We start from the raw sequence: 142608 nt of genomic DNA on the forward strand, positions 1-142608 counted from the left end.
CAATATGTCTTGATAATGCTGGCGAATTTACTTCTCAAACATTCATTGACTATTGCATGTCAGTAGGGATAAATATTGAGCATCCTGTTGCTCATACTCATACCCAGAATGGTTTAGCAGAATCCTTCATCAAACGTCTCCAATTAATAGCTCGACCATTACTAATGAAAACCAAATTACCTACTTCCACCTGGGAACATGCTATTATGCATGCTGCAGCTTTAGTCCGTATTCGACCTACAACTTACCATGAATACTCCCCTTCACAACTTGTGCTTGGAAAACAACCAAATATCTTTCACTTACGAATCTTTGGTTGTGCAGTATATGTACCAATTGCACCTACACAACGCACTAAAATGGGTCCCCAACGAAGACTTGGGGTTTATGTAGGTTTTGATTCTCCATCTATCATAAGATATCTTGAACCTTTGACAGACGATGTTTTTACAACCCGCTTTGCGGATTGTCATTTTAATGAGAGTGTTTTCCCATCATTAGGGAGAGAAAAGTCGATTCCTGAAGAACGGCGAGAAATTAGTCGGAAGACATCTACTATGACCCATCTTGATCCTTGTACAAATCAATGTGAACTAGAAGTTCAAAGGATCATTCATTTGCAAAATCTTGCAAATCAATTACCAGATGCATTCATTGATACAAAGAAAGTGACAAAGTCACATATCCCGGCTGCAAATACTCCAGCACCGATTGATGTCCCTGTAGGACAGTTAACAAATGAATCTAAGATACGCCTGAAGCGTGGTAGACCTGTCGGCTCAAAGGATGTAACTCCCCGGAAGAGGAGAACCCAAGAAAAACTTGGCACTCTAGAAGAGGCCATCAAAATGACTGATCAGTTTAAAATTGATAAATCTATAGCCCTAGAAGAGGCACAAATAATGCAGAAAGCCCCTGAAGAGGTACATATTGAACAAGAAGCCCCCGAAGAGGTACATATTGAACAAGAAACCCCTGAAGATCCACATATTGAACGAGAAGCCCCTGAAGAGGCACAGGTACCTGAAAATTGTGAGATCTCAGTAAGTTATGTACAAACGGGAGAAAAATGGGATCGAAATAATATTGTTATTAACAATATTTTTGCTTTCCAAGTGGCCTCTGATATCATAAGAAATGATGAAGATCCCGAACCAAGAAATGTGGAAGAATGTCGACATAGAAATGATTGGTCAAAATGGAAAGAAGCTATACAGGCAGAATTAAACTCATTAACAAAACGAGAAGTTTTTGGACCTGTAGTCCAAACACCTGAAGATGTAAAGCCTGTTGGGTACAAATGGGTATTTGTACGAAAGCGTAATGAGAATAATGAGATCATAAGATATAAAGCGCGATTAGTAGCACAAGGTTTCTCGTAGAGACCTGGTATTGACTACGAGGAAACATATTCTCCCGTCATGGACGCAATCACATTTTGTTTCTTAATTAGTTTGGCAGTCTCAGATGGACTGGATATGCGTCTCATGGATGTTATTATAACATATTTATACGGATCCATGGATAATGATCAATGTTTTCAGAACCGGACCTGTCATTGAACCGGAAAAGTTACCGGTTCACGGTTCACTGGTCGGACCGGTGGTCGAACCGCGGTTGAATCGGTGACGTCATAAATATATATTTTTATATATTATTAAAAAATTTTAAAAAATATAATTTATAATATTATTTTTTATATTTTTATTAATAGATTAAAAATAATTTAAAATAAAATAATTAAAATTAGATTTTTTTTTTAATGATGAACCTTAACAAATTTAAATTAAATATATATTATCAAAGACTAGTCCAATGGTATAATGCATTGAACTCAAGCATGGTTTTGATTTAATAAAAATTAAGATGAATTATTAATAATTAATAATTATTTATAAGGAGGAATTCTCTCACTCGAGGCAAAGAAGCCCTTTTCAGTTTTCTGACTTTTCTCTGAAGGTGCCCTCCAGACGACATAATCCCTAAAAGTAAAAGGTAAAAAGCCCTACTTTCCTCTGCCACTCTCAATCCTCGCAGTTACTAATCCATGTTTTTGATTTTTTTCTTTGCAACCCCTGTTTGGTTCCCAAGAAAATCCATCCCTCATTTGATTTCCGGGAAAATTCATCCTCGTTTGATTTCCGAGAAAATCCGTTCAAAACCCCCAAGGAAAACCAACAAAATTGCTATTTTTTTTGCTCCTTGTGTTTTCCGGATCTGTTCAGGGGTCTCTTTGCTTTTATGCCAATGGATTTAAATTTCACAAACCCTAACTCCACGATTTTTGAGAAATATCGCCAAATTTTTTCGATATTTCAAACACTGCCAGCGACAATGGGAACAGCCGCGGGGGAGGGGGGGTTGAGTGGCAGGCGACGGGGCTTTGCAGCGTTTCGGGGAAGGGCTTTCCAACGCGCGGGGGCTGCTGCCAGAGGGACGACGCTCCAGTGACTGGCGAACATGGGAACAACCACGTGGATGCTGGGAGGAAAAAAAAGAAAAAAAAAAAAAAAAAAGATTGAGTCGGACGGTTCGGCGGTCCGATCGCCGGTTCAGCCGATTCGATTCCGGCTCAACCTCTTTACGGGCCAAATGGCCAGACCGGACCGGAATGGTGACCGGTCGGACCGATCCGGTTTTTAAAACATTGATAATGATATATACATGAAAATCCCCGAAGAATTTAAATTGCCTGATGCAAATAATACAAAGCTTCGTAGCATGTACTCAATCAAGTTACAACGATCCTTGTATGGATTAAAGCAATCTGGACGCATGTGGTACAATCGCCTTAGCGAATACTTGCTAAAAGAAGGGTATGTGAATAACCCTATATGCCCATGCATCTTCATTAAGAAATCAGAAACCGAATTTGCAATTATTGCAGTGTATGTTGATGACTTAAATCTTGTTGGAACTCCTAAAGAGCTCACAAGAACAACAAATTACTTGAAAAAGGAATTTGAGATGAAAGATCTTGGAAAAACAAAATTTTGTCTCAGCCTGCAAATCGAGCATTTTCCAAATGGAGTTTTAGTACATCAATCAACATACATTAAGAAAGTTTTGAAGCGTTTTTATATGGATAAAGCGCATCCTTTAAGTTCTCCAATGGTTGTCCGATCACTTGATGTGAAAAAAGACCCATTTCGTCCTTGCGAAAAGGATGAAGAGTTACTTGGTCCTGAAGTACCATATCTTAGTGCTATTGGTGCACTTATGTATCTTGCCAATTGTACACGTCCAGACATTGCTTTTTCTGTCAATTTATTAGCAAGATACAGTTCCGCTCCAACTCGAAGACATTGGAATAGTATCAAACATATATTGCGTTATCTTCGCGGAACTACTGATATGGGTTTATTTTACTCAATGGAATCAAAACAACAATTGCTTGGATATGCAGATGCAGGATATCTTTCAGATCCACATAAAGGCAGGTCACAAACAGGGTATGTGTTTAATTGCAATGGTACTGCTATTTCATGGAGATCTGTCAAACAAACAATGGTAGCCACATCATCAAATCATTCAGAAATACTGAAGCAAGTCGTGAATGTATATGGCTAAGATCTATTATCCAGCATATTCGGGAATCATGTGGACTCTCCTCTATCAAAGGTGGCTCGACAACATTATTTGAAGATAATGCTGCATGCATTGCACAAATAACAGGGGGTTATATTAAAGGAGATAGAACTAAACACATTTCACCAAAATTCTTTTATACACATGAACTCCAGAAGAGTGGTGAAATTGATGTGCAACAAATACGCTCAAGTGATAATCTAGCAGATTTATTCACAAAATCATTGCCAACCTCAACATTCAAGAAGTTAATACACAGGATTGGAATGCGTCAACTCAAGGATATTGACATGAGGGGGAGTATGCTTGTAAAAGGGTGTTAGTGTACTGTACTCTTTTTTTTCTTCGTCCAGGTTTTGTCCTACTGGGTTTTATTGGCAAGGTTTTTAACGAGGCAGTCCTAATATACCTAGAAAAGAATATTGTACTCTTTTTCCTTCGCTAGGTTTTTCCTATAGGGTTTTTTACTAGCAAGGTTTTAATGAGACATATTCTTTTAATATGGTGGTCATCCAAGGGGGAGTGTTGTAAATGAAAAGTAATGAATGACCACATTGATGACCATTATGAACTCCATTTACTCATCTTTAAGATGAGTAATGGGGGTTCATATTATGAAGCCTATAAAAGGCTTCTTACCCCCCCATGTAAAAGCATCTCGAAAAAAAGAAAGAAAACTCTTCCTCTCATTCTCTCTCTCTCTCTCTTTCTTTCACTTTCTCAATTCTCTTCTTTGATTTTTTCTTCCACATTATATATCAAAGTAAGATATATTTTATCTCTACTTCTTTGATTTGCATTATATTTATCCTTGTTTTACAACAAAAATCATTTTTTCAACTGTTTTTTTGTTCGTTGGGCCATTCGGTTGGGCTGAATTCTGAAAGGACTCATCTTAGACGCGATTCGGAGGAGTCCTAATTTTCAAAATTCCATAGACATGGCCCATGGGCCACGTAATACGAGACCCAATGTTCCGGAGAAGTTGCCAACGCGGTTGGTTCCAGTGCGGATTCCTCCACCGTACGCTAGTGAGGAAAATACTATTGCCAGAACCATCTAGTTTCTTCCACATCATGCCCAACAATTTCATTGGACATCCGCAACTAATGGACCGTGGAAGCAACAAAAGCAGTTCTGGCAATAACACTTTTCTTTTGATAATCTAATTCATCGGTTGATCTACCCAAAACCCTAAACCCTAATAGAGAGATGTCGGACAGAGATGATGACTCCGATGCTCCCGAAGAATTCACATCCGAGCAGGTTCGTACTCTACATTGTTTCTTGAAATCAATAGAAACATCCACAAAATGTTAATTCGAAAACGAAATTTTGTGATTTTATTTATTTGTTTTCGTTGCAGGGACTGCGACAAGACGAAGAGATAAGAAAAGTTCAGAGAGAAAATAAGGCTAGGTATGCTTTCTTCTTTTTTGTTTTGTATTTTTTTTTCTGGCTCTCTTTTTTAATACGCTGTTTGATTGCCGAGAAAACCCAGAAAAAACAAAGAAAAAAAACTGCAATTTTGAACCTAATCCTTTTTATTTTATTTTAATTTTAAAAATCTTTAAATGTTGTTTTGGTTGCATAAGGTGAAAATCTCAACTCAACCTGAACAAGTGGGTGGTGAATTAGGATCAGTTGTTAGCGTCTTTTCTTTGGGGGTATTTTCTGGGTTCGAAAATCATGAAATGTTAGCGTCTTTTCTTTGTTTGCATTGTCTCATCAATCAAATAGAGCTATAAGCCTATAATTTCTGTTCTGTTTGAACTTGGGTGTGATTGCGAGCCTCTGAAACCTTTTGATGTGCATAATGGTTCTGTAAATTTGTTCCAATTAATTATGCTATTAAAAGCTACTTACTTTGTGAGTAGCACCTAGGCAATGACATTGAGACATCATTGAATGATCATTTGTTTAATTGTTTCATTGTGGTGCCCTTGAACAATTGTTTGTTTAAAAGTGAATATTGTGATTATACCGATAGAAGGTTGCAACATTATTTCATTCGTGTTTGGACATACTGGCACTTTTTTTCAAGAGGTTTTGAAGATTGGTATTTATTTATTTGGAGTGCTGAGTATGCATTGAAATGTATGTTTACCTGCTTCTGGCTTAAATTAATCCTTGAGATCTTCTTAGACATCTTTTAGTTGAGATTGAAAGTTGATGGCATTCTACATAAGGACATTATAATAGTTCATCAATTTCTGTTTTTTTTTTTTGTTATGGTTTTTATTTTTTTTATTCATATTTAGTAATTTGTGATTTGATGGTGACAAAAGTTGATTGACAAGATCACCTGATGTTTATTATTGAGAAATTAGACATCCTTCGTTTGATATTAATTCTGTGACTTAATTGTCAGTTCCAGAGCAATATGCTAGAGAAATTATCATTTTTCTTTGCTTTAATTCTTCTAACTACTTACATAATTGGATGGTGTTAAGAGCTAGGATTACATGATTGTATGTTGTTAAGAACATAAGGTTATGGAAATAGTGTGTCTAGCGTTGTTGGTAAGCCATGTGCCTGGTTTCAAGTATTAGAAGATCTACTTGCACATCAATTTTTATTTTTATTTTCCATAGAAGAGATGGCTTCTGTTCAGTAATCTCCTAATTCAGAATGGCACTTACATTGGAGTTTAGAAGAGGATTCTATGGAGCTTAGGCCTCTTAAAAGCTAATGGAGGTGTGTGAAAAAGTTTCTGCCTCAATGTGACCTTAGGTTCACATTCTAATAATATTTTTGAAATTCACGTTTTCTATAAGGAGTTTGTGACTGCATATCAGCTGTGGATTTAATCTGTGTCATAGTTATGCAGCCTAGGCTCTACGCCAAATGCCTTCTACTACAGTTTTATCTTGGGCTCATTACTGAAGCAGTTTGGGATCACCTTTCCACCAAACATGTTTTTCACCATCTGAACAATGAGGTTCACCCTCTTTACTATTAGCTGCCAATAATTTCTAAATCCTGATTGAAGTTATCAACCCAAGCAGAATTATATAAGCTATAGCACAGTTCATTGTGATTCAAGTTCGGCATAAATTTAGGAAAAATAAGGGGAAAGAACACACATAATAATCTGGCATATGCTTTCAAGAAATCTTGAATGGCCATTTCATCTGCAAGTCTTAAATTTCATTATGCCTTTGCAGTATTGATGCCTAAATTTGTCTTAATATCTTTAAATTCTGCTGTCAAATACACAACTAAAGGTGAATTATTATATTTTGGATGACTTGACGTAATTATCTCATTTTAGGGTTGTTCGAGAAGGAAAAGAACGTCGCAGACAATGGGCTCAACGAAAAACACCACGCACATCTGGAGGTGATGAAAATGTCCAAGATGTTATTGAAAATGACACGGCCCAGGAATCTATGGCTAGTGGAGGAATGCTTCCAAACAACGTTGTTGAACTCCTTGCCACTCGTGAGAAGTATGTCTCTCTCTCTCTCTCTCTCTCTCTCATTCATGTTATGGAGCTTGATTTCTTGGCATGAGTTTGTAATCTGGAGGACATATTTGTTGCAGGCAAGTCTTCTTATCGGACTCTGAAGAAGAGAAGGCCGTGGAAAAGCCATCCTCAAAGAGGAAAAAGTCCGGAGGCAATGGGTGAGGGACCTCTTCCTTTTATCTTGATGGAAGAATGGTTTATTCTAGGTTCATGTAGTTTAGAAATTGAAATAAATATTTATTTTTCCTTCAATTATTATTGCAGGCCAGATCCTGTTATACTGAAGGACATACCACCTCCTCCATGCTTACAAGACGCCTTGGAATTTTTGAAGAAAAAGAAAATGCATGTTTCAAGGTCGACATCAGTTTTGAACAACTCTAACCAAGCTTTCCGCCTCCTATCAACATCTGGCTTGTTAAGTAAGAAATGAGGAGCTAGAATGTTAGCTTATTGAGTATTAATGCTATTTTTGCACCTATCAACTCTAACCTGTAATATTAATGCTATTTTTGCACTACCCCTGCTCCATCAGAAGCACATGGTTGTTCATGATCAACATATTTTATGAGTTTAACATCTTGTGTTATTAATTGCATTGTTCACCACCACTGGAAATACCTCCATTTTTCTTATGGACTTTAGCTCATGGCTAGTCTTATACAATATATATAATTTGAGGTATATATAAACATGTGAGGATCCACCAAAATGCACTATGCATAATCCTACTAGATTCCAACAGTCTTCCCAACTTCTCTTTCATTTTATAGGCTCTACCAAGTAGCAATGCTCTCTGGTGCCTTTTTTATTAGGAAAATTTAAGCAAGTCATCACGAAGTGCAAGTTTACCAAGAAAGGATGCCCCAAAATGATATGATAATTCAATGTTTTTTACTCAATGGTCATAGATCCACTTATCTTGCCATTAGAATACAAGTGCGGCCTCTTTCCCACTTATCCTTTTTCTTTTTGGTAGAATATTTCCCCACTTGCCCACTTTCTTATATATAGTTCCCTTGCTTTATGCTCTGGATAGATAAGTGTACAATGAGAGGTTATTTCTTTACCAGTCCCATCAACTATAGGAGCTCCCATGCCATTTTTATCTGCTATAATTTTATGTCAGTGTGTAGAATAAAGTCCTTTAGTTCTGCGTTTGGGTGTTCTAGTAAGGATCATCCATGGACTTGCAGTGGCCGTCAGAGATTTACTTAGGAATGAATCATAAGGTGATTTCTTTAAGGAGTTTCACTGCTTAGAATGGATTTAGGACCATCAGCTTGTGAGGCCATTCCTCTCAGCCGCATGGGATCAGTCTCCTTACAAAGTGCCGGAATCCAAAAGTTGAGTACAGGGGGTGTTTGGTACGTTAGAATAGAGAATTGAAATGAATATTTTGTTTCTATTCCTATTTCTTAATGGATAGAAATGAATTTGATGATTCCATTTCTAGCATTTGGATGAACTTAGGAATGCAAGATTGGAATGATTATTTGTTTCCATTCAAATGTTATAATAATAAGAATGAAAATTAAAAAGAAATAAATTTACAATGATATCCTTTCATATAATTTAAAATAATTTTTTTTATTTTTAAAAAATAAAATTTGAGAGTTTTTTTGTTATTAAATAATAAGACTAAAAAAATATATATACTCAATAAATAAAAAATTAACCATAAAAAATCATATAACTCTAATGTACAAATATTTAATTATTATTTTTATTAAAAATTTGAATAATTTGTCATGCTTAAGTAGTTATAAAATTATATTTTATATATATATATATATATATATATATATATATATATTTATTATAATATTTAAATTCTCAAAGCTAGTAAATGTTTTTTCTATTTTCAAAAAAGGAAATAAAAAAATTCAAATTTCATTGAAAACCCTAGAAATTAGAAATTGAAATTTTTTTTATGAATGTCATGCAAGATATGATTGATTCAGTTTGGGAGAATCACTTGTTCCATAGAAATGGATGATGGATGAGTCTCTAGCTTTGTAAAGAAGATAAACATCGGGTTTGAAGAGATAAGAGGGTTAAATAGTAAATTTGGGTTATTTTATATTATCAAATGAGTCTAATGAATCAGAATATCACCTACTTTTGATGAATTCAAATCTGACTTATAAGTTAGATTTGATTTCTACTTGAATAATTTTTTATTCCATTTATATCTCTTAACATTTATTCAAATATAAGAATAAGGGAGAAAATGAATGAGATGTTTATTCTCACTTCCTATTCTCATTTACCAAACACCCCTGTGTTTGGTTTGACTTTACAAGCTTGAGGGTGGGATTTGATGCTGGAATGGAATGGACGAGATTTTCATTCCAATCTCTGGATAAGTGTCTTATTTTTTACAAATTTTAAAATTATATGTATAAAACAGGCCCCACTTATAAAATAAACAATGACAACAAAAAGGGCACACTCATTCTATTTATTTATTTATTATTATTATTATTATTTTATAGAAATAGTAGGAGACTACACGAGATAAGAAACCCCACATGCATCGCTTGATGACTGACTCTGCCTGTTCAAGGGTTCAATGTCTCAATTCCCTTATGCTGCATCGAATTCGATGAGCACTTCAGAGAGATTTGTGCTTGAATATTGTCATCCAATATATCCACTCCAAAGATTTAAAAGAGTTGTCGGTGGAACCCATAGAAATTTTACCAGGGATGTCATGGGCTTTAGACTGATAAAATCCATGTGTTCTTATAATAATTTGTTGGCATCAGACGGATTTTTCTTATACCCTACTTAGAAATGTTTAAAAGATGAACATGTAGAAGGAGATGGTAAATGACAATGGAGTTGTGGATTCGTCCCTTGCAACCGCTGAGACCACCTTAACAAAAAATACCACATAATTTGAAATCAAACAATTTTTATTTAGCAACTAGTAGCATATAAATGGATCCCTCTTGGGCGGTCAAGGATTGGAGAAAGCGTCGTCCTGTAGATCTACCCATTTGTCCTTGTCAACCGTAACGGAAGATGGTGAGGTGCTCAGCAGAGCTCGGACCCTGGTGCGGACCTTGTGATAGCGAATGCGTCGGAGGACCACATCTTTGTCAAGGGTTTCTGAAGATCTTAAGTAGAGGTGGCTTGTGACTGAACTCATTGTTTCAGCCCCATCTTCACCTGGTGATTGGTGGTTCACCTTCTGGGCGAGTGAGGATGAAGGTGGGGCTTTAGTTATCCTGTAATCCATTGCTTAGGACTAAGGAGGAAGCTGCAGGGATAGCAGACTGGGGTTGCCATATACGTGTTCTAACTTGTATATATAGCGGTTTTGTGGCTTGCTGGGTTCTTTGGATTTATTTTGTAACGGTGTTTGGAAGTTGTTTCTTTGGTTGTTTCATAGCTCGAAACCAGTGGCTTCTTAAAAGCAAGCACTTCTATCCATGGGGATTGGTGGCTTTGTCTTTCTTTAGGGGAAGGATTGGACTTCACTATATAAACCTCAAAAATTTTCCTTTTAAAATAAAAATTAGAAATATGTTGATAAATTCAGATTTTTAATTAAAAAAATGAAACCAAGTATGTCATTAATATAAAACTTTTTTAAATTAAAAAATAATTAAGAATATGAAATTTACTTTAATTTGAAAAATTGACTTGGTATATACTCCAACTCGAAAAAAATCATAATTTTAAAAATTGGACAGAACTGACCAATTTAATTGTTGATCGTTCACGATTCTGGTTTGAACTAATCAATTTGATAAAAAAAATAGTCAGATTTGAATTGAACCGGTTCAACCAATGATTCAATAGACGAATCAGACGGTTCCTTGCCAACTGTCCGACTCAACCTTTTTTTTCCTGCCAGAACCCCTATCTAAAACCACCTCTGCTAGTGGGAAACCCAACCCCCCCCCACCCACCTTCTTTCCCTTTTTGGCAGCCTCCTCTTCTCCTTTCCTTTCCAATTTTTTTATTTTTTACCTTATCTCATTATTTTTTATTTTTTATTTATTTATTATTTTTTACTTTATGATTTTTAAAATTTATTATTTTAATTTAAATTAATGAAAACATTATAATTTTGAATATATTTTTTATTTTTAAATAATTTTTTGATTTAAAAATAAATTTTAAATTAAAATTATGATTTTAATTTTAATTTCTAATTTAAAACTAATTTTTGTATTCTCAAATAAAATTTTAAATTTATAAAATTATTTTTTATAATTATTTTAAATTTTAATAATTTATACATTATATATTTATGACGTGATCAGTTCGATCATCAGTCTAATTAGTGAACCATGAATCAATAACTTTAATGACACGTCTAGTAACCAAAAGATTAAAAAAAATAGATTAGGTGAAGAATGGAACTATTTAAGGCCCAAAACAATGGGCAGTTTCAATTATTTCGAACACAAAACAAAGGGCGTCCAAAATCTGGATGAGCCTGCTCTCGCTTTCTCTGCTGACTATAAAACTGATACAGGAACTAATTGGGGTGTTGGGTGGCTCATGGTTTCTTTCTCAGCTGCCCATGGGCCGCACGTGGAAAAAGATGGGGACAAACCTGAGGACGACGAGCTGAGTGACCTCCAGGCTTGGTTCTGAACTCATGCTGCTCCAGTTTTGGTCATCTTTCTTTATTAGCTCAAGAAACGTGGCCTATTTGTCAGCAAGCAAATAATTTAGGCCCATAAAATAAAACTCAATGGGATGTTAAGGGATGAGTTATAGTGTCCAGATGGGTTGGTATATTAAATATGATTAACAGTCCTCTCATAATTATAAGGTCAAAAGAGCTTTATCCCTTAAAATGGGTCATCCATGATCAACGTCTAATAATGTAATAATCAAGGATGAGATTGGGTCATCCATGATCAATGTTTAACAATACAATAATGTTAAGGCGGTAATCAACTAGAGAATTGAGGCAAACCACTCAATGACCGTGCGACTAGACCCACCAAGTCAGAACAGCCCCCAGTTATATATAAAGACTCACAAGGTGAGAAGATTTTTCCATCTCTAACCATTTTATTTGTTGAAGTCCTCTAGTTGCCCATGCTTGACTACACCGTTTCAGAGAGGTTAGCCTTACCAACCTCCTCACTCTGACTAGCCACTCGTCTTGCAGGGAAAGGTCATAATCTAGTGTTGGTCCACCGTTACTCCAAAGATGAAACAAATTATTGCCATATGAGGGAAACGTAGAAAAGTCGACAACAATAATCGTGGTGCGAACTCACACGAATAGTAGGCAACCATAAGAAGACCCTCCCTCCTATACAACTTTAAGAACAACCGAGGGCAATGAGAAGATGAATTTCGAGAAGGAAAAGGCTTTGTGAAGAATAGAGATCTAGCTAGGAGAAATGAGGCCTTGGCCCAAGAAGATGAGAGGGTTAGGGGGTGGTTAGATGATGTTAGTTGTCTCACCTCAGAGCCCTTAAGGAGGGGTCGCATCTAAGAAAACAAAAGCATGAAAGAGGAAGGGATCATGAAAGAAACACCATGAATTTGAAGCAATTTAGGCATCGTTAAGAGCAAACAACCCTATCGCTTCAAAGTGAGGCTCTTACGGTTGTTCAACCTTGGTTTGATGAGGGACAATGACCACCACAAGGCAGGACCCGAGAGCTTATGGCCATTTGGGGCATTACCTCAACTCTATACATAAGCCACATCCTCCATGAAGAAGCTCTGAAGTGATTTGTTGATTTAGCATCTTTAATCACATAGGTGACTCACTTGAGCTTTTAATGCATGTACATACAATGATTTAGCATCAAGCTATCCAAAGTTCAGGGGTGCACAAACCAAGATGTGAGGATACTAATGATTTTTTTATCTGAAGGCACAGATTTTAAAAAATTATATCATTTTCATGTCCCAAAGTTCAAAAGATCCTTACATCTTAAAGAAGCAAAACTTCTAGAGTACCGCTCATCAATGCCCTTGTCAGCCCAAATCACATAACTCGATCCAAACAAATATTTTCACTACCAAGAAGATGGAGGATACTGGACAGACAAGTTTCAGAGTTGAAACGCTACATAGAGGGCCTGATAAAAAGTGGAAACCTTTAAGAGTATTGTTGATCAGAAAGGGTCATAGTAAAATGTTAGAACCCACTTGAAAAGACATTGATATATTTGTATGGGTTGTAGCAGAAGTGAGATCAGTAGAGAGAGGAGTTTTGGCAAATAAAAAGGGGAGCAAGTTCAGGAGAGAAGGATACATTAGGGCTTGCATTTCAGCTTCTAAATAAGGAGGTTTCTTCACCATTCTTGGCTTGGTTGTACCACAGGGATTCTCCACCAAGTGTAGAAGCTGTGCTTGGTGAGATTTTTTCACTTTAGGTTGTAATTCTGTAGGCTTGAGAAGAAAAACATTTATAGTCCTCTTCCTGTCCTTGGACGGTTATTTGATAATATGCTTGTTTGTTAACAACCCACATGAAAGTTCTTTCTAGATTGAGATATAGCACTTGTTAAGTAGGTTTAAAGCTTGTTCGACAGTAATTCTAGTCTAAAGTTAGAAGTGCTCAACTATCAAACGAATTCTTACTCTATTTGAAGACTATTCTGCCAAACTAATCTGGAAGGTGAATTTCTAACAGCTCTACTAAAGTGTCTAGTATTGCAGCGGGGGATCAAGTGAACTAGACTAGCAGTCTAGTCAAGTAAAATAGCAAATCGACTTTAGTAGCCAGCTGTTGAATAAGGGTTGACTTTTCCAAAAATTGCCTCGTTTGATCTAGCGCTATTTATCTTTCAACATCCTTTTCTACCATGTTTCACTATCCAAACCAAGAATCTGTCCTAGAAGTACTTTTGCTTCAACATCTTCATGGCCTTCGGTGTTTTTAAAGTCACAGACAAACTTTCCTTTATAGTTGGTTATTTTAGTGAATAGGATTCACAGATGAGAAGATCTTACTTATCCAACAGGAGAGAGGGGAACTGAAAGAGACGATATGTAATTGTTGATCAGAAGGAAAGGACCAAAACAAACAAACAAAATTTTGAAAAGAAAATCGCTCCTATATATACAAGAATATCCACAATTAATGATCATCTGTCTCAAGAAAGCTCAACAAAAAACCACTCACAATACGTCTTGCTAGCGGATTAGGGATACTACGGCATAGCCGTCCATCAATATATGCTACTATGCCTGACAACACAAACTTGCCAATCCCCCATCTCCACATAAACTTCACCTTGAGCCCCTCCGCAGAGTGGTATGCAGGGACAATTGCTTTCTGATTCTCACCATCAGATTGGGATATTGGCACAATTGCTTTCTGATTGCCGTCATCAGATTTTTCCTTCCACGTTATGCTCCCAATAAGCTTACCAGCTTGCTTTCTCAGCATGCGGATGGCAAAACTCACAAAGAGGTGTTCACATAGAGTTAGAACCGTTGGTCCAATTTTCCATTCCTGGGGAAAACAAAAAACCGAAGGCAAGGAAAATAAAAATAAAAATAAACAATTGTCTTGAATATATATATATATCCATGGTACTGTCCATCGTACTGAAAAGTGACAACCAAATTACAAGTAGCCACATGGTTATTTCTTTGTATCTTGACAATAGTCTCATTCTTTGTACCTAGCTCTCAGTTCTTTGTATTTGAATACTATCTGTTTCATACCTAATTCTCATTTGTTCTTACCTGTGTTCAACAGTCCAAATTTGATCATATATACCAAAGACTTAAATTTAAAGTTTGATATATACCAAAGAGATGCCATTGACTTTTCCATATTTCATATAGGTTTTGTACTGGCTTTTAATGAAGTCCAAATTATGGCACAAAAAGTAACCCTCATAGCAAAGGAAAAATGGGGAAAAAAATACTTCTTCTGTGGTGGGTCGCCTTTATATGTTCACTTCTCCATCCTAGTTCTTCTAAACAGACTTTTGTAGGGCAACAACTCAAATTTCAGCCCTATGAAACAAAAATAGTGGCACACAAAATGAAGGCGGACACTTACACTTTCTCCTCGAAGATGGCGTAGAGGGCGAGAAGTTGTTGAAGAATCTCCTTTCAACAATGCCTTGCTTATAAGGAAACCCTTCACACGATCCATGATCTCTTCTATAAGGGAACTGTTTGGGGGTAGGTTTTTGAGGAAAACCTGTTGAGATTGATAAATGCGTAAGTTGCAGAAAACCAAATATATCATGGTTCTAGAAGGAACAGTGGTTTAAAAAGTTTCATCCAGTTAACATGTTTCCTATTAAGGAGCCTTTTGGCATTAAATTCATCTTTTGGGATTGAATTCATACAGACTCAGAGTAAATTCACATGATAAAATGAGCCATCATGGCTGGACCAAGTTTCAGACCATTCAGTTCAAATATAAATGAGCTTCAAATTCATTCATTAGACACAACAGATAGGTTCATCCTCATGATTAAAACAATCATGTCAGTTTTTTGTGGGCATGGATTAACACCTAATATCATTTTTTATACAGAAGTGCCGAATTGCATTTAGAAATGATGAGATAAAATGATAAATGGTACTTTTCCTATTTCTAATTGAAATGATGCACACATAGATGACAAATGGAAGAATTACCTGGTTGTCAATGACTCTCACCCTCAGGTATTCTTGTTTATATACTGTATCTAGCATGGCTTGCAGATATCCCTCAATATATAACTGCATTATTCCAAATAAATAAGTAGCGCCTAATCTCATAAATAAAGACTAATCAGAGGAAAATATCATGGTATTATATAACCTGCAAACACAAGAAAAAACAAAAATAACCCCGAAAATACAATTGCTTCGGCATAGTGATAAATTCTCATGAATTCATGCTGATTGAGCTATATTTTCTTAGTTATGTGGAAATTTATAATTAAACATCCACATTGTTATCCATTTTTTCAACTAATCGACTATAATATATTACTGTCTTTTAAACACTCCTTTCTCTGCAAATTCAGAAAGGGAGGGTGGCATTAATCCACCTGAACAACTAATGCAGTATTTATGGCAATCAAGATGAGATACGCAAAAGAATAAATAGTCACAAAATAAAACATTTGACAGAAGCTACCTCGTCAACCCCAGGGCTTCTATCAAGCTTAATTTTTCTATCTGGGCCACCTTCTACAAAAGCAGTCCCCAAAAGTGACGGCTCCATCGCCAGTCTTAGTATTCCTTGATGAAAACCACTCACCTGATGAAATAGCAGAGAGAGGTAAAATGGATGTGAGTGGAAGAAAGAAAGAGAGAAGAAGATGATTCCTCACTTAATTAGACCACAGAAATTTTAAAAAGTATAAATACATGATATATAATTATTAGAGGAAAAAGAAAAGTCTGACATAGAGCTCTTCAATCTCTAGAATTATTCCATGATCTACTCCCTACTAATATGATCAAGAACGGTTGGCCAAACCAAAATTTATGAATCTGAATAGATGCCATGTTGCTCCTACTAACACTCAACCCAGTACATAGATGTCATGATTCCCAACTTGCCAACCATATATTGGAACGTGATTGTTGATATTCCTATTATGACGATATCTGTGAGCTATAGCTTTTGTTATAAAAAGTGTGGAAATTTTGTTCACTCTCAATTTTTTTCTTTGATTAAGCGTCTATCTATCTCAACATGTTTGGTATGGTCATGTTGAATTAAATTATGTCCAATATTGATTGCAACTTTATTATCTCAATAAATCTTTAGTGGTTCTTTAGGCTCTAAGTCACACTCTTTGAGTTGTCCTTTAATCCATAAGACTTCACATATTCGTTGAGCCATAGCTTGGAATTCAGTTTTAGCATTTGTGAAACCAACTGATTAATCTTGGTTTTAATGATAATGAAACAAGGTTTGAATCTAATGTTTTATCTTAATTGTATTTAGGCAAGAAGATTTCCAAAGTAATCTTCTTTATTCCCAAAGGGAAGGGGAAGCTTGAGTGCCCCTTATATTTGGGTACAATAATGGTGATATAAGGGGCAGCAAGAGTCAATTGGGCCAACTTGATGTCCACACTTCTCAGTTTTGTGGCATGGGTGGAGCCACCGGGCTTTGCTTCTTTAAAGAACTGGACTGTGGGTGGAGCCTGAGCCACTTTCAGAGTACTACTCTTTCCAGTGGAGGAATGCTTCCAAACAACATTGTTGAACTCCTTGCCACTCGTGAGAAGTATGTCTCTCTCTCTCTCTCTCTCTCTCATTCATGTTATGGAGCTTGATTTCTTGGCATGAGTTTGTAATCTGGAGGACATATTTGTTGCAGGCAAGTCTTCTTATCGGACTCTGATGAAGAGAAGGCCGAGGAAAAGCCATCCTCAAAGAGGAAAAAGTCCAGAGGCAATGGGTGAAGGACCTCTTCTTTTTATCTTGATGGAAGAATGGTTTATTCTAGGTTCATGTAGTTTAGAAATTGAAATAAATATTTATTTTTCCTTCAATTATTATTGCAGGCCAGATCCTGTTATACTGAAGGACATACCACCTCCTCCATGCTTACAAGACGCCTTGGAATTTTTGAAGAAAAAGAAAATGCATGTTTCAAGGTCATCATCAGTTTTGCACAACTCTAACCAAGCTTTCCGCCTCCTATCAACATCTGGCTTGTTAAGTAAGAAATGAGGAACTAGAATGTCAGCTTATTGAGTATTAATGCTATTTTTGCACTACCCCTGCTCCATCAGAAGCACATGGTTGTTCATGATCAACATATTTTATGAGTTTAACGTCTTGTGTTATTAATTGCATTGTTCACCACCACTGGAAAGGGGATACCGCCATTTTTCTTATGGACTTTAGCTCATGGCTAGTCTTATACAATATATATAATTTGAGATATATATAAATATGTGAGGATCCACCAAAATGCACTATGCATAATCCTACTAGATTCCAACAGTCTTCCCAACTTCGCTTTCATTTTATAGGCTCTACCAAGTAGCAATGCTCTCTGGTGCCTTTTTTCTTAGGAAAATTTATGCAAGTCATCACGACGTGCAAGTTTACCTAGAAAGGATGCCCCAAAATGATATGATAATTCAATGTTTTTTACTCAATGGTCATAGATCCACTTATCTTGCCATTAGAATACAAGTGTGGACTCTTTCCCACTTATCCTTTTTCTTTTTGGTAGAATATTTCCCCACTTGCCCACTTTCTTATACATAGCTCCCTTGCTTTATGCTCTGGATAGATAAGTGTACAATGAGAGGTTATTTCTTTACCAGTCCCATCAACTATAGGAGCTCCCATGCCATTTTTGTCTGCTATAATTTTATGTCAGTGTGTAGAATAAAGTCCTTTAGTTCTGCGTTTGGAGTGTTCTAGTAAGGATCATCCATGGACTTGCAGTGGCCGTCAGAGATTTACTTAGGAGTGAATCATAGATTCATAAGGTGATTTCTTTAAGGAGTTTCACTGCTTAGAATGGATTTAGGACCATCAGCTTGTGAGGCCATTCCTCTCAGCCGCATGGGATCAGTCTCCTTACAAAGTGCCGGAATCCAAAAGTTGAGTACTAAGGGGCTGTTTGGTATGTCGGAATGAGGAATGGAAATGAATATTTTGTTTCCATTCTTATTTCTTAGTAGATAGAAATGAACTTGATAATTCTATTTCTAGCATTTGGATGAACTTAGGAATGCAAGATTGAAATGATTATTTGTTTCCATTTCAATGTTTGATAATAATAGGAATGGAAATGAAAAGGAAATAAATTTACAATAATATCTTTTCATATAAGTTAAAATAATTTTTTTAAAATAAATAAATAAATAAATTTTGAGAGTTTTTTTGTTATTAAATAATAAGACTAAAAAATAGATATATACTTAATAAATAAAAAATTAATCATAAAAAATCATATAACCCTAATGTATAAATGTTCAATTATCATTTTTATTAAAAATTTGAATAATTTGTCATGTTTAAAGTAGTTATAAAATTATATTTTAATAAAAAAAATGTATTTATTATAATATTTAAATTCTCAAAATTAGCAAATGTTTTTCCTATTTCCAAAAGAGGAAATAAAAGAATTCAAATTTCATTCAAAACCCTGGAAATTAGAAATTGAAATTTTTTTTCAAAACCTTAGAAATTAGAAATTGAAATTTTTTTTCTATATGTCGTGGAATGTTTGATTGATTCAGTTTAGGAGAATCACTTATTTCATATAAGTGAATGATGAATGAGTCTCTAACTTTGCAAAGAAGATAAACATAAAATAGTAAATTTAGGATATTTTATATTATTAAATGGGTCTAATGAATCAGAATATCATCTACTTTCGATGAATTCAAATTTGACTAAATTGGATTTGATTTCTGTCTGCATAATTTTTTTATTCCATTTATGTCTTCTTAACATTTACCCAAATATGTCTATTCCCCAAAGGTGTGTTTCATTTTATTGGATTACAAGCTTTAGGATATTTTATATTATCAAATGAGTCTAATGAATCAGAATATCACATACTTTCGATGAATTCAAATCTTACTAAATTGGATTTGATTTCTGTCTGAATAATTTTTTTATTTCATTTATATCTTCTTAACATTTATCCAAATATAGGAATAAGGAATAAAGAAAAAAATAAATGAGATGTCTACTCCTACTCCCCGAAGGTGTGTCTCGTTTTATTGGGTTACAAGCTTGAGGGTGGGACTTGATGGTGGAATGGAATGGATGAGATTTTCGTTCCAATCTTTGGATAAGTGTCTTATTTTTTACAAATTTTAAAATTATAGGTATAAAACAGGCCCCACTTATAAAATAAACAATGACAACAAAAAAGGCACACTCATTCTATTTATTTTTATTATTATTTATTTTTATTTTTTTATAGAAATAGTAGGAGACTACAATAAGAAACCACACATGCATCGCTGGATGACTGACTCTGCCTGTTCAAGGGTTCAATGTCTCAATTCCCTTATGCTGCATCGAATTCGATGAGCACTTCAGAGAGATTTGTGCTTGAATATTGTCATCCAATATATCCACTCCAAAGATTTAAAAGAGTTGTCGGTGGAACCCATAGAAATTTTACCAGGGATGTCATGGGCTTTAGACTGATAAAATCCATGTGTTCTTACAATAATTTGTTGGCATCAGATGGATTTTTCTGATACCCTACTTAGAAATGTTTAAAAGATGAACATGTAGAAGGAGATGGTAAATGACAATGGAGTTGTGGATTCATCCCTTGCAACCGCTGAGACCACCTTAACAAAAAATACCACATAATTTGAAATCAAACAATTTTTATTTAGCAACTAGTAGCATATAAATGGATCCCTCTTGGGCGGTCAAGGATTGGAGAAAGCGTCGTCCTGTAGATCTACCCATTTGTCCTTGTCAACCGTAACGGAAGATGGTGAGGTGCTCAGCAGAGCTCGGACCCTGGTGCGGACCTTGTGATAGCGAATGCGTCGGAGGACCACATCTTTGTCAAGGGTTTCTGAAGATCTTAAGTAGAGGTGGCTTGTGACTGAACTCATTGTTTCAGCCCCATCTTCACCTGGTGATTGGTGGTTCACCTTCTGGGCGAGTGAGGATGAAGGTGGGGCTTTAGTTATCCTGTAATCCATTGCTTAGGACTAAGGAGGAAGCTGCAGGAATAGCAGACTGGGGTTGCCATATACGTGTTCTAACTTGTATATATAGCGGTTTTGTGGCTTGCTGGGTTCTTTGGATTTATTTTGTAATGGTGTTTGGAAGTGGTTTCCTTGGTTGTTTCATAGTTCGAAACCAGTGGCTTCTTAAAAGCAAGCACTTCAATCCATGGGGATTGGTGGCTGTCTTTCTTTAGGGGAAGGATTGGACTTCACTATATAAAACTCAAAAATTTCCTTTTAAAATAAAAATTACAAATATGTTGATAAATTCAGATTTTTAATTAAAAAAAAATTGAACCAAGTATGTCATTAATATAAAACTTTTTTAAATTAAAAAATAATTTAGAATATGAAATTTGCTTTAATTTGAAAAACTGACTTGGTATATGTTCCAACTCGAAAAATCAAGATTTTAAAAATTGGACAAAATTGGCCAATGTGATTGTCGATCAATATTGGTTTGATCCAATCAATTGGATAAAAAAGAAATCAAATTTGAATTGAACCGATTGAACCGATGATTCACTAGACGAATCAAACGATTCCTTGCGAACTGTCCGATTCAACCCTTTTTTTTTCCTGTCAAAACCCCTACCGAAAACCACCCCCCCTATTGGAAAACACCCCTGGTTGGAAAACCCAACCCCCACCCACCTTCTTTCCCCTTTTCGGTAGCCCCTCTTCTCCTTTCCTTTCCAAATTTTTTATTTTTTACCTTATCTCATTATTATTTATTTATTTATTATTTTAATTTAAATTAATGAAAACATTATAATTTTAAATATATTTTTTATTTTTAAATAAGTTTTTGTTTTAAAAATAAATTTTAAATTAAAATTATGATTTTCAAATATAATTTTAAATTTATAAAATTATATTTTATAATTATTTTAAATTTTAATAATTTATATATTATATATTTATGATGTGATCGGTTCAATCATCAGTCTAATCAACCAACCATGAATCAATAACTTTAATGACACGTCTAGTAACGAAAAGATTGAAAAAAATAGATTAGGTGAAGAATGGAACTATTTAAGGCCCAAAACAATGGGCAGTTTCAATTATTTCGAACACAAAACAAAGGGCGTCCAAAATCTGGATGAGCCTGCTCTCGCTTTCTCTGCTGACTATAAAACTGATACAGGAACTAATTCGGGTGTTGGGTGGCTCATGGTTTCTTTCTCAGCTGCCCATGGGCCGCACGTGGAAAAAGATGGGGACGAACCTGTGGACGACGAGCTGAGTGACCTCTAGGCTTGGTTCTGTACTCATGCTGCTCCAGTTTTGGTCATCTTTCTTTATTAGCTCAAGAAACGTGGCCTATTTGTCAGCAAGCAAATAATTTAGGCCCATAAAATAAAACTCAATGGGATGTTAAGGCATGAGTTATAGTGTCCAGATGGGTTGGTATATTAAATATGATTAACAGTCCTCTCATAATTATAAGGTCAAAAGAGCTTTATCCCTTAAAATGGGTCATCCATGATCAACGTCTAATGATGTAATAATCAAGGATGAGATTGGGTCATCCATGATCAATGTTTAACAATACAATAATGTTAAGGCGGTAATCAACTAGAGAACTGAGGCAAACCACTCAATGACCGTGCGACTAGACCCACCAAGTCAGAACAGCCCCCAGTTATATATAAAGACTCACAAGGTGAGAAGATTTTTCCATCTCTAACCATTTTATTTGTTGAAGTCCTCTAGTTGCCCATGCTTGACTACACTGTTTCAGAGAGGTTAGCCTTACCAACCTCCTCACTCTGACTAGCCACTCGTCTTGCAGGGAAAGGTCATAATCTAGTGTTCGTCCACCGTTACTCCAAAGATGAAACAAATTATTGCCATATGAGGGAAACGTAGAAAAGTCGATAACAATAATCGTGGTGCGAACTCACACGAATAGTAGGCAACCATAAGAAGACCCTCCCTCCTATACAACTTTAAGAACAACCGAGGGCAATGAGAAGATGAATTTCGAGAAGGAAAAGGCTTTGTGAAGAATAGAGATCTAGCTAGGAGAAATGAGGCCTTGGTCCAAGAAGATGAGACGGTTAGGGGGTGGTTAGATAATGTTAGTTGTCTCACTTCAGAGCCCTTAAGGAGGGGTCGCATAAAAGAGGAAGGGATCATGAAAGAAACACCATGAATTTGAAGCAATTTAGGCATCGTTAAGAGCAAACAACCCTATCGCTTCATAGTGAGGCTCTTACGGTTGTTCAACCTTGGTTTGATGAGGGACAATGACCACCACGAGGCAGGACCCGAGAGCTTATGGCCCTTTAGGCCATTTGGGGAATTACCTCAACTCTATACATAAGCCACATCCTCCATGAAGAAGCTCTGAAGTGATTTGTTGATTTAACATCTTCAATCACATAGGTGACTCACTTGAGCGTTTAATGCATGTACGCCAAATGATGGCATTAGCACAAGGGTTGACATTGTTGTAGTTCCATCACCTTCTAGTCCAATCAATCTTGAATTTTGAAGAACTAGGGTAAATATTTACGGTGTAGTATATTCACTTTGTCCACAAGCAAAAGGTATTGAAGACATTCTTCCAAGTCCAGAAGGTCGCAAGAGAATTAATATGCACGTACATACAATGATTTAGCATCAAGCTATCCAAAATTCAAGGGAAGAAGCAGAACTTCTAGAGTACCGCTCATCAATGCCCTTGTCAACCCAAGTCACATAACTCGATCCAAACAAATATTTTCACTACCAAGAAGATGCAGGATACTGGACCAACAAGTTTCAAAGTTGAAACGCTACATAGAGGGCCTGATAAAAAGTGGAAACCAGAGTATTGTTGATCAGAAAGGGTCATAGTAAAATGTTAGAACCCACTTGAAAAGACATTGATATATTTGTATGGGTTGTAGCAGAAGTGAGAGCAGTAGAGGAGTTTTGGGAAATAAAAAGGGGAGCAAGTTCAGGAGAGAAGGATACATTAGGGCTTGCATTTCAGCTTCTAAATGAGGTTTCTTCACCATTCTTGGCTTGGTTGTACTACAGGGATTCTCCACCAAGTGTGGAAGCTGTGCTTGGTGAGATTTATTCACCAAGTGTGGAACTTTCTGTAGGCTTGAGAAGAAAAACATTTATAGTCCTCTTCCTGTCCTTGGACGGTTGTTTGATAATATGCTTGTTTGTTAACAACCCACATGAAAGTTCTTTCTAGATTGAGATATAGCACTTGTTAAGTAGGTTTAAAGCTTGTTTGACAGTAATTCTAGTCTAAAGTTAGAAGTGCTCAACTATCAAACGAATTCTTACTCTATTTGAAGACTATTCTGCCAAACTAATCTGGAAGGTGAATTTCTAACAGCTCTACTGAAGTGTCTAGTTTTGCAGCTGGGGATCAAGTGAACTAGACTAGCAGTCTAGTCAAGTAAAATAGCAAATCGACTTTAGTAGCCAGTTGTTGAATAAGGGTTGACTTTTCCAAAAATTGCCTCGTTTGATCTAGCGCTATTTATCTTTCAACATCCTTTTCTACCATGTTTCACTATCCAAACCAAGAATGTGTCCTAGAAGTACTTTTGCTTCAACATCTTCATGGCCTTTCGTGTTTTTAAAGTCACAGACAAACTTTCCTTTATAGTTGGTTATTTTAGTGAATAGGATTCACAGATGAGAAGATTTTACTTATCCAACAGGAGAGAGGGGAACTGAAAGAGACGATATGTAATTGTTGATCAAAAGGAAAGGACCAAAACAAACAAACAAAATTTTGAAAAGAAAATTGTTCCTATATATACAAGAATATCCACAATTAATGATCATCTTTCTCAAGAAAGCTCAACAAAAAACCACTCACAATACGTCTTGCTAGCGGATTAGGGATACTACGGCATAGCCGTCCATCAATATATGCTACTATGCCGGACAAAACAAACTTGCCAATCCCCCATCTCCACATAAACTTCACCTTGAGCCCCTCCGCAGAGTGGGATGCAGGGACAATTGCTTTCTGATTCTCACCATCAGATTGGGATGTTGGCACAATTGCTTTCTGATTGCCGTCATCAGATTTTTCCTTCCACGTTATGCTCCCAATAAGCTTACCAGCTTGCTTTCTCAGCATGCGGATGGAAAAACTCACAAAGAGGTGTTCACATAGAGTTAGAACCGTTGGTCCAATTTTCCATTCCTGGGGAAAACAAAAAACATAAGCCAAGGAAAATAAAAATAAAAATAAACAATTGTCTTGAATATATATATATATATGTATGTATGTATTCAATGGTTTTTCCATGGTACTGTCCATCATACTGAAAAGTGACAACCGAATTACAAGTAGCCACATGGTTATTTCTTTGAATCTTGACAATAGTCTCATTCTTTGTACCTAGCTCTCTGTTCTTTGTATTTTAATACTGTCTGTTTCATACCTAATTCTCATTTGTTCTTACCTGTGTTCAACAGTCCAAATTTGATCATATATACCAAAGACTTAAATTTAAAGTTTGATATATACCAAAGAGATGCCATTGACTTTTCCATATTTCATATAGGTTTTGTAATGGCTTTTAATGAAGTCCAAATTATGGCACAAAAAGTAACTCTTATAGCAAAGGAAAAATGGGGAAAAAAATACTTCTTCTGTGGTGGGTCCTCTTTATATGTTCACTTCTCCATCCTAGTTCTTCTAAACAGACTTTTGTAGGGCGACAACTCAAATTTCAGCCCTATGAAACAAAAATAGAGGCACACAAAATGAAGGCGGACACTTACACTTTCTCCTCGAAGATGGCGTAGAGGGCGAGAAGTTGTTGAAGAATCTCCTTTCAACAATGCCTTGCTTATAAGGAAACCCTTCACACGATCCATGATCTCTTCTATAAGGGAACTGTTTGGGGGTAGGTTTTTGAGGAAAACCTGTTGAGATTGATAAATGCGTAAGTTGCAGAAAACCAAATATATCATGGTTCTAGAAGGAACAGTGGTTTAAAAAGTTTCATCCAGTTAACATGTTTCCTATTAAGAAGCCTTTTGGCATTAAATTCATCTTTTGGCATTGAATGCATACAGACTCAGAGTAACTTCACATGATAAAATGAGCCATCATGGCTGGACCAAGTTTCAGACCATTCAGTTCAAATATAAATGAGCTTCAAATTCATTCATTAGACACAACAGATAGGTTCATCCTCATGATTAAAACAATCATGTCAGTTTTTTGTGGGCATGGATTAACACCTAATATCATTTTTTATACAGAAGTGCCAAATTGCATTTAGAAATGATGAGATAAAATGATAAATGGTACTTTTCCTATTTCTAATTGAAATGATGCACACATAGATGACAAATGGAAGAATTACCTGGTTGTCAATGACTCTCACCCTCAGGTATTCTTGTTTATATACTGTATCTAGCATGGCTTGCAGATATCCCTCAATATATAACTGCATTATTCCAAATAAATAAGTAGTGCCTAATCTCATAAATAAAGACTAATCAGAGGAAAATATCATGGTATTATATAACCTGCAAACACAAGAAAAAACAAAAATAACCCCGAAAATACAATTGCTTCAGCATAGTGATAAATTCTCATGAATTCATGCTGATTGAGCTATATTTTCTTAGTTATGTGGAAATTTATAATTAAACATCCACATTGTTATCCATTTTTTCAACTAATCGACTATAATATATTACTGTCTTTTAAACACTCCTTTCTCTGCAAATTCAGAAAGGGAGGGCGGCATTAATCCACCTGAACAACTAATGCAGTATTTATGTCAATCAAGATGAGATACGCAAAAGAATAAATAGTCACAAAATAAAACATTTGACAGAAGCTACCTCGTCAACCCCAGGGCTTCTATCAAGCTTAATTTTTCTATCTGGGCCACCTTCTACAAAAGCAGTCCCCAAAAGTGACGGCTCCATCGCCAGTCTTAGTATTCCTTGATGAAAACCACTCACCTGATGAAATAGCACAGAGAGGCAAAATGGATGTGAGTGGAAGAAAGAAAGAGAGAAGAAGATGATTCCTCACTTAATTAGACCATAGAAATTTTAAAAAGTATAAATGCATGATATATAATTATTAGAGGAAAAAGAAAAGTCTGACATAGAGCTCTTCAATCTCTAGAATTATTCCATGATCTACTCCCTACTAATATGCTCAAAAACGGTTGGCCAAACCAAATTTTATGAATCTGAATAGATGCCATGTTGCTCCTACTAACACTCAACCCAGTACATAGATGTCATGATTCCCAACTTGCCAACCATATATTGGAACGTGATTGTTGATATTCCTATTATGAAGATATCTGTGAGCTATAGCTTTTGTTGTAAAAAGTGTGGAAATTTTGTTCACTCTCAATTTTTTTCTTTGATTAAGCGTCTATCTATCTCAACATGTTTGGTATGGTCATGTTGAATTAAATTATGTCCAATATTGATTGCAACTTTATTATCTCAATAAATCTTTAGTGGTTCTTTAGGCTCTAAGTCACACTCTTTGAGTTGTCCTTTAATCCATAAGACTTCACATATTCGTTGAGCCATAGCTTGGAATTCAGCTTTAGCATTTGTGAAACCAAGGTTTGATTAATCTTGGTTTTAATGATAATAAAACAAGGTTTGAATCTAATGTTTTATCTTAATTGTGTTTAGGCAAGAAGATTTCCAAAGTGGCAATCAAAGATGTATCAAGCCTAAGGAAAATCAAGAAGAACAAGAGGACCGCAAAGAGGAGCTTTCAAGATCCTTTTGTCTAGGATCTCTTTGTAAGATTGTTAGTGCACTAGGATCTATTTGTAAGGTTGTTGGTGCACTAGGATCATGCATTTTATTTTTACTTAAACACCTAAAATCATCCAAGTGCTAAATTGTTTTAAATTATTTTGCAAATTGGATGATTTCATATTTTTGTTAAAACCTTGAGCCAAATTCTTTCTAAACTTGTTTTAAAAGGTTTTAAGAAATTAAATATAGGTTGTTGGAGATTCCAAACCTCAAACTAGGTTGTTTAAGCACTTCACAGTGCAACAAGTTGAGGGTCTAAGGAATTGGTTGAGTTGGTTGGACTCGACTGATCGAGGTGCATTTTGAACTCCCTCATTTCCAATAGCATATGCCTAACCGATTAAGGCAAAGCTTCGACTGGTTAAGGGCCAATTGAAGTTCTAACCTTCAACGGTTACTTGCCAAAGCATTAAACGCTCAACTGTCAATGAACCAATTGAATCGGTTCCTTGACCAATCGACCCCCAAACTTGCCTAATGACTAGTTTAGGCTTCCAAACCCTATTTAAAGGCTCAAAACTTTTTTTCTTTTTAGTGAGCAAGAGTTTTAAACCTTTTTTTAACATTATTTGAGCCTTGGGGGAATGTTTTGAGTGTACCTTAGTTTCAAACTTGCATATCCATTAGTGCACCTCAATCCTAGTTTATCTGATATCATTTAAGCTTAAAATTTGTATTAGGATTTTGTGAGAATATTTCTTATCATTTTTTGTAAACCTTTGAGAAGTAATATAAAATGTGGGGTATTACTTGAAGGAAAAATCTAAGTGTGAGGTATCACTTAGTGTTTGCTAAGTGTAGGACATCATTTGGAGATTGCAAGAGTGAGACATCCCTTGAGATGATTGTAAAAGGTGCTTGGAACCATAATCCATACGGTACTTAGAGCCATAAGACCAAGAGGGTTGAATGGAACCATAATCCAATTGTAATGCTTGGAGACTTGTTTTGGAAGCCTTACATTAGTGGAAACCTCACTCTGATTAGGAGATTAAGGAAAATGGACGTAGGTCGAGTAGCATTGAACCACTATAAAATCTTAAGTTTGCAATCTCTCATCCTTACTCTATTTTATATGCAATTTTTTTTCATCATATTTATTATATAATTGCATATAATTATCATTTGCATTCTCAAAATTTAAATTTGCAAAAAGTAACCATCACTCTACTCACCCCTCTCCCACCCTTTTCTCTCTTTCTCTTTCTAAGATGATTACCTTAAGTTAATATAATTAGAATCTTAACAGCATTGAATCTTGCCATAACTATTTGTTTCTTGCTTTTCCATATAACAAGATTATCTCCTACAAAAGAGCAATATCTCGTCGTTGATCTTCCATCTTCAAGAGGGCTAGCACAATCTATGTTTGTATGGGATTTTATTTAGAGGTGACTATTTCCCTTTACAGGAGTAGCCTTTAAATACTTTAAGATTCTTCAAACTGCTTCCATATGACTTTCCAATAGTGAGTATATAAACTGGCTTACAATACTTATTGCATAGGTTATGTCTGATCTTGTATGGGATAAGTAAATCAATTTTCCCACCAACTTTTGGTATCTTCATTTCTCAATGGAATTTCCTTCTATAATGAACCCCAATTTGTGGTGGGAAACAATGGGTATTTCTATTAGTTTACAACCGATCACTCTAGTTTCTTCTTGTACATCCAAGATGTACTTTCTTTAAGACACAATTATGCCACTATTGGATCTTGCCACTTCAATTCCAAGAATCTATTTTAGCTTCCCTAGGTTCTTCATCTCAAACTCATTTGCCAATCAACTTTTCAAACCTTCGATTTCTCTCATGTCATCACATATCATAATAATATCATCTACAAAGACAACAAACATAGTGATTTTCAAAAGTAATACGTGTTTAAAGAATAGAGTGCAATCCTCTAGACTTTGAAAGCAACCATCAACTACAAAAATTTAGTGAATCTTTCAAACCATGCTCTTATTGCTTTAGCCCTTACATAGAATTCTTCAATTTGCATACATTTTTATTATCCAAATGATACTTAAAGCCAAGTGGAAGATCCATGTACACATTTACTAGCTTTTCATGTAGAAAAACTTTTTTTTACATCAAATTGGTGTAATGATCAATCTAAATTAATTGCCAAAGATAATAAGACCTTAATAGACTTCATTTTCGCAATAGAGGCACACGTTTCTTGATTGTCAATGTCATAGGTTTGAGTGTAACCCTTAACAACCAGTCTAGATTTATGTCTTTCAATAGATCCATCAGCCTTATATTTAATATTGAACACTCACTTATAGCCCAAGATAATAAGACCTTAATAGACTTCATTTTCACAATAGAGGCACATGTTTCTTGATTGTCAATGTCATAGGTTTGAGTGTAACCCTTAGCAACCAGTCTAGATTTATGTCTCTCAATAGATCCATCGGCCTTATATTTAATAGTGAAAACTCACTTATAGCCCACTATTTTCTTTCCCTATGGTAATTCAACTACTTCCCCTGTTTCATTTATATGTAAAGCTCTCATTTCCACAAATATTGCTTCCTTCCACTTCAACTCTTTTGGAGCTCTTGTACATTTTTTTGGAATATACTCAAAAGATAAACTAGTGGTAAAAGCTTTGAAATTAGGATTAAGGCGGCGGTATGACACAACATTGGAAAGACGATGTTTTTTAAAACTTCTAACACTGTTCCTAATAGCAATAGGAACATCAAAATCAGTATCAAACAAGGGTTTTGGTGAAAAAAGAGTACCAGAATTACTTACCTTTGGGTTTGAAGATTGGTCATTAGAGAGAGAGATACAGTCCATTACCCTGTTCTGTTTTCTTCTTGAATAAACCAACCAACCTATGGATTGGATACATTTTCAACCTGATCCATTTTTGAAATGTCCTCTACAGATTCAACATTTATTAATTCATTTTCTAGTTCAGTTCCCCTAATGTTGTTCTTGTTGGAAAATCTAATTGTTAGATTATACAACTTAAATAGGCTGAGATTTGATTGATTTGTTTATTTTTCTCTACAATTTACTTGATTTACTCCCAAAGTTATTTCCTGTAATTAGTGGCTGATTTAGTAGGGTAATTCTAGGCCTAAAATAGAGTAATTTCCTTTTCCTTTTCCCATTGTAGACATTATAAATAGGTTGTAAATATACCCAATAAACCTACAAGCATTATTCAGAAATCATTCTCTGTTTATATGGTATCAAAGCCTTGTGCCCAATAGATTTTTTTTCTCTTCTGTCCATCGGCCCCATTGTCAGCGTTAGTCCCAATTTTTATTTTTATTTTCCAGCCTTAATCACTGGAATTGGTCGTGTATCCTTCCAGCCTTCATTGTTGAGGTTGGTTTAAAAACAATTGTTTTCCTTCTCTTCTAATGTGTGTCCTCCCCATTATAACAATCGCTAATCAACCCAAGATGCAAAGATGCCTCACAACCATAAACAATCAAAATCCAATCCTAGGAGAATTCTAGAGTATTCCAGCCATATTTAAACTGAATGGAGGCAATTACTTAAGAGTGGTTATAGTTAGTAAAAATGAACCTCGAAGGAAAAGGAAAATTAAGCCATTAACTCAGGCCAAAGATGAGTAAAAAAACCCAAAATTCAATGTTTGGGATGAGGAAGATTCTCCAATAATGTATTGGTTACAAAACTCAATGTAGCTGGAGATTAGTAGAACTTGTATGTTTGTCTCTACAACAAGGGAGACTTGGGAGGGTATCCATCAGACTTATTCAAAGGTTAGAGATTTTGCTAAGATTTATGAACTCAGGACTAGAATTTATAATACCTAACAAGGTAATCTTTTAAAACTTGAATACTACAATGTTATACGAGGGTTGTGGTTCGAATTACATTGGTATCAAAATTTAAAATGAAGTGTGGAAAAGATGTGACCATGTATCAAGAGTATATTGAAAGAAGAGAATTTTTTATTTCTTAGTTGGATTACATAATGATTTTGATCAGATGTGAGTCCAAATTCTTGGTAAAGAAATTTTTCCTTCCTTCAAGGAGGCATTTGCAATTATTAGGGAAAGAAGGATAAAGAGGTGCTATGCTAGATCAGATGTGACTACCTAACTGAAAAATACTATTGTCATCATTGCTGAGCAGACCATCGGTACTACTGCTGATGGCCAGACCATTGGTTCTACTGTTGTCAATCACAAAGCTGGGAAGGAATGAAGGTAAAAAGTCAGAGTGACAAGGACTCACATGGTGTACTTACTGCCAAAAGTCAGGACATACCAGAGTCATGTTGGCAACTCAATGGAAAGCCTCCAAATATTTTTGGAAGAGGGAATGGAGACCGCAGAGGAAACCAAGGGTATAAACCTCAAGCTAATCTTGCCAACACTAATGAAAAATTCTATCTATCTAAACAAATTCTATCATACTTCTACTAACAATTAATGATATTTTAGTAGTTCAACTATAAATTGCAAATCCATTTTTCTGTTAGGAAAATAATGTATAAAAGTTTTTGGGTATCAGTCTGTTTATATGAGACTGTGCTGGTATTACACGACATAACAAGAGAATGAATTGTACCATTCCATTAAAACCACTTGTTTCTGCACCCTTTAAAACAGAATCTGATATTTCAGTGACAACAGCAAAGAGTACATTCGACCCTGCGGTTCTTAACTGCAAAACCAACAAAATCTTGATAGTGCTTCCAAGTGCATTTAGAGTGTTATCTTTGTAAGTGAATGAAATATATCTTACAGTTTTTCCCAGATCACCAAAATAGCGTTTTGTCCCTGAGAACCCTTTACCATCAATGCATTTACTGATAAGTTTGAAGGTACCTGTTCTCAACGGTAAAGAGCAGCAACAAAAGATTACAATGGACACAACTGAAGTTGGCAGTTTTTAACAAAAACAACAGATAAAAAATGGGGATCCATAGAATATTGATATTTGACACAGAAATCTAAAGTGCTATATAATTATGTGGCTATGATGTTAGATGTCAATATGTAAGTTTATATTTCCATTTGGGCAAAATTATCAGCATCATGATTTTATTACAATTAACTCTGATGGACCATACATAACCTAATTATCATGTTGATTAATAAGACAGTACAGGTCAAGGATACCATACACGCTAAAAATGGGAAATGGAGAAAATGTCCTAATGACATATCAAAGAATTTCTGTCTCCATAAATTCTGAAAAGAAGTTAACATTCAAATGCACCTAGAAAAAACACTTCTACTAGAACTTGATGCAAACTCATTCTCAAAATACCCCTACATATCTGGATCAATGCAAACTGTGGGCTCTCAAAAATACCCCTGCACGACACATACTGCACATAGCATCTACACAGCTATTCATCCAAAGCAAACAAAAGCATTGTGCTTTAGCCCAACACTTAAAATCTAAATCCTAATCCCTACTCTAGTAGAGGGTATTTGGTAAAACTTAATATTTATTACTTAATAACTTAAGTTGATTTTAAATTAAATTCTTTTTGAATTGTTGCCTTAAAACTTATCACTTGATTTTTACTTTAAGTATTAAGGTTGTTGGGTAATTTTTATTTTTTTTTCATTATCAAATTAACATATTTACCCTCATTAATTGTAATTTACTCTTATTAATTTTAATTAATGTTTACCTTTATTAATCTTAAGCAATAAAGTTATTTGTTAGACATCGATATTAGAAATATTGTATTGTTGGAAAGGATAACATTCGATTGAGATTTATTGCTAATTTCTAGGGGTTACCTAACTATATTTTATGTTTAAATATAGGCCTAGTCAACTCTATAAATTAGGAGAGTTGGTTGTGTAATTATTATGTTCCTTTTTTATTATTTTGTTTCTTTTTTAGTGCCTTGTATAGCCTTTAACTAGTGTATGTGTATATCATTCTTATAATCAATGAAATACCATTTTTTTCACTCAAACAATTCCCTCCTAGTTTCTTCTTGTTTAGATCGTATCAAGGCAAGAACTTTATTTCCGACTCTTTTCTGGATTTGGAAAAAATTACCAAGACTTATTCCTCGGTAAACTCCACATTTTTTTCTCCTCTCAAATTGAAATCCTAGCCTCTCACGATGTCTAAAGTCTCATATGAATTCACCCCTCCTCCTCCAAAGCATACTGAATATAGCAGTCTCAATTTTGATTCACACTCTGCTTAGATAACCACTATACGCCTCAATGGAGACAATTTTCTGTGCTGGTCTCAATTAATGCATATGTATCTTCGAGGGAGAGCAAAGATTGGGTACTTGACTGGTGATACAAAGGCGCCTAATTTGAAGGATACCACTTATGCCACTTGGGATGCAGAAAATTCCATGGTTATGGTCTGGTTTGTTAATTCCATGGATGAAGACATTGTCTCTAACTATAAGTGCTATCCAACTGCCAAGGAACTCTAGGAAAATATTCGCCATATGTATTCTGACTTCTACAATCAATTCCAAGTGTACAAACTACAACTGCAACTACAACTTGGAGAAATTCAGCACGGGGTAGACAACGTCACCAAATAATTCAATATTTTGAAAAGGTTATGGCAGGATCTGGATATTTTCAATGACTATGAATGGAAATCTTCAAACAATTGCAATCACCATAAGAAGACAGTAGAAAATGATCAAATCTACAACTTTCTTGCTGGCTTAGACGTAGAATTTGATAAAGGGGTAGGATCATTGGTTGTGGTCCTTTTTCTTCATTTGGAGAGGTATTTGCCGAAGTTCGAAGGGAAGAAAGCAATCATAGTGCCATGCTCAGGAAAAGGGGGCATTGAATGAAAATTCTGCTTCAGTCGTTTCTGATGCAAATGCAAGTAGAATTTTAATAACCGGTGCAAGGCCAAGGACAAGCCTCAGATATGGTGTGATTTCTACAACAAACCTCACCATACACGTGAGACATGCTAGAAGATTCATGGCAAACCTGCCAACTAGAAGAGCAGCAAGCCTAGAGACAAATCTAGTCATGCAAATGAGGAGCAAATGGATCATCATCTGAAGTTGCTGAAACCCAATCGACAATCTCACATTCCCAATATTTTTCTAGCTCAAATAGGTAGCAACTCTAGTGCTTTCTCCTATCATTCTAGTCTTACACCTTGGATCATTGATTCAAGTGTTTTTTTATCACATGACAAGTCTCTCTCATGTATTTCATTCTTACTCACCTTGTTCGAGTGATTCAAAATATTGTAATTGCAAATGCAAAAATTTCATCTATTGCAGGAAAAGGTTCTATCAAAATTTTTGAAAAAATCACCCTAAAATTTGTCCTTCATGTCCCTAATCTTGCATGTAATTTCTTATTTCTGAGTCAACTCTCTAAAGATTCTAATTGTTGTGTTATCTTTTTTTATTCTCATTGTGAATTTTAGGACCTGAGCTCGAGATGATGATTGGCAGTACTAGAATGGTGGATGGTATACTATTTTGATGACAACTTTCTCCATAATAAACAAGTTCAAGGCTTTAGTACTAGTATTAGTTCTCTGTCTATTCATGAACAAATAATGATTTGCCACCTTAAACTAGGACATCCTAGTTTTTCTTCTTTGAAGAATCTATTTCCTATTTTATTTAAAAATGTAGATAGTTCATCCTTTCAATGCGAAAGTTATTTATCAAAGAGTCATCATACTACTTACAATTCAAAATGAAGAATTTTTGAACTCCTTTATTGATGTTAATCGGTACACACCATACACATATATATACACAAATGACTGAATAAGAAAAAATCAATCTAGCTTAATTCTCTCCTAAAATTAGGAAACTAAATCATAAGGAAATATCCTAAATGATCTCTCCTTTTTTATTCCTAAATTAAAGTCCTAACTTTGGCATTATTTCAACACTCCCCCTCAAGCTGGAGAATATATATCATATAATCCCAGCTTGCAAGTTAAGTCTTCGAAGTTAGGCCTAGGTAAAGCTTTGGTGAGGATGTCTGCGGTTTGGTGCTTGGTAGGAACATAGTTTAATTTGACCGTCTCACTAGTCACCTTCTCTGTGATAAAGTGTCTGTCAATCTCAACATGCTTGGTCCTGTCATGATGCACGGGGTTCTTTGCTATGCTTATAGCTGCCTGATTATCACACATCATCAGAATTGGAAATGAACTCGTTTGTCCCAGTTCACTAAGAACCCTTTTTATCCAAATCCCTTCACAGATTCCCTGTGCAAGAGCTCTGTACTCAGCTTCTGCACTACTTCTGGCTACAACTGATTGCTTCTTACTCCTCCAGGTAACAAGATTTCCCCAGACAAAAGAACAATATCCGGAAGTGGACCGCCTGTCAATAATGTTTCCTGCCCAATCCGCATCTGAGTATACTTCAGTGTCACGGTTCTCTGTCTTTCTGAAGAATAGGCCTTTCCCTGGTGTCATTTTTAAATATCTAAGAATCCTGTAGACTGCTTCCATGTGTTCCTCAGTGGGGCTGTGCATGAATTGACTTACAGCACTCACTGCAAAGCCAATATCTGGCCGAGTGTGTGAGAGATAAATCAAGCGCCCGACAAGCCGCTGATATCTCCCCCTGTCTACCGGTGTACTTTCTTTCTCGATACCAAGTTTCTTCTGACTATCCATAGGAGTATCAATTGGTTTGCATCCAAGCATACCGGTCTCCTTAAGAAGATCGAGTATGTATTTTCTTTGAGAGACTACGATTCCCTTCCTTGATCTAGCCACTTCCATACCAAGGAAATATTTCAAATTTCCAAGGTCTTTAACTTCAAACTCTTCTGACAAATACTTCTTCAAATTCTGTAACTCCCCCATATCATTTCCAGATAGAATAATATCATCGACATAGACTATCAATATGGCCAATTTCCCGGCATGAGACTTCTTGACAAATAGAGTATGATCAGCCTGACCTTGTTTGTAGCCCAGCTTTAGGACTGCTTTTGTGAATCTATCAAACCAGGCTCGAGGAGATTGTTTAAGGCCGTACAATGATTTTTGGAGTTTGCAAACCTGATTCTTTGCCATACTTTCTTCGAAACCAGGTGGTATTTCCATGTAGACTTCCTCTTCTAGGTCCCCATTTAGAAACGCATTTTTTATGTCCAGTTGTTGCAAGCACCAATCTTGATTGACAGCCAATGAGAGAAGGATCCTGATAGTGTTTAGTTTTGCAACAGGAGCAAAAGTCTCCTGATAGTCTATCCCATAGGATTGTGTAAACCCTCTAGCTACCAAACGAGCCTTGAATCTTTCGACTGATCCATCTGCTTTGTATTTTATGGTGAAAATCCACTTGCACCCCACAGGCCTCTTCCCAACCGGCAAATCTGTGATAGTCCACGTCCCATTCTTCTCAAGTGCATCAATCTCATCTTGTACTGCCTTCTTCCATTCTGAAATTTTTAATGCCTCTTGTATTGTGTTGGGAACCTGAGTATCATCAAGAGAAGTAGCAAATGCTCTGTAAGATGGTGATAACCCTTCATACGTAACATAATTCCCAATTGGATGATCTGTACATCTCCTAACACCCTTCCTCAATGCAATTGGCAAAGTAGAATCATCAATGCTGGGAATTAACACCTCTCCAGCCCTATCCTCACCTATGTTCTCTTCAGGAAGACTTGAATTGGAGTCAATATATTGGCCATATGTTGACTGTGATCCGTGCTCTAATTCCTGTCTTTTCCTCCTCCTGATGTAAACTTGTAAGTTCTCATTAGCAAGTTGTGGGGCTATAGGTTGAATAGGCATGGGAGACTGGATGGTCACGGGAGAAGGAACATTTGTGTGCTGGGCTGGCTGAACTGATGGCGGCATGGGTGTGGACAACTCAGTGGGCGCGAATTGGGAAGGATTTGGTGACTCTGAGTGAAAAGAAGGTACACCCTCAAGAAAAGACTCCCAAACTTGATGTTCATTCATGCTCTCCCCCTGAACATGAGATTTGGGATAGAAGAAGACATGTTCAAAGAAAGAGACGTCCATGGTGGTGTAAAATCTTTTGTTGGTTGGAGAATAGCATTTGTACCCTTTTTGGGTTGGAGAATACCCTAGAAAAATGCACTTATTTGCTCGAGGAGCAAATTTGCTACGATTTTGAGGATACACATGAACGAATGCCGTACAACCAAATACTTTGAGTGGTAAATCAGAAGAGGCGGCATGGGTGTGAGGAAACTGTTTTAAGAAAAGTTGACGTGGGGATTGAAAGGTAAGCACTCTGGATGGCATACGGTTAATCAAATAGGTAGCTGTGAGAATAGCTTCCCCCCAGAAATAGTTTGGAACATTAGAGGAAAACATAAGGCACCGGGCAACTTCCAAGAGATGTCTATTCTTGCGTTCGGCCACCCCATTTTGTTGTGGGGTGTCAACGCAAGAACTTATGTGGATAATGCCATGATTTTGAAGATAAGTACTGAGACTACTAGTAAAGTATTCCTTTGCATTATCTGACTTGAGGACTTGTATTTTGGAATTGAATTGATTTTGAACCATAAGATTGAAGGTTTGAAAAATGTGCCCGACCTCTGACTTTTCTTTCATAAGGAAAACCCATGTTACCCGAGTATGATCATCAACGAATGTCACAAACCATCGAGTGCCAGAAATATTTTTTATCCGGGAGGGACCCCACACATCACTATGTACTAGAGAGAAAACAGTCGAAGGTTTGTATGGGATTTGAGGATATACTGTTCGAGTATGCTTTGCAAACTGACAAATTTCACAGTGATAAGATGCTGGATTTTTATTGATAAATAATCTGGGAAACAATTTTGCAAGGTAAACAAAGCTAGGATGACCAAGGCGATAGTGTAACATTATAATCTCACTATCTTTATTGACCTTAGAATTTGACACAGAATTGAAAGACTCTGACATACTCTGAGACTGTACGCAACTTGCTTGAGAGACTTGGTTTGAGAATTGGCCACATGAAAGGAGGTAGAGCCCGGAACACAGTTCAGCACTGCCAATCATCTTCCCCGATTTCAAGTCCTGAAAAACACACAAGTTTGGATAGAATTTAGTAACACATTGGAGATCATGAGCCAATTTGCTAATGGACAAAAGATTACAATCCAAGTTTGGAACATGGAGGACAGAGTCAAGATATAAGTCTTTAGTAAGTTTTATAGAACCTGTCCCGGCAATTTTTGACTTTGAACCATCAGCAATATGGACGGATGAATGACCATTACTTGGCTTGTAATTTTGAAGAATGGCAGCATCTCCTGTCATGTGATCAGAAGCACCTGTGTCTACTATCCACGGCCTCATTCCTCCTCGATTAGCAGTGAAGGCTACACCGGTAGTACTGCCACTGCCAACTTGGCTTAATAATTTCTGTAGCATCTCCATCTGCTCTTTGTTGAATGGACTCGGCTCGGGAACAGATGTGCTCTCAGAGTTGGCAGCCACGTGTGCTCTGCCATCTCTGTCAAACCGTGGCTTTGGTTTCCAATCAGCAGGTTTGCCATGAAGCTTCCAGCAAGTCTCCTTATAATGACCTGGTTTCTTACAATAATCACACCAAGGCCTATCCCGTTTCTGACGATCTCCACCACTACTATTAAATGACCGAGCAGCAAGGGCAGAGGCATCCAATGTTGGGGCAGGTTGCTCTTTTGATCCCATCATCACTTTCTTTCTACTTTCTTCACGCCTAACCTCTGAAAAAGCCTCCCTGAGACTTGGCAGGGGTTTAATGCCCATGATTCGGCCTCTAACATCATCCAATTCCCTGTTTAGTCCTAGGAAGAACTTGAACAGTCTCTTTTGTTCCACAATTTGCCTGTATGTTGCTGCATCATCCGAACATTTCCATGAGTGAGTCTCAAATAAGTCAAGTTGCTGCCAATACCTTGTGAGTGTGTTGTAATACTGAGTAACTGACTGCTCTCCTTGACGGAAGTCATGTAGAGCTGATTCAACCTGAAACAGTTCTGAAGTATTTTCAGAACTTGAGTAAGTTTCTTTGGCTGCATCCCATATGTCCTTTGCAGTCCCAAACAACAAGAAATTTTCGCCTATGTCATTGTTCATGGAATTGATAAGCCATGACATGATCATGCTGTTTTCAATCTTCCACTTCCTGAAACCCGGTTCTGTAGTTTCCGGCATGACTGCTTCTCCAGTGAGGTACTCATCCTTTCCTTTACCGCAAATGAACAGCAACACAGATTGTGACCACTGTAAATAGTTATGGCCATTTAATTTGTGTCCTGTGATGAGAATAGGAGAGGAATCATTGCCACCAAGGTTTGGAATTTCAGATCTGCCCCCTGATTCTGGTGACGTGACGCTGGATACTTGTGATGATGCTATTCCGTATTTTGTCATGGACCGGAAAGGTAGAAGAACACTTTTCAAGGCACGTGCAGGGACTGGAGTTGAGAAAAAATAGCCGGAGGACGCCGGAAAATCTGATTAGAGGGCCCGCGGAAGCAAAAGAACCCCAAAAGAGGCACGTGCAGGGCTCGGATTGCACAAGCAGGTAGGAAGGGTGGCTGGTCGGCGTCAGGCGAGCCTGGAGGAGGAAGCGCGTCGCCGGAAAGTGGCTCACGCGCCCTCACGCGCCGGCGCGTGAGATGCAGTCGCCGGCCGGAAAAACGCGCGTGGGCGGCGCGTGGATGGGTTTCTGGTTCCGGTGCTTTGGGACAAATTGGAGATCTCCTCCAGGCGCTCCTTGCGGTGTAGAAAAAACCGTCGCCGGAAAGTTCGCCGGAAAAGTTCGCCGGAAAAGTTGCCGGCGGTGAGTGTTTTCTGACGACGATTCGATTGACCGGAAAGCGTTTTCTCCCTTGGCTCTGAGAACAGGGACTGATGACCGGAATGAGAGACAGAGAGAGAGAGAGAGAGATGATCGGATTGAGATATGGCCAGAGAGATTTGGCCGGAATGAGTGATGGCCTGAATAAGAGGTGACCAGAAGGGATTAGGGTTTCAGAAAACTGGCTCTGATACCATGAAGAATTTCTGAACTCCTTTATTGATGTTAATCGGTACACACCATACACATATATATACACAAATGACTGAATAAGAAAAAATCAATCTAGCTTAATTCTCTCCTAAAATTAGGAAACTAAATCATAAGGAAATATCCTAAATGATCTCTCCTTTTTTATTCCTAAATTAAAGTCCTAACTTTGGCATTATTTCAACACAAAATCATGCCTCAAAACCATTTTACTTGATTTATAATGATGTTTGGCGTCCTTCGAAAATTACAACATCTTCTGGAAAAAAATGGTTTGTAACTTTCATAGATGATCACACTTGACTACGTTGGGTATATTTGATAACTGATAAGTTTGAAGTTGAAAATTTGATCAAAATTTTTTATACTATGGTGGAAAACTAATTTCAAACAAAAAATAAGAATACTTTGCTCTGATAATGGAACTAAGTATTTCAATCAAGTTTTGGGAAATATTTTATAGGAAAAAGGGATTCAACATCAATCTACTTGTAGTGATGCTCCTTGCTGAGAGAAAAAATTGACATTTACTTAAAGTTGCACGTGCCATTATGTTCTCAATGCATGTACCAAAATACTTATGGGGATATGCTATTTTGGCGGTATCTTATCTGATAAATAGAATGCCTACTAGTGTTTTAAAATATAGAACACCTTTAGAGTGTTTCAAAAATTTCTCCCTTGAATGTTGACTTATCTCTGACTTACCCTTGAAAATTTTTTGGTGCACTATGTTTGTTCACATACCTAATAGGCCTCAATCCAAACTTGATCTTAGAGCAGAAAAATGTGTGTTGATCGGTTATACACCAAATAAAAGGGGATATTAAGTGTTATAATCCTCAAAAAAAATAAAAAATAAAAATTGTGAGTTTGAATGTCTTGTTTGTGGAGAGTCGACCTTACTTTGGACCAAATTGTCTTCAAGGGGAGTCAGAGAATAATGAAGCTCAGTTTTGGGAAACAACTATTCCTCTACCTAATATCATCCTTCCTGTACCTGTTCTTAATTCTTCCACCTCTAATAGTCAAGAAATTGGTAGTCATAATAATGAAAAAGAAGGAAAAACTAGCCTACCATTGCCAAACTTCAATGACTCCCAAACAAGGGGAGAACTACTAAGATAAGATCACATTAATCCCACCTTAAAGCTCCATGTTTACACTAGAAAGGATACTCATAAAAAAAAATGCAAACTTGCCTACAACTCTAACATAAGACCAACCATTGTCTCCAAGTGATGGTCCATCTACTATTCCAGAAACTCTATTTTATTTTTTTTCAAATTCCACCCCTACTATTTGAACCTATACAAAACATTCCATCACTAAATGTCTTTCCATAGGCTTTCTAAGTCTCATAAAGCTTTTATGTCAAAAATATCCCACCTGTTTATCCCAAGAACCATTCAAGAAGCCTTAGATAATCCAAATTGGAAATTAGTAGTTTTGGAAGAGATGAATGCTTTGGAGAAAAAAGGGACTTAGGAGATAGTTAACTTACCAAGGAAGAAGAAAATGGTAGGATGCAAATGGGTGTTTACAGTTAAGTGTAAAGCTGATAAAAGTGTAGAAAGGTACAGAGCGTATTTAGTGGCAAAAGGATTTACACAAACACACAGTATTGATACCAGGGGACTTTTGCTCTAGTCACAAAGATTGATTCAATCCGTGTCTTGCTATTCCTAGTCGTTAGTCATGACTGGCCCTTACTCCAATTAGATGTTAAAAACGCATTCTTAAACGGAGATTTGGAAGAGGAAGTCTTTATAAGCCTACCACCGAGCTTTGAAAAACATCTTGGTGAAGGAAAAGTGTGTAGACTAAAAAAATCCCTGAATGGCCTTAAACAATCTTTCAAAGCATGGTTTGAGCGATTTTGGAAAACCGTAAAAGACCACAAATATACACAAAGTCAAATAGATCATACTATGTTCTATAAGCACTCAAAGAAGGAAATATTGTTATTTTGATTATTTATGTTGATGGTATAATATTAACAAGTGATGATCATGTTGAGCTCAAAACACTCGAGAGTTCTTGTTGATGACTTTGAAATCAAGGACTTGGGAGCTTTAAAGTATTTTCTTGGAATAGAGTTTACCAGATCTAAAAAAGGCATTTGTGTTTCTCAATGAAAATATGTGTTGGATCTTCTTGGAGAGACAGGCCTACTCGGTTGCAAGGTAGCAGAGACATTAATTGAACCTAATTTGAAGCTCCAATCTGCTAAACCTGAAGATGTGAAGTATAGGGAACAATTTCAAAGGCTGGTTGGTAGACTAATTCATTTATCGCATACCCATCCAAATATAGCTTTTGTAGTGAGCATGGTAAGCCAATTTATGCACTCAGTAGGTCCAGAACACTTCGAGGCGGTGTAAAAAATCCTAAGGTACTTAAAAGGGATCACCGGGGAAGGGCTTACTGTTTTAAAAGCACTGTCACCTGCAAATTAAAGTATATACAAATGCAGACTAGGTTGGAAGTATAACCAATAGAAGGTCAGCCTTTGGCTATTGTACTTTTGTTAGAGGAAACCTTGTTACTTGGAGTAGGAAAAAGCAAAATGTGGTGGCTAGAAGTAGTGCTAAAGCCGAATTTAGATTAGTTGCCCATAGAATTTGTGAGGTGTTGTGGATTAAGAGAATCTTAGATGAACTGAAGGTCTCAAGTTCGTCTCCAATAAAGGCATATTGTGATAACAAAGCAGTAATCTCAATAGCACATAATCCTATTCTTCAAGACAAAACCAATCATGTTGAGGTAAACAAGCACTTCATCAGGGAGAAAATAGAGAATGGATAGATTTGTATGACTTATATACCAACTGATGAACAAATTGTAGATGTTCTTACAAAGGGACTGTCCAAGAAACAATGTGAGAAATTGATGGGCAAGCTGGCTATGGAAGATATCTTCAAATCAGCTTAAGGAGGGAGTGTTGGAAAGGAGAATATTCGGCTGAGATGTATTGCTGATCTCTAGGGATTACCAAGTTGTATCTTATGTTGAAATATAGGCCTAGTCAACTTTGTAAATTAGGAAAGTTGGTTGTATAGTTATTCAGTTCCTTTTTTATTATTTTGTTCCTTTTTTAGTGCTTTGTATGGCCTACAGGTAGTGTATATCATTCTCATAATCAATGAAATACCATTTTTTCACTCAAACAATTCTCTCCTAGTTTCTTGTTGTTTAGATGTATGCATATAAAAAAAGCTACAAAATATTTACTATAATAAATGAGTCGTGGATGCAAAGTAATGGTTGTAAAAGAGACTTTAAATGTGGGAAAATGGGACAAAAGAAATTTAAGATTCGGAATTGGTTAATTATTTTGACTTAATGCTTAAAGCTATTTTTAAATTTAAGTTGTAACATTAAGTTATTTGACCAAACATATTTAATCTACTTAATGACTTAAGTTAACTTTAAGTTAAATCATTCTTAAGTTGTTCACTTAAAATTTATTACTTGATTTTTATTTTAAGTACTAAAGTTGTCTGGTAAAATTAACTTAAAATTTATTCTAAATCATCAAATTGAAATATTTACCCTCATTAATTTTAATTAATATTTACCTTTACTAATTTGAAGCAATAAAGTTATTTTGTTAAACATCCATATTAAAAATATTACAGATGCATAAAAATATTCCCTTCTCGCTATCTTACAAGCAAATACTTCTACCACACAATAAGTCTATGGGCAGAAATGAAAATGAGGGGACAAAAAAAGAAAAGAAAATGATAACAATAATAGTTAACAGTAACAATTGTCATTAAAAAATAAAGCTTAAATAACCCATGTTAAAAGGAAAAGGGAAAAGTAGTCTATAAAAGAATTATACCTAAAGTGAGACCTGGAAGATTGATCAACCCACTGGAAGGATCAAAAAAGACGTCTAGAGAAGATGAAGCTGAGTCATCAAAAATAGATGCAAAAGATGGTGGAAGCAATGGGCTCCCTTTTGCAATATAGATGGCCCTCATAGCATACCTAGACAAAGAACATATCATATTACAATATGACTGAATGACCAAATAAAGCACCACACAGAATACCATAAATGGGCTTACCAGGAATAATGTTGTGCACACTTAATAAACAGTTCACGCATTGTTATCAAAGCATGAGTAATGAGGACCCCGTTGAGCTCTACAACCATATTTTTTATGGCAGGGATCTAGAAATACAACAAGAGAGGTAGGTGGGGGAGAAAGGAAAGAATCAACAAGGTATAGGGATGAATTCATGCCAAAAAGTATAAGCAAAATCAAGTTCTGGATAAATATGGAAGGGAGCCTAATCACACCTTTATCACACTATGCAGTAAAGACCTCACAGTCTCCTGGGCTGAGCTATAGCTTGAATAGGAGTCCCCTGGAAGAAAGCTTGCTATGATCTTTATAAAAAAAATCCAAAAATAAGTCAAATTGCAATTAACATATAGCATAGCTAAGGAGAAAATCAATCAAGATATCAAAGACGTCTGGAAACATTGGAAAATTTTTCACCTTTATTGGGTGGATCTCAAAACGATCAAAATAAAACTGGCGACTCTGAGATTTTGAGTCACTGAGGGATGTTCTCCAAAATGGAACAATTCTCATTAATGTCTCCTCATCAAGGTTCAAATCAACTGGCTGTGAATGACCAAGTCAAAAAGACAATGCTGCATATTGTTAGATTATTCCTGATGTATATCATTATAAGAGAGTTTTCTCCTTTGATAGTCTCAAAAGCAAACATCTGGTAATAACATAAATTCTATAAGCAAACAGGAAATTGGACAACATTCAGAGGCTATAGTATACTGCATAACTTTACCTGCAGAATGATGGATGAATTCTTAACTTGTGTAACATTGGAGTTGGTTGAAATTAGGACGAAGACAACACGCAATATGCTATCATTTATTTCACAATACTCTGATTGATGTCTTCGAAGCAATGCTGCAAAAGGAGCTCCTACCCACTTCTGCTCCACATTCAATGCCTGCATTAATAACAGATTTAAGGTACTACCAAAAGTAGTAATTGATAGAAGGAGCTGCCTCAAGCATTTTATAAATGCCTCTTGAGAAAAATTATGAGCACAAAATGCAGACATTGATGGCTCTTTAGAACGCATTCATAAGAACAACTATTACCTGTACCCTGATTTGGTTAAATTTATGCTGATTAGTGAATATAGAATCCATATTGATATGTTCAAGCTTTACAACTATGACTGTTGTGTAATCTGATGGCTCACTTGCATCTACATCCTTCAATCAATCACAAAATCAGATAAAGGAGTATTAGTGAAGAAAGATTTTCCATCAAACTATAGTAAGCTCAATTACAAATTCTCATATAATTACTATGGTATCAAAATAATGAACTCGGGAAAAAAAGGAGAGAAAAGAATGTGAGAAAAACACCACAGATTGGGAGGTCTAGTTCTCACCCATTAAAGGCTAGATTTTGTCAATTAAGTGAAGAAGTCTGCAATTTAATTGTTATCTTCTCAGCATTATTTAAATGTTTGTTGACACATTAGGCTAGGATGTAGAAAAATACTTCAACCAAGTTCAAAAAATTTATATTATCATTCCAAGATATTTATCAATTTCTGGTTACTGTGACATGTCTACCAAAATATCAAGACAGAAGCATACACAAGCATGCATGCACAACTTATACACATAAATATGTAAATTTTAACAATATTGTTACTTTTTATGGTTTGTTGCATATGCAGTGTACAATATTCTCATTTAAGAAAACTGAATTTTATCATTGCTTAGAAATATAAAATTTTCCAACTTTAAAAATATAAATCCAAAGTAGTGGAGAAGAATCAGGATGTACCATTTAACGCAAAATTATACTTTAAATTTTGTATGTCCTGATTTTTGTTTTTTTCATAGGTTCCTTCAAATTCAAAAATGATACGAATCAATGAATTGGAAACAATTAATGAAGAATAAAAAGGGTTTTATTTTTCCCTTTCAATGAACATAAATACCAACATGCGCAAATCATAGAAATGGTCAATGTTGGATATCAAAAGTCGCAAGGAAGTTGGGGAGGGGGAAAAAAGAATCCTGGCAAACTGTTATTTGGAGAGTCAAATTCAAAACAGCTAGAGAGTGGGGAAGATTAGCATAATTAACATACCCAGATGCCATATCATCCCAAGATTGATGTAAATAGCATAATTCAACGGCTTCATAGGAATATTCCAAAGCAATGTTAGTGCTTATCCTACTTGTTGAAAAAAAGAGGAACACTGAATGCAATGGTATGTATACCAAGTTTTGAGCAAGCAAAAAGTTCGACAATGATTGTGCCCTTGAAATCTGACTTATGTGGCAATGGATTGGGATGGGTAAAGGGAGGCTTTAAGTTCCATTCGCAAAAAAAACAAAGACCAAAAAGGAAGGAAGAGAAGAAGAAGCAAGAATAAAAGAAGATGAAAAAAACACATTTTCTATCAGGGAAAAAAATGAAGTTGTTTAATGGTTGTAACCAACTTCATTGAAGGAAAAAAGATACAGAAGTCAGTTTACAGCATCTACAGGGCCAGATTTCAAACCTTTAAAAGGTTGGGGAGAGCATGAATGAGAAGATGTCAAAACAGTAAATGAATAATAGCTAGTGTTCAGTGACAACCAAATTGATATAACTTGAGACTGACCTGCTTTCCATGTTCAAGTAAGTGTACTGCAAAACAGGGAACTCTTAGTTGAATCTTTGCACATGACTGGAATTCTTTGTCTCCCTTGTGATTATCAGGAAATTCACAGATTCGCAAAACCCGCGTGGTACCATCTGCATATACTTCATACCCCACCTTTATCATCTCAATACCATTTAATCCACCAAAATTAGTTCTTCTCTGGTCACTTGGCCTATTATCCAATGGTAAATGAAATGGAAACCTTCTATGTTGCCAGCTTTTAAAGAAAGGCTTCCATGCTCGCACCTTGTCCAAGTTAATTTCACGTAATTCATGAATATCTACAAAACCATAAGCCTACTGAATCTGCCATCTGATTGGTGGTAGTAAAGGTATAAATTGCCATGAATAAACAAAACAAAACAACAAGAGAGTAGTAATTACCATCAATTTTGACAACTAATTTATGTGGAAGAGTCGAATCATCCCAAACATAATCAACACTACTTCCAGATCCAATGGTCTCAGGCTCCTCTGAATCCTGAAAATTCCCAAAAATAATATAAAAATTATGATTAGAATACACAGACACATAATTTCTCAAATTTTCATCCACTAAATTAGTAATTGAATGTTACGTGTGTAGGAATAACAACACAACCTTTTGATAGTAAGTGATTGACACTTCATGCAAGCAATTCTCAATCCGATATGGCAGATTAATTTTTGGTGGTTTTTGGAAGTGCAAAACAAGAGTAGAACCCTCCTCTACTATATGAACAATTGCAAACTCTCTCAAAGTTTTGTCTTGTGGTGTTAGATGATTTGAGTGCAATATTGAAACATCTAAGGATTGCTTGAATTTCAGGAAAAAACGTCCTAGTGAAGCAATACATACTGGCCCTGACCAACCCAATCCAGTGTCCTTCAGCTGAAACTGGACAATTATTAATGAATCATCATTAGCATTTCTATGCTTTCTGATAAAGTTGTCAAAGAGACTATATTCTCTCTTCTTGCTTGATCCCATGTGTAGCTGCAATGGTGTTTTCTGTCCACTGTTGATATGGATCATATGTTCCATATCATACTTTTCAAGCAAAATTAGCAAGAAGATGAGTCAGAATATTATTTAGACATCCAAAAAAAAGATAAAGAAACTTCACATTTGATAAATTGAGAAAAAACCTCCAAATGACATTGACGGACAATGATAACTTCCTCTGATTCATTGACTACTACATATCGTGGAACCAAAGATACTATTTGTGATGGAACAGCCACTTTACTCAAAGATGGTCCCAAAGACACCCCCAACTTTGTGACATGCTTAAATCCGGATACTTGCTCTGTTTCGAAGCTTATCTCTGTAAGGCCAGATAGAGCATCCAAGTCCAACAATGACTCTGATGCTTTTCCTTCTAATAATTTGAAGCGGACTTTGTTGGATCTACCAAGAGAGGGTACAAAAGATTTATATTACAAGATAGAAAGACCAAGACCATCAAGCATTATTTTTGCAGTGAAGATAAAGGTCATGAATTCATAGTCACTGAAAAGAGTATATCTTACTTTAAGAACCATGATCCAGTTGATTTTGGAGGCAAAAATAATCCTATCTCAGGAGGAATGCTGGAACCAAATTTCTGAGCTTCATCCCTGCATATTTTTGAGGGTATTAAAGATAACAAGGACAAAAGCAGGGCAGAAAATGCCTACTAATATATCTAGGTCTGGTAACTACCTAGATAAAGACTTCTGATTTGGGGCAGACAAAAAGAGGGCAAAATCAGTGTCATTCTTCAGCACATATGATGTAAAGATAGCAGCCTGCAAGAGGATCCATATTTTAGCATTGCTACTTGACATTGTGCTTGCTAAACAAACTGAAATATTAGTAAACATCCATTGGAAACTCATATAATTGGTGGATTTGATAATGACTAGAATTGAACTTATAGTACCATGAGTAAGAGTATATTGCGTAATGAATAAACAAGAACTATAGGATGGCAAGTAAGATAACCACCTCTAATACACCCCTAAGCCCACGAGACAATCTTAAGCAAGCAAAATACTTCCCACCACCAAAGTTCAAATCAATGTCCAAATGATAGACGTCATTTTTCTGCTTATTCAACTTCTTAACCCAGTCGGTACTGTTCACTGGTTTGCAGCTTGACCTGAATGCAGTTATAGTAACAGTAAAATATATTATGGTAGGATTAGCATATAAATCCACTGTTGATCCGCATAGAATGGTTGCCTGGTTTCCAATGTTGTCAGAGCCAATACTGGTATATTGATCTGCACCTACATGAATGTTATGAGTGAAATCATTACACTACATTACAAAAAAATATCAGTCCAGAGTGTTTTCTGTTATTACCGGTTTCCGTTAAAAGCACATGTATCTCTGACTGCAATAAATTGGAAACTCGAACAGTAGGAAGAAGAAAGATTTCCTTTTGTTCCTGTAATGCAACTGGAGAATTCCTATTTTCAGAAGGATCCCCAGACTTATCAGGAAGCATAACAGGCACATTTCTTCCAATGCTCTGAATAAGGAAATGCATGTTACCAATATGTGCCCCTTCGGCTTTTAGGGAACAATGTGCAGTGCTGAAGGAACATTTCACATGTTCAACAGAAAAGGCCTTCCGAACTTTATAATTTAATTTGTCAAAGATCCCAGTGAGCCGAACAGCCTTTCCACCTTTAAAGTCATCTGACCAGCTCACTGAAAGTGATCTCTTAGAACTTCCCAAGTCATCTGTAATTTCAGGTCTAAAAGAAAATAAGAAGTTACCTGCAAATCAATTACATAATTTCAGGAAAAAAAAAACAGTAGGACAAGGGGGAAAACCTACATTTCCTTGCAATTGTTGCTTGAAGCAAAGAACTAAAGTGTGAAATAAAAAATAAAAAAAAGAGGGGAGGAACCAGCAGTAATGAATAATGGAATTTGTTCATGAAGATAAACTCTCATTATTGCTTAAGGTAATCAAAATGGAAAAACAATCTTCAGGATATGCAAATTTGGCTACACACCCCAAAACATCAAACCTCCAAAAATGAGCAACCTGACAACCACCCCAACCCCAATCCATGCTTAGATAAGAGAAACACATGCATTCATGTAAATAGATATTCAATTATAAGTTAATGCTTATGTTACCAATTAGATAACAACAAGAACAAGAAATGCCTAGAAAGGAATTAAAGATAATACTAACAAAAATGTAACAAAGTTCAGATTTAATTCTAAAATACAATTTAAATTGCCACACATACCAACACTTAAAGACAACAATGCCTTCTTCAGCCCACCAGATACATTTATAGAATCAAATGCAGCCATGGAATCATCAATTGTATCCCCAGTCTTAAGCAATACTGAAGCAAACTCTGTTTCAACTTGTTGAGGCCGTTGAAAACGTAGCGCCATAGAGAATGTAGTTTCATTGTGTATTCTTATTAAAGGAGAAACCACAACAGACAGACCATCCTACAAATATTTTGAAAGGAAAAAAAATCCATAACAATGTTGCAAATATTTCTTTCAGACCTCTAATGGAATTCAGTTGTGAGAGAACTAATTAAAGCAGATACCTCACTTTTTCTTGAAATGTCAACTACAATGAATGGCCCAGGGTAAGTTTTCGAATCTGTTCAAGGATGAAAAATGAGCAAGGTTAAGCCCATGTAGAATTAGACAATTATTTAGTTTTTGTCAAATAATCAAAACCAAGTGGGAAACTAGCATACAAGAATAAGGTGACTGATTCAATAGTAAAATAATTTAAGAAGATTAGTAACTCAAGAAGTTTCATACTAACTTTGAGCTAAGGTCATTGACTGAACCTAGACTGCCCATTGTCCCTTCTCAAAAGATTCATTTAGTTGTTTCATAGCAGATAAGAACTATCATACTCATCCCTTTAGCATTCCCATATCGGTCAAACATGTAATTGCTTGTTCCTGGGATGCCACACTTTCTATTTAAGAATGAATTATCTATTTTATTCTTTGTCTTACATAAGATCCTCTATAGATTTCTCAGGACATTAACCATCAATAGCCCTGTGGAAGCACATTTTCATTTCAAACTCCACAATGTTATAGGCCACAACCTCTTAAAAATTCCAGTCCACAATCCAGATAAAATACCAGAAGTTGCCTGTTTGAGGAACTTCCACCTTGGACAGAGATCTTATGTAATGCATTCCATGTACCATGTTTAACATCTTTGATTTATGTGCACAACCACACACAGAAGAAGCCTAATATAGTAAAAATGATCTTGTCTCTCCACATTTCTTCACATTCCAGTTTCCCAAAAGCAACTCAATTCTCTCTCCCAAAATTTCTACCACATGCCTTATCAATCTATAGAAATTCAATTCTACCATATGCAAGTGTCTCTCTAATTTTCAAATTATGAAGAAAATAAAAAATAGCTAACAATATTCTAGAATGTCCTCTAGTTCCTCAAGAATTTTCCAATGAAACTTCTGTTGTCATTTTCTATACTTTTTTAGGACTGATTTCAATTAAATTGAAGTTCAAACAAAAGAAAATAAAAGAAAGGAATATGTTCAATATTTCAAAGATGCCACATATATCATAGAGTCCATAAACACAAAGACAACAGCATCAATATTGGAGTCTGTAATACAAAAATACAAGAACCTGGTTTAAGAGTTCAAATCAAGTCACAATATAGCATATAGAGTTAACTACAAGATAGGATTCAATTATGGTTCAATTCTTAAGATTTACAAGTGATATTGTCTTGGTTCTGAAGGTCCATAATTTGCAACCACACATGGCTACATTGACAGCAAGGTAATTTCAATAGAATAATCATAAGGCTCAAAGTTTTCTGTAATATTTTCAGTACTTTGACCAACTTTAAAATTTTCAACGATTAATTATTATTTCGATCAAGAATACTGCCTTTGTGATGTTAAATTTCAAATTATTAGTAATTGTATGCATGTGTGCCCTAGAGTAGTTGTCTGGCTGTAATAGCACTCATTCATTATTATCTTGATCAGGAATAATGCCTTTGTGAAGTTAAATTTTGAATTATTAGTAATAGTATGCATGATGTGCCCAAGAGTGATTGTCTAGCAGTAATAGCATTCATTCGTTAAAGTTTCGCTTCTTTGTCTACTAAGCAACGTGATTCCATAATGTTGAATAGAGAGAACAGTAAGCAAGTATACCTTGAAGTGAGACAATACGAGTTCTCCAAGCGAGTACTTGAGTTTTGGAAAGAGAAAGATGAATTGGAGAAGTTGAGAAAGATCCAAACCATGAAAGCTGAATTGAAGCAAATGATGCATTCTCTGGAGATTGATCAGCTGAAGCTAAGTGCCTTACAAACACATAATTCTTGAGGTCAATTTAACTTTTAACTTTGACAAAAACATGTGTAAGTGCATTTGCATGTGATGCATTTTGGTGTGCTAGCATGAGTTCAAGACCCTTGGGTAACCGATAATAAACAAAGAGGAACCAACTTGGTTCATTGTGGATAACTAATATTAATTATTTTGAGATAGCATGTAATATTATTTCATTTCAGAAATAAAACTAGCATTATCTATAGAAAAAAATTTAAGAAAATTATTAGTTGCAGAAAGATATTCTCATCCATGGTATGTACCCGGCCAATGAAATTGCCATACTCATATAAGAATATAGCTAAAATGAGGAAAAGCCAGTTATCCTCTGATGTTATCAGCCAAATAGACTATATAGTTTAAAAAAATATCAGAAACTCTTTTATGTGAGTCAATATAATATGCCTTCTTTTGTGTGAGAATGGCAAAAATGTATTCTGAAAGCTGTATAATTTGTAAGTGGAGGGGAATTATGAATATGGAAGAAAGTACTGCTCTAATGTAAACTCAAAAAAAAAAAAAAAGGGAAAAGATACATATCTAATAATTCTATTCATTGGTATATTCTATGTCTTTTATAATTATTAGTTTCTAGCAGGCCAGTTGTGCGCTATGTTTCTTGTGAATGTAAGTTATCACTACTGGAGCACCTTTAATCGCATATGTTAGTAAAGGTACACACAGCAAGAGGACAAGTGAGAACTGGAAGCAGGTAATTCAAAAACCCATATCAATTGTCAATGCATTTTATGACAACTGTTTGAACATAACAAATTGGAAAACTTATGAATGTACAACTTCAAGAAATCTATGTGATAAAATAAGCATCAATAAAAGGACAGCCTCGGGAGGAAAGAAAGGAATTGGTTAATTTTCAATTCCCAGTATTCTGAACGGTTGGACATTCATAAGAAAGAAATTAGCTTAAATTTTCAATTCCTTTTATTTCTTATAAAAAAAAATGAACTCCCGTTGTTTGGAATGGTTGGAACCATTAATAAGAAAGAAATTAGAAGGCTCTTCAAAGGAAATTTTTCGGCTTTTAATTTGGTGGAAAAGGGTGGAATTGGCTTGAACTGGAAAAGAACTTCGGAAAGATGCTTTGCTTGACCATTTGTCAAAACATTGTCATTAAGAACCAAAGTTTTCCTCTTACTCGATTCTCCCTGATGCCAAATAATAAGGAAATAGAATCTAATTCCTATTCTTTCTGCTGGTTAATTCCCTTTGCCTCTAATCCTTTTTCCAATCGAGTGTTAGAGAAAAAATCTCAAACCTATGTGAAACGCATAACTAGCTGTTAGAAAATTATCTCTTTAGTGCCCTCTCTGATGGGCAAGCACTCAGAATGGAGACCGTTCCTCTGAGAGGAATCTGTAAAGAGCCACTGACCAAAGTCTGGGATTTCATGGTGTGGATAAACAGCATAATCCAACCCAAACCTGGCCATATTCATATGCACAAACTACTCAAATCCATGGCTGGAATAAGCCTTAATTGTACAAGACTTTCTAAAATGAATGAATGAAACCAAACCAGTTCCTGGATGAAGTTCCTATTCATAAAACATATCAAGTTCACACAAACCCATAAATTTCCCTCTAAGATGGTTAATTTCCTCACTAAATTAGATTTTGCTTCCACTTACATAAACGGGAAACAACCAGCATTACCACCTGCCACCTTGCTCAAGACCTAGCTTATCAAATAACCCAAAGCTCACCTTTTCCAATAATTTTTTCTTGCATGTTTTAAACCTTAAACTACTGGGACTGTAATTGTTCTGTGACTGCAGTACAATTCCCACATAACATAATCCAATATGTTTCTAGGGTCAACAGTAACCCAGTCCCACTTCACCATTCTGGTTGCCTTTCTCATCATGAAGCTAGGTTTTAACATGACATTTCTAAACTACATAAAGCAAAAGCAGAACAGAATTTTTAAAATCAGATGATAACAACTTTTGATGTTATGCATGAGAAGAAATAATTAACATAGTCAGAATGGAGGTACCTCAAGAAAATGGAAGCAGACTGCTTTCTGGCTATTGATAGCCCTTGATCATCCTGATAGCGGAAAAGAAGGTTTAAACCTGATTGGTTTTCGACCTGCCAACATAAAAATAAAAATTTTTATAATACATCATGATGAAACAGATTTTGGATTTGTCGCAAGAAATTTAGAGAAAAGGGAACATGTATGAAGGGAGAGATAATCCATATATGCATACAAGCATGCACGGTGTGTCTGCATTAGGTGGTGAGGGGGAGAGGATGGGGTAGGGGAGAGAGAGAATTTATACATAAAGACAACCTTGCATGCATGTGCATAGTGGGGTCAAGGGAAGAGATAATGGAAGCTTGCACATGTCTGTGTGTTGTGATTGAGGGCGGGAGGACGAGAGAGCTTGAACATGCCTGTCTGTGTTGTGATTGAGGGCAGGAGGATGAGAGAGAGAGAGAGAGAGAGAGAGAGAGAGTACTGAATAGTATGGGGTGAAAAATATCAATAGCAAATCAAAATCAACAAAGCAAACATAGGTTAAGGCATACAAATCCTGTTTAGGTTAACTTCACTCACCTCCCCTTAGGATTTGGCTAAATACATTTGATCCCCTGTGATTTGAAATTTCATCAAATACCTCCCTTATTTTGAGTGTAAGGGGAGATAAGTGAAAATAACAAATAAAAAAAATAGGTGAGATATTTGATGAAATTTCAAACCAACGAGGGTTAGGTGAATTTTGCCAAAACCTTAGAGGATGTGAATGAAATCAACTCGATCCTGTTTTTGTCATTCTGCTTCAAGACCAAATTTTCTACCAGATCCTGGTTCAGTATTTCTTTTCTAGTACAAATATCGAACTTCTACGCTAACCAGCCAGCTTTGTCTTTTTTTTTTCTAGTAATGGGATTTTTCTTATATAAGTAAGAAAAGAATATGAACCATGGGAAAACCATGAGGTTATGACAATCTAAAAAGTCAACTCTCACAAGGTATATGATGAATTGAACGGAAATAAAAAAATAAAAAATCATCTTCATTACTCATAAAAAGATAAAAATCTTATGTATGATAAATCAGGAACACAAAACATAGGCAAGTTACATGAAACAATTACAGAATAGAGTTGAGAACCTTGCAGCAGTGGGCCAGAATCATGGAGGTTTTCACTGAAAAAGGACCAGCCAAATTCAATTTTCCAATCACAAAGAGAAGTATGTCCAAGGAAACCTCGGTTAGAGATATTTCCACCTACCAATATACCACAATATGGATTAATTACAAGATTTTAAATTATAGCAGGAACAGATAAATGACAAAATTGCTTGATAATGGTTCTGACCTCTTTACATCTAAAATAGAAATGCATAGGAACACTCTGGGAAACAATTTCTGAACCCTCAATTTGAAAACTAGAGCGGTAGAAAATGCATATCTCAACTGGGTGAACAAGTTCTCTCCTATCATTCAATAAACAAAAGGGGAAACTTCATTAAGACATAATGAAAATATCATTGTTATATATTGATTTGCAAGGAAGTCAATGAAATAACCTATCCAAAAAGAGGGGGGGTGGCGGGGGAAGGGGAGCAATAGAATTACTCACCACAAATGTCTTTGCACCTCAAAGTAATATAGCATAACACTTAATGTGCTCATAACCCTGGTCTTAGAAGACAGAATTTGTACGATAAGTTGCATGTTACTGATGCACCCCCGAAGAAGTGGAACTTTGTCATCTGTATCTGAAAGTTCATGAACAATAGTCAGAGAAACCTCATCAATAGTTACATCAATGCAAGGGACATCTTCAGTCTGCATGAAGGTTCTCTCTTTATCCACACATGGGTTATGTTGCAGATTACTTCCAGAAGTTTCTGTAGAGTGGTTATCCAGCACAGCAACATCACAAGCTAGAGAAGAATCATGGAACACTTTCAACTTGAAAGGATTTCCAGGCTTCCTAACGAACTCCGGAATCCCATCAACAAAAGCAACGGCACAGTCATTCTTCTTGTTTATAAGGTAAAAAGTGTTTTTGGTCAGTTGACTGTAAGGCTCCCAGTCAGCATCACCTTCATAACTTTCAGGCTTATAAGAAACAGTTCTCCAAAGTGCCCACTCACTGTCATTAGTGCTGGAGATGTCAACAAAACCTGACCCAGGACGACAATTCAATCGCAACGGTTCCCCTGAATCACTCTTAGCATGCAATGATATCAAGGAGAACCATGAGACTGGCAAATTCCATCTCCTGTGTTTATGGTACTTCACCTAAATATAAGTTTAAATGAAGATCTTAGAGTATATAAGAATGGTGCAATCTTGAAAACTAGGAAAAGAAAAAGCGAAATTAAACCAGAAAAATGAAGGCCAAAAGAAATGATTGAATCATTTAGTTACAGTTATAAAAATCTATAAATTAGACATCTTCCACTGTGTAGACCTCTACACAATGTTATTACTTAGAACTTAATAACAGCGTAAAATGTACACGTATCCAACTCCTCTCCCCTCCCTAAAAGATGGAGGGCCAAAAAATAACCAAAAAGAAGAAACAAACTTAATAATGTAATGTTAATGTGATTTGTTGTAAATCGAATATCACTATCATACTAGACACCTAAAATATGATAGAAGCCCAGAATAATTGGCATGGAACCCACTTAAGCATCTGAGACATAACTTGTTAAATTACTAGAAAAAGAGTTTTTACATCTTGTAGTTTAGATGAAAAAACAGCTCTGTTTTTGCATCCACAGATACAAAGCTCCTCATTTTGTCAAGAACATATTTACAAGTCAACTATTCTTCAATTTGCGGAAGCAATATTTAGCAAAGCTTACATATTGAATGAAATGTGAAAGGATGGGAATTCCATACCCTGAACAGAGCCCTTTCTCCCACAAGAGAATAATGAAGGGCACCAACCAAACTGTACTTGTTTTCTACACCTTCAACCGTAAAATACATGTGTTGGTGGATATCTTGAATTGCAACAATTGCTCCTATACAAGTGGTGAGTCATGTTTATTTCAAGTTCCACCATAATTTCGAGCAACTTGCAAAGAGAAAAAGTTGTTAGAAAATTAAAATACCATTAGGAACTGTTCCTTCCAAACTATGGTCAAATCCCTGGCTACTGGATTGGTGCTCTTGTTTCAAGTTGTCAATTGTCTCTTTGGTGGAAATCTCGGAGAAAGATGCAACAGCAGACAAAATCATCTAGAGCAATAAAAGCAGATTAAGCACAGTGATAGATGGATGCCCTAAAATTAGAAATCAAACTGAGGCAAGTAAGGGTATCCTTCTAAGTTCTAATTCTATTAGAGAAAGCATTACAAACATAAAATCATCATAATGACTCAATTTACCATGGATAAAGAAACTATAAGTCTATGACATTACTAACCTGTATCTCAGACAGAGAGATTATCATATCAAAACCTGAAACAGAACCATTACCAACCCAAACTGGATATAAACGTAGAGGAACATTCTCAGTCTCTGGCATTGACTTCTGAACTAAAATGAAAGCTCGTAACCTTTTCAAGATATATCTTTGGCAACTTAACTGAAAGCCCTCAGATACAGAATTATGCATCAAAGCTTCCTTTTTGGAAACAGGATCACTTGAGCTACTTGCACCATCAGGAACTGGATGAGTCCCATCCTTACGCTGAAATGCTATTGTAGGATCTCCAGGTAAAGAGTGAGATAGCAAATCATTTGATATGCCAGAAGCAAAGTGAGGAATTTGAATTTCATTTTTCACACTCCCACAAAGAATTTGAGAAAGGATTGACAAGGAGGAAAGGTCAAGCATGAATTTTTTTCTCATGTTCACTAATTCAAGATCCAAACGGATGTCAGCCTCAAGCACAAGTTCTCGAAATTTACCTGCATAGGAAATCAAATATTTGAATACTTTTGCATGATTGTAAGGTACAACAGAGAAGTGATGCACATACCGGATTCATCTTCAGCCACAAGTACAATAGAAATTTGAGAAATGCCCATTGTAAAAGCTTCAAATAGTGCCCATCTGACTTGCTGAGATGTACTTAGTGTCTCTTGGACATGCTCCTCAATGGAAAGATCATCCAGTCTAGCCATATTCGGACTATGTTCAGTTTTTTCAATATGTTTCAAAGATGATGACATAACAGATAAAAGATCCGTGATGCAACAAGCATATGAAGCAAAGCAATGAAAAATCTTCACCACTGCTGTCGTATCAAGGAAAACAAAACCACCCTGCTCAGAAGCATCAGGCATGACACCAATTAGAAGAATTCAGAATTTGAATATGGAGCAGCTAGTTGTTACACGATTTAAATTCAACAAGTGATCATTTGGAAGCAGAACCATGTATAAGAGAGGGTTGACAAGGTTGACTGGATGAACAAGTATAGATGAAATGCAACAAGTATAAAGAAGATACATATTTTAATCCGTAAGATTAACACCTGAACTGCCCAAGAGATTGTCTGAAATTCTCCACCAACAGAAAGGGATGACAAAAGTTTATTCATTTGATGTGCTCCAGCCAGAACATTCTTCACCGTAGACCTCACCAAAAAAATCTCACTGACTGAAATATTTATGAGTAACCAATGACTTGATGCTGGTTCTAGGTTAATTGAAGCAAACCCTAACGCCTGATTAAGACCAAGAGAATGAAGATTTGACGTTTCAGTGGCAATTGTTGAAGGGGAAATATCACCAGAAGTAAAACCATCCAGTGCATTGGTCACACTTCCTGATGATGGAACATTCTCAAGGGATGCCAAGGAGAAAGTAAATGCAAGATTAGAAAGAGATATTTCATATAAGCAAACAAGAGATTGTTGCAGCAAATTTCTAAGTTCAGACTGATCAATACTTGTTTCTATTGGACTCTGAGATCTGAAAACAACAGACTGGATTCGGGATAAATCAGTGTGAACTTCCAGTTTCCCTTCTTCACAAGAAATCACAAAACATGTTTGATGAACAGAAATCCAAATTCCGTCTTCAGGCACCTCATCCAAGTTCTTGGCACTTAAACCATTAATAGTTTTTAAATAACCCTCCATTTTATCACTTTTCCTTGAATCTTGAAGAATTATGTCCACTGAATTAAGCTGGAAAGTGCCATTAACCACAAATAGAATTCTCTTGGAAATCAAAGATGCCCCTGTTGCAATAGCTGCCAACTTCTCCTCATTCTCAGGTGAAGCAAAGATCACCTCTTGCCTCATAAATTCTTGACAATGTACACAATCCATTGAATTAACAGTAGTAAAAGCAAGTGATATTGAAGAAAACAAGCTCACAACCACCTGTCAAAATGACAACTATTTAATTATAGAATGGTAAAAATAAAATAACAAGGATGACAAGTGAGTAACTTGAATAGTCTTAATGAACCAGATAATTAAGAAAAAATAAGAGACTTCTTTTATTGGATCTAGGACAACAAAAACAACAGAATCACCTGAAGGAAAACATACAATTCATCCATAGACAACAAAAAGGTGAATCCTGTAGCCACTCCATGCAAAGCTGCTGAGAAAGCAACAAAAGTTGTGCTAAATGAATGGAGAGACTCCCTGCAATTGATATAGTGGAATGCTTCAATGATTATTGACTGCACTAGACTAGAAAAGGACAACAAACCCCAAAAATAAAATAAAATAAAGTTTAAAAAAATTCCAGGTCTAGGGAAAAAGGCAATCCAGTTGGCATGGTTCAATTTAAAAAGAAACAAATCCATGTTGTACCGTAGAAAAGCAGCTGTGTTGCTTGATTACAAACACACACACATAAAAGAGGTTGTTTCCACCATCTCATGGTATTCAAAATCTTACTCAATTAAGGAAAAGTAACTGAAACAAACAAAACTTCAGCAAGCAGTAAGGCATCATTTAGTTGAATTGAGATAAGTAGAATTTAGTTCTGTCGGTGAACTGTGAGCAAATACCTGTTTTGACATGTATTAAAAGATTTGATTGGAATTTCAACCAGTTCCTTTACATTTCCTCCTAAATCCAAATTAAACACATTACCACAGTATTTTCCATTTAAGAATATTCACTGAATGCACACTTCATTACAGAAAACTATCTGATCTATAAGCATGGAGATTGGAACAGTTCATAACATGGGTAGACAATAAACTCAATCAGTTGAAATTGTCAACCTATTCAATGTGCTAAAGTGTCACAGAAATCAATAAATACTATGCACATCAAAGTTTCCAGATGAAGAAAAGTAAAGAGAAGCCAAAGACCAGAACCCATACCTGAATGATGATGACTGCACGGTTATTGGCTTTAATGCAAATATTTTGCTCTCTTGATTTTTGTCTGAGGCCTCCCAGTAGGCATTTAAACCATTAATTTTTAGGTAAAAACTAAGACTAGTCCGACTTTGAGATTTATAGTTTTCATCATCTGATTTAGGAGTATCAATTATCCGAGGCTCTTTCCAGCTAAGACTTTGTGGTTCCACATCATTCAATCCAAGGTGCCCAATAGATGATGCAATTTCAGAATTTGGCATTGGCCAAAGGGCAAGTTCAATATTGTGCACATCAAAGGCAAGTTCAAAATCATCCTGATCAACTACATGATTCATATCTTCATTGCTACCATTAAACCCCTCCTTTCTCAGTGACATTTGGATGTGAGGACCAGCAATGAGTACTCCAAGTTCAACACGTTTCTCCGGAAGCATTCCAATAATTGCTGTCTTCATTTCTCTAGCATAGAACTTGTATCTACTACTCAAATTGGTTTCAGGCAGATCTTCAATGGTTTCTGGTGAATGAGAAATAACCCTTGACTTCCCATTATCCTTAGCCCAGCAAAGAGCATGTTGTATCTGCTTACAAAGCAGGGCAACTGATAATATAGATGAATATCCCAAAGAGAAGTTCAACTTTCCCACTGTCAAGCAACAACTCCATAACCCAGGATCTAGATCCCTAAGGCCTGAACTAATCAAAAAGCTTTTAATCCCCAAGAGGATGCATGGATTTTCCAAAAACTGGATCTCACTTCCCTCAAATTTCAAGCTAGTTCTTTGCCAAGACAATGACATTTCTTCCAAAAGATTTTCTAAAAATGAGACACTAGCACTTTCAGCATGATTAGTAGTACTATTTTCCATAAGGAGAAACATTTGTGCAGGCTCACCCCACAGAATAGTTTTTGAATCATTTATTTTTTCTTTCTGATGTCCCTTTAAGGAACCAAAAGAATTTCTTGAACTGCTTTCCCCAACAAGATCTTCCATAGCAGATGAGGATGTAACCTTCAATTGGCCACAGGAAAATGACACACTGTGTTCACAAATTTCTTCTTTGTATATTAATAACAGCATGTCAATTGAAATACAAAATGAAAGTAATTCAGAGTAAGAGATCCCAATATCTGATTCCAATTTTTCACTAACAGGAGGACAAACCACGTTAACTGGGGAAACAATCACAGAAACCTTTCCCAGGTTAAGAATGAAGCAACACCGTGGGCAGGAACCATCAGATGCAATTCCCAAGTTAACATCAACTTTTTGATGTTCAGAAAAGGGATTCCTCAAACATAAAAAATGTAAAAGTAAGTGGAATATGCTGAAAATAAGTTTCCAAATAAAATTTAGCAGTGAAATGATCTTGCAGATGAATTTGAAGCGATTATTGATTAGTGGTTCAATATAAACATCTCCAGCATGTTGAACATTCAATGCTGCTCTATAGCGAGCTATTCGTCGTGCCTGAGCAATAGCCTCAGCAGGCAGCTCCTTCTCGATTTCAGATATAACATTCCAGTTGTGTTTTACAGAATTGGAAAACATTTTGTCCTCTGATATCTTGACAGCAGATCTTTTCACTAAGCAGTCAGCAGAATATCCAACTTGTGAAAGTAAATACTCATAAGTATTTACATGACGTATCCACAGACCAACAACACTGATTAATCTTTGTAATGACAATCTGGGAACTGAAATTAGAAAACCAATTCTGCTTGCAGCTATTCTCCATAGTTGTCGACCACTTCTTACACGCTTAGATCCTTGGGATAATAGCACGTCAAATGCTAATATAATAGGAAGATCAAGTGGGGAAAGTGAAAAACTCACTTGTGGGACTCGAAGACTGATGTCTACAGGTTGAAGATCTTTAAATTTGATACAAGCAAACAGATCTACAGCAGGTAAAACACAGTTGATGTGTTCTTCCCTCTTCAGTCTGATCTCAAAACCTCTACCATCAATAACAAAACAGCTCTCTTTCAACGGTGCAAAAAGAGCCCCAACAAGCCCTTTAAGAAGACATCCATGCTTCAGATATTGAGACTCCATACTAAGCTCTTTCATCTCAAACAAACACCCAAAGGAATCAGTGGACATGGAAAACTGCACTTGCATATGAATGTCATGGATCTCTAATCTACAGTGGTTTAGTATAACATTCAAAAAAGAAGTTGTAAGAGAATTTCTTGAAAGTGTGGTGCCTGAAATCCTTTCAAGCATGTCATGCAAAGCAGTACCCTGCAATCCATGAAAGATTCATAAACAAAGGTTTAGAACTGCAAATCAAACAAAAACAAAGCAACTATGCTTTTGCATATCCAAGTGAACTAAGAAGAAGAAATATAGCGTTGATGGTGCCAAAATTCTGTAATCACTTGACATACTGTAAAAAGTACACTTTTGTCATTTGATGGGGGGCTAGTTGAGGAAGCCGAGGCTCACCCTCAAATCAACAGGATATCACATGAACTGTTTATTGTTTAACTGATGGATTTGCTGACAATAACAAGACCAAAACAGCATTGAAGAGTACAAAGATCCAGCCATAGTCATTCAATCTACCAATAAAACTTCATTTCAGCAGGTTATTTTCTGCCGCTAAAACTTTTATGATAAAAATGTTCCAAACCAGGTAACATGTAGCAAAGTTTTTTAAAAATCAGTTGCAATTTGTTACATCAATTTTCATCCCGCATGGAGAGGAATATCAATGTAACGTTACTACTCGAGGTCACTAGTGTAGTACAAAAGCCATTTCTTCTCTCTTATTCAGGAGATGAGTTGAAACATAACCTAGATAAACCAAGACCAGTTACTCGTAACAGATTATCTCAGTATAAAGATACAACAGTATAAACACTTTGAAGGAGCTACAAGCTTTTAAGAGTTCACCTCCGGATCAATCAGAGCTAGAATCTTCTTCATATCCTCCGAATACGTATCCCTTGGTGTCAAACGCCTCTCCTCCTTCAATTCCCTTCACCAAAATCCAAAAGATCAATCGAATTCACAAAGAAAATAAAATCCAAATTTTCAGTGGCTCACCCTCCTGATAATGTGACATGAACACCACGAACGCCGATCGTTAACGCGGGAAAAGAACAATACGATAATTGAAAGCTCAAATGATCAACCCTAACGTCCTTGAAGGAGAGGCCAGGAGAGTCGTCGATAAGCTGATTGAGAACGGAAGTGTCGAAACGGAGGTTCTTTGCTATTCCGTTGGAGCGAAGAAACCCCAACTTGAGTTCCAGTTCTGGTTCTTGTTGTAGCCATGGCCGTAACAGAGAGACAATCTTCTTTGAAATTGCGGTGGCAAAAAACATTTTCGGAGATGAGAATTCCACGTGTTAGGGGAGTGTTTCTTGGGCCATGGAAGACCTGGAAGGTTCAGTGGCGTTCGGGATGGTTTTTTCAATTTGGAAAGATGTCTTCTTTTGATCGACTGTAGATTGGCGTTACAACCCTGCTCGAATGGTCGAATTTTACCTTTTTATTTTTAATTATAAAAAACAACTTTAATATTTGTTGTTGTCTTAAACAATCAAGAAAAAGGAAAAATAGGGTGATGATTGATTTAAAAACAATTTTTTATTTTTAAAAAGAGAAAATTATTTTTAAAAATTTTAATATTATTTAATAAAATAAAAAATAATTAAAAAAAAATAAGAATTGTTTTCATCCTTTTTTTTTTTAAATAAAAAAAAATTTTAAAATAAAAGGAAAACACACGCTTGTTTAATTATATTTTTTAAAATTATTTTTTATTCTTTTAAAACAAGTCTTATAAAATATGATCAACAACCCTTACTAATTTTAAAAAGTATATATAAAAAAATCCTAGATTTTATAAATTAATTTTATCTTTATCTATTTAAAAAATACTTAAAAATATATACACTTTTTTTATAAGTTAAATAATTATTACTAATATGAATCTTTTACTTGTTATATCAATAACAACATGTAGCTCCATAAAAAAACTTGATCTCCTTTTTAGTTATATTTTTTTTAATCATGAGACCTGATCTAATTTAGGATTTTTTTTTTTCTTTCAAAAAACAAACATCTTTAGGATATTGAACAATAATACAATAAGAAATTATAAATAAAAAAACAATTAAAATTAAAATACTTTTAAAAAATTTAAAAATATATTAACTTTAATTGTATTCTATTTTTCTATATATATGTTTTTATCTAATGTACTTTACCTTACTAACAAAGTAAAAAATTAACATTTTATTTTTGTATTTTTAATTTTAAAGTTTTTAAAATTTTCTTATTTTATTGTTGATGTCAACCAAAAAAAATTTATTCAATTTTATTAAAAAATTATATAGAAAGATGAAGAGATTTATATAATATAAAATATGATAAAAGGATTAGAAAAGATTTTATGATATTTCAAAAAAAATTAAATAAATATTTTTTTTTAATTTTATTTAATATTATAAAGTAAAGGCACATTTCGAAACGTAACCAACTATATCATTCATTCCACTCCAACTCCACGCTACCATGACTAAAGAATCATCCATGGAGCCCAATCCAAATTAAACCAAATCTTGACAATGTCTCTGCTACTTTTTACAACTATAACTGCTTATTGAATCCCACCATTGTACAGGTGATAAGAGGGATGACCCAAGGATGAAAATATCGGTAATCACGGATATATCGGTAATTCGATTTTACGGATATATCGGATATATCGGAGATATTTTTGGATATATCGGAGATATATCGGTGGATATTATTGGTAGGCTTAAAATTGTTAAAAACTCATGGAAATGTAAGAAAAACCTCATAATAATATAATTAGAAGTATAATAGACATTTTAAAATTGTTTTATTGAAAAATTTGATATATATATGATATAATTTGCGATATTAGATGTAATTATATCATGTCGATCTATAAGAAATGTTAATTTCGTAATTGTTCTCATTATAAAGTCACATCAAATACTTCATTTCATTAAATAACAATAATTTGTACACATTACATTGCAATGTCCCTTTAGTACCAAAATGAGTTTCGATGTGGTTCAATGGGATTGATAGATGAAGGAACCCCGGCTTGCTGTTGGAGACAATATTGGTACCAAGTCAATGAGCCTCGATAATATTGGTTATAAATTCTAACATGCCATGCATATATCTCTTGAGTCCTGCCTACTGCTTCTACATGGATAGGATACTCAAAGTTCACCCATGTGTTAACGCCAAATCCTTCTTCCATCTGATATGGAATTTGGTATGGCATTTGTCTGGAAGGGGAATAATGTGACATACCATACTCTTCATCTGTTGAACTTGAAGGTTGACCATAACTCATCACATGAGGAGGGTAGACGTTAGCCTCATTCGAGGAGTCACTAAATTGAGTCCCTATACTCATAGATTCAAAACTCCCTGAAAGTAACTCCTCGTTATATGGTTCCATCATTCGTTCTCTTCCTCTATAAGGCCTCCCAATAGCTCCTATGCCTGGACCAGCTCTTCTAGAGCCATGGTCTTCATCCTGTGTGCAGTGTGTGAAATCATTTTCACAAGTAAATTGGTTGATTGGATATTGACTATGTCGACGTTCATCAATATCTCCTCCCCCATTATCACCTCCATCATCAGTTCCACCTCTTGAACCATCGTAACCAGAAGCAGAAGTACCTGCAGCACTAGGTCTACTACTATGGCCAGCACTTGTGGAGTCAATCTCTTGCTGGGAATATGTCGCATGAAGAGAATCATCAGTATCTTTGCTAAAACTTTCAGAGTGAACTTCTTCGGACAACACACGTTCAACATTAACTCCAAATTCTCGAGCATGAGCGGCAATTCGTGGATCAGGATTTCCAACTTCGTCATCCAAGTGTATAGGCCTAACCCACTGGAACAACTGATTATCTTCTTCTTCACCCACCTCGGCTGAAATGTCAAGGAGATCAAGGTAATCTTTTTCAGCAACTCGATCATTTTCTGCCTCCATATCGCGTAACTTTAGCCTCATATTATAGTAACAAAACACTAATTGCTCCAATCGAGAGTAAGCCAAACGATTTCGTTGCTTTGTGTGGATGAGAGCAAACGTGCTCCAATTTCTCTCACATGCAGAAGATGACGCAGTTTGTGAGAGAACTTTGATGGCTAACTTTCTCAATGTAGGTGTTTGATTCTCATACACAAACCACCATTCAGCTGCAACGAATTTGATAATCATATAAATACTTATGTGGTGAACTTACAATAATAATAATCAATTTTTTCCTATAAGACTCACCAGGCACCATGGTTGACCTTGATGCAATTGCCGCTCGATCACCGAATCCTCTTTTTGCATCTCGAAAAAGTACAAGCTATGTATTCAACATTTAATTTGTTAGTAAACGTTCAAATAAATTGATGAATGAAATTATTGTTTTATTGACAAAAATAACAATTTTTTATTCACCTCATTTCCAAATTGACCAAGCGATTCAGTAGTTGGATCTAATTTTGCAAAAACATCATGGACAGCTTGAAGTAGTTCCGGATCACTACCAACTCCACGCCTATATTGAAATCTTGGATTCAAGAAGTATGCTACAATAAAATTTAGTAGAGTTAGTATTTTTTTTTAAAGAAACTTAAATACAAAGTAAAAACTTATAAAGATATATAGTATTTAAGTACCTGCTGCATGAAGTGGATGTTTTAGTGTTTTCTGCCAACGATCTTGTATTATTTTGAACATCCAATCTCCAGCTCCTTGACGAATAAGGTTCTCTTTCATAACTTGCATAAGCTCGTACACAAATGGCATTGTGGGAACAACTTCAGAATCCACAAGTCGAAGCACCACGTATAATGGCTCATATAATGAAACTATATTTGTCAATTTGTCCCAATACGTATGGTCAAACAATAATTGCTCCAATTCTCGTCCAAGTTTTGTTCGACTGAGTTTGTGTTGTGCCCATTCATCACTCATAAACAATTTTTTCAAATCAGCCCTTTTTTTTAGAAGACTGTCAAGAGCAATATAATTGGTGGCAAACCTTGTAGCTCCTGGTCGAACAATGTCTCCACCACAATACTTTCTCATTTGTGCTAGTAACCAACCATGATTGTAAATGAAGTTAGTTATCTTGCGAGCATTGTTTATCACCTCGATAACATTGGGTCTTTTACCGATGTCTTCAAAGATTAAGTCGATGCAGTGTGCCGCACACGGAGTCCAATATAAGTTATACTTCTTCATCAATTGTTTCCCTGCTTTCATGAATGCCGACCCATTATCTGTGACAATTTGGACCACATTTTCCTTACCGACTTCTTTGATAATAGTCTTCAAAAGCTCATATATATACTTGTGGTCTTTGATATAGTTCGATGCATCGACTGACTTAAGGAACACCGTGGTCCCTTTAGAATAAACCATGAAATTAATAATACTTAATTTCGTGGGCCCTGTCCATCCATCTGACATTATTGTGCACCCATATGTCTTCCATTTTTCCCTTTGTTGGTTCACATAAGCTTCCATTTCTTTGTACTCCATTTCCAAGTATTTGTTCTTTATTTCATATGGAGATGGAGGTTCGATTCCCATTCCTACACTTCATATGTAAAACATGTCACAAAATACTATACTTACTAAAAGTATAACACAATATAACATTTGATAAATTAGTAATTACCTGCTTGTTGTGCACCAATAATCATATTCTTGAAGTGATGAGACTTTGCTTTTGCGGGTGCGACACTCTCATAAATGAAGAATTTGCTGATTAAGCGTCCCATCGTTTCTTTAATTGCACCACCTTTGAATATATCTTTGATATTTTTTTGTTTTGCTGCAGAAGACTTGTAAAGCGAAGGGGCAATAGGGGGTGAATGATGCGAATGTCGCATACTCTGTGATTTTCGCATCGTCGACGGTATACCAGTAGAAAACTCTCCCGATTTGCGTTTGCTTCCTACAATATTCTCATGTTGTTCACGTTCCCAATTAGATGCTTTCGAGGCACGAACTGCAGATCGATATGCATCTCGCTCATCTGGGTGCATATCTGTCGGATACATATACACATCTTCTTCCTCAGCATCTTCATCATCATCATCTTCGTTTACCAAATGTGTATGATGCGTCCCCATTGTGCCACGTAATTGACTACGAATTTCTTCAATATCAGCATTTTTTTTTGCTTTTGCTTTTTGTTTGTCATGCACCAACAATCGTATCTCTTCTTTCACTTCGGGCGGCACTCTTGGACACTTTTTGGTGTTGTTATGCGGGTCCTTATGCATTAAATGAGACTTGAATCGTGTGATGCCTCCACTTTTCATTACCAACCCACAAAAATTACAAATTGTTGCATTTCGATTACCCTCAATTGGTGAACAATACTTCCAAGCCGGATCTCGCTCTGGCATGGCAGAACCACCTTCACTAGCCATGCTAAATCTATTGCAAGAAAAATACACTTAAATTTAAATCTATGTTAATTTAACTAATTAAATAAATTACCTAAGTTAATTTTCAAAATCTAAATGTAATTTTATGACAAATTTACTAAATATTGAAATTAATCATAATTGAATATGAAAAAAAAATCGCGATAATATAAAAAATTGAGCATATTTAATATTCCATATATAGTAGTTCATGTTAATTTAGCTAATTAAATAAATTACCTAAGTTAATTTTTAAAATCTAAATGTAATTTTATGACAAATTTACTAAATTTTGAAATTAATTATAATTGAATATGAAAAAAAATCGCGATAATATAAAAAATTGAGCATATTTAATATTCCATATATAGTAGTTCATGTTAATTTAGCTAATTAAATAAATTACCTAAGTTAATTTTTAAAATCTAAATGTAATTTTATGACAAATTTACTAAATATTGAAATTAATCATAATTGAATATGAAAAAAAATCGCGATAATATAAAAAATTGAGCATATTTAATATTCCATATATAGTAGTTCATGTTAATTTAGCTAATTAAATAAATTACCTAAGTTAATTTTTAAAATCTAAATGTAATTTTATGACAAATTTACTAAATTTTGAAATTAATTATAATTGAATATGAAAAAAAAATCTCAATAATATAAAAAATTGAGCATATTTAATATTCCATATATAGTAGTTCATGTTAATTTAGCTAATTAAATAAATTACCTAAGTTAATTTTTAAAATCTAAATGTAATTTTATGACAAATTTACTAAATTTTGAAATTAATTATAATTGAATATGAAAAAAAAATCGCGATAATATAAAAAATTGAGCATATTTAATATTCCATAATTAACCATGTTAATTAAATTAATTACATAATTTACTATGTTAATTAAATTAATTAAACAATTTAGCTAAGTTAATTAGTTTAATGTAATTCTAAATACGAATTTAAATCACAAATAATCATCTAAAATAAATATATCATAACCTAAATTAATTCAATAAAAATACACAAAATAATTACAATTAAATGTAAACATACTAATTAATTAAAAATACATGAATTAATTATTGCAAACAAAATTAATTATAATTTCAAACAAACATACCTTAAAATGATTGAATAATTGAGCAATCTTGGAAAAAATTGGAGTAGTAAGAGAGGAAATGAAGAATCAAAGCAAAGATGGATGAAATTGATGCAAAATTGGCTATTTATAGATGAAATTTGGGCCAAAATAGCCGTTGGAACCTTAAGTTACCGTTTAAAATTAATTTTGGCCGTTGGATCACAATTTGGAAGCAATCTGGCCGTTGGATCTCTTTGTTAACGTTGGGATTCAAATCTGGGCGTTGGATCAACACGGGCGTGATCTGGGCCGTCAGATCACGCTGGAGAGAGAGGGCCGATTTTCTCAAAAAATCGCCAAAAAATCGGCGATAAATCGCCGATAAATCGGCGATACACGGGATTAATCGGCGATTTTATCAAAAAATCGGCGATTTTTCCTGTGTCGCCGATATATCGGCGATTTATCGCCGATTTTTTGGCGATTTTTTGAGAAATATCGGCCGGCCGACTTATCTCCTCCATTTGTCGTGTCGCCACCCGCCGACACGCGATATATCGGCGATATTTCGCCGATTTTTGCCGATTTTTTCCTCCTTGGGATGACCATATGTTACCCCCAAGCATCCTTCTAAAGCAAAGTTTCCAAAAACCAAGAACCAATTGTTCTGTTCTTTTTTTTTTCTTTTTTTTTCGTGCTTAGTTAATTTTATAATTGACCAACATGTAACTAAGCTTTGTGGAGTTACCATAAGAGGAGAGATGAGGAGTGGCATGGAGGACATGAATTCTTGGAGAATTCAAGATGCACTTGATAGAATCATAGAACTATCATTAGTTGCCCACTCAATAGCATAAGCGCTCATGTTTGTAGACCCCATATTATAGTTCTATAACGGGACGAAATTAGTTTTAAATCTAATGATCGACCCAAGTAGGGTCATACTTGATTTCCAAACCATAGTATGTCTCTAAGCTCCTTCGATAACCCTTTTTCCATTCATGGTTTCTCGACTAATATCCAAAGTAAGAAAATTATGAAGTGGTGACTTTTTTACAAGTCTTCTTACATATGTTACTCCATGGTCTTATTAGCATACAAGGCAATTGAGTGCTAAGTCTGTCTTTATTTTTTGGAGGTTATTTATCATTTAATACTTGGCTACTACTGTATGATCCTAAAGAAAAGAGACTACTTTCCAAAGTGCTTCTTCACCTACGCTTCTTTCACTTGGTTTGTTTTCCCATCATTTTTGTTTAAAAGGATCTTTCACACGATTATTTTCATCCAAAGACCATCATGTATCTTCTTTTTTTGGATCATCTCTCTTTTATTTTCACAATCATTTGTCATTTTTGTAATCGTTTATTGATTTTCCTTTTTTTTTTTCATCTTTCTTTTGAAAAAGTACAACCTTTATGAAACTTTGCGAGTTAATTTGATATGAGTTGCAAAGGTTTCAATACAAATTCTCTTTAAAATTTGGAGTATTGCCTATGTTTGATCCCATGAGCCATTACTTATCATGAAATTTAAAAACTATAATCTAGTATTTTCACTTTTTTTTTTTTTTTTTTCTGTGCAAGCCCAGCTTTATTTTTTACTTTCTTTTAGTTCATTATTTTCATCTCTATTTTCACTCTTACTAAAGGAATTTAACCCAAACTAATTTTAGAGTCTTATATAGGTTTTACCTAATTAGAGACTTCATCATTTGTTTGATATCAAGGTTGAAGTTTCTTCAAACATAGTATGGTAAAAAACGGGACGGTATGGCATCCTTTAAGGAAGAAAGTAAATAATTTGCTAAGGATAACAACCCAATAATGAATTAGAACATGGGCTAACCTTACTCGAAAGATATCCATTAGGGTTTCATCAAATATACAATATCCCAAAAAATGTGAGAGTTAAAACTTGACATAAATGAGATTTTTGGTCCTATACATATTAGGTCAAAGCCCAACTTGGCTTCCTTCACGAGAGCACTTTAAGGGAGGGCTATAATCACCCTTCCTTTGCTAGTTTATCAACTCTTGAATTACACCCAAATAAATTTAGTTTGTCTATGCCAACATAATCCATATCTATGTCATCAAATTTTCTTGTGAAAATCCACCTAGTTCTAATCTCAATCGATCATTCAAGTTATGTATCAATTCCATTATGACATTTTTGGTAGATAATTTAACAAGTCTTTTTTGAATATATATATATATATATAATCCAAAATTAATCATTTTTCATTTTCTCATGAAAATTTCAAATTCAATTTGAGACAAGAAAAATAAAATGATCACAAATGTTTTTATGTCAAGAACGTTCAAAATCAATTGTTTGCCAATATAGTCAAGCTACTCTTTATGTAGTTCAACTTTATACCCATTCATATTCATCTTGAGGTTCCACGATTTAGAAGCTCATAATAAGATTTGATTATCTCATAACATATTGGAGTTGACACCTTTTGCCTATACCTAGACTTAACCATCATAGTGCGATTTGGCCATTCCACAACATATTCATTCTAAAGTTTTTGATGAGGCCTAACCCATCTCTACCTTATACACCCGTTTTGGAATCATTTATTATCCATTATTTTCTTGAAAAACAACACTCTTGCATAATGATAATGATTGGAGTTGTTTTACCCATAACTTAAAAGATAATATTTGAATTAACATCTAAGCCTTTTGATTCAATGATACTATAGTTGTTGAGTTGATCATCTTTGTGACACGAATTATCATTCTTAGCATTAAACTTCGAAGAAAGATAAATATTGTTATCTTTATAATCTCATCAGATACCAAATGGAAATGAAAATCCAATCATGTTTTATTAAATGATATCAGTCCATTAGAAAAGTGAAAATGCCAAAATGGTTAAAATGATCTACAATGAAAGGACATGCTTAATAATCAAGATTTATTGACTTTAGGGTAAAGACTAAAGACAATTTTGACATTATCTTAAACAATTTTTCAAAGTAATTCTATCTATTTGAGTTTGAGTTGGTCAATCCAATGGTTATTATTTTTATTTAGAATCAATAATCTTTTATTTTCTTGGTTTTTCCAATGGTGGCCTTTTAAAGCATTCCTTTGGGCTAGAGAATTTGTAGCCAACCAATCTACTCTCACCATATCAAATTAAAATACGAAGTCTAGTTTGTGGCATTGAAACCAATTTCAAACGGCTAATTCTCAAATTGGTACGGAATAGTGTTCACCGTACCAAAACAGGAGATGACCCTTAACAACATTGACTGCCACGTTCACACATGGAGATGTCGATTTCCATGTGAAAAAGTGAAAGTCAAACGTCTAGCTCCAGCCGCACAGTTTCCCGACCATTTCCTTCTCATTTCGAAAAATTAACCAAAAATGGACATGGAAGGGTAGAAGGCCGATGGCCAACCTATTGCCAACGCAGGGCGCTATCCACAGTTTATTCAAAGGTAGAGAGAGGGCATTTCCGGGACATGACCTTTCTGCCTTACGTGGCAAGATATCAGAGGCTGCATGACCCGCCAAGGTCGCAAAGCCACCGCCAGAAAATATCAGTGAGTTACTTCCGTTACAATGGTTTCATGAACAGTGGGCGCATACGTGAGATTTACGTCACGTCCCCACACACGTCGGTCTCTCACAATCAAGATGTTCACCGCCATTGTGACTTTTCCATTCAGTTTATATACGTCGTCGTCTCCCTCTCCCACCTTTGATTCGGTTCACCTCTCTCTCCCTCTTTTCCTCTCTTTCTCTTTTCAAGCTTTCGGCTTTCTTTATATCTGGTTTTCCGCTTTATTTATTCTGAATTTCTTTATTTTTTGGTACTTTTTTTAATTGATCACTGCATAATAGAATGAGAGACTCCCCGCAAGGCAAAATGTTAGAAGAATCGAACAGTTTGGAGCGTCAAACGTTTGGTAATTTAATGCATTCAGCACCACCGGACGATGATTTTTCCTTCCGGAACAGCGCGAGTTCTGCGCCTAGTCCGGCTCACAATGGCGATGCTTCTCCTTACATCGGCACGTGGGAAGGGGCATCATCTCCATATACCAAGTCTCCATGGTCCTCTCATGTAGTACCACCTTCCAATGGGAATCACTATCCCAATGGCCTCATGGGATCGCTTGTTCGGGAAGAGGGTCATATATATTCATTGGCTACTTCTGGTGATTTATTGTATACTGGATCTGATAGCAAGAACATTCGCGTGTGGAAGAATCAGAAAGAGTTTTCTGGGTTCAAATCTAACAGCGGACTGGTTAAAGCTATTATTATCTCGGGCGAGAAAATCTTTACGGGTCATCAAGATGGTAAAATTCGTGTCTGGAAGGTTTCAGCCAAGAATCCAAGCGTCCACAAGCGCGTTGGAACCCTACCAACTTTCAGAGATTACATCAGGAGCTCCATGAATCCGAGCAATTACGTTGAAGTGAGACGGCATCGTAATGCACTCTGGATCAAGCATTTCGATGCCATCTCATCTCTCAGCTTGAGTGAAGATAAAAAATTCCTATACTCGGCCTCTTGGGACAAAACCATAAAAGTGTGGAGAATCTCTGACTCCAAATGCTTGGAGTCCGTGAATGTCCATGACGATGCTGTAAATGCCGTCGTAGCCGGCTTCGACGGGTTAGTATTTACCGGTTCAGCCGATGGCAGCGTCAAAGTATGGAGGAGAGAGTTACAAGCAAAGGGAACAAAGCATTTCTTCTCCCAAACGCTGCTGAAGCAAGAATGCGCTGTAACGGCATTAGCCGTTAATCCAGAGGCGACCTTCCTCTACTGTGGCTCATCCGATGGTCTTGTCAATTTCTGGGAACGAGAGAAGCATCTCTCTCACGGAGGAATCCTGAGAGGCCATAAACTTGCAGTCCTCTGCTTGGTGGCGGCTGGAAACCTTGTTTTCAGCGGATCAGCTGATATGGGCATATGCGTGTGGAGAAGATTGGAGGGAGACCATTCGTGCCTAGCGGTGTTGACTGGCCATAACGGGCCCGTGAAGTGCTTAGCCATTGAAGACGACATCGAATCGACGGCAGCAGATAGGCGGTGGATTCTGTACAGCGGCAGTCTAGACAAGTCGGTGAAGATGTGGAGAGTATCAGAGCTAGCACCACCTCATTTGCAGCAAATAGATTCGATAAAGCGACGACAGATAGAAGGGCTTTCATCGCCGAGCCCATCGCCGTCGACTCAGTCTCAGAGCTTCTCTCCTCAGGGCAGAAGGTGATGGTATACACGTGTCTAGATCCTAATGGTGCCACTTACTCGTGGAACAGAGGCTAAATCTTCATTGCAAATCCAAAGTGTGGATAGGGACTTTTTTGGTTGTAAATACACTCGTACCTTCATCCGGATTTCCTTTTGACAATTGTTACATGGTGATTCAGTGATTACTGTTACGTTCATTTAATTATTTTGTTCTCTTGCTTCGTTTTGCATGATACACACGTCACTATCATGCAATGTAATACAAAAAAAAAAAAAAAAAAACATTTATAAAATATGCATGTTGAAAATAAATTATTTGATATCATATCCCTCGTTATATTATGCTTATAGCGTTGTAGGATTGCCATTTCTATAGCCATAGACTGCCACCACCCAGAAAAATCAAAAAGATAATTCTCATGAGATGGCTATAAAAAAATTGGTTGTTTGATTGGTTTTGTCCTGGACGATGACAGCGGATTTGTTTTGTGGAGTGTAGCATTGGGTTTCCCTGTCATTGATCAGGGGTGAAATCCAAAGGATGATGACACGACATGTCGTTTTGGCGTTGGCGTTGTATGAATTATTAAACCAATTTAGGGCAAGAATTGTATCCCCTAAAGTCTTCTCCTAGTGAATTTATAGGAAGTTAGGAAACTTTTGTCTAGCTGACCTTTCAAGCAACCTATCTCCTTTGAAATTCTGGATTAGACTTCGCTTGATCTTCCAACCTCATCATGCCGCCAGATTCAAAGAGGAAGACAAATTTATGCAGCAATTGCGCTATTAAATTACATTAAAAATCATTGCTTAAAACGCATCTAAGCTTGCGCCAAAGAACTAGATCCAAAAGAGAAGTAAAGCTATACACCATTTACCCAACCAAAAGTAAGTCTCCGGCCTCCTAGTTTTACCAAATCTAGCCAGACCAGTTGGGTTATTCTTCTTCAAACCCAGCTCCCCTTTTAAGTTATGGATGGCAGTAGTTGATGACGTTTTTAATAAAGTAGAGAATGATAATTAGGCAACTCCACATTCATGGAATTTGGGAACTGAATGCAACTCCACCTAAAACACCACTCACTCCTAATAGTCTTTCATTAATCGTACTTAGCGTGTTGCTTATTTGTATTTAGCAGATACCACGTGTTCTGCATTGTTATCATGAATCGTGACAGAAACTGCCCTCCTCATAACGTGACGGCGTTACAGAAATTGATGTGGGTTTTTCTGATGCGTGCCGACCTAATCTTTGATTAGGTTGGTGATTGCAAGTGCTGGCTTCCCATTGAAGGCATGGTTGAATCGTAAGCATCTTCAACTAAATCTGTGATCAAAGTCTTAACTTTCCAGCCATGATTTGATACCCTGCTCAAGGTTTAGTTTTAGGGGAGAAATTAGAATAAATATGGAGACAATAACATTTATTTATAGGAGATTCCCTAACGGTAGATATTAGGCAGCCTCCCACTTAGCATCGAATTCCCAAATAGCTGCGTCAGATGTATTCAAGGTTTTACCAGGTCGTGGATTAAAATTGGGGCATCTTTTGAATTTAGGTCACTGGGTGCTTAATCTAAGGTGCGTGCTCTTTTGGTGAATACTTTTGGCTTGATTATATGTCTAAATATCTTTATCCCAAAATAAATCTCATCTAGATTTTTAGAATCCCAAAAACAGAAAGGGGAAAAGGAAAATAATGATAGGTTAAAACCATCACTTTTTATCATAAGTGTAGACTCGGGCCCGGAGCAAACGGAGGAGTGACAATTATTTTGTTTGGCCTCGTTGGGTGCAAGCACTTAAAAACCTTTTAAGAGCTTATAATTAGAAATTTGTGATTGAGGCGAGGTGGGCGACCCATGACATCAGGTGGTTCGAACTTGAGGAGAGAATTCAGAAGGAAATGCAGGGGTAGGCGCAGGACCACGGTGCAGAGGCTAACCTACACTAGTCCAGACTGGCGAATCGCAGTACCCACACGGACCCACAATGTAAAAAGACCAAAACCTCCCTCGAAATGGGTCCACATGCAAACAACTTCATGAGCTTTCCTCCAACAAACCAAAATTAAAGAAAAGTTAAAAAGATTCCACTCAACACCACAGTCCTGGTTTTCCTTTGCTGTCCTTTTCCTCTTCCCCACACTTTTTTTCCCATCACAACTTTCCCTCCTCCCAAACGCCCCGCTTTGGATTTCTCATCGTTTGTCGTCTCCTCCTCGATTCCTTTCCTCTCCACTCACGTCTGCTGGTAAGAAAATTTCATTTCCATTTTTTGCTCATCTTCTTGCACTTTATAATCTGTCTTGTCTTATTCCATGAATTTTCTTTCCTTTTGGACTTATAAGTTAAGCTACTGTTTGTTGTCTACAATAGCTGGAGGCTAGGGTTAGGGTTCTCCCTGCTTCTTGGCTCTCACTGTTGAGCTAAGTGGCAAGCTCAAGTGGTTTAGTGCGCTTAATTGGGTTCTGAACCTGTGGAAACAAAGCGAGACTTGGAAGTAATTAGGGTTTGTATCAGAGGATAATGCCGTCGGAAACTGGGGTCGATGATGATGGTCCGTACTCGTTTGCCATGGAGTACCATGGCCCACCTGTTACTTATGATATCCCTCGGGCCGTTCCGATCAATGTCGAGAAAATTCCGGTGGCCACGGTAGTTGCCCAGGTATCTCTCTCTGATAAATTGTCTTTGCCGGTTGTCCAGCCGCTGTTGGCACCAGATCCTCGGTGTAAGATGTTGTCGAAAGAGATAAAGCTGGGTTCTAAATCTACTGTTTCTCCGACTTCCGTGATTGCTTTCGAGCGCGGAAGTGAAGATGATGGTGGGTGTGTATCCAAGGAACTAGATTTAGGTTCTGAAGCAACTGTTTCTCCAACTTCTGTGATTGCCTATGAGGAAAGAGCAGCAGCTGGTCATGAATGCGTGTTGTCGGGTGAGTTAACTAGCTCAGGTGCCCTGGAGTTTTCAGATAATCGTTATGGTTCCAGTGAACTGTCGGATGCGATCAAAGCCTTGGCAACAGTGGGGTCTTCCTCCAGTAGCCGTGAACATTCGAATGAGCTATTAGGTGGAGCTGGAAGCTCAGGTACCATAGAGTTTTCTGACAGGCTGTACAAATCACGGGATTTATCAGGGAGCTCAGGTGCATTTGAGGTTTCAAATGGTTGCAAAGAGAGTTTAGACTTCAATGACTTGAATGCGCCCGATTGGGTCTCAACCGAGTCACAAGTGAGCTTAGATTATCCATCTTCTAGGGTTTCTTCTCTTAAGGCTGGGGACTGCAGTAATGAACCCGGTTGTGATGTCAGGCGAACACCAGTTGTTAGTTTTCGGGGTGTTGCGTTGGATGATGATACTAATGAGGAATTTAGTTCTGCTGAACCTGAAATTGTGCGGCCAAAAAAGGAACCTGAAACTAAGGGAAAGAAGGGGTCATGCTATCGATGCTTTAAGGGGAGCAGATTTACAGAAAAGGAGGTTTGCATTGTTTGTGATGCAAAGTATTGTAGTAATTGTGTGCTTAGAGCTATGGGGTCTATGCCAGAAGGAAGGAAGTGTGTTACCTGCATTGGATATCCAATTGATGAGTCAAAACGGGGAAACTTGGGAAAATGCTCTCGAATGCTCAAGCGTTTGCTTAATGAGTTGGAAGTTAGACAAATAATGAAGTCAGAGAAAATGTGTGAAACAAATCAGCTGCCTCCAGAATATGTCTGTGTGAACGAAAAGCCTCTTTCTCAAGAGGAGCTGGTTTTATTACAGAACTGCCCAAACCCACCAAAGAAATTAAAGCCAGGAAATTATTGGTATGATAAAGTATCTGGCCTTTGGGGAAAGGTGAATGTGATTACCTTCAGACATTTTGTTCTGGTATTTTGTTTCATAATTGTTTTGAATGGAACTTGATGCTTGTTCTAAATTTTACAGGAAGGACAGAAGCCATCTAAGATCATTAGCCCCAATCTAAGTGTTGGAGGTCCCATTAGGGCTAATGCTAGCAATGGAAACACACAAGTTTTCATTAATGGTCGGGAGATCACAAAAGTAGAGCTACGAATGTTACAGGTTGAAATTTCTGGGCATGCTAAATTTATATTGAAAAGCTTAATACAAAATTGTTATTAAGACCATTTGTTGAACATTGCAGTTAGCAGGAGTGCAGTGTGCTGGCAACCCACACTTTTGGGTAAATGAGGATGGATCATACCAGGAAGAGGGACAGAAGAATACAAAAGGGTATATCTGGGGCAAGGTGTGATTTGTATGTGAATATGCAGTGATTTTTTGTTTTTTAACCTCTTACATAGCCATTCACTTTTCAGACCTTTATTTATCACTAAGTTCTAATGCAGGCTGGAACAAAGTTGGTTTGTGCTGTCTTGTCACTGCCAGTTCCTTCAAAGTTTTTAAGTCCTAGTGGAGAACAAGTGAATAATTTTGTTACCAGAACTGTCCCTGACTACCTTGAGCAGAGAACACTTCAGAAGCTTCTTTTAATTGGAAATAATGGATCTGGGACGAGCACCATATTTAAGCAGGTAGCTTCGAAATTGTAGTATCAACTTCTTTTTTCCTACAAGCAAATAAGAAATAATAGATTAAAGGCCACTAGCAAAGACATGGGGATGCAACCCACACACACCAGAAGTATATAGAGAATGCCAAGAGGCAAATTGTGGAATGAACTTTTAAAACCCATCATTTTTTGTTTATTTGATAATTATCTGACTACTTTACTAAATGCCATGTAGCTCCATTTTCTGTCATTTTGGTTCTATATGATATAATTGTCATACCATGTTCACCTTGGGATTTGCTATTTTCCATTTTGTTAGTTGTGTGGTAATGCACAGTACTGCTATTTTAACGGTTCAATCTCAAGAAACTTGGTGATCTTACCCGGATTGTAAAAATCCATTCTCTCTCTAACCTTCTTGCTTAATATCAATAGCAGTGAGAGATTTTATTGACTTGGTGGGTGATATCATTTCAAAACGGTGTTTCTCATATGATGCGTGTTTGTTATTTTCAAACATGCTTTGTTGATAATAACGAAGACTTGTGGCAAGAAGTTAAAACTTTAAACTGCAAGATAAATTAGGTACAAATAATTTGTAAGGATGAATTAGATATAGGTAAAAAGGAAAAAAAATGCCTGTGCAGATATTCTTGCATGTACATCTCCTATATGCAATTTACAGATATTCCGCATTGGGTGCTCTGCTGCTTCCACTCCCCATTTGGCTCCAGCTTCTTGTTGGTTGCTAGCATATATTCATGTGAGCACACATGTATGTGTGTCCTTTTTCCCATTTGTCACCACTGTGGTATATTCTGCTGATCCATGTGAAATTTTAGGTCTATATGGTAATTTATTTTAACATGGTTAAATAAATGATGTTTTATCCAGTACAGGTGATTTTTGAATATCAGTGTTGGTATAATACTCGTCTACTGGATGCATATGCATATTAGCTCATACATAAACCATGAATGCAAGTTGAAAGTGGATGGTGCATGGAGTTTCTTTTATATCTGTTACTGTAGACATGGTGGCAGGTTAACATGTTTACAATTTGTTGATTCTACTTAGAGACCAGTGTATTTATTAAATTTATTGCTTGATCCAGGCCAAGATTCTTTATAAAGCCACTCCTTTCTCAGAAGATGAGCGTGAAAATATAAAGTTGAAGATTCAGAGCAATGTGTATGGCTATCTTGGTATACTCCTTGAGGGCCGTGAGAGATTTGAAGATGAAAGCCTGATTGAAATGAGAAAAAGGAAGTCTTATCATAAATCTGACTCCATAGGTATTTATTCTTTAGTCCAGAATTTATTATGGCAAAAATATCTAGGGCTTACTCTTGCTGTGACTATATTGCCATTGGTATGTTGTTTATAAAATGTGCATAATGTGTCTGAGGAGAGTTTCTGGTTAACCAACAGGGAATACTGATGATGAAAATGATGACAAAACAATCTATTCTATTGGAACAAGGTTGAAAGCGTTCTCCGATTGGCTTCTCAAAACTATGGTGGCAGGTAATTTGGAAGCCATTTTTCCAGCTGCTACTCGTGAATATGCACCTTTGGTGGAGGAGTTGTGGAATGATGCAGCCATTCAGGCCACATACAAGCGGAGAAGTGAATTGGAAATGCTACCTAGTGTTGCTAGTTATTTCTTGGAGCGGGTGAGATCATGTTTCATTTTCCTTTACTGGGTTTGGCTTTTTAAAAACTTCTCACTGAATTAATAACTTGCTTGCAGTTTAATTGTATGTGACTGAAGGTTGTTGATGTTTGTGCATTTCTAGTAGTTGCTTGTAGCTGGATAATATAGAGGTGCACAAAATAAAAAAAACAGGAAAAGAAATCTAATTGTAACATACCTTGGGATTGGCTAAAACATGATTATGGTTCTCTGTTAATGCTTGTCAGTTGTTTGGCATAAATGTTGGAGCTATATCCTATATAGTAATATTGCCTCAGAATCTCAGAGAGAAGGAAAAGGAAAGCAAACAAGCAACAAGGGATGCCATTAAGCAGGAGGAAGTATGCCTGAGCTAATACAAGAAGGCAAGAGCACATTTAGTCTTAGCAGGACCCTCAAAACACTTCTTTCTGGCTAAAATTAACCCCTAACTGGTAGCTGAATCTTAGGAGACAAATAGTTGGAGCATCCAAATCAACCAGCAGAGGAGCATAGACTGCTCCAGCTCCTTGAGAAGCAAGAAACTAGGGTGGTTGTAGGTCAGCTAGGGATTCTTGAACTACCAGACAATTGCATTAAAATCTTCTATGAATAATAGTAAGAGAACTACTGAAACCACCTCGAACCAAGCTAAGTTTGGTAACAAAGAGTTGTTTGAGGATGTATAATTGACTTCCTGACCATAATTCATGTCATTGCTATATTAAGAAAAAGCTAGGATTTAATTTTTTAAGCTGATAATTTTTTAAATATTTAGATTTCATGGTAAGATTTTGAATGGTCATATAGGCCAAGAGCATTGAGAAGAAATAAGGATGAGGAACATTTTCCCTTTCCATGTGGAAAAAAATAATAACAAAAGGAAGTGAGGTCTATCACTGAAAAATAGGAGAGCATACAGCTCGCTAGAATTCGGCTCATTTTGCTATACACACTCAACCTCAGCTTGTTTAGGCCAATGAAACAGGTCAAGAAGCTACTGGATACTTGGTTTGTGTACCAGCCATTTCATCAAGCTGTCAAGCTACCTCAAACCAGGATAATAGCATAGTCTGTGTCTATTTGGTTTTTACTTTTTTTTCTTCCTGTTTTTGTGTTTTTTGTTACCCTTGCAGTTTAGTGATGATTATGACAAACTTTTGAAGTTTATTTTTAATATTTCTGGGTTTTTTTCCTGGTTAGGCCGTTGATATATTGAGAACAGACTATGAACCCTCAGATGTGGACATCCTATATGCCGAGGGGGTTACTTCATCCAATGGGCTTGCTTGTGTGGACTTCTCATTTCCACAGTCAGAACCTGGTGATGATATTGATACAGCTGATCTGCATGATTCTCTGCTTAGGTAAGTATTACTTGTTACATGTGTAGAAGTACCTTGCACTTTAAGTGGTCCTGTGCCTCTCTCATCATAGCTGTTACTAAATACCTATATCCTGTAACTTCTGTTATAGAGTGTGTCTGGAGCTCAGTTTCTGATAAACAGAAGACCCCGGGGTGCAAATGCAGTGCTGTCCCATTTAGCCCTGTCAGATTCCATTCTGCAAAAGGGAGTTTTTGGCTTTAATAACCAATAAAGAGGAGGAGCAGTCAATGCATGAAAAGCTGCTCATGTTTGATATTTGAAGAAAAAAATAACACATCTTGGGTGGTGCATTTTTATCCAAAGTTTTTATGAATGGATAGAAAAGCACAAATAATTGTGGCAAAAAAAGGATACAGAATTCTTGATATGGAAATAAGGATCATCTTGTGAGGTTCAATATCCTGGTCCAAACAAATAGTGACCTAATCAAGGCTTCGTCCCACCTAGCTAGATCACTAATCCATTCACTTTGAGTTCTAAGTCAGGTGATGGTAACTGGTAATTAGGTCCCCCGTGGTGACTCCTGGATAACAAAGCAACAGGTGCCTGGTGGTCATGCCTATATATCATTTGGTTATGTGAGTCTTTTAATATCTTAAGTTGGACCTGTGGCATGTTTTTGGCATGCTTTTAGTGGGGTGGATTTGGCCATTATACTATGGAAAATTGCACATGTTTTGACCCAACATGATTTAATGTACGTAAGTACTGGATATGCTGTATCAATTTGAACCTGTTTGGGTAGGAAGGCCAATCATCTTAGAATGTTGCCTAGGCACAATGATTATCGTGGAGAATTGGATTTCCTCCTCTCCCCCCCCCTTTTTTTTTTGCAGATACCATGCCATGGATTGACAAACTCAAATTCTTCATGCTCTGTTGTTTGATTTACTCTTGATTTCTCATACCTCTGACAATGATGTGGATTTTTGTCAACTTCTAACCAGTATCAATGTCAGTTATCCTTAGTAGTCTTCTTTTTTCTGTTCATACTCAGATACCAACTAATTAGAGTGCAAGCAAGAGGTCTTGGGGAAAACTGCAAGTGGCTAGAGATGTTTGAAGATGTCCGCATTGTCATATTTTGTGTTTCCTTGAATGATTATGATCAATATTCCTATGATGCAAATGGGTCGTTGGTGAACAAGATGATGCTGAGCCAGAGGTTATTTGAGAGCATTGTTACTCATCCAACTTTTGAGCAGATGGACTTTCTTTTGATACTAAATAAATTTGACCTGTTTGAGGAAAAGATAGAACGGGTTCCACTAACCCAGTGTGACTGGTTTGAGGATTTCCATCCAGTAGTCAGCCGTAACCGCTCGAACAGCAACAGTAATAATATCAATAATAGCCCCTCGTTGGGTCAGCTAGCTTTCCACTATATTGCTGTAAGGTTCAAGACACTCTACTCTTCTCTCACTGGCCGGAAGTTATATGTTTCTCTGGTGAAGGGTTTGGAGCTAAATAGTGTTGATGAAACTTTGAAGTATGCAAGAGAGATTCTGAAGTGGGATGAAGAGAGGGCCAACTTCAGCTTGAGCGACTCAGTTTATAGCACTGAGCCAAGCTCCTTCTCTCATTGAAGTCTAAATCAGAAAGGCTTGTAAATGTGGGTCCTATTCTGGTCTATGTTTATCATTGCTGGTGTATATATTAGATCATTGTAATGAGCAATAGAAGAGGTTGATAAGCGGCAATTGGTTCTGGTATGTTTTGCTGCTGTCCATGAGATATTCCAGCTTTTAAAAGAATGTGAAGACTAATTGAGAGGTGTCATTCCAAAAGTCCTGCTGCTCATCTGCTATTCAGCATTTGTTGGGGTATTAGCAGATTGCCACACAGATTCAGGTGGAACTCTTAAATCTTGTTGTCCTTTTATATGGATGAGAGTATATTTTGATGTTGTGATTTTGTACCATGTTTGTGTAGCTGTGCCACCTTCCAATACGATTCAACAATATTCATTTGTAATATAATATGAAAATGCATCTGATCCAATTATGGAAACCTATCCCTTCCATCCTCTTTGTTGAGTTTTGATTGTGGACGAAGAAAGTATACATGTGAGTGGGCTGGTTGGCGGGCAATGGCTTGACTCTTAACTGGAGATTTGTTTTTTGCAACAGCAATAATTGAACTGCATATACCCCTTTTCACCCATTTGTTTACAAGTGGGCTGCCTTTTGGTGCTTCTATATGGGGTCATCCTTCGTCAGGGGCAGTAGGATGTCCTGCCATCTGCTTCCAAAGAGGTATGATGCTCTACTCAACATGGTGTAAGTTGCCTTTGAATTGGTATGCCAACTATAGCTTGTCAATTCTCTCGAGTTCCAGGAGAAGGGGGCACTCGAAATTTGAAGCCATATCTGGGTTCCAACTCATCTGCCCTGAGCTGTGATGCCTTAGTTAATAACAAGATTCTGGAGGCCTAGGGAGTTGGCACCGAAGTGCCCCACAATAACACCTGGTGCACGACTGGGGTGCAGGTTATATTCTGTGTGACCCAGAAGATGGCTCCCAGCTTCGGTCATATATCCTCTGTTTAGAACACTGCTGTGAACATCTGGGACTTCTGCTCGCCCCCTCAAAACAGTTGAACCTTTTTTCAACAAAAGTAAATGATTCAAATGGTGCCAGCCACAGCTTGGTCTTGTGTCGTGTCTCCACTACACCCTTGGTTTTAACCCTCCCTAGATCAAACCATGTCATTCTGGTTGTGTTATTTTGTTTTCACATCTGTCATGCTGAATTTTAGGTTTTCTTAAAATGGGGTCGTATAATTCCACTGGGGCTCACATTGAGTTTTGAGTAAAAATGATTTCTTTAAAAAGAAAAAAAAATTCACAAAGTAATTTCATTCTCAAACTAATTCCCAAGCTAGTGCGTTCCATCCATGTCATAAAATTATAATTGGTAATTATAATTTTAAGTTTTTTTAAAAAATGATTAAAATCGTAATTGATGAATATGATTTTAAATTTAAGTTTAAAATCATAGTTACCAATTATGGTTTTAAGCTTAAATTTAAAGTTATAATTGCCAATTACAGTTTTATGTTTAAAAATTTTCAAAATTGATGGTTCAATTTCCCTGCAACTTTCAGCAAACGTCTTAAGCATTCCATGAAAACATACAAAAGCTAAAGTTGGAAAAGCATTTAGGTGTAGTGATACGTTCTTCTTTCTGTCTGGCGGTTGGGGAAATCTGTACTATGTGCATATTTGATTGCAAGTTTTATTTATTTATTTATTATTATTATATGCTTTGCATAAAAGTTATGATGTGCCATCTGCACCATAGGTGGACAAAACTGGTCTTAGTTGTGATGTCAACTTACCAGCCTTTGTCGCTTTGTCCGTGAGATAAAGATCTACCCTGTGGGATTAAAATTAGCAACTAAGACATCATAAACAACCAACCAATAGACCCAAATGCATATACATCAGCGCTAATATGAAATTCCAACCCAAATGCTCTTTAGTCTTATTTACTTACACTGCACACGCTGTTTGGGCTAGTTAATTGCTCGATTTGCTCTCCATAAAGCTTTGAATTAAGATGTGGACTAAGGAGACTCTCAAGCGGGGTAGCTCTCAAATTTGTTAGACCAAAGCTCTACCGAAGATCTCAGTCATCAACGGCTTCATCTAATGGCATCTCTACTTGATAATTATGTAGCAACCCAGCCAGTGTGAAATGCACCGCTCGTAGACCAAGAGATATCCCTGGGCATGATCATCTACCAGAGCCTGAGAGCCAAAGAGAATGAGCTTAGAGTTCTGACCCTCCCGGTAAATTTTCAATGAATTCACCATAATGTGTGTGCCTGCTGAGATGATGTAGCGATCTACAAGTGTGCAGGTCCTCCATCGTGGCATGATGGGCGATGATTGAGCTAGGTGGATGAAGACGCAGTGTATCCTTGAGGTAAACAAAGTTCTTGACATCTGATTCATCCACATGCTGTCCTTTCTCTACACATGGCGGTTGTTAGAGTAGTAAAGTTAAGGCCCAAGAGAGAGCGGTTGCGGCAGTGTCACCTCCTGCTCGAATAAGATTCTGCCAAAACATGAGTTTGCCATTAGCATGCATGGGAAGGTAGAAATGGAATGGGCACCCTCTATGTATGTTAATTGAGGTTTGATCAGATGTGGATTAATACTAGTTACATAAATGGCAATTTTCATCATATGAAGGATCAAAGCCAGACAATGACAAATAAAAATATAATCACTCACTCTCCCTCACTTACTCAGTTACTCCAATCCCTTCTCACCTCTCATTCTCCCCCAAATTAATGATACTTCACCCTCCCATGTGGCTCGCATCCTACACAGCTAAGAACACTAACCAAACAAATGAAACATTTTCGTCATGTTCTTAAGAACCCCTCTTCATTTTGTGTCTCTCTCCTTCTCTCTCCTTCAAAATGAAGTCTTCTTGTTGATTTCTTCATTTTTTTTAAACAATGGGTTGAATTCGTGGCTTCTTCGAATGGGTTATCGTAGGCATAAAATTCTGGAAGCTGCAACCAATTTCATATCACTTTGCATACAGTCATATTTGCAGTTGTGGATGAACTCACCTCTTCACTGGGTTATTAAATTCCCAATCAGTACCAAAGGCCCATGATGTGATATAAAGTACTATTTACGTTTTGACCTCTGCTTTTTACCTAGCCTAGGATGTTTTCTTTGGTGGGGTTATGTTCGAGGATAGTGTAATTGAATTTTGAAGTCCTGCATGTTTTAGTTTGATATTTTCTAGAATTCGAATGGTTGGGTTGGTCTCAGGCTCCATTTGATTTACTGGTGAATAAAATCTTGGAAAAGAGAGGTACTGGTTCTTTTGGATGGGGCAGTATCTCCATGTGATTTAAGCATCTGTATGTAATGCGACAGAGCAAGGGGGGTTGTCAATCTACTAGGCTTAATATCCTTTCGGAAGAGATGAGTTGAATCTATTGATTAAAACATTGGAAGTAGCAGGAATCCGTGTTCCGGAGTACATGGTAGCTACAGTGAGTCACGCTTATTATAGAGGCAGCCACCTGTGCTATGTTACCCGAATATCCGGTGCTTTGATATGCTCTGTTCTGACTTGACCTTGGAACCTACATGCAGTTCTTTTCCTAAGACATACAATTGACATGGGCATCTGTTATATTGACAGGCAAATTCTGGTAACCGATTAGCAGGTGAGGTAATAATTCAGTCCCTCGTTTTGATTGGTGTTACTATACCAGTAGTTGAAGATGATTGAATGTTAATTTAGGCAAGATCACAGGTTCGGACATCCTATGAAGAATGAGTAATTTTCGATGTTTTATGCTACATTAGATGCCAAATGAATATAGTTGTCCCATACATGGATTTAGTATGCTTTTATACAATGTGGTTTTAACTTTCTGCTACCATTATCAATGATGTTTTGCTTTTCTAACAGCAACCTTAGCTTGCATACCTGGTCCAAGTTTCTGATGTTGTATCACTGAATAAGTTTAATTCAGCAGCCTTTGTTTGTAAGAGTGTGTACATGATCTTTTTCTCCAATGAAAAAAAATCAGAAAAATGAGTGAATCCCTTCTGTTGAATGAATGAGTTTATCGTAAGGGAGGGCACCCCTCGAATCGCTAATATGTTTTAGAGAAATGTTATACATGTGATATATGTGAAACAATTGCATAATGACTTTATAAACTTCCTTGATTGGTTATGTTTTCAAGGGATGATGATCTAGCTTCCCTGAGTAAAAACAAGAGATTGATTCATATGCATCATAAAGAACCAACTGATCAAATGCATATACATCACTACTAATCTTAATTTGCATCCCACAGAACACCTCATGTGATGGTCTAAAGCCTTATTTATTTACTTTGTACATGCTACTTTTGCTATTCGATTACTCCAATCTACTGTCTGTAAAGCTCTGCTTTGAGGCGTGGACTAAGGAGAACTTCAAGTGGGGTTGCTTTCAAATTTGTTAAACCCAAGCTTTCAGTCATGTCCACGTCTCCGTCTGATGGCTTTGTTACTTCATAACTATGTAGCAAGCTAGCCAGGGCGAAATGCACCACTTGTAGAGCAAGTGATATTCCCGGGCATGATCGTCTACCAGAGCCAAAAGGGATAAGTTCAAAATGCTGACCTCTCACATCTGTGTCCTTATGGCTTGTCATAAACCTCTCTGGCTGAAACTCTTTTGGGTTGCACCACACACGCTCATCACGGTGAATTTTCCATGCATTCACCATAATTTGTGTGCCAGCTGAAATGTTATAGCCAGCTGCAAGGGTGCAATCTTCCATTGCTGCATGAAGAGTGATGATCGGGCTAGCTGGATAAAGACGCAGCGTTTCCTTGATTATAGCCTGGAGGTATACAAGGTTTTTGACATCTGATTCATCCACCTGCCGGTCCTTGCCAACTTGGATGTCCAGCTCGGCCTGAGCTTTTTTCAACACATGGGGGTGGTTGAGTAGTAGAGATAGGGCCCAAGTAAGAGTGACCTTCGTGGTGTCACTTCCTGCTAAGATGAGATTCTGCCAAGGGAAGGTAGAGTTTGGGTCACACCCTCTATGTTATTAAACTTTGGTCAAATTTTGAGATTACTAGGAACAAAAAGAACAAGACTGATGACATTAAGGATCAAAAACACATAATGATAATAAACAAAAATAAAATCAGAACTTATCTGTTGTTGTATCTAGATTATTGGAAAGAGAACTTATCTGTAATTGCTGCTGTATGAAGATTGGACAATGAGGATGGGCATGAGGATTTTCTATTGTCATTTCCTTAAGTACTACTGTCTCATTTAGATAAGTTAGTTAATTGCTCTTACATACTTGTTCCAACAAGTTTGTGCAGTGCTAGATTCAATGAACCAACTAATTTTAGATGTTTTTGGTTAGCAGATCACAGTGGCCAAAAAGAACATATGCATGCCAAAATTTGGTTTCCGTCGGTGGTTTGAAACAGAGACATCTGAGGGACTGCCAAGTGAAATGCATGTTTTTGCCATCAACATGATAAATTTGGGGACAATTTTGTCAGTCTAGTAGGTATAGTACTTACCAGGCAAGTAGCCTTGTTAACGGTATCTGCATCAAAACCAGAAAAGTTGACATCTTCGAGAACTGTCAGCATCACATCCATAAAATCTTGATCATCCTTGCCTTCCCCACCCAACAATCTCTTCTCTTTATGCTCCTGCAGCCACCCTCCAAATAGACTGTCCAGTTCTTTAGCAGTTCTCTTCATGGCTTTCTTATATCCTTTCAAGTCCAACCAACTGAGAAATGGAATTGCATCTGACAACACAAATACCCCAAACAGATGCGCAAAATCCCTGATCACTTTTTGACAGGTTCGTCCCTCTCCTTCCTTGGTATCAGCACCAGCGCCGAAATAGCGCTTCCCTCCCACCAATCTCACCGCCAAATTTAGTGTCAAATCTCCAAACCATCGCTTCATATCCACAAATACTCTGCCATCCGTGCCTCTCTCACTGACCCACATCTCATAGAGTTCTCTTATTGAAGTCCCCACCTCTGAAGCACGTATGTGCTTGAGCATGTCGAGTCTGTGATTTGATAGAAGCTCGATTGTGACTATTTTGCGCATCTCACGCCAGTAAGATCCATAAGGAGCAAAGCCAAACATAGCGAAGTCATAGCCCAGTATTTTTGATGCAGTGACGCTTGGTCGTGTGGAGAAGACTCTGTCATGAGTAGTGAAACACTCTCTCGCCATTTCACTACTGCTCAAAACTAAAATCTCATTCAATCCAAGCCTTATAGTGAAAACCGGTCCATACTTGTCGGCCATGGCTCCCAGTGTCTTGTGGGTCAGCTGCTGAGCACCAAAGAGGTGCAGGTGACCGATGATAGGCCAAGCCCCACCTGCTCGAGGAGCAGTGCATCTTTTTGCATTAGAAGCAGCTTTGATTTTTAATCGATAAAAGCAGATGGAAATCACCACTACAAGGAGGCTAGAAAACAGAGGCAAGAGGAATCGGAGAAGGGTTTCCATCAGAGTCGAAGTAGCTAGATGGGTTCAACTGCATGTAAGTTTGTGCCTTGGTGAAAGTCCTCTTTAGTGTTATCATGAGGTAGTCATTGACCTCAAAGAAATAAGATGAGTTAACTCGAGATACATGAGGAATGAGATAGCTGATTTGGTCTTTCCGAAAAACTGATTTGACTTGCCAAGAGCCTAAATTCAACCATAGAATCAAGTTAGATTTAGCTTATTTCTTGTGCTACGTTTCCTGTAATCCAAAAATTCCAATCTCCTAATCCTCGTCTGTTGCAATTGTCAGTTGATATGAAAAAAATCAATCACCATGGACCATCTACAAGCAAGTGAAAAAAGTTTGTTGGATTGACCAGCAAGATCCTGCCAAACATGACTCATCAGGATGCATGAATAAGAGACTTGGTGGCCGCATTATCGAAGTCAAGGATAAGAACCCCGTAACAATAGTTCCAAAAAAAAGGCTTTCCTAGGTGTCGTTTAGAGGGAGAATTCTACGGTCCGGCATGGGTAGGTAATAAAAAATAAAATAAAATAAACAAAAGAAAGGCTTTTGTCAGTGTCGTTTAGTGGGAGAATTCCACGGTACCACATGGGTGGGTAACCGGGAGATGCTTATAACTTTTATTTAATCTTTTACTATACCTGTTATCCAATCTTTATATTTCATTAAATAACATGTGGAGGTATGGTATTGAAAAATTGTTTTTCAATACCATAGCTTGATGTAGTTGTTGAGGCCTCGCGTCCCTGCGATCCACGTAGTTGTTAAATGGACGCACGCTCTCAACCAAGATAGAGTCCTGGATCAGTCGTACCTGCAAAAGGTGTCCGGACGGAGTGTCCGGACACACCCTCCAATGGTTTTGTCAGCCATGGATAGAGAGATTAATCAGTTGACACAGTTGACCTTTTTCTAGGTATAACAAGCTTACCTTCTTCCTTGTGTGAAGGTTCATATATATAGTGACAAAAGCTCTGCCTCCCTCTTTAATGGTGGGGAGACTTTTTGACTCGTCATGATGCCTCTAGGTGGTGGCAGGGTCATCATCACCTTTAGGGCGGCTGTCAGAGATCGTGGGAGGCGATGCGGCTGTTAAAGATCGTGTGAAGTGACTTGTCATCATTCTTATCCTTTCGCTCTGCAGGTGGCGGAACGTGGGCCGTGGCAAACTGTTGGAAGGATGTAGTAAGACTTGCTTACTTTAGTCAACGATCCGGACAAACATATCCGGATAAGATATGTCGGTTGTTCGGATGTGATGTTTACGAGTGTCGTGTGCCTTTTCCTGAGGGAGTCCAGATAGGGGAAGCGCGTTATGTGTCCTCTTAGGGAAATCCAAATGGAGCTGATCCGGATAGAAATGCGTGCCACATGTCATTAGAGGGAGGGGTCCCTACAGTAGTGGTAGAGAAAGGATTCCACTTTAGGGATAACTTTTAAAGCATATATAAAGTTTGTCAATTACAAAATATGTGGGTTTTACATTAATGGCCAACCATAACACTTTTTAGTGGGTGGCAGCATGGATTAAAAAATCAGATTTTATCAGCAATATTTCGTCAATATATTGGATATCGGGTGGTTTCGAAATGAAATTCAACATCGATTATCGAACGAGAGGAATATCAGCAAAAAAATCAACAAAATCGATGAAATATCGGTGATATATCAATTTGAAACCGATAAATCGATTAAAAAATCGAGCGTGAAGCGAGTTGTGGAGCAGCAAAAGAAGTCTGTCAAAATATTAGAGATATATCGGTGATATATCAGTTGGGGAAATATCAGAGATTTTTTTGAAAGTTTTTTTTTTTAAAAATATTTATCCTTTTTTTTTTTTTAATTATTCATTTTTAATTTATTTTTTATTTTAAACATATATTATCATTTTATTTTTAACTACTTTTTATGTTTATTTCATTTATGTATAACATGTTCGTACTTACAATCAAAACTCCATGTCCTGGTGTGAATATTATCTTCAACAAAATGGGTTCCCTTCGTCTAACAATATGATGGAATCACATCGATCTTCACGTTGGTATTAAGGACTATTGCAATGTTATATGTATTATGTTTATTTGTAAATTGTTTTCATTTAATAAAATCAAATATTTTTTAACTCAATTCTAATTTTCTAAGTGTACAATTACAAAATTCATATTTTATATTCTTTAAAATCCAAGTATTGTAAAACCATATTTATATCAATTACACTTATAAAATAACTTTAACATGTATATTCTTATTTATTTTATTATTCTTTGGATTTTTCTAAGCATTCCCATTAATTTTGGATAATTTTTGTCTTACCGATATTTGTGTAAAGATATCCACCGATATTTCTCCTATATTTCCAATATATCCAAAAAATTTAAATACCGATATATGTGTGTGTTTATCGCTATTTTAATCAATGGATGAGAGAAACGTTAGGTTCAGGTTTGATTCCCCTTATAAGAAGTGGAATTTTTTTTTTCCTTATATTTTATGGGGCAAGTGGCCCGCTTGGGCCTTGCCTCGATCCACCCCTACTTGACCCATTTAGTGATATATACAAGAAAAATTATATCGTATTGTTGTTGATAATATCTCTTATCGTTGTTTCTCCTTTTCAAATGAAAATATTGTCTCCACATCCTTGGCTACTTATTTGTTTAGGAAATATTATCGGAGAAATTTGAGAACTTAGACTTTTAAATTTCACAATAAATATATTTTGAGAAAAATAATTTCACCCATATGCACTTTAATAATAATATTATCATAATGTCAATACTATCATCCAAACCATCTCTTTCCTGTCATTAACTAATTACATCAAATATATTTTTTTAAGCTTTGATATGAATAATCATGTGTTGATTATTCATATATAATGAATAAATTTTGAGGTTTAAAATATAACATTTTATAAATTCATGTTAAATAAAATATTTATTTATTTTATAAATCTTATCACATAAGAATTATATAAAAATAACTTTATCATATTATTTTATTATTTGTATTTTTAAAATTTTTAAAATTTTCATGTGAAAATTAGAGTCAATGATAATGATTTTGTCTTTTTGCTTATGTTTCTAATATGATCGTGATTTTAATTTTTTGTTTAGTTAAAATGTTTAATTTTTTATTTATATAAAATAATATATGTATTTTTTTCATTAAAAAATTATATTTAATTATTTATGGGCACTTTATACAAAAAATAATAATAAATAATTAGTGAGAGAAAATGTAATTAGGCACATGGTACCATAAGTGGAAGCACCATACATATTTATTATAGGTTACATCTTGTGTTTAAACATTGTGCGTCTAAACCTTATAAATGAGATAACATTTTTATTTAAGAAAATTTCATTGATGTATAAAGAAACTAATCAAAGTAATCGCCAATATCTACATGATCTACTACCCCTTTTGGGGTTAAGGAAAGTAATCAAAGTATCACCAATATCTATAGGATGTACTACCCCTTTTGGGGTTAAGGTTAGGATTAGTACCACCCATTATATACACATTAACATAATAAAGTAATAATGTGAAATGTATAAGTATCATTGTATTTAAACACCTTGCATCTAATTCTTGGAAATAAAGCACCACTTTTATTTAAGAAAGCATCACTGATATTTACAGAATGTATCACTTGTAAAGAATGATGCACCATCCTTTTTTGAATTAAGATTAGGGTTAGTATTACCAGTTACATACTCAACGTTGATCATAATAAAGAAATAATGTGAAATATGTGAGTATTATTACATTTAAATACCCTTGGAAATAGGGTCTCATTTTTATTTTAAAAAGTACCATATTGTATAAAGAGTACCATCGATGTCTACATGATATACCACATGTGAAAAAAGATGTGACATCCTTTTTTAGGTTAGGATTGAGGTTAATATCATCCATTGCATGCTCAAGTCAACCGTGATAAAGAAATAATGTGAAATGCATGAACATTATTGCGTTTAAATACTCTATTTCTATCCTTTGAAAAACATGGTGTCACTTTTATTTAAGAATATCACTAATGTATAGAGAAAGTACCATTAATGCCTACAACATATACCACATGTAAAGAAAGATGCATCACTTTTCTTTGGATTAGAGTTGAGGTTAATACTGCCTCATTACATGCTCAACATCGACTGTAATAAAGAAATAATGTGAAATGTGTGGGTATTATTGCGTTCAAACACCCCATATCTAATCCTTGGTAATAAGATACTACTTTTATTTAAGAAAGTACCACTAGATATTAAAGAAAGTATCATTGATATTTATAGGATGTACCACATTTAGAAAATAATGTATTATCTTGTTTTGGTTTAGGGATGAGGTTATTACCTCATGTTACGTGCTCAATGTCGACAGTAATAAAGAAATAACATGAAATATGTGAGTATTATTGAATTTAAACACCATGCATCTAACCCTTCAAAATGAGGTACAATTTTTATTTTAGAAAACACTACTGGTGTATTAAAAAAGCATTACTAATGTTTACAAGATATAACACAAAAAATGATGTATTATCCTTTTTTAGGTTAGAGATGGGTCAATACGTCTCATTACGTGCTTAATACTTATCATAATAAAGAAATAAAGTGAAATATGTGAGTATCATTTTGTTTAAACACCAAGTATCTAATTGCATAATTTGAATGAACAAATGTGTGCAATTTCAATAAACCATGGGTACACAATTTGAGTAGTGCTCAATTTCTGAGATGCGCAATTGAGAGTTTTTGATACACAACTAAAGCTGCATATTGCTTTGAGGTGCACCAATTTAATACTTTAGGAGGGTATGCTATTTTTCCCTCGCACACTTAAAAGTAAGCTATTTTTTCCTGACGCACTTGAAAGGTGTACAACTAGTCAAATTTTCACCTCTCTAATGGTTATGTTAGAAACATAAACAGAAAACTAAAAATCATGATTATAGAGTTTGATTTTTACATAACTATTGCCTCAACAACTAAGGCCAAGCCTGAAATACTCTGATTACAAGAAATTAAAAAACTTGTACTAAAAGCAGGAGGGTAAGCCACGATCAAATTCATGGTCTCCTGTTGTATCTTTACATGTAGTTTCCTCCTGTACCCTGAACAACTTCATGTTTTCTTCCTCCCAAAAACTTGTTCTGACAAAAGAAGGTTCTCATGCCATGGATTCAGACCATTTTTACCTCCTGCAGTTGTTCTTTGTCATTTTAATAGCACGAATAACCTGCACATGTATTTCTTTGCTAATTCTGCCTCTGCCAAGGATGAACTCAAATACACACTGGTCCCGCCTCCCCAGATTGTTTTCCTTCCAGAATTTTGCCCATCCCTTCACAAGAGCGAGTCGACCATCCTTTCTAGTAGTGAGTCTCATAGGCCACGACCTATCTTTCTGATCACGCATCACCATTTCTCCTTCTAGTTTAATATTATTATTTTTCAGCACATGTTGAGGAATGTACTGCAACCAGCAACCATGATATCACACACCCTCTTTAAAGAACCAAGAGAAATAACAGAATCAAGTGGGCACCATGAAAAAAAAAATGACAAAACCGAGTGCAGATGGTCAATGTAACTAAAATTTCAAAGCATGGCTAAAACGAGGATATGGATAGAAATCTGGAATATATCTTTCATTGCATTTGCAAAAATAACCTCCCATAAACTAAAATAATTACAGTGCCAATGACTGTAGAGTTGTTACCAGAACAATAGAAGACAATTCCCTCTGATTGGGTTTCAAAAGAGAGTGTTCACACTTTATGTCAACAAACTCATTCAAAATGCATTGAATAAATGTTTCCCAAAAGTTTGTAAATCAGCAATACCAGTACAGGCACTCGTACTATAATGTTCAAAGAACAGAAATGAAACTGCACAATACATAAAAAACTTCCCAACTTCATATGGGGTGCATTCACATAAATAAGTACTGACAATCAGTTGTTCTCTAATTACAGTGGGCTTTGACAAAAAGAACCTGGAATAAAATACAGAGGCTATCAGAAAAAGTCATCCATATTAACTAGGCCTAACCAACATAAAATTATCGTGCTCTGATGGCCAGTGCTGAAATATGCAGAAGAGGTTCAGCTAAGTTCACAAAGTCTCCGGGAATACCCAATAAATTACCAACTGCTTCTATTGGGAATCCCCAGTCCTTGGCATTATAAAATATATTTCTCCTAATAAAATGTTACTGTTTTCCCTTTCTAGTAATTGATGATTGGAGGGATTGAATCCAATTTCTCCAATGGTATTAAGATAGTGAGAACGAAGGATGGAGGCTTTTCTTTTCTTTCTCTCTTCTTCATTTTTATTTATTTATTTTTTTGATAGACAAGCAGAAACTCAGATTAAAAACACCTAACACCAAGCATGGAGGCTTTCATTCAGAAAACTGCATCATCCTTGGCATACATGCCTCTTTTACTTTCATAATGAAGAGTAGAAAATTATTTCAAGATCTACATTCGTTCAAATTCAACTTTACCTATTGGAGTTCCAAAGTTGGAAAACTTTTCCATAGGTAAGTTCCATGTATATAACCCAAACTCTTGGCAGCTTGAAATATACATAGAGACGCTCTCTTATAATTTAGAATGATATCAACCTCTGCTAACCACTTTTGGTATAAAAAAAAACACACGGAATGCCCCTATGGTTTAATTTTCATTCTGACTCAATTTGACTCATTATTTTCAAAGTTTGAATTAATTTCTCGTAGTTTTCTCCAATGGAATTCAGTTCTAGACTGACTACTTCAGTTAAGAGCTAAATGGAACTCAACTACTGCACTACTCATTTAAGTGAATAATTGTCCTGATAATGGAATAAAAAAATTCATCAAACAAATAGAAACGGGGAATGTCCCTACTTAATATATTTTAGGCTATCATATATCAGACTCCTATTTCCAAGCTACATCATTGTTCTTCAAAGCTATAAATTTCCCAAAGACATGCAGTGATTCCATCTAGAATTGCTCCAATTAAAATTTAAAGGAATCTCCACACAGAAAACCAACTAACTCAATTGAATAATAGATACCAAATGTTTCCTTCTGAGAAACCAATCCATTCCCCTTGGACAAACAAGAAACAAAATTAAACATGAAGCCTCCAGATCAATGACATTGTTCTCACACCTGCTAACCTTATTTTGAATAACCCCTTTGAAACACACTTTCCTAGACTATTAGAACCATGCTACAAACCATATCATATATACTATGTATCCAATCATGGATTGTATCCTATGTATCTGATCATGTATCATATGCATGATATCTTGGATTGTATCATGTATTGTGACTCTTGAAACTCATAATTAAAATCACGAGGCACTTCTGTGCACAAGTATCTTTAACACCAAAGTTACCACCAACTCTTCCATCTTCAACTTCTACAATCTTGTCAAGTGAACCGGGTGTGGTGTCCAGATCTTTCTCTTCCTATGAATGTGCTGAGGAAGCAAAAGAAAAATTCAACATGTCTAGACTGTTTGTGTTAGCTGTTCTGCCTGTGGGATAGTAATCTGTCCTTTCCCTTTAATCATATTTTGCCCATATTCATCTGAGATCCAGACTTCCTAAACATGCAGGTTACTTCCTGCTCAAGAGTTTCATCTCATCCAAACTCGAAACTTCCACCTGCTCCTTTCAATCCTAGGAAATGATGGTGACATTTAGTTGTTGCACCCTCTATTGAGGTTGCTTCAATGTGAGGAAGCAGATTCAGATGAAACTGAAAGGGGCACCTTTCCATCCCCCAATGTCTTCAGTTTCCATATTAAATCCAAATTTAACAATCATCAAGGGCCTACACTCTTCCTCCAAAGACTTCATCAAGGTGGCTGGATACTATTTAATGGTCTTTCCAATAAGAGGAATCAGATTTTACAAACAATACTGAACTGTGGAAAATTTCTTATCTTATTATTAGTATTATCATTTTTTTTTATTGGCATTATTAAGTAATACTATGATTACTATTAATTTAAGCTCATACCAATGAAAACAAATTGCAAGAGTTATAAATGGGTAGATTGTAGGATACAAAAACTAAGAACTCACCAAATTGTATCGTGATGAACGACCAATGAAAGTAATAAAATGCGGATTCTTTGGTATGACAAAGGTTGCTGCTTCAGGCCTCATACATTTCACTGAATTCATTGCAGCAATTCTTCGTGATTTACGTCGACCTACTTCCAGAGAACCTGTAGACGTACAAGTGATCAAAAAATGGAAAAATAAAAAGAAAGAAAAACTGGAAATCAATGTTAAACAACTAGCCACCTGAATTTTCAGTTCTGTCAATGCCAAATTCCAGCTGCAACTGCTTGTAACCATGTGGAGGCATAGTCAGCTCTTCTTCAGTCCCTTCTTCGTTCTTCACACATATCGCAATTTCATCAGTAGTAACAATATCTGAACTTTCGTCCTTTCTGCATCCATTTCTACCAAAAATGCTGACATCGAACAAAGCCTTTCCATGGTATCTGAAAACTAAGAAGTCCCCTTGTTCCACAGAATGACCCCTCACAAATTCTTGCCAACCATTCTTAATAAACACATCCTTTTCAACTTCTTTCAACTCTACATGACAATACTTCCCTCTGATATCTCTGAGAATGGCATTGTTTGGTATATTTCCACTGAATTCCTTGACAAAAGCTGGTGGAATACGCTGCAAAATGGAAAAAGAAATAAATGAATTAACTTTTAATCCTCGACATTCAATAGTGATAGAAATTCCTTTCTAGTCTATACAAAATATTTGGATTCACAAGAATATACTCATGTCTTTCTTCTTCAAAACTTCAGTCCAGTGTCACAAACTCTTGGAATTCAGGAATTCTAATCACTGGTTAATTTGGTCACATATGGGGAGAGAAATGCCCATTTCAATTTGTCCAGGATTCATATGGATATCTTTCTTTCCTTAATAAACAAGGAAACATAGATTTAAAGCCCCACAAACACAACATGCATCATTTTTTTGGGTAAAGTATTTTCTTCTTAAACAATGTTCAAAAGCTGCGTTTTCGGATTTTGTTTTTAAAATTTGTCAAAGATATTTTGGAAATATGAGGAAGTAGTTGCGAAACTGTGACAAGTGAATCTATTTCCTTAAATTAATTCAAAATTTTGATTTTAAAAATAAATCAATGCGTCAAAATCAAAGACCCTTCCAACCCACTCAGAGATGCTCCTTGGATAGAGCTACTTGACATAATATTTTCACATGCAACCTGTGTTTGGTTCCCGAGGAAACAAAAGAAAAAGAAACTTTTTTTTTTAAGTCCTAGTTTAATGGGGCTGCGCTTTTCTGGTACCCAAACAAAGGAAGAAACCTCAACTCAGCCGATTCTTTGTTTTCTTGGGAACCAAACAACAAAAGTTACAAAAGTGTTGAATATTAAATTATCTTTTCCATGCTGTTCGTTTCCTCCCGATTCTTGTGAAACAAGTAGCGCGTTTACAGGTTTTCAGAGCAGCAGTCTTTAATGTCTTCACCCGTATCTTCATCGACAGTAGAAGGCTCTTTTGTCTTTATACCGAAATAGGAAAACGACAAAAGAGAGAGGGTGTACCAGATGTTGATCGCTGAAATCAGGAATATAAACTTTGAAGAACTCAGGATTCGCATCAGAAAAAGAGACATTTCTTCCAGGTTTCCCCATCTTTTTTCCCCTGCTGTTCTGATCAAAGAAGCCCTAGCGGACAGAGAAAGCCACCATTAAAACAGAAATCGAGAAACCCTAGAGGTCCACAAAATCCACAACCCAGAGTCAGCCTTTCCGGAAAATTTCCTAAAATCCCGCATCTCATTAAAAGATCAAAATCAAAAGGAAAAAAATCAACCAAACTTTTTTAAATTTAAAAATTAAAGAGAAATTATAAAATTGTAAAATTATAAGTAAACAAAATATTTAGACTCTTAATAATTTATTTGCATATAATACTTATAACTATTTTTAAAAACTATTTTCAAAAATTATTTTTGGATAATTAATTTTTAAAACATTTTCAAACAGGCATGAGGCAACACATCCTGGTCACTGTTTATGCACTTTCAATCCAAAGGCATTCAAGCTACTCGTATAAATGTTAGGGCATTCCGATCCGCATACCAACACCCTGACACAGCTGTAAGCCTGTAATGGCAGCGGTATTAATTGACGAGGGTGAAGGTTCCAGTGAGTAATTCATTCCAGGGCTCGAGGCCAAATGATGAACACGACACGATAATGGCCGCCATCGATCTGTTGGCAATTGGACTCCCACAATCTATTAGGAAATGACTAATTGGCGGTTGAAACTTGAAAGCAATCAATTTTCTCTGATGATAGCACTATAAATTACATATATATAACAGGATTGTATGTTAATGAGCAGTCTGAAAAACAAAATGACTTTTCTTAGCAGATATAGACCATTGATGTTAGGCAAGGCATCTGAAAAAGGTAACTTTCAGCACAACGTCATTACTTCCATACATTTCGAAGACACAGACATCTCCTTCTCGCAAAGCATTTTCCTTCACGAAGTCCACCCAACCTGTAGTGAGCACAGAAGACCAGAGTGGGTAGACCAATAGCTTCACAGGCCAAAATCTATCCGATGCCCAAAGCATTGCTTTTCTTGAACTTCCTTTTATATGCGTGCTGGAAAATTGCTTTGGTATCCTCTGTCCAATGAAGATGATGAGTTTCAAGATATTGTTAGGGATATGATAGTGATGGTAAGGAAACCCAATATGCTTTTAATTTACATTTATAGAGAGTCTTTACCAGATATCCACTATGCAGATAAGTTGACTGCATAACAATTTTGAAAAAGGGATAATTGGAGACGAATTTGCTTGCAGCTTTTAGAGCTCTAGCTTTAACCTTGTTGGACAACCGGCCCAAGCATGGCGTCCCTTGACTAAACCGCACACCTGCAATCGTTTCTTCGACGGGCTGCTTTAACTTGCCTGCATCAAATCAACCAGATGTGGTTTAAGCATAATTTTGGGTGCATGTTAAGAGATGATGTTTTCTAAGAAAACTTACTAGGCTCACATTTTCTTTCATTCCCTTGATGAAGTTGATCTTCTTTGGTCTTCAATTCATCACCACCACTTGAACTGTCGGAGTCATTGTCCATTTCATCACAGCTAGAACTATCAGACTTGATATGAATTACTCCACTTCTCTTGGCTTGGATTTGATCAGCTCCACTCTTATATTCATCTGGTCCCTCGGAGCGTCTCTTATCCATTGTTCCCTTTCTAGAACTGTTGAACCTGCCAAATGATCCAGATTTCCCCCTCCCTTTGCAGGAGGCATTTCTCTGTCTCTCTTTGTCCAGTGGCAATGGTGGACCAGTGCCACTTTCACCTCTTTCTCCATTCTCTCTTTTTGCATTTTCTTGTCTTTCATCTCCCTTCGAATGTGGTTCATCATTGCTTGCGGTAGCTGCCAAGAGCTCCTTCTCGCAGCAATGTTTTCCATAAATTATTACTTCAAATTTTGAATTCCCAACATAGTGGAAAACCAGAAAGTCTCCTAGTTCTAAGAAATTATCTTGCACAAATTTCCCCCAACCCTTTTCGAAGAAGAAGCATCGGTCGACCTTTTGTACATAAACGCACCATACTTTGCTACCAGGATTCCTCATTATCAAAGACTTGTGAGGTAGAACTCCATCAAAATGCTTCACAAAAGCTGGAGGAATTCGCTAGAACACATGGCAGTTTAAAATATAAATGCAACTGAAATATTTCTTAATGAACTTCAAATAAAGTAATTACATTTATATGGCATGAAGAATAGAAAACCTCTCAGCATCAGGGTATTAGTAAAAGTCAAGTCCCAAAACATATTTCTAATGGAGATTAATGCTTAGTAAACTGCCTGGAGTGCTCTAGTCAATGTCATTAGCAGCTTCACTTGCTCAAGCTATTCAGCCTATTCTTGCACCAAAAACTGCTCTAGCATATTTTAAAATATTAAAAAATTTAAATAAATAAATAAATAAATAAACTTATTACCTCCATATTTCAAGAGTTCTTATATAAAATTGTACACAAAAGTTGCAGTGCATTCAATGAAAGCATAATGAAATTTTGAAGCCCAGAACCCTCGGTTCTTTTTGCCTACATTTTCTCAGCAACCAAACAGAGCATAAGATTCAAGTCTTTTACATATTTTCGCTTAACACAATCGACCGGTAGAACTGAGGGTTGTAATTTGCTTCTTTTTCGACCAAATAAAAACAAAAAAAAAAAACAAAAAAAGAAGAAAACATGCATATAAATGGGTGCAAGCCAATTTATCTCCAAAAAAGGGAACTTGAAGAAAATTTCTCAGTAATAATCTATAAATGTGAGACAGTGTATGTAAATATAGTTACCAAATCTTTAGAGAAGTCACCCATCATGACCTTGAAGAAGGAAGGACTCCTTGCAGTAGGGCTTGCCTCCGTAAAGCTGCCCATTTCACCTCAAAAAAATTGCTACTGAGGAAGCGAAGGAAAGTTGGTATCAGTATTGCACACTCTTGAATGCTCCTGAACCAGCAAAAAGACTCTTCAAGTGATAGTGGACAGAAGCCTAGACTTAACCGCTAGCTTGCTCTGCATTAATTACCATGCAACTCTCTTAATAATGGTCACTGGTTAATCCTGAGTTTTTCACCAACCAACTCAAGATCTTAATTATTTTGCCACGCGTAAAGTTAATATTCCGCTGTTGAAATATTACAAATTAAAAATTTCCATGCATCGTGATGATTGCCAAGAGAGAGTGGAGCCGCTTCCGGCATGTGTATACTCTCCCAGGGCTCATCCTATCAGCGCCGTCTGTCCTCTGTGGTGTACAACTCCTCGTACACCTGCCATATCAGATGATATTTTGGTACGATTCGTTTTTGAGTGGGGAAACATTAGCACGCTAGTATGCATGGTTTTAAAAACCGGATCGACCAGACCGGACCGACCGGTCCGATCGGTCAGACCGTCGGCCGATCACGGTTCCGGTCATTTAGGTTGGAAAGTTTTTAGGCCGGTTAAATCGGTGGTCCGACCGGGCAACCGTATAAACCGGACGGTCCCCCGAACCGTCCGATTCAACTCTTTTTTTTCCACTGTCGCCGTCCCCCGCAGGCAGGACCCCACCCTTCTTCGAAAGCCACCCTCCCACCCCCCGCACTGGAAGAAGAAATGAGAACCCAGAGTAGTGGTCGGGTGCAATGACTTACAGAGAATATCGATGATGAGGCGTCCATCGGAAAGACGACCAGTTGATCTGCGGAAGAAGGTACAACCATTGGGGAAGTTGACTGGGAAGCTGAGCCCGCCGACAAGTCCGCCAGTGTCAGAGTTGGAATCGCCGAAAGAGAAGATAACGGGAGCGTGGTGGCACTGAGAGAGAACTGGGTTTGGGAGAGAAATGAGAAGCCATAGAAGAAGAAGGAAGAAGAAATGGGGAGGAGGAAGAAGACCAGAGAGCAGTGGAGAGTGGAGAGGCTTTGCCTTTTCCTCTTTTACCTTAGAATCCGTTTGGCAACGAGCATTTATTAAAAATTAAATAAAAATAAAATTGTAGTTTATTTGAATAAATTTAAGAATTTTTAAATATTCTTTTTTTAACAAATAAATAATTAAAAAAATTAAAAAGTCACATTCCATGTTTTTTTCAATTTTTTCTTTTTAATTAGGCATGTGAATTTTTCTTCCATGAGTAAAAAAGAATCATGAAATAATTTAATGATTTTTAAATAAAATTTAATTTTTAAATAATATATAAATTAATATTTTATTTTTATTATTATTTTAAATTTTAATAATTTATAAATTATATATTTATGACGTTAATGACAATCCGATTCTAAAAACATTAATAGTGAAAGATAATTGACATATTCATATTTTTATCATTTAAATTTTTGAACAACTTTTAATTTATAGTGGAAAACAAATATTATTTATTACAAATTTTATAATAATGTAATATTATGGATAACTATTCATATTTCTTTAATACCAAATTGGTGTTTTGATTTCTATTTTTTGAACTCAAATTTCTACTAAATGAAAGCAAAAATTAAGGTTTATTACTTTATTTAGAAACATTTTCAAGCCATTCTAAAAAAAATATTTTTATAAAAACAATTTTTATCTATAATACTTTATTTTGTACTATTGTTGATATTTATAAAATTATTATTTTTAAATAATCATAAAAATATATATTTAAAAATAATTAAAATATTTTATAAGAAAATACTTAGATTGTAAGACTAGCCATACTGAAGCAAAATAATGGATCAATAAGAGTGGCGATTCTAAAATGTGTTAATCTAATTTTTTTTTTCTTAACCACACTTCGTGTCAAGAGTACAAACTCTATCTCACGACTCCTAAGAAACAGGCCAGTAACTCCAACAGATCATATGCTACTCCCACTGCAGCAGGCACCCTCACCCTCATTCTTTCGGAAGATGACGACTTTCAGTAACGTTCCAGTGCATTTGATCATCTCGAAAGCACAAACATCACCCACCTCTAAACGATTATCTACAACGAAATTTCTCCACCCACGCGAGAATTTCACATCCGTTTTTGCCACACTGCATTTAACAGGCCAAGTTCTTCCCGCAGGAACCAAAAGGGTTGCAGTGTTGTTATTCTTTTCGAAGTGCCTCTTGACAAATCTCAATGGTATATTCTGCAACAGAATCAGTCAACAGAGGATTCCCATCTTTTAAAAAACTAGTGCTAAACTCAAGAAAAAATGGGGGTATTTATAAATTATTTGACATGTGAACTTGTTTCTTCCACAAATGTACCGGTCATATATATGCAAGATTCAACTTTGTTCTCTATTGAAATCTTACCAATTTATATCTTCTGGTAACATAAGTTGGTTGCATGGTGACAATGAAGAAAGGGTTTTTTGTTTTGAAAGCTTTAGCTCTTCGAAGAGCTCCAACTTCTTCGCTGGCAGCCAAGGGTGCAAGAGCCTGAGACAGCTTGCATCTTTTGGTGGTGTGCATTCCTCCACCGCCTTCTTTTGCATTGAATTTAAGTCCATCTGCAAGGGACCAGCTATATTACAGCATCAGGATCAACCTAAAACTGGAAAAAAAGGGCTACTTTTTTTTCAATCCAATAAGTAATATTTTATACCCATGTATTTGGACAAATGCAAATCTACATCTGTCTTTAGCTTCTCAAAATGTGTTCCAGAAGCTTGAATGCCTTCTGATTGAAAATGTTGACGAAATGATCGGAGCTTGAGAGGGTTATCAGTCTTCCGTGAAGGATTTCTTCTTCTTTTCTCCGTGGACGGAAGAGAGGACGATTTTCTTTTCTTCCTTGTTTCCTGGCTTGGAGAGAAACCCTCAGGCATTCCAACAGAAACTTCACTCTCAATTTTCTCAGTTTTGGGCAAACAGAAGGCCTCATTTCACTACAACAAATATTGACTACATCGTTCTTCTTTGCTGTCTGGCTGGCTGGAAAATCATCCAAAATCTCAACAGAAACATCATCCCCATTTTCTTCCGAATTGGGGCATTGGCACAGGCCATTATTATTGTTTGGTTGATCTTCATCATGGGTGGCATTAGTGGAAGGATATTCAATCTCGGAAGCAGTCATATCAAATATAAGTACATAGAAATTGGAATTGCCTTCATATCTGAATACTAAATAGTGCCCATACCCAATAGAGTATTACTCAGCAAATTCTCGCCAACCATCCTGCAACCAAACCTCATCATCGCGTTTCACCAGTTGCACTGCCCATTCTGCACCACTAGGAGTCTTGAGAAATATAAACTTTGACAGATTCTTCCCATATCTTCTCACGAACCTCTTTGGAAATCCCTGATAAAAACCTCAAATTATTTGTATATCATATATATATATATATATATATGAAGAAGGTAAAAATAAACAATGAGCGATTAATACTAGCTTTCCATCTCTAAGAAGGGAAGGGTGGATTATCTTGAAAAAGTGTGGTTTCTTCACAAGAGAATCTGACCGGAGTGACCCTTCTTGGCATCGTCGGAGAAGAGTTGTCTTCATGGCGACCAGCTCAGAGATGGAGCTGCTAGGGCTGGGGTTTTAGTTAGACTTCTATTTAACCTATCGTGGAGCTTTGTGTGTAAACTGAAATCTGGAAAAGGAAACTGAAGAGATTGATCCCAGTCCATTCAATGTGATTGACTGACTCCTAGGCTAAGGCCCAATCTCAGAGATGATATCTTGATTGGATTTTTTTTAGGGAGAATTGTGTTTTCACCCGTGATAATTAAGCTAAAGTACTCCTATCAATCCTAATTGATTACAAGGATGTGAAATGATAATGGACACAAATATCCATTTACTCATTTTTGTCATTATTCTATCTCTCTTTACATGTCACTATTAACACATTCTCTCTTCTTTAACCATTTTTTTTATTTTTCATTGATTTTTTTAAACATTTTCATAAATAATTGAAAAATCAACATTATTTTATATTTTTAAATTATAAATAAACAAAAATTATATTGATGATTTAAAAACTATTTTGAAAAATACTTTCTAAAAATGTTAATTTAAATAAATAAAAATTATCTTTTATATTTTAGAAGTAAATAATTTAATGATTAAAATACTATTTAAAATAAATATGTTCACTATTTTATTTTCTTTTATACTAAAAAGTATTTTAAAATTTTCTTTTTCCTATTATAAAATAAAAGGTTCCATTTTTTATTTTTTTTATTTTTAAAAAAAAAATTTCTTTTTTGTTTTAATAACTTTTTGAACATAACTTTTAGTAATAAGTTATATGAAATGTTATAAATTTGTTTAATAAAGATTTTTTTTAATGATTTAAATTAATTAAAAATTTATCAAAAAAAAAGTAAAAGAAAGAAATATGATGGATGAAGAGTTTTTATTTTAAATATACAATTAAAATATTTTCGTATGACTTAATTTTAGAAGTGAATTATAACTATATATAGTAGATATTGAATTTTTCTTAAACAAAAGGGTTAAGAGGTATATTTTATTCATTTCAGATAAAAAAAATTTAAAAATTATATAGATTGTGTTTGAGTTTGGTTTAAAAATATTTTTCTAGTTTTTATTTTTTATTTATTATTATTTTTTAAAATAATTTTTATTTTCTATATGGTCTCTTTTAGAAAATATGTTTAATTAAAAAATGAAAACTATTTTTAAAAATGAAAATTGAAAACCTTGTTTAATACTATTTTTCATGTGAAAATAATAAAAAGACTTAAAAGAGTTTAATCCTAAGTCATACGCTTGATTTAACTTCCACATGGAAATTTCAATACTTTCTACGATAATGATGTTTGGAGAAAAAAATTTGACCCTAAGTCATCCACCATTTTCTCAACAAAATCATTGAAAATATAATTAACACACCTACGTGAACACATAACTTAGAGAGATGAAATTTATGTCATTGTATAAGGGTATTACACTAACTGTACAATGAAAATGTACTAAGTGTACAAGAGTGTATAAGGCTACCTTTTGTCAAAGATTTCAATCGATTATGAACCATTCCATTTTACTTTCCTTGTTGCCAACATATTGTACACTCGTGTTATACACTTTATTTAACTCTTACATAAAAATTTCAGTACTTTCCCTAGTAATGATGTTTAGGGAAAAAAAAATTGATCCGGAGTCATCCAATATTTTCTCAACCAAACAATTAGAAACATGGTTAACTCACTTACATGGATACATAATTTCGGAGGAATATGAAATTTGTACCACTATACAAGGATGTTACATTAACTGTATAAGAGTATTACACTAATTGTATAAGGAAAATATACTAAGTGTACAAGGATGTATAAGGCTAGCATTTGTGAAAATTTTCAATCAATTATGAATTACTCCTTTATTTTCCTTGTCACCCAAGAATTGTATATTTATTATACTAATTGTATAAGAGAAATATAATAAGTGTACAAGGATGTACAAAACTAGTATTTGTGAAAAATTTCAATCAATTATGAATTACTCCTTTATTTTCCTTGTCAGCCAATAATTGTATACTCATGTCATACACTTTATTTAATTCTCATATAGGAATTCTAATGTTTTCTCCAATAATGATGTCGGGGGAAAAAAATTTAACCATAAGTCATCCACAATTTTCTCAACCAAATGATTAAAAACATGCTTAACACACCTACATGAACACATAACTTAGGAAGGAAATGAAATTTGTACCACTGTATAATATTACACTAATTGTACAAAGGGAATGTGCCAAGTGTATAAGGATGTACAGGACTTCTAATAGGTTTTGTATGATTTTTAATCAACTTGAGTTTGACATTAGAACAATTATCGATAGTTTTTTTTTTCTTCTTTTTTGTTTTTTTACCAAACTATGCTATTAAGACCAATGAGAAATAATATACAACATATTTATTATTTTTTAAGTAAGAAACAAAAAAAGTATTTGCTAAGGTATTTAAAAAATATTTATTATATATTTTATAAGTTTGAAAAAAAAAATTAATGATGTCTAATTTACAAGTTAGAACAAATAAAGAATACTAATATTTTATGAGATATTTAAAAATTGTTTAATATATATAAGAAATAATGTAAGTTTGAAATAAATAATAATATTTATTATATATTATGTAAGTTTGAAAAAAAGAATAATATTTGATAAGGTATTTAAAAATTATTTACTTCAAAAATGCATTTGACAATAATAATTTTTAATTATTTATCTTTCATATTCAATTTGTTGGAGAAAAATAATTGGTAAATCATTTAACTTGATCCCATTAATAAATAAGTGAGAGAATGGTGAAAAAGTCAAAGAAAGAAAAGAAAAATGTAGAAATGGTTGATAGCTTTTTCATTTGATAGTTGAGGGTATTTTAAGGATTTTTGAAATGCAATATCATTCTTCTCAATTTCTATTCTTTTATTGGGTTTTGAATTTAATTATACATGATAGGAGGACCTTATCTCAATTATCCAACTCAATACCTTGCTTCCAAAGTAAAGACTCAAAAGGCAATGCATTTTCGTATCATATTAACGTCATATCATATTAGAGCGTAACTCCCATCTTAATTCAAGACTTCTCCCTAAATTAAACATCTCCATTTTTGCCTATAGTTTAGGAAAAGTTTATACTATAATTACTACCTAAGAAATAAATATCTATTCTATACATATGTAAACACTCAAAAACTAAATTTTTTTTTAAATAACTTAAAATTTTGAAGGTCAATTAAAAACGAACTTGTCCCTATCAACTATAAAAAAAAGTAAGAACTTATTTGATAATAATTATTAGAAGCATTTCTAATATTTTTAATACTTAAAATTTTTTATTATATTAATATTAAAAATGATAAAAGCATTTCATAAAATCATTGTCAAATACACTCTAAATTTTGACAATAAAAAATCACACATAACAAAATATAATAACCTTTTAACCCTTGATTTCAGGGACTATCTTAATACAATTAGTTATATTCTGAAAACATCCTATATCTCAACATGCAAGTCCATGGTGGCTGCTTTACTCTCGACGGTCATGAAGTTGATGGCTCCAAATTTAGTTGAGTCAAACCGCCATTGTTAGGCATATTTGATGATTAGTGACGAAGCTAGAAACTAGAAAGCGAAGGAGAGGGGCAAAATATCTGAGATTTAGTGTAAGGGACATAAGGGAAAAACATACGAGATCATCATAGTACTTTTAAATAGAACATATGCAATTCAAACTAAGCCTTGATCCAAAAAGTTGAACGGACTTCCTACTTTGGCTATGGAGGATGGAAGGTGGGAAGCCACGCCTTCATTTTCGGAATATGACAACCTTGAGTAAATTTGCAGTGGAGTTGATGAGCTCGAAGACACAAACATCACCAACTTGCAAATAATTATCACGGGCAAACTTTCTCCACCCAGAAGAAAGTTTTGCATCGCGTCTTCTGATACAGTACTTAAGAGTCCAAGTTCTTCTATTCGAAACCCTAAGGGTTGTCTTCTTGTCATCTGTTGTAAAGTGCCTCTTCACAAATCTCAGCGGTATGGTCTGCAGCAGAGTTAGATTTATTGATCCACAAATGTAGAACTCATAAGCAAAGTTCAAGTATGTTTTCTCTTGAAAGCTTACCATATTTCTTCCAGTACCAACATAAGATGGTCGCATAGTGACAATGAAGAAAGGATTTTGTGGTTTGAAAGATTCAGCTCTGAGAAGAGCTCCAACTTTTTTGCTGGCTGTCACTGCTGGAACATATTGAGAGATGATGCCTCTTTGAGCGGTGGCCCTTCCTTCACCACCTTCCTTGGCATCAAAATTAACTTTATCTGCAATGAATCAACAGTACACAACAACTGCATCAATCTAAAACAAAGCAAAGGCGTGTGTTAATTTTCTCTAATAGCATGATTCAGGTAAAATTTCTTACCCCGAAATTCTGGGGTAGACTTTTCAAATTTCATTCCGGTGCCTTGAATGCCTTTCGATTGATGATTAGAAGTGTTGAAAGTTTTAGGAGGAGTAATATTTCTTCTCCTCTCATTGGGTTGCAGACATGCCAATTTTGTTTTCATCCTTGTATTGTGGCTTGGTGGGCCATCATGAAAACTTTGTACAGAAACATCTCTCTTGTTATCCTTAAGTTTGGGCAAACTGCTGGCCTCATTCGTGCTGAATTCTTCCTCACTAGAAGTAATATTGATTATATCTTCCTCCTTGGTTGTTTGGCTGGCTGGAAAATCATCCAAAATCTCAACAGAGACATCATTTTCATGATTTTCTTTCAAAATGGACGGTTGGCATACCCCATTATTATTGTTTGGTTTTTCATCATGGGTGGCATTGGAGGATGGATATTCAATCTCAGAAGCAGTCATATCAAATATAAGTACATGGAAATGGGAATCGCCTTCGTATCTGAATAATAAAAGATGTCCATACCCAATAGAATAAAACTCACAAAACTCTTGCCAACCACCCTGCAACAAAGCCTCATCATGGCGTTTCATCAATTCTACACGCCATTGTGCACCACTAGGAACCTTGAGAAATACTACGCTTGACAAATGCTTTCCATATTTTCTCAAAAACCTCTCTGGAATTTCCTGTTAAAAACCTCCAATTGTATAAGGAACGATCGAAAAAAGAAAAGAACAAAAAAAAAAAAAAAGAATTACACAAGGAAAGAAAGAGTAATCATACTGGCTTTCCATCTTTAAGCAAAGCTGGGTGCATTATCCTGAAAAAGTGTGGTTTCTTCGACAGAAAATTTGACCGGAGTGACACTCCGTAGCTTCGCCGGGGAAGAGCTTCTGACATGGGTCACAACTCACAAGTCACAACTGCTCCCTTATGACTCTCTGCTGTGACTTCTCAATACCCTCTCAAGTCTCAAGAAGCTTATCAATGGAAAGCAAGAAGTGATTAGGCCGCCAATTTTTGGAGGAAATTTTAGTATTTTGAACTCTCTCTATGTTTCTGCTTTAAATGATTACTTATCGCAATAAGTGCTCTGAGGCGTAGCGTACGGAACCTGCAATGTGGAAAAGGAGGACGATGAAATTGTATTAAGTTGTTTAGATGCAATCAATTCATTCGGGGGCTCGAGGACAAAAATAAATGATGCGTATTTGTAACCGACCATGCATTGATGACTGGAGTTTTGCAACGAAAGCAACTTCACACAACATTTAGGTGGCCATAGTTGATTTTATTTTGTCCATTTCATTATTTCACAGTAACCTATGGACGAGAACATAATTGAGATGATGTTGTACAGTTGAAAACGATTAGAATCCAGATTTACATATGTATCTAACTTTTGAGATTTCATATCCCAGTGCCTTGAATGCCTTTGGTTTGAACACGTGGAAACAGTCTGAATTGTAGGAACGTCAACAGTTTTAGAAGAAGACATTGCAGTTTTGTTTTCATCGTTGCATTCGGGCTAAGAAAAACCGTGGATTCTTCCCCAGAAAATTTGATGGGAGTGATCCCTTCATTGCTTTGCTGGAGAATAGCTTTGATCATGGGTCACCACCAGCTCCCAGATGACTGTTATATGTAGCTTACAGACGTGCAGCGTTGCTTTCTGATTAAAAATATCACAAGAAGCTTAAAATAAGTTCGTCCATTTTTAGGCTTCAATACCGGCGGATAAGAGATAAGTTATCAAAACAAATACACCAAAAGACATCCCAAGTCGGGCCTAAATTTAGAAAGCATAAAATTAGTGATCTGCATCTTCACTGTTGCCGAAAATGACAACCTTCAATAAAATTCCAGGGGATTTGATTAATACAAACACACAAACATCACCTAATTTCAACTGATTATCCTGCACGAATATTTTCCAACCAGAATAGAGTAGTTCTGCAACCCGCTTTCCGTTTCTCCTCCTTCCCAGACGGTAGCTAGTGGACCAAGTTCTCCCATCCGAACCCCAAAGGGTTATGGACTTGTCATCTGTTTTGAAGTACCTCTCCACAAACCAGATTGGTATATTCTGCAACAGATCCAACAAACTATTACATCTTAATAAAAGGTCTCAAATTCACAGGACCATGTTTGGTGATAATGCCGTACTTGTTTCTTCCAGAAATGCATAATTTATAAGCAAATTTGAATTAATTTTTCTATTGAAAACTTACCAAACCATGCCTTGACGGTCCGAGGTAACTTGGTCCCATTTTCGCTCTGAAGAAAGGATTTTCCGGGTTGAAAGCTATGGCTCTTTGAAGAGCCCCTACTTCTTTGCTGGCGGTCACTGGTGGTAGAACCCCGGACAGCACGTTTCTTTGAATGGCGGCTACTGTTCCACAGCTCTCTTTTGCGTGAAAATCATGGCCAACTGTAATGGATCGGCAGAATTCAAGTCCATTAACAACAGCAACAAGTAAAACATGACCTAACAGCAGTGTTAGTAAAGTCTCTTACCCTTAAGCCCTGACGTCCCGGGAAGCAAATCTGCATCTATCCCTGACTTTTCAAACTTCACCCCAGTAGCTCCAACTCCTTTGGGCTGAAAATGTGGAAACAGAGATCGGACATTGGAGGTGTTATCAGTTTTCCGAGAAGAGTTGTTGCTTCTTTTCTTAGTGGGCTGAAGAAAAGGCGAACTTCTTTTCTCTTCTGGATTCTGGCTTGTAGGGAAAACATCAAACGTTCCAACGGAAACATCACTCTCAATTTCCACAATTTCGGGCAAACAGGGGGTGAACTCTTCTTCACTAGAAGATATATTGATCGTGTCTTTCTCCTTTGTTGTCTGCCTGGCTGGAAAAACATCCAAAATCTCAACAGAAACATCATTGTCAATTTCTTCCATCTTGGGCGGTAGGCTTCCCCCAATGTTACTGCTTGGTTCTTCATAATGTGGGGCATTAGTGGAAGGATATTCAATCTCGGAAGCAGTCATATCAAATATAAGTATATGGAAAATGGAATTTCCTTCATATCTGAATACTAAAAAATGCCCATACCCAATGGAGTAATACTCAACAAATTCCCGCCAGCCACCATCCAACCAAACCTCACCATCGCCTCTCTTCAGTCCCACTTGCCACACTGCGCCACTAGGAACCTTGAGAAACATAATATTCGACAGGTTCTTTCCATATCTGCTAACAAACCTCTTAGGAATTCCCTGTGAAAAACATCGACCATTTACATCAATACGCAAGTGATGTAAAAAAACAGAAGAAGAAGAAGATACAACTTAGACGGATAGATAGAGCAGTCGTACTAGTGTTCCATCTCTAAGGATAGTGGAGTGTATTATCTTGAAAAAGTGTGGTCTCGTCGCCGATATGGTTGACGGGAGTAGGCCTTCCTCACAATGCCACCAGGGAATGCTCGTCATTGGTCACCGGCTCCGAATTGAATCTACTATGGCTGGGGCTATACATATATGGCATCACTTCATTGCAGCCTTGCAGGTGATTGATGGACCGCGGGGCTCGAGGTCAAATCCAATTGATTATCAAGGTAAAGCCCGTCGATTCACTGCCAATATCAGACTGAATTGGCAAATAGCTATTCCGTCAGCAGTTATTGCTAAGACAGCCAAGAGGCGGAGGTGTTGTTGCTTCATTATTGTTTTGCCATAAACCTCTATTCAAATCCTATATATGTGTCACGGTAACGCCTTTATTCATTTTCCCCTCCTGTGATATATTTAATCATAATATAGCAATACTTAATTCGAGAATATTTATATTTTTTTTTTCAAAGAAAATATTGATTTCACGTACATCATCATATTAGTAAAAGTGTATTGATCACCGATATAAGTAAAAACATATTCTTATAAAAATGTTAGAATTTTTATTTAAATAATAAAACAAAATAATGAAATAAATCATTGTCTTTTTATTTCATGCCCATAATTACTACTATAGGTAAAAATATATTCATACAGCATTTATTTATTAAACAAATTATTTACCTTGCTGAATAAATCAAATTTGGTTTATAATGGTTACTAATTTTTTTAATTAATTGACAAAGAGTCCATTTGACATTGCTCCTGGTCGATGTGTTTTTATTATAAGTATTTTCTTCTAAAAAAACGTTTTTATAACAATCTTGAAAAATGATTCTAAGAGTGTTTTTAATAATAATAAATTACTAAAAAAAAAGACATTTATTACAAATAAAAATATTATAATAAACCAAAATTTTATTATATATATAAACATCAATATTGTTAAAAACACTCAAAAAAACTATATTTATGATTATAAAAAATTTTAAAAATATATCTACAAGAAATAGATTAATAAATAAACATGCACAATAATTTTTTTAAAATAAAACAAATTATAATTAAGATATTAGACAAATTCATTCTTGACTCAATGGAGTTGTTCAGCACGAAACTATTAGGAACTGAATGAAGCTATTTAGATGATTTTAATTTTTTAGACCCATATCTTATTCTCCTATTGTTTGATACTTGGAAAATGGAGGATAGTGGGAAATGATATTTTATGGATATTTGAAATTTTTTGAAGTGTTTTTTTAAAGAAACACCTCTCAAATGCTTCTCTTAAAAACACTTCAAGTATTTTCTTTTTTAAATTTCCAAAGTATATTATCTAACACCTAATTTTTACTTTAAAAACATTTTTAGGTATTTTTAGGGTCAAAAACACTTTTAAAAAGCACTTCCAAATGGGCTCAAAATCAATTAGCAAAATAAAATATTATTTTTGAATAACAAAATTCTAAAATATATACCTTTTTTTAGTATAAAGCAATGTCAAACCAAAATATTCAACAAACATTAGTTCTCCCCAAAAATAAGGTAATTTAGTTACACTTTATAATACTACCCTATTATGACTTCACTCCAATCTCTATTCGAAATTCATAAAAACTACTATGAGGAAGGCTAATGAATAGCTTCGAACAAGCCCGAGTCTGCTTACAAAAAATGGAAATGGAACAGTATTAAGTGAATGGATACTCTAAGGTAGAATAAGAAAAATCAAATTTGATTAATTAAACTTGTAGTTGAAAACATATATTTGAGGATGCCCTAAAGCGATCATAGTATTATTATGAATATACAAATCAAAATTGTGAAAGCCTAAAAGATATACACGTCCAATCTATTTATTATTCTTCGGCCAATCAATTGTGAAATGTTAGAATGTGTAGTACCCATTTTACATCTTCTATGCAAAAAAATTCAATTTTCATAAGATCTTTTTAACTCTTATTTAGAAGGTCTGATAAATGTATGTGTAATGGACCTTTAAGGTAATTATAGATCCTAAAAGGCAATTTGATCGATAGTATCTCAACCCATTACTACTACCAGCACATTGTAAATGTTAAGCATCTTGTTTGAGGGAAAAACTACATCCATGAAGATTTTTTTTCAAGCGTGGCACGATCTCAAAGAAAGGCTCAATGAAATTAGACATGTTTGTGAAAATATCAGATTCAAATTATAATTCAAGTTAATGAAGTTAGTTTAATGCAATTTCAACTAACAAAAATGGAATGACAACCTATGACATTGGGTTTTAAAGACCATCATAATTTATTGATAAAATGAATAAAGTGAGTTATAAAAAACCTATTATTTAATATAATTTAATAAATTGTTTATTTAATTTATTTGTATTTATTAAATCATTTTTATAATTATAATGAATTTTGTTATTCAACAAATAAACTTTATTTGAAGCTTGAGTTCACAAAAAAAAATTGTAATTTAAAGAAAATAAAATTTATAAAATTAATATTTTATGTATATAGTTATAACTCTAATTTAAAAATTAAAATTTACTCATATCCCATTTTCTCGACCATAATAAAATAAAAAAAATTAATAAGTTGAAAATGTGTAGAATCCTAATATTTGTTTAATGAAACCCAAGGAAGTTCCAAGTAAATTTCAATCTGAAAATGCAATTTTGTTCCAAAAATTAATAAATATGCTTAGAAAATTAGCATTGTACTCTTAACATGTAAATCCCCGATTTGGCTCTGAACCAGCCCAACTGAGCCGAATCCAACCTTCCCCTCTCTTCTTTCTTTTCAAAACAATAATTCTGATCATGAGAAACATTAAAATTTTATATTTTTATCAATTTATAAACTTGGAAAAGCCACAAATTATGTAGAGCTAAATGACTTACATAATCATGCAACACATGATTGCGTAAAATATTTTTTAAAAATAAGTTTTATTTGTAATGCTTTATTAATTTATAATCGTTTTCTATATTTATATAATTATTTTAAAAAATATTATTCATGAAAACCAAGTGAAAAAAATTAAAATCATTAGAGGATGATTTTAGAAAAGACTCTGATTTTTTATTGCCAAAACACATTTTCCTGTGCTTATGTTTTCAAAAAACACAGAACTGTTATGACTTATGATAACAGTAAACAAACAACCTCTCACACTTGCAAGTTCAATCACAGATTAAAACTCCAGCTTACTGATTCAATATCATTGGGGTCCTAAGAGCCCATTGCATTTCACAGCTAACAACCAAAAGCAGCGAGCTTCTGATTCACGAGCAACAACCAAAATACACACAAAAAAGACAAAACTCTATTTTCTTTGGTTAGCCTAGTGATCATCATTTAGATTTGAGCTCAGCTAGCTCTATGGAATGGCTGCCCTCCGCAGTATCTCAACTTGAATTACATGACATGTGGCGTCAGTGCATTGAAACGAGCATGTGTCTCCTTTGCCCAATTTGTTTGCTTTTACAAAATCAGACCACCCACTACTCATTTCGATCTTTCCTTTGCTCCTCAGGCACACTTTCACTGGCCATACCCTTCCTTCTGGGTCTCTAACCAACGTGCTTTTTTTCCATATCATTCCAGTCTCTGCTGCAAAAGCCCTCGGAACTAACTGAAAATCAACATTTCTTTTTTAATTATTTGAGGACATGATAATTAAGTAGAAGGATTTGTATCACTAAGTGGGGATCTAAGTAAAATCGATTACCATCACGTAGTCGTGGTATTTTTTCAGAACCTTTACAAACTGCGGATGCTTTGTTCTGCCAGAGGCAGCTGCTTTGTCTGCTCCCTGATCTTTACTTTCCATCTTCACTGCAACACTTGTCGCTGGCATCACATGATTCGCATCATCTCTACCTGTAAATGCATGCATTGAAGCATATGGTGAGTTTCTGCAGTGAACTTGGGGGGTGTGTTGGTGCGTGAGGGAAAGAGAAAGTTGACAGGCTGTGTGCCTACCCATGCATGGGTTGTTCTTTTCCCCATGTAACCCAATTCTCTTCCCCTTGGCACCCAAATTCGGGTCCTTTTCACATCCACTTTTATCATATACCACAACTTGGAATGTTGAATCGCCAAGGAACCAGAAAACCAGAAAATCCCCTGCCTCCAGGTGCTGATCTTTCACGAATTTCCTCCAACCTTTCTTGAAAAAGTAGCACGAATCTTCCTGTTTCACGCTCACCATCCAGGACTCCCCAGTAACAGTTTTCAGGACGGCATTGTTGAACGTCATCCTCCGGAATTTCTTCATAAAAGCGGGTGGTATTCGCTGCAGAACCCAACACTAAATGAGACCAACCTTGAAAACAGCAATGTAAATAAGAAAGAAAAGAAGAGAAACCCATGTCATAGTCACGGTGGCAAAATTTATTCATCTTCCCTGTACGTATAGTACTGAATATATAGTTAGACAAAAGGGAAAACAGACAGAGACGACGATGAGAACTTACAAGTTTGTTGGTGAAATCACCAATCAAGACCTTGAAGAAAGAAGGATTGCGTCTGGGACCTCTTGCCATTTTAATGAACCAGAGAGACGTGGGCTCGTGAGTCTTATTCCTCTTCATGGAAAGGCGAAAGGCTTTGTTTGAAAAATGGAAAAAGGAAAAATAATAATAATAAAAACTGCATGCCTGGTCAGAGATGAAAGGCCTCTGGGCTGACGCAAATCTTATGCATCATTAGCAGGATCCTGATAAATCATGGTGATTAGTTGGATTAGATAGGCGGTGAGGCATCACCTGAACCCATAACTTTTACACCAATAGCTGATCGCCACCTCAAGTAACAACACCTCACAATATCTGCAAATGCCCTTGCTCCGGATGACGTGGACCAATGTTATTGGACTTTCACTTTTATGGGTCCGCACGGGATAAGACTCAGAGAAGACGTCATCAATTCCACCATTTGTGATAAAGGATTATTTCATTTCGCTGAAATGACAAATTTATCCTTACTATAATAATATACTTAGAAGTCTAGGAAAACTTTAATATATAGATGTATTTAAGTTTTTAAAACTATAATTATTAATTATAAAAGATAAAAAAATGAAATATGGTATCAAAATTTAATTCCCTAAAAAACCGTTGGAATATCCAAAATCTGATAGATGAATTAGAATTAAAGTCACAAGTAATCAAACAGAATTCATCTAACTAATGTCAGTTAAATTAGTTATGTCAGTTGTCAATACTTAACAGCTTTATTGATCTATTTCAAGTGTATAAATAGACCTCACTTGTACAGTTTTATTTTATTTGAATGTAAGGAGAATTTCTGATTCAATACACGTTTAAGTGCTCCTTTGTTTTTCTCATCTGTTTTCCTTTGTAATTCTGCATATTTTCACATGGTATCTAAACAAGATATTTTCCCCTGCTCTTGATCTTTCTTCATCTTTCTTGATTCTTCTTCATCTTTCCTGGTCGATTGTTACTTCACAATGACTGAGGAAGAAAATGTTTCTATGACTAACTCTCATTCATCAAATGGATCTGTACAAAATCTTTCGGATGATTCATCCAGCTGCTATTAATTACATCCATCTGATAATCCTGGTGCACTTCTGGTTTCTGAGATATTCACTGGTGAGAATTATATTGCATGGAGTCGATCTATGTCAATTGCTCTAACAGTGAAAAATAAAATTGCATTTGTTGATGGTTCTCTGGTTCAACCGATCACTAATGAACCTAATCTTCGTGTTGCTTGGCTAAGAGCCAATAATATTGTCCTGTCTTGGCTAATGAATTCAATTGCCAAAGAAATTTGTGGTAGTCTTCTCTATTTCACAAATGCTTTTAATATATGGAAGGAGCTGAAAATCAGATATCTCAGAAGTGATGGACCAAGGGTTTTCTCCTTGGAAAAATCCTTAAGTTCCATTTCTCAAAATTCGAAATCTGTCACTGAATATTTCAGTGAATTCAAGGCTTTATGGGATGAATACATTAGCTACCGTCCTATTCCCAGTTGCAGATGTGGGAACCTTAATCGTTGTTCATGTAATATTTTGAAGGACCTGACTGATAGACAACAATCAGACTATGTAATGAAATTTCTTGCGGGGCTTCACGATTCTTATTTAGCAATTAGAAGTCAATTGCTACTGCAATCTCCTTTACTATCTATGAGCAGAGTTTTTTCCCTACTTTTACAAGAAGAGAGTCAAAGATCATTAACTAATGCAGTTGGCATTTCCATTGATTCACAAGCAATGGTTGCTGAACAATCATCAAGAACTGTTTCAACAAGAAATACTCAATTCACAAAGCAGAAAGGAAAGTCTGATGCAATCTGCTCTCATTGTGGTTATTCGGGTCACTTAGTTGATAAATGTTTTTAGCTAATTGGATATCCTCTTGGATGGAAAGGACCAAGAGGAAAAATATTCAACTCTACACCAACTGCAGATAAAAATTTTCAAAGATTGCCCACTGCAAATAATACTAATGTTTTGGAGCAAAATTAAAGTAATCCCAACATGATTTTTTCTCAAGAACAAATCCAAAATCTGCTCACTCTAGCAAATAGCCTTTCCAGCTTAAACACAAATTCTAATGCAACTGCCAATGTTGCATCCACCTCAGGTAATTCCTTCTTCTGCAATACAGTTTCTTCATCAAAGAACCAGTTTACTTGGATTCTTGATACAGGAGCAACATACCATATGATCTGTTCTCCCCTTATATTTGACTCGATTGTTTTACCTAAAACATCTTCCAAAGTTCATTTACCAAATGGACAAACAGTTCCAATTATCTTCACTGGATCTGTAAAATTCTCACTTGATATTACTTTACACAATGCTCTTTATGTTCCATCTTTCAATATCAATATTGTCTCTGCATCAAGATTAACTAAAGATAATTCAATTGGATTATTTTTTCTTCAATCCAAATGTATCTCGTAGGACCTCAGGAAATGGAGGATGATTGGGCTTGCTAAAGTTCAATCTGGTCTATACCATCTTCAATAATCATCTGCTCAAACAAATAAAGAAATGTTTTCTAGTTCAATTGGTTTACCTTTTAGTTCTTTAGTTGAGTCTTGTACTGTTAATTATGATCTATGACATTTTCGTTTAGGCCACATTCCAAATGCAAAAATACAACTCATAAATAGTTCTGGTTCTTCTGTAAAGGCTACTTATAACAAAGTTTGTGAGATCTGTCCATTAGCTAAGCAGAAAAAGCTACCATTTCCTATATCAAACAATCAATCAAATGAAGCCTTTCAATTGGTTCACACTGACATTTGGGGGCCTTTTTCCATTCCTTCATATTTTGGTTATAGATTCTTTCTAACTATTGTTGATGATTTCACAAGATTCACTTGGTTATTCTTAATGAAAACCAAAAGAGAAACTTGAGTTATACTTACCAACTTTCTAGCTTATGTTCACACTCATTTCAACACTAATATTCAAACTCTTAGATCAGATAATGGTCAAGAATTTATTATGCCTACTTTCTATCAAGAACACGGCATTATTCATCAATTATCATGTGTTGAAACATCTGAACAAAATGGAAGGGTTGAAAGAAAACATCAACACCTATTGAATGTAGCTAGATCTCTCATGTTTCAGTCAAAATTACCCTTATCCTATTGGACATATTGTGTATTAACAGCCACACATCTGATAAATCATACTTCATCATCCATTCTAAATAATCAAACACCATATCAATTATTATTTCAAAAGCCACCTAACTACAATTACTTCAAAGTCTTCGGTTGTTTATGTTTTGCTAGTACAATCACAAACAATTGAGGCAAATTCCAACCAAGAGCAACAAAATGTATTTTTCTTGGTTATCCACCAAACATTAAATGATACAAAGTTCTTGACTTAACAACTCTCAAAACTTTTATTTCTCGGAATGTACTTTTTCATGAATCTACATTTCCCTCTATTCCAGACACAAATCACAAACCTTTTGTTTTTCCAGATTTTCCCCAAATATATGAATCCAAATCCTGCAAACCAAACAACTCAGTTTCTATAACTTTTGGTTCTACAAATTCTACTGATCCAACCTCTGTTATTGAATCTTCAATTCTTGAAAATAAAATTCATGCAAACAATGATGCTAATAGTCTTAGAAGGTCTGAAAGAACTAAACATTTACCTAAATACTTGCAGAATTACTATTGTGGTAATATGACTAAGATTGATTCAGCAACTCAAGCACCTTCAAGCTGCTCCTCATCTGATAAACCCTACTGCATATTCTCTTTTTTATTTGATTCCAGATTATCCTCTAAATACAAAGATTTCATTTCTATTATTTCATCCACTTTTGAACCAAAAACTTACAAACAAGCTGTCTCAATTCCTCAATGGCAAACTGCCATGACTGATGAAATAAAAGTTCTTTAGCATAATAAAACTTGGGATCTTGCAATTTTACCTCCAAACAAAATTGCTATAGGTTGTAAGTGGGTATATCGAGTGAAATTTAAGGTGGATGGAAGTGTAGAAAGGTACAAAGCCAGGCTTGTAGCCAAGGGCTACACTTAACAAGAGGGGCTTGATTTTTTTGACACATATTCTTCTGTTGCAAAGATGACAACAGTTATAGTGCTTCTTGCTATTGCAGCAGTTAAATAATGGTATTTACATCAACTTGATGTAAATAATGCCTTCTTACATGGAGACTTAAATGAGGAGGTCTACATGCAATTGCCACCAGGTTTTTCAACACCAAATGACCCTCGGGTTTGTAAACTCGAAAATAGTTTATATGGTTTGAGACAAGCTTCGAGGCAGTGGTACTCAAAGTTGTCTTCATCTTTACTCAAGTTTGGTTTCAGTCAAGCAAAGTCAGATTCAAGCCTTTATATCAAACAAACATCAACTAGTTTCATTGCTCTATTAATCTATGTTGACGATGTTATAATAGCTTCAAATGATCTCAAGGAAATAGATGCTGTGAAAAAGTTTCCCCATGAATCTTTTACTATAAAAGATTTAGGTGAACTGAAATATTTTTCAGGCATTGAAGTAGCCAGATCAGCAAAAGGTATTGTGTTGTCTCAACGAAAGTATGCTCTGGATGTATTGAAAGATAGTGGTTTCTCTGGCTCTAAACCAGTTGGTTTTCCTATGGAATTAAGTTTAAATCTTACTGCCAATGATTCAAGTCCTTTATTGTCTGATCCTGCATCATATAGAAGACTCATTGGCAGACTTCTTTACTTAACAATCACTAGACTTGACTTGGCATATGCAGTACAAGCTCTCAGCCAGTTTATGTCTAATCCTCATTCAACACATTTACAAGTTGCAGAAAGAGTTCTTCGATGCATTAAGGCAACACCATGTCAAGGTTTATTCTTAAAGGCTTCATTTGATCTACATTTAAAGGCATATTATGATAGTGATTGGGGTGGCTGCATTGACACTAGGCGAAGTGTTACTAGTTTCACAGTTTTCATAGGAGACTCTCTCATATCTTGGAAATCAAATAAGCAACCTACTGTAAGTAGGTCCTCAGCATAAGCTGAATACAAAGCTTTAGCCACTACAACTTATGAGCTTCAATGGTTGGTTTATTTGTTGGTTGATTTGAATGTTAAGCATCCTTAACCAGCACTGCTATATACTGACAGCAAACCTGCTTCAGAAATAGCTTCCAACCCAATACACCACGAAAGGACAAAACATATAAAGCTCGATTACCATCTAGTTAGAGAGAAATTGCAAGAGGGTTTGATCAAAATAATCTGCATTCTTTCCCTTTCATTCTCTTCTATTTTTTATAAAAAAAAATTCATCAACAACAAAATAACTAATATCCATAAAATAATTTTGAGATTTTATATAATCTCATAAAAAATCACTATAAGCTTATTATGTTGTAAGCTCAATGATATCATTTTTTAATTTTTTGTGTACTCTACATTATTTATATTTTCATAATCATAAAAATAAAATTTTAAGTTTTTTTTTTTTTAACAATATAAATGTTTATATATTTTTCTAATAAAAGTTTTTAGTTTATTATAATTTTTCCTTTTGTAATAAATGCATTTTTTAGTAATTTACTAGTATTAAAAATATATTTATATTTATATGACATATTATTAAAAATACTATTAGAATCACTTTTACAAATGATCACAAAAGTATTTTTCATAGAAGTGCCGCATAAGTAAGACACTTCCGTATGCTTTTACTAAAAGCACTGCTAAGTGGGCCCTTGGTCCATTGATCGCTCATGGGCCTAGAACATCCCAAACCAGGCCCAAAGCCCAAACCCAAAACCCAGATAATGATGGCATTGTCGCCTGCTACTCGGCCAGACAGCTTAAAAGTTATAACCTAGAGAGGCTTGCTCCAGAGCAAGGCTCATTCCTTCGGGAAACCATGATGCGCCACCTTCTTCTTCCTCGTTGCGGCCCTTTGCGCCATCTATCAAGCCCTATCTCTCTCCCCCGTCTTGCCCACTACAAAGCACCGACCCCGCCTGCCCCTCCGACACCACCGAAACCTCCCAAAAAACCAGTTTCATTCACATTCCACGATGAAACCTGGGAAGATCCCTACAGCTGGATGTCCAACCTCAGTGACAAGGTGGCGATGCGCCACATGGACGTCTACATGGAACAAGAGGAGAAGTACACCGAAGCGTTTATGTCAGATACCGAACGTCTCCAGTCCAAGCTCCAGTCCGAAATGGCCTTCCGCATGACCCCCGAGCTCTCCACCCCTCCAATTAAGTTCGGCCCATGGTATCACAACCGCGTTTTTCTTCTCAGAAAAAGAAAAAGAAAAAAAAAGGAAACTCAATTGTTGTCGCGAAAACTGAGGAAAAAAAATGAAATTGAGATTTTAATCTCTCCCGTTTTTCATCGACTTCCTTGAGAAATAAATGCAATCTTATTACTTTTGTTTTCGAATCTCAATGGCCTTTTTTACTATTTCAAGGTCGGTCTTGCTCGCCGCAGGTTGTACTATCGGCGGGTGGAAGAAGGGAAGCAGTTTCCAGTGCTGTGTCGGAGATTGGCTAGCTTAAATGAAGAGTTCATTTCGAATAAATCTCCTTCCGCTGGATTTGATTTTGTCTCGGGTAGGAGAATTGAGCAGAAGCTGATTGATTACAATCAAGAAGCTGAGAGATTTGGAGGTAATGCCAGTTCATTTCAGTTCTAAATTTGACAGCTGTTTGGGTGCTGAGAAGAATCATGGAAATTAAAAGTTCGATTTTTACAAATTTTCTGCTGTTCTGAAACTTTACACTGCCTGGAACCCTCTTCTTGTCGAAGTTATCAGACAACCTCGTGTCGGGCTGATATTTTTCATTTCCCATCACATGGAAAACCTGCATGCACATAATAAAACTGAGGATCATATACTGAGTGCTAAGTTGTCCCAAGGAAAAAATGGGTTTCATCTGAATTCTACCACTTTTGGTGAGAAATCTAGCAAGCCCGTAACTCCCTCTGAAAAAACTTCCATTTTCTTTCCATTATGGATCATGTCCTAGTATAATGTGAAGGGTTTAGTTTTTCTTCTTTTCCTTTTCCTTTATCCTTTTTCTCTGCGACCAGACAGAGGATGAATATTATTTTGCTTTGACTATTACTGACTTCTATTCCAATTTACAGGGTATGCCTATGAGGAACTATCAGAGATATCACCAGACCATAGGTTTATCGCCTACACTATGTATGATAAGGACAACGACTACTTTAGGTTATCTGTTAGGGATTTGAATTCTGGTTCAATATTAAGTAAGCCTCAAGCTGATCGGGTTTCAAACTTGGCATGGGTGAAGGATGGAAAGGCATTGCTTTATACTGTGACAAACAATAATAGGAGACCATATCGGTAAGTAATTTGTAGATTTGGAGTGTTATGCGTATTTCACTATTTTTCCCATTCAGCATAAATAAATGAAGTTGATTCTCGCTCTTTCATCTTAGGATATACTGCAGCATGCTTGGATCAGATGAAGAAGATGTTAAGCTTTTAGAAGAATCAGATGATAATGTTTATGTTAACATAAGACATACCAAGGACTTTCGGTTTGTGACAGTAAATAAGTTCTCGATTACAACCTCAAAGGTATTAATTTGCAAGCATTTTCTAGTTGATATTTGCAAACTGTCTACATCTATTCTAGTGGGGCTGTATTATATTTGTGACAATTCTTTAGGTCTTCCTCATAAATGCAGCTGATCCTTTGTCTGGCATGACATTAGTATGGGAGTGTGGAGGACAAGCCCACTGCATAGTTGAGCACCATCAGGGATGCCTTTATTTGTTTACAGATGCTGCAAAAGAGGGCCAACCTGTTGATTATCATTATCTCCTTTGTTCTCCCGTGGTAGTATCTTCTAGCCCCAGAAATTGGGAGGTTAGCATTTAAGTGTTACCTGCTCTGTGCTTCATAATTAATTTATGTCTCTCTTATGAAGAATTTAAATATTTATTCTTAGCTGTCTTGGGTCATTATTACTTCTGCGTGAGGACTTGATACTTGAACATTTTGGCTATTGTCTGCTTTCTATTTTCTTTTATTGATTCCTCCATTCAATCTTTTTTACACATTTTATTGTCAATGTTTTTCTAACTTCTCTAAGCAATTGGCTTATATGTTCTTGTTTCTATACAATTTTCTCTTGCTCTCTCTTAATATGTTGTTCCATCTAGTTATTTTTTTCTCCCTTCACCCACTGCAGAGTGTATTTATTGATGACCCAGACTTGATCATCGAGGATGTTGATTTTAACGATACACACATGGTATTTATTGTGAGGGAAGGTCGAAAGTTTAGAATTTGTTCAGTTGCTCTTCCTTTGCCTAGAGGGAAGGTAAGACACCTTGTGCTTTTGTGGTTGTGCTTATGCGTATAGGCAGTTCAGTATTCTCGGTAGATTTTGAGATTTCATTCAGTTCACAAGCTCATCATTTGTGTCCTCAAAATTGTGCCATTTTAGATGATATATTTTTTGTATTCCTGTTTTCATATTTATTTTGTGTTGTTATCCTCCAAGTTGTTGGTATTACCCATCCTAGCATCCGAGAAGTGAAAAAGTTATTGGCTTTCAAGAATATGAGATCCAATTACAACTATCCTTTAAAATTAAAGACTCGGGAGCAGACATTGATGACTGCACCATATCACAAGCAAAAACGCCATAGACATGAACCGTTTTTTGTTTCTTGAAAAGTGAGTGACTTTTGCTGACCAGCCATGTAAAGCATCTCAATAAGAATTCATTTTTATCATATATCCCTTGGAATTTGATTCCTAAGTGAACTTTAAAAAAAAAAAAAAATTATAATGGGGATAATGTCTCTATGTTATTAAATATATTATATTTTCTATTGAGATTCAAAGTTATCATCATATTAAGAGCAACTGATTGTTTTAGTTTATTTCCTTTTATTTCTTTATATTTTTGGTGGGATTTTTTTTTTATCTGTTTCCTTTCCTATACTAATTTCAAATTATGGGGAAGCATGTCATATACAACCATGGAAACTCCTAGGACTTTGTTGAAAATGGTCAAGATCATAGAAATTGGGGCAACATTTGGGAAACCACAGGGAAAATGTTGGTGTAACTTCCCAACATGGAAAGCACATAATGAAATATCTATTTCCATATTTCACTCTAATGAGAGATTTCTGCAATCAAAATGGTCATGTTGATTTTGATATGTAATGGAGTGTTTGTTGCCTATTATCATATATGCATGTCTCAGTTATTGTTTCTCTTGCCATTGTCCACTCGTTTGCCCCACTTTCCTATTATCTTTATATTTTCTTCATGAGTAAGATTTTTAGGTTCTTTTTCCTACTTTATTTTGTCATATTGGCTCTGCATCTGCCTTCCATTTTGGAAATAATAGACAATATTGTCAATTAATTCCAAATTTTCTGTTTGATGCCATTCAGTTTGAATTGTACTGAATGAAAGGAGATTACGTAAGCATCTTAGTGTCTTCGTTACCCAAGCCAAGGCTGAGAAACAACCAAGAAAAGCTTCTATCATAGAATACATACATCTTTAATGATGGGCTTATTAGATGGAAACATTTTTTTTAATATTTTGGAGATTGTATGGCTTACATAAATAATTCTTGGATTCATGTTCATTGTACATTGACAGCAATTTTTTTTTTTATATGAATATGATTGCACATGTTTTGAGTTGTCTAATCTTATATTATTCCTTTGATGTGGCAGGGAGCAGTTTACCTAAAAGAGCTTAACCCACATTTCCTACCTCTTCCAAAATATGTTTCCCAAATCTCACCTGGACCAAATTATGACTACTACTCCTCGATCATACGCTTTACTGTTTCATCACCTGTGGTATGTGGATCATTCATGGGTTCTTCCATCTGAAGATTGTTTCAACATTCTCTTTTAAGCAGTGTATGCCCATTAAACACATAGTTGGCATCAGTGGCTAATAAATTGTTTGCATGGACCATTCCAATTCATTTGGTATTGTCTGTTATAAATATATACTGATTCTGAATTAAAAATAAAAAATAAAAAAATCATATATTATTGAGTGCAATTAAGGATCTTTATTACTCTATCATGGCTGTAATACAACCTGAGCATGATGGATTTTTTTTTTTTTTCCAGTTTGATAGTTAAAGAAAGGTATGTATAAATTAATAACAATAATTTAAAACAAAAAAGTAGTACACCAAAGCACACAGGACGTGTACATAGGGAACCTAAAGGAAAGGCCTCAATAGAGAAGTCACAAAAAACCAACCTCACTCTCAACAAGACCCCACACAATCTGAACATGATGGTCCCTTTTGCTGAATTAAAATAAGGAAGTTTCTAGCACAGGTGTGAGGTCCATTCTAAAGTACTTAAATGATGTGTTCATAGATCCATTGGATCACCTTTTACTTAAATTGTTGAGCTGTTGGAACTTGAAATCAATTCTATTAAGTTCCCATGAAGTTTCTTTAAACTTCTTGTGTCTGTGCCACCAATTGTACCAAGTTGCCTTGAAATTCCTTTTAAATAACTATATCTGTTATCTGTGATATCGAGCACATAGTTTACAAATCCATGCTTCATGGACCTGTTTCTTCCAAAATAGTTACACAAACTAATACTTATGACTTATTATTGTAGACTTTGAACTGTCTTTACTTTTCTTGAGGCTAGATTCAAGAAAAGTTTGAGATTTGTTTTAGCAAGCATAGCATGCACATTTATGTTGCATGATAACAATGTTGGTGTTAATAAGAGGCATATTCTCCTTAATTGAAGATGGTAATAATGTGATGTTGTTTACAGTTTTTTGAGTTGTATGTACTGGTCACTTTTATTTCTCTTCCTTTTTTCTTTTTGTTGTTCGAAGATGTGGCATCTCCAATCAAAGACGGTTTTCCAACATTTTTCAGATGCCTGATGCTGTGGTTGATTATGACTTGTCAACTGGAATGTGGAATATCATTCAACAGAAAAATATGCTTCATGAAAGAACACGAATTCTGTATGGAACAACCTCTTCTGCTAGTAGCCTTGCAAATGCTTCAATTTCCAAAAGATCTGGATCCACAGATGAAGTCAATGTCAAAGATGATCTCCTCTGGAATGACCTTTCTGAGTTCTATGCTTGTGAAAACTATGATGTCTCTTCTCATGATGGAGTTTTGGTTCCTTTGACCATTGTATACTCACGCAAAAACAAGAAAGAGAATCACAGTCCTGGAATACTTCATGGCCATGGAGCTTATGGTGAGTTACTTGACAAAAGGTGGCGTGGTGAATTGAAAAGCCTTCTTGATCGTGGTTGGGTTGTTGCTTATGCTGATGTCAGGTATGTTTCTCAGCAAATGCTAGTTCAGATTCTTGATCATGAAATTGTTCTCATTTGCTTCAGATAACTCAAATTTATATTATATTTTTAAACATCATTTCACTGCTTATCGCTTAATTATGATGGGTTAAGTGCTCTTTCTTAGAGGTGGAGGTGGTGGGGGTAAAAAGTGGCATCATGATGGCAGGAGGACAAAAAAACATAATTCCATTGAAGATTTTATCTCCTGTGCCAAATTTCTAATTGACAAGGAGATTGTACAGGAGAACAAGCTTGCTGCTTGGGGATATAGTGCTGGGGGGCTTTTGGTTGCTTCTGCAATTAATTCTTGCCCAGATTTATTTCGTGCTGCCCTTTTGAAGGTATACTTGGCACTATGAACCTGGTTTATGGTTTGTCTCATTTGGTCTTGGTGCATAGTCTTTCATCTTTCTCTGGTCATCTGAGACTGGGGTAGAACAATCTTCTGCCAAATCTCCTTATTCTACTTTTTTAATTATTAAAAGGATTCAATGCTATGAAAATTCATGATTTTGGAAATATATATGGCTCTAAAGATGCTTTGTCAAGTCATATGCTTGGGGGACATAAAGTTTTATTTCAGTTTCAGCTCTAATTTTGCTCCTATTCTAATGTGAATGATAAAGTATTTTGTGTCATTTGCAGGTTCCATTTTTGGATCCAACCAATACTCTTCTCTACCCCATTTTACCACTTGCTCCTGCTGACTATGAAGAGTTTGGGTACCCAGGGGACATTGAAGACTTTCAGGCAATAAGAAAATATTCTCCGTATGACAATATTCAAAAGAATGCTCTTTATCCTGCTGTCTTGGTATCATCTTCTTTCAATACACGGTAATTTTACGACTTTTTTCCCAGATTTCCTTAAAATTTCTGAATTTTAGCTTGTGGGATAATAGTGAGACAAAAAATTGCTTGCTAAGTGTGAAAAGCATGGAGGCTGAAGGATGGGGGAGCGGTGAAGGCTAAGAAGATGAAAAGAGTTTTTAACTGTTCCTTATACTGTTCTACTCCCTTCTGATTGTGAAAAATCTTCAACAAAGTGCAGTTGAATGCTATCATAGATTTACTGAAGAATTTCTTTCACTGCCCATTATAGGTGTTGATGGCAAAAATTTTAAAATTAAATAATTTTTTCTCCTTAAAATTCTCATTTCACATAGATGGTCAGGTTTGATAATGTTAGTTAAAAGACTCAGAACAACATATTATGTTGGATTTGGAAATTTCTTCTTGGGCCAAATTGATATTTTCCTTATGGGCTTGTTCATCAGAAATTCAATATGAAACATAACTCAGAAATGTTAGCTTGTGATAATCGGAGTAGTAACTTTGATTCTATAACCTGTTTTCTTTGAATTGTCTTATACACAATTGACTGTTTACTATGTGGATTGAAATGCTAAATTTATAGTCACTTGGTTTCTGAAAGCTCTTTTCACATTTTGTTTTGTGTCTTAGTTTGGCTCTTCATATCCAGAGGTCATGTATATTAGATCTTCATGTTACTATTCTTTTTTACCGGAGTATAGACATGTGTGTCATCTGTTACTTAGTTTGACATGGTGGGCCTACCCCTATTTGTAGTTAAAAAATGAGGATTTACATTTTTGGTTGTAAGGAGGAGAGCACAAAGGTAGCTGAAACTATTTATGGTATAGAGCCTAATTCTGAGATTGGTGTGGTCCTAGATAGAGCCAATTGCAAAGAGGTATTTATGAAGCCAATTCCAATTACTTGAGATTAAGGCTGAGTTTTGGATCGAGCCTAGTTTGAAACCATCAAAGGGATCATCCATGGAGTTGGTGTTTTACTATTAGCATTCATTCGCTTTTCCTTGATACTGTGGACTCCTTATAGCATATGTTGATTGGTCCAGGCCTTGTGTTGAATGTGCTCCTCCTGGTTAGCCACCAGATTACAGTTCATTTTGGTGTCTGATTGGAGAATTCATTTATAGTAAGGAGACATGCCTTGAGAGGACAGTCTACATTCTGGATACCCGACCAAATTATAAGCTTCTAAGGAAAGTTTCATGCTGGTGATTGTGCTATGTTACCAAACCAAAGGAAGGATTCTCTTTGAATGCATGAATTTGAACTACAGTGCTGGCTGTTTACTTAGACTTAAATATTAAACTGCCTGTATGTTCTGTATAGAATGTATTAACCAATGTAAACTTGTTTTAGCATTTCCATTCATTGGATGCATGGGGGTTTCTTACCTAAAGAAAGGGATAAGGTTTCCCATGCAGAATGGATTGTGAGAATCAATTTTGAATATTTACAAGATACAAAAATCTCTTCAACTATTAATCCCAGCCCAGAGGTGTCATGTCCTTAATATCCAATAAATTCTGCTCCATGACATTATTTTAGACCGTGGATATTGCTTGTACTTTGTATACTGTTACTGAAAATTTGGGTTCTAAAAGCTGATCAAACTAGATCCATAATGTTTGGAAACCTTGATGTTCTGATATCATCAATGGTATCATTGCTTGCAGTTAAATTTTTAGATTTTTCTCCCAATTCCATTGGTGCAACAGTTTCTTTAATAGGCAAGTCCATTTATGGAACTTCCAGTGCATCAGCAATTAAGTTTGCTCTTTTATATTTGTTTTTTTTTATGGATAAATTTGCTAAGGAAATTAGCATCGGTTTTCATCTTTCTGGTTGCTCTATGTTCAAAGTGTGGCTTACTCTCTGGATTTACTTATCTTGTTCATAACAAGTGGATGATGGGATAATGATTGAATTCTACTGTCAAATTCATCCACATTGAATTGTATTGTATTCTTATCCCTGTCTCTCCCCCTTTCCCTCCGGCCCTCCCTGTCCTCCAAATGGGCATACAGTGGTTCACGAAGCCAAGGTTTTTACAGGGGCAATTACCCTCCACTCACAACCTCAACCCACCCCTGGCTCTCCCACCCCACAAAACTATTTCCTTTACTCCGCAACTGCCATCTTCCCAAGAACTTCATGAAGGTTGTAGCCTTATACACGTGAAGTCATAGAACAATTTGTGTAGTTTAATTTTTGTATTCACCACTTTGTACTCCATAGTGAGTATTGTTAACCAAGCAAAAAGGTGTAAGAGGTGTTTACCATTTTTCTATATGATGTTTTCAGATTTGGAGTCTGGGAAGCTGCAAAATGGGCTGCACGCGTGCGGGAATGTGCTGTTTATGACCCAAAGCGTCCAGTATTGCTTAATTTAACAACAGATATAGTGGAAGAAAACAGATATCTGCAATCCAAGGAGGCAGCACTAGAGGCTGCTTTTCTTCTAAAAGTGATTGGATCCTAGATTTGCTTTTACCAAGCCCCATGCTATCATTGAAGCTGTGGATCTTACAATATTAAAAAGCTTGTGGTGGGTAAGATGCATCTCTCGGGATCAATGTACAAAATTTGAATTGTCATGAGCTAAAAGGATGATTAATTTTAAATTACCCAGTTCCATTTGGGCAGAGTGTTATCCAAATTAGGAATCTACATCATCAGGGATTGATGATCTGGCCGCGTTAAGTGGTTTATATTGCTGTAGTAGCTTGCTGTTTCAAGAGAGAGAGGCTTAGATAATAGGTTCATGAATCAGACCTTTGTTTATGGTTGTGCCTTATTTTTTATTATTCAATTCATCTGTTAGTTGTCTCTGTATATCAGCATTGCCTATTGCCTTTATATAAAGAGAAAAAGAAAGGTTGGGCCAAGTGTCCTTATTGTTTTGTATTTAGATTAAGGTGTCCCGCGATCCATTTTGCTCGATTCTTATTTAACTATATCCACCAATAGTGATGATAACGACAGACAAAATCTTGGAAATCAATTATTTTACTTTAGTAGGCTGCCTACATACAACCAGCCGAAGATTGTCAACGGATCGACATCACCAACCACCGAGTAAAGCGGTCCAGCAAAGGATAAAAAAGAATCCCATATGGTTAAAGTTTCTTTCAGAAGACAACTTCCCCATAAAAGATCTTAAAACGGTTTGTCGAACATAGAACCATTCTCCACTTTATTTTAGGCTGTCTCTTGGAGAATAAAAGGAATTCTCATGTGAAATGTGTCCAAAGTGTTTTAATAATGATGATGTGCAGGATTGGTTTCTAGTTTTGTTTATTGATCATCATCAGGTCCCAAAAGGAGGAAAGGTAATGGACATCACTGCCCATACTCTTTATCAACTTTATAAAAAAGACCCACTCAAGCTTAGAATCCATGGAAACCAAAAGAAAGATGAGGATAATGATTCAGTTCTCCAACATCTCCATGGCAAGCAAAACTCATTGGGTATGGCCCAATAGCAATAATTAACATGAGAAAGAAGAGAGACTCTTAAACAATTGAATTGGGTTTCTATGACTTCCTGCCCCTGCATAATGTAAGGACCATCTAGTTTCCGTCGACATGAGATCATTTCTTTTTCTTTTTCTTTTTTGTTTTATTTGATCAATGGATGAGGCAGCTGACGCAGCCAAGATGTATTCAAGTCGAGACTTACCTGGGCTGGGCTAGTTGAAATTTTATCAGCTTCATTAAATATTTTTAAGTGTCCAGAATATGAGGATTAATCCTTGCTAGAGGTACGCTGATGCGCGTGCCAGAAAGGAACGATCTGTTTTGATTATTATTAGTAAAAGTCATCTCCTTGCACCTTATCCCAATCAGCTTTCTGTCTAATATCAACTCTTAACTCTCAATTTTCACTTCTGTTCATCAAGTTCCATTTCTTTAAACAGAAAATAAATTAATCTTCATAAAAGGTAGAAAAATAGGCCCTTGTGAGCCTCCATTTTCCGAAGTTCTCTTTACATCTGAAATGTTCTCGCCAGGATAATGATGTGTATTGAGATGGAGGTAACTTTGAATATAATTAATTTATTATTTTAGACCTGATAAATGCTTGCACTTGTCATAAAGGTTGATAAATTCAATGTCAACTTAGTACAAAAACAATATAACACATTGAACATCAAGATCATTTCAAACTTGAACATTAGACACTAACCTATATAACGGTATAAATAAAGGCCTCAACTCAGACATTTTGGCAGTGACCATGCCATTGTATAACGACCTGAATCAGGTAAGATAGGCTGGAATTTTATACAGCAGCGGGAGATTACAGAGCAAAGCAGATTGTAATGTGATAAGGCTGTGCCCATATAATTCTGCTTCGGTTACATTGACTACCTGAGATGGTACAAATTTCTAAACCCAACTCTACAAGGACCCAGAAGGTAAAAAGGGGAAGAGGAAATAAAAAAAGAAAAGGTAAAAACAACCAAGCAATTGAAAACATGAATAGTCAAAATTCACCCACTAGCAAGAAGAGCCTAGAGGAAGAGCAAAAGAAAGTGAGCCACATGGAAATAGTAGCTTACCATCCTTTCCATTGCTCTCTACTCTGAGACTCCCCAATTTGCATCCTCGATTAATTTTCCATCTCCAAAAGAATCCTTCTTCAAACTGAGAGAAGCATCTCTAGATGTTTCCAATTTTATGTCTCCAAGTCTTCTGCAACAGCTGGAAGCCCGCCCTCCTGGATGAAGGCTGGGTTAAGAAATTTTGCCACAAAAGCCCACAACTTATAGACATCCTCAAAGTTGGTCAGAAAGCCGAGAGAGGCTGTGACAACTTCAACTCGGATGAACCCATTTTTGCCATCATGCCGCCCATTTTCCATTGGCCTGCATAGGGTGGTGTCTTCGAGATTCTGCTGCCTTGGGCTATCTAAAATTCGAATATGACTAAGGAAACCAATGCCAAGGGAGATACCTTCTTTCTCAGCCAACTTCTGAACAACTTCCGGATTGATTAGGCCCCTGTTTCTGTCTCTCAAGTTGAAAGCCACAGCTGCACCTCGTTCATACTTAATTTTTGGCCCGTAGATGTGAACAAGAGGTACTGCTTCACCTCCTTCTGTGCCAGGTAACCTTAGTTGAAGTAATGAGGTCACAAGCCAATTGATCAAAAAGCGCAATCGGCAGGTGGTTTTGCTAAGACCCAATAAGTTCACATGATTAATATGCTGACATATTATCTCCGGCTCCCTCCTATCCCACTCTTGACCATCATCATAATCTCCATCACTGGAATACTCTTCATCCAAGCTGGTTACAGATATTTCTCCTTGCTCCAGAGTATGGCTGAGACGCTCTTTCCGGTTATCTTCCATGCTAAAGGACACCCGCCTCCCTCTGCTTGAGTGTTCATTCTCTTCCAAACCAAAAAATCTACCACCAGCAAATCTATTCCCTTCTCTCCTTCCCAATAACCTAAACTCGCCTTCTGTTTCTCTTCTTATAGCACTCTCCTTTGTCTCTGGGAAAATTTCAGAGATTGAGCCATTCATTGGGCCACAAAATTGGGGGAGGGAAGCTGGCTTGTTGAGACTGGATCCATTTACAGTGCAATTCAACATAGACCGAGTAGGCTTAGTTTCAGGTTCCTCCTGAATCTCCTGAATATGCTGATGATCCGAATCCTTTCCATTAATTCTTGATGTAGGGTTTGCTTCTGAAAATTGTTCTTCTTCAGGTATCCCCTTAACATGGTCCAGTTCCTGTGAAACTGATAGAACAGCAGCGTCAAATGATAGCACATGGTGGTCTTCCTTTGGCCCTAGTTTTATCTCCCTGTCATCGTATATTGGACTGCTAGATATCTTTGATGGTTTTGGAGAGAGCCACTTGTGGTTCTTTTTGCCAGAAAACCAAAAGGGTGGTAGGGGAGAAGCCAACTTCTGTTTGTTCACCTGGCCTGCATTGTCAGACCCCAATGGACTGTGCCCCAAATCAATCCAGAATGAGTTGTCTGATGATTCATCTTCACTGAAAACTGGGCTCTTCATCACTTCCCCAACTGAAATACTCTCAGTTTCTTCAAGTATCGTGCTCGCTCCATCTCTGTCAGAGCTGTTATCCTGATCCAACTCTGTCTCAAATACATCCCTCACCTGAGCAGAAGTATACACACCAGAAAAGGCAGGAGGTAAAGGTGACTCCTTGCGAGTTTCAGAGGTCAACTCACCATTTCCACCGACTTCATCATCTTCCATTCCTCCCAATCCATCAAAACCATCCATAGAATCACTCAGATATTGTGGAAAAACAGGGGTTATTTTCACCATTCCAGACCCAGCAGACCCGGGTTGATTGTGAAGGTTTCCCATCACAGATTTCTTAATGAGCAGGCATCCGAAACCAGTTGGGTCATACCCAAATACCCTGTAAAAAGATGTGATGATGAAATCTGGCCGGAATAAGGACAAGCCAAGTGAATCCATGTCCTTGGGACCCAATGACCCAGCATCAAGTAAAACATGCCAATTGTTCTGCTGTGCAAGTGCCATCCATTGGTATGAGTACTTAGCACCAGTAACTCTGGACTGAACTGGAAATACAAAAAGACCAGCTGCAGAATCCTTCTTCCTCTTCTTCTTGTGTGAAATTCGCTTTCTAAGATCAGTGGAACAAAGTTTGAGGGTTGGCCATTTAAACCATGCACTGTGAACTTTTGCACCTTTCTCTTTGGCAGCTTGAGCCATCCAACTTACAGACTGGCTCTCATGATCAAACATCGTTAACAACCTTTTGTTTGTATGAAAAGGGTATGATTCAGCCAGCAATTTAAACGCAGACCCTCTACTAACAGTAAAAACGAGGCCATACTCATTCTCAGGGATGTTCAGATAATCCATTATCCTAGTCTTTATATCATGTTCCATAGTGCCTTTTTCGGCACCTCCATACAAAGCATGATTGCTCAAATTTGCAGTTATCTCAGACAAGTTAAATGTAGAAGACTCCCAATAATGCATAGTCTGAATATAAGAAAATAGCCCGAATCCACAATAATCGAGGCATACCTTTGGAGCCAGGTGCCCATACTCATCAGCCCTCAGATGATCTATCTTCTCTGAGGATTGGTACTTCGGGTACATTGTGAGAAACTTGGTGAAAGCTTCATGGAGGTCAGGAATGGACTCCTCAGACTCGAAAGTTCGCTCTGCCGCCAGGGCTGTAGCTCTAAGGAATTCGCGCTGGTTGTGGAGTCTAGCAAGTGATCTCGATCGCCCCAAGCCCTCATCTTGATTGGCAGGTGACTCGGGATCCATGTCTTGAGATTTAACAAGTGACCCATCTTCAGATGCCTCCTCAAGAGCTTCCCTGAGCTTGTTCTCTTGCAGTTTTCGGAGAATTGATGGGTTTCGCTTGCTCTCCACTGTTGAATCAGACCCATCTTTTCTTCTGCTCTTTTTGTCCATGATCAGAGAAGCACAGTGGGATATAGGTTTCCATAGTGAGAGATGCATCAAAGCTTCTCTCTACAATCAAACTGAGAAAAAGAACCCAGAAAGGAAGACTAGCCCAAGTTTTTCTAGAACAAAAGAATTAAGCCCATCCAACAAACCCACAAAGTTGGTTCAGTTTCAAACCCTAATCTTTGTTGGATTAGAATAAAGCAAAAGAAAAAAAAAAGGAAAACTCCTAGCTTTAGATTTGTAGAAACCCCACAAAATTGAGGGTTCAATTTAGATGAAAACAGATAAAAGGGAACCCGGAAATGTAAGAAAAGAATAAGAAAAACCCACAAATCTTGGGCTTCAATCAGTGAAATCCAGTGACCCAGATGACCAATTTCAACAGTTCATATAAAAGGAAAAAAAAAAACCCTAAAAATTCATAAAACTTTACAATTCAGAACTCAAAACATTGGTGAAACTGTCAACCCCGTTTTCACGAGTACACAAGCCAGGACAAATTGGAAGAAAACCCCAAGAGAAAGAACAGAACCCAAAGACTCAAACCCTAGAACCCAAAACCCAGATCCCAAAAAGAAATCAGAAACCCCACAAAAGACCCCCAAAAACAAAATGTAGCAGCAAAAGGGCTTCAGAGAACCGAAAGAGAGAAAACGAAGAAGCTCTTAATTTTCACCAGTGTCCCCATGAAACATCAGACACCCCCCCTCCCTTTCTCTCCAGTTTCTCTCTCCTTCCCTGGCCGCTGAACAATTAAAAGCAAACCCTCCACATCAAATGCTCATTAATACATTATTCAAGGGTCAATCCAAACATACCCCTACTGATTTCAACTATCCTCTATTCTTCTCTGTCACACATTGACCCAAGATTCACAAATGTATTCCCCACTACCCTTCCCCAAAACAAACAGTGGGAAAGGACATTGACTTTCACAACTACCCTCCAGATCAAATGCTGTGCTGTTATTTATTTATTTATTTTTCATTTTTTTCCTTGGTTAATAATTGAATTTATTTCTTTTTTGTTGGAAGGTGGGTCCTACAATCCTATGGTCATGGCTAAAAGTCAAATAATCAGCTGGCTTGTAAAAGTTGTTTTCTGTCCACCCCCAAAGTCCAAAGAAAAATTAGCTTTTATCCCCCTCTTACCATTTTAAAAATATTTCCATCCTCTGCTAATTTTTCTCTCTTCATTACAAAAATATATAAATCCAAAGAAAATACAACAGGCAATCTAGGTTGGTTGAGTGGTTAAACCGAAAGGAAATTGCCCCTTGTGTTTTTCTTTTAATAATTTCATCCGCAAATCTGTGAGTACAAGTCAGGAGTGATTGAAACTATGTGATAATCAATTGAGATATAAATGACAATTTTTTGTTTGGTTCATGTCCAGTGAGAGGGAAAGTTAAGAAAAAAAGAAGAGAAAAAATCAGTAAAAACAAAGGAAAAAATTTGAAAAAACCAGTATCATTTAAATTTCATAAATCCTTTTCAACTTTTTAATTTACTTCCCACTTTTCTCTATGAATCTTCAATTTAAATTTGGAAGCCTTCCTCTGTTTTGCCTCTTTCCCAGCATTTTTAGGATCCAGAGGGGGCCTAAATAAATTTGGTTATGGTTGGCATACCGAGTTACTATCCAAATTTAGAAACAGTGAATGATTGTGCTGCCATAAAGTTTTGACTGCATCAAAATGTTCAGCTTCTTTTATTGACACCCCCAATTCCATCAAATTAAAGCAGGGCTGCCCTTCAGTTTTCATAACCTTACACTTTAAATGGAATTAATAGATCCAGCGGTTCAAAAAAACACTGCCCCATTACAGTGGTCCTGGCACAGTAATTGGTGCATATACTAAGTTTTCTCACAGGGGTCCCCCTCTTATATCCTTTGTATATACCTAACTTCATATCTTGGTCTCCAAGAGCCTCTCTCTCTCTAGTCTCTACTTTGGATTCCCTTCTCAAAATTGACTAAAAAAGGGCAAGTGAAATTGACCCTGGATGGTGGAAATTATTTGAACCATTCAAATAAATATGGTGCATATGCAAGGGCATATCTCGAGATCCAGCAGTTGGCCTTTTAAAAGGCTGTGTTGATGATTGAATAAGACTGCAATCGAGTATATGATGGTTTGGGACTCTCCAACCGACCCCTCTTTGGACTTACCTCCTCAATTTCCCTTGTCAAAAGTCAGCAACATCTGCTTAGTTTTGTTCACAACATCATGGTGGTCAATATCATTTCTCTACTTCTATCCACTTGAAAACGTGATTGCTAATTTGGTTCACTAATTTATTTTTCAAGAAATTTAAAAAAGAAGAGGTTATAATAGAACTATCCTCTATTAAGTAAAAGACGACTAATGATCGATTTTAATCTAACGTTAAATTTGATTTTTTCAAATGATGGGTATATTTGATCGGACTCTATCTACTCGAGTTAGTGAAGTTATATTTTATTTTTTCTAGATGTGAAAGCGTGCATCGCATGGCTGCTAAAGATGCTATTGAAATTGATTTAATATCACAAAATCTTACAGGAATCATGCAGCTAACACTTTGACCTTTATTTTAAAAACAGAACAAGTTTTAATAATTGTGAGTGTTGCCACACACGACAAGAACACTAGGGCAATCAATATCAATAAAGAAAAACCCAGCATTTCTTACTTCCTAGTTGTTGATTGAAACCAGTCGGTGACTGGTTTAAGAATGTGGTCCTTCCAATCGAACCTTTGAGTCAATTTCTTGAAACCACCATTGAATTGTGCTCACCCTTTGGTTGATTGCAAATTTGCTGCAAAGTTGGTTGGTGATTATTATTGACTAGTCAACCATTTTTTGGATCACGAGGTTTTGGAAGGGAAGAGAGGAAGAAAGGTAAAGGAGGTTGCCTAGTGTCCCTCAATGGGCATGGCCCCAATGAGTAATGTCTATGTCCGTCCATCCATATAAAATGATGTACTTTAGGACATAAAGACACCAACTTTGTTAAAGGTGGGGGGTTATGAACTTGATTTGGAGAGTAATGAGTAGAGTGGGGGTCTCTTTTTGGAATCATGCCTTTTGCTTTGGAGGCTTTCTCTTTTACTCTACTTTTTTCCAATGTGTCCATTCTATACAAGTTTTTACTGAAAAGTTATCGTATGAGATGAGTGGGAAACCAAGCTTTTGTCTTTGGCCCTTGGACTTGGGCTGTGATCCTAATGTGTTTGGAGGAAATGCTTTGACTTACTGACCCAATTTCATTTAAGGGCCATTTGTGTTTTGAATAAAGGGGTACAACTCATGTTTCCAACCCCTTTGTCAATTTTTTATGATATATCATATTTCTAGTAATATTTTCATAATTGTACTTGTGATTCACGGTTTAATAGTTGGA

At 35.9% G+C, this 142608-nt stretch overlaps 12 protein-coding genes and 1 long non-coding RNA gene across 20 annotated transcripts; 4 read left to right on the forward strand and 9 right to left on the reverse strand.

Moving 5' to 3' along the window:
* Nucleotides 1-4556: 4556 nt before the first annotated feature.
* On the forward strand, nt 4557-7650 carry LOC100240828 (uncharacterized). Its single transcript, XM_010654340.2, has 5 exons — nt 4557-4854; nt 4955-5007; nt 6863-7039; nt 7135-7215; nt 7322-7650. The coding sequence occupies exons 1-5, from the start codon at nt 4801-4803 to the stop codon at nt 7488-7490; spliced, it is 534 nt and encodes a 177-aa protein (XP_010652642.2). The 5' UTR covers nt 4557-4800; the 3' UTR covers nt 7491-7650.
* Nucleotides 7651-14066: 6416 nt separating this feature from the next.
* LOC104879898 (uncharacterized) lies at nt 14067-16433 on the reverse strand. Its single transcript, XM_010654337.3, has 4 exons — nt 16146-16433; nt 15659-15742; nt 15069-15212; nt 14067-14510 (listed from the first exon to the last, which is right to left on the reverse strand). The coding sequence occupies exons 1-4, from the start codon at nt 16230-16232 to the stop codon at nt 14133-14135; spliced, it is 693 nt and encodes a 230-aa protein (XP_010652639.2). The 5' UTR covers nt 16233-16433; the 3' UTR covers nt 14067-14132.
* Nucleotides 16434-24379: 7946 nt separating this feature from the next.
* LOC100258552 (uncharacterized) lies at nt 24380-64318 on the reverse strand. Of its 4 annotated transcripts, none has more exons than XM_059738415.1 (36): nt 63895-64317; nt 63742-63826; nt 60839-63087; nt 60032-60146; nt 59022-59876; nt 58524-58809; nt 57965-58452; nt 57651-57777; nt 57436-57560; nt 56159-56826; nt 55895-56012; nt 55687-55803; nt 54562-54656; nt 52366-52517; nt 50747-50802; nt 50429-50642; nt 49524-49943; nt 49164-49441; nt 48879-48964; nt 48707-48793; nt 48323-48584; nt 47796-48224; nt 47579-47675; nt 47153-47475; nt 45621-45737; nt 45299-45466; nt 44986-45114; nt 44784-44873; nt 44548-44654; nt 44319-44467; nt 32230-32312; nt 32053-32148; nt 26527-26649; nt 26040-26123; nt 25450-25593; nt 24380-24865 (listed from the first exon to the last, which is right to left on the reverse strand). In XM_059738415.1, the coding sequence occupies exons 1-36, from the start codon at nt 64173-64175 to the stop codon at nt 24488-24490; spliced, it is 9681 nt and encodes a 3226-aa protein (XP_059594398.1). In that variant the 5' UTR covers nt 64176-64317; the 3' UTR covers nt 24380-24487. The 4 variants fall into 4 exon arrangements, with proteins under 4 accessions (XP_059594398.1, XP_059594397.1, XP_059594399.1 ...); XM_059738414.1 differs by having other exon boundaries at nt 49164-49447; XM_059738416.1 differs by lacking the exon at nt 32053-32148 and having other exon boundaries at nt 49164-49447; nt 63895-64318.
* A 2810-nt stretch (nt 64319-67128) lies between these two features.
* Nucleotides 67129-67616, reverse strand: LOC132254085 (uncharacterized). The gene is made up of 3 exons (XR_009466202.1): nt 67525-67616; nt 67304-67434; nt 67129-67208 (listed from the first exon to the last, which is right to left on the reverse strand). It is a non-coding gene; the product is annotated as an uncharacterized LOC132254085 (long non-coding RNA).
* A 6402-nt stretch (nt 67617-74018) lies between these two features.
* On the forward strand, nt 74019-75929 carry LOC100253417 (protein JINGUBANG). The gene has a single exon (XM_059738418.1). It carries the CDS (start codon nt 74247-74249, stop codon nt 75624-75626), a length of 1380 nt encoding a protein of 459 aa, XP_059594401.1. The 5' UTR covers nt 74019-74246; the 3' UTR covers nt 75627-75929.
* Nucleotides 75930-77020: 1091 nt separating this feature from the next.
* On the forward strand, nt 77021-85201 carry LOC100248291 (extra-large guanine nucleotide-binding protein 1). Its single transcript, XM_010654332.3, has 9 exons — nt 77021-77860; nt 77986-79449; nt 79540-79677; nt 79760-79864; nt 79965-80150; nt 81243-81423; nt 81560-81804; nt 83007-83170; nt 84189-85201. The coding sequence occupies exons 2-9, from the start codon at nt 78136-78138 to the stop codon at nt 84775-84777; spliced, it is 2922 nt and encodes a 973-aa protein (XP_010652634.1). The 5' UTR covers nt 77021-77860; nt 77986-78135; the 3' UTR covers nt 84778-85201.
* A 3742-nt stretch (nt 85202-88943) lies between these two features.
* Nucleotides 88944-91567, reverse strand: LOC109122869 (cytochrome P450 CYP82D47). The gene is made up of 2 exons (XM_019220934.2): nt 90274-91567; nt 88944-89738 (listed from the first exon to the last, which is right to left on the reverse strand). Exons 1-2 carry the CDS (start codon nt 91228-91230, stop codon nt 89109-89111), a joined length of 1587 nt encoding a protein of 528 aa, XP_019076479.1. The 5' UTR covers nt 91231-91567; the 3' UTR covers nt 88944-89108.
* A 4550-nt stretch (nt 91568-96117) lies between these two features.
* LOC132252515 (uncharacterized LOC116803646) lies at nt 96118-101485 on the reverse strand. 2 transcript variants are annotated; one of them, XM_059738420.1, is made up of 5 exons: nt 101398-101485; nt 100858-100980; nt 99560-99950; nt 99335-99480; nt 96118-96718 (listed from the first exon to the last, which is right to left on the reverse strand). In XM_059738420.1, the coding sequence occupies exons 2-5, from the start codon at nt 100945-100947 to the stop codon at nt 96437-96439; spliced, it is 909 nt and encodes a 302-aa protein (XP_059594403.1). In that variant the 5' UTR covers nt 100948-100980; nt 101398-101485; the 3' UTR covers nt 96118-96436. The 2 variants fall into 2 exon arrangements, with proteins under 2 accessions (XP_059594403.1, XP_059594404.1); XM_059738421.1 differs by lacking the exon at nt 101398-101485 and having other exon boundaries at nt 96118-96750; nt 100858-101169.
* Nucleotides 101486-101515: 30 nt separating this feature from the next.
* Nucleotides 101516-104813, reverse strand: LOC100265476 (cytochrome P450 82C4-like). 3 transcript variants are annotated; one of them, XM_059738419.1, is made up of 5 exons: nt 104509-104813; nt 103664-103768; nt 102331-102988; nt 102058-102242; nt 101516-101954 (listed from the first exon to the last, which is right to left on the reverse strand). In XM_059738419.1, the coding sequence occupies exons 2-5, from the start codon at nt 103745-103747 to the stop codon at nt 101709-101711; spliced, it is 1173 nt and encodes a 390-aa protein (XP_059594402.1). In that variant the 5' UTR covers nt 103748-103768; nt 104509-104813; the 3' UTR covers nt 101516-101708. The 3 variants fall into 3 exon arrangements, with proteins under 3 accessions (XP_059594402.1, XP_019076484.2, XP_019076482.2); XM_019220939.2 differs by having other exon boundaries at nt 102322-102988; XM_019220937.2 differs by having other exon boundaries at nt 102322-102988; nt 103664-103885.
* Nucleotides 104814-105698: 885 nt separating this feature from the next.
* On the reverse strand, nt 105699-106661 carry LOC109121519 (B3 domain-containing protein REM19). Its single transcript, XM_019221001.1, has 3 exons — nt 106439-106661; nt 106147-106343; nt 105699-105977 (listed from the first exon to the last, which is right to left on the reverse strand). The coding sequence occupies exons 1-3, from the start codon at nt 106659-106661 to the stop codon at nt 105699-105701; spliced, it is 699 nt and encodes a 232-aa protein (XP_019076546.1).
* Nucleotides 106662-110922: 4261 nt separating this feature from the next.
* On the reverse strand, nt 110923-119617 carry LOC100267202 (uncharacterized). Its single transcript, XM_059737725.1, has 9 exons — nt 119549-119617; nt 118801-119367; nt 114255-114963; nt 113969-114168; nt 113637-113823; nt 112521-112630; nt 111748-112423; nt 111450-111646; nt 110923-111368 (listed from the first exon to the last, which is right to left on the reverse strand). Exons 1-9 carry the CDS (start codon nt 119615-119617, stop codon nt 111129-111131), a joined length of 2955 nt encoding a protein of 984 aa, XP_059593708.1. The 3' UTR covers nt 110923-111128.
* Nucleotides 119618-125419: 5802 nt separating this feature from the next.
* On the forward strand, nt 125420-134685 carry LOC100263895 (uncharacterized). Of its 2 annotated transcripts, none has more exons than XM_059738422.1 (11): nt 125420-125843; nt 126060-126238; nt 126720-126942; nt 127038-127179; nt 127271-127471; nt 127797-127928; nt 129310-129438; nt 130503-130921; nt 131067-131283; nt 131588-131778; nt 134079-134685. In XM_059738422.1, the coding sequence occupies exons 1-11, from the start codon at nt 125479-125481 to the stop codon at nt 134254-134256; spliced, it is 2376 nt and encodes a 791-aa protein (XP_059594405.1). In that variant the 5' UTR covers nt 125420-125478; the 3' UTR covers nt 134257-134685. The 2 variants fall into 2 exon arrangements, with proteins under 2 accessions (XP_059594405.1, XP_059594406.1); XM_059738423.1 differs by having other exon boundaries at nt 125422-125843; nt 126040-126238.
* Nucleotides 134686-136037: 1352 nt separating this feature from the next.
* LOC100852514 (uncharacterized) lies at nt 136038-140152 on the reverse strand. Its single transcript, XM_010654330.3, has one exon. The coding sequence runs from the start codon at nt 139270-139272 to the stop codon at nt 136456-136458; it is 2817 nt and encodes a 938-aa protein (XP_010652632.1). The 5' UTR covers nt 139273-140152; the 3' UTR covers nt 136038-136455.
* Nucleotides 140153-142608: the final 2456 nt, after the last annotated feature.

Source organism: Vitis vinifera, chromosome 7 (genome assembly GCF_030704535.1).
Source record: "Vitis vinifera cultivar Pinot Noir 40024 chromosome 7, ASM3070453v1".
In the NCBI taxonomy this organism is placed as follows: Eukaryota; Viridiplantae; Streptophyta; class Magnoliopsida; order Vitales; family Vitaceae; genus Vitis; species Vitis vinifera.

Coding starts and splice junctions, on each gene's coding strand:
- LOC100240828 (XM_010654340.2), top strand. CDS start 4,801: ATGTCGGACAGAGATGATGACTCCGATGCTCCCGAAGAATTCACATCC. Junction 4,855..4,954: donor AAGAATTCACATCCGAGCAG/GTTCGTACTCTA, acceptor TTTTCGTTGCAG/GGACTGCGACAAGACGAAGA. Junction 7,040..7,134: donor CTCCTTGCCACTCGTGAGAA/GTATGTCTCTCT, acceptor TATTTGTTGCAG/GCAAGTCTTCTTATCGGACT.
- LOC104879898 (XM_010654337.3), bottom strand. CDS start 16,232: ATGGAGCCGTCACTTTTGGGGACTGCTTTTGTAGAAGGTGGCCCAGAT. Junction 15,213..15,658: donor TGAGAGTCATTGACAACCAG/GTAATTCTTCCA, acceptor CAATCTCAACAG/GTTTTCCTCAAAAACCTACC. Junction 14,511..15,068: donor GCCATCTTCGAGGAGAAAGT/GTAAGTGTCCGC, acceptor TGTTTTCCCCAG/GAATGGAAAATTGGACCAAC.
- LOC100258552 (XM_059738414.1), bottom strand. CDS start 64,175: ATGTTTTTTGCCACCGCAATTTCAAAGAAGATTGTCTCTCTGTTACGG. Junction 45,738..47,152: donor TACTTGAACATGGAAAGCAG/GTCAGTCTCAAG, acceptor GATTGATTGAAG/GATGTAGATGCAAGTGAGCC. Junction 26,650..32,052: donor CAAGTGGTTTTAATGGAATG/GTACAATTCATT, acceptor CTATTTCATCAG/GTGAGTGGTTTTCATCAAGG.
- LOC100253417 (XM_059738418.1), top strand. CDS start 74,247: ATGAGAGACTCCCCGCAAGGCAAAATGTTAGAAGAATCGAACAGTTTG.
- LOC100248291 (XM_010654332.3), top strand. CDS start 78,136: ATGCCGTCGGAAACTGGGGTCGATGATGATGGTCCGTACTCGTTTGCC. Junction 79,678..79,759: donor TAGAGCTACGAATGTTACAG/GTTGAAATTTCT, acceptor TGAACATTGCAG/TTAGCAGGAGTGCAGTGTGC. Junction 79,865..79,964: donor AAGGGTATATCTGGGGCAAG/GTGTGATTTGTA, acceptor GTTCTAATGCAG/GCTGGAACAAAGTTGGTTTG.
- LOC109122869 (XM_019220934.2), bottom strand. CDS start 91,230: ATGGAAACCCTTCTCCGATTCCTCTTGCCTCTGTTTTCTAGCCTCCTT. Junction 89,739..90,273: donor TTAACAAGGCTACTTGCCTG/GTAAGTACTATA, acceptor TTCCCTTGGCAG/AATCTCATCTTAGCAGGAAG.
- LOC132252515 (XM_059738420.1), bottom strand. CDS start 100,947: ATGGGGAAACCTGGAAGAAATGTCTCTTTTTCTGATGCGAATCCTGAG. Junction 99,951..100,857: donor ATTTCAGCGATCAACATCTG/GTACACCCTCTC, acceptor TCCATTTTGCAG/CGTATTCCACCAGCTTTTGT. Junction 99,481..99,559: donor TGACAGAACTGAAAATTCAG/GTGGCTAGTTGT, acceptor GTACGTCTACAG/GTTCTCTGGAAGTAGGTCGA.
- LOC100265476 (XM_019220939.2), bottom strand. CDS start 103,747: ATGGGCAGCTTTACGGAGGCAAGCCCTACTGCAAGGAGTCCTTCCTTC. Junction 102,989..103,663: donor GTGACTTCTCTAAAGATTTG/GTAACTATATTT, acceptor CATGTGTTCTAG/CGAATTCCTCCAGCTTTTGT. Junction 102,243..102,321: donor TGAAAGAAAATGTGAGCCTA/GTAAGTTTTCTT, acceptor GATTTGATGCAG/GCAAGTTAAAGCAGCCCGTC.
- LOC109121519 (XM_019221001.1), bottom strand. CDS start 106,661: ATGCCTGAGGGTTTCTCTCCAAGCCAGGAAACAAGGAAGAAAAGAAAA. Junction 106,344..106,438: donor GCATTTGTCCAAATACATGG/GTATAAAATATT, acceptor GGTCCCTTGCAG/ATGGACTTAAATTCAATGCA. Junction 105,978..106,146: donor TTACCAGAAGATATAAATTG/GTAAGATTTCAA, acceptor ATTCTGTTGCAG/AATATACCATTGAGATTTGT.
- LOC100267202 (XM_059737725.1), bottom strand. CDS start 119,617: ATGGCAAGAGGTCCCAGACGCAATCCTTCTTTCTTCAAGGTCTTGATT. Junction 114,964..118,800: donor AATACCACGACTACGTGATG/GTAATCGATTTT, acceptor TGTTTTTCACAG/GGAATTCCTAAGAGGTTTGT. Junction 112,424..112,520: donor TGCTTAAAGATGGAAAGCCA/GTATGATTACTC, acceptor GGTTTTTAACAG/GAAATTCCAGAGAGGTTTTT.
- LOC100263895 (XM_059738422.1), top strand. CDS start 125,479: ATGATGCGCCACCTTCTTCTTCCTCGTTGCGGCCCTTTGCGCCATCTA. Junction 126,943..127,037: donor AATAATAGGAGACCATATCG/GTAAGTAATTTG, acceptor CTTTCATCTTAG/GATATACTGCAGCATGCTTG. Junction 127,929..129,309: donor TTCCTTTGCCTAGAGGGAAG/GTAAGACACCTT, acceptor TTGATGTGGCAG/GGAGCAGTTTACCTAAAAGA.
- LOC100852514 (XM_010654330.3), bottom strand. CDS start 139,272: ATGCATCTCTCACTATGGAAACCTATATCCCACTGTGCTTCTCTGATC.